Source organism: Medicago sativa, chromosome 2 (genome assembly GCF_051527215.1).
Source record: "Medicago sativa cultivar Bolivia chromosome 2, Bolivia_mono, whole genome shotgun sequence".
NCBI lineage: Eukaryota > Viridiplantae > Streptophyta > Magnoliopsida > Fabales > Fabaceae > Medicago > Medicago sativa.
This window is the reverse complement of record NC_140750.1, coordinates 86,435,479-86,579,657: the sequence shown is the minus strand read 5'-3', so window position 1 is coordinate 86,579,657 and position 144,179 is coordinate 86,435,479.

Here is a 144,179-nt window from a genome sequence, read left to right as displayed (position 1 = left end):
GATTCAATACAAATCGACCACTTTATGGCCTTCCTACTAAAAAAGGGTTGAAAACGAGTAATGTCCTAAATTAACGAGGAGATTTTCTTAACCTCCATTTTGGCCGAATTTTTAGAGAATGCAAAAATATCCCATGGAAGTCGTAGTTATGTTGTTTATCTATCCAACGAATTGTCACACGCTAAGATTCAATGCAAATCGGCCACATTATGGCCTTCCTACTAAAAAAGGGTCGAAAACGAGTAATGTCCCAAATTAACGAGGAGATTTTCTTAACCTCCATTTTGGCCAAATTTTTAGAGAAGGCAAAAATATCCCATGGAAGTCGTAGTTATGTTGTTTACCTATCCAACGAATTGTCACACGCTAAGATTCAATGCAAATCGGCCACATTATGGCCTTCCTACTAAAAAAGGGTCGAAAACGAGTAATGTCCCAAATTAACGAGGAGATTTTCTTAACCTCCGTTTTGGCCGAATTTTTAGAGAATGCAAAAATATCCCAGGGAAGACGTAGTTATGTTGTTTACCTATCCAACAAATTGTCACATGCTAAGATTCAATACAAATCGGCCACTTTATGGCCTTCCTAGTAAAAATGGGTCGAAAACGAGTAATGTCCTAAATTAACGAGGAGATTTTCTTAACCTCCATTTTGGCCGAATTTTTAGAGAATGCAAAAATATCCCATGGAAGTCGTAGCTATGTTGTTTACCTATCCAACGAATTGTCACATGCTAAGATTCAATGCAAATCGGCCACATTATGGCCTTCCTAGTAAAAAAGGGTCGAAAACGAGTAATGTCCCAAATTAACGAGGAGATTTTCTTAACCTCCATTTTGGCCGAATTTTTAGAGAATGCAAAAATATCCCATGGAAGTCGTAGTTTTGTTGTTTACCTTTCCAACGAATTGTCACATGCTAAGATTCAATGCAAATCGGCCACATTATGGCCTTCCTAGTAAAAAAGGGTCGAAAACGAGTAATGTCCTAAATTAACGAGGAGATTTTCTTAACCTCCATTTTGGCCGAATTTTTAGAGAATGCAAAAATATCCCATGGAAGTTGTAGTTATGTTGTTTACATATCCAACGAATTGTCACACGCTAAGATTCAATACAAATCGGCCACTTTATGGCCTTCCTAGTAAAAATGGGTCAAAAACGAGTAATGTCCCAAATTAACGAGGATATTTTCTTAACCTCCATTGTGGCTGAATTTTTAAAGAATGCAAAAATATCCCATGGAAGTCGTAGTTATGTTGTTTACCTATCCAACGAATTGTCACTTGCTAAGATTCAATACAAATCGGCCACTTTATGGCCTTCCTAGTAAAAATGGGTCGAAAACGAGTAATGTCCTAAATTAACGAGGAGATTTTCTTAACCTCCATTTTGGCCGAATTTTTAGAGAATGCAAAAATATCCCATGGAAGTCGTAGTTATGTTGTTTATCTATCCAACGAATTGTCACACGCTAAGATTCAATGCAAATCGGCCACATTATGGCCTCCCTACTAAAAAAGGGTCGAAAACGAGTAATGTCCTAAATTAACGAGGAGATTTTCTTAACCTCCGTTTTGGCCGAATTTTTAGAGAATGCAAAAATATCTCATGGAAGTCGTAGTTATGTTGTTTACCTATCCAACGAATTGTCACATGCTAAGATTCAATACAAATCGGCCACTTTATGGCCTTCCTAGTAAAAATGGGTCGAAAACGAGTAATGTCCTAAATTAACGAGGAGATTTTCTTAACCTCCATTTTGGCCGAATTTTTAGAGAATGCAAAAATATCCCATGGAAGTCGTAGTTATGTTGTTTACCTATCCAACGAATTGTCACACGCTAAGATTCAATGCAAATCGGCCACATTATGGCCTTCCTACTAAAAAAGGGTCGAAAACGAGTAATGTCCTAAATTAACGAGGAGATTTTCTTAACCTCCGTTTTGGCCGAATTTTTAGAAAATGCAAAAATATCCCATGGAAGACGTAGTTATGTTGTTTTCCTATCCAACAAATTGTCACATGCTAAGATTCAATGCAAATCGGCCACTTTATGGCCTTCCTAGTAAAAATGGGTCGAAAACGAGTAATGTCCTAAATTAACGAGGAGATTTTCTTAACCTCCATTTTGGCCGAATTTTTAGAGAATGCAAAAATATCTCATGGAAGTCGTAGTTATGTTGTTTACCTATCCAACGAATTGTCACACGCTAAGATTCAATGCAAATCGGCCACATTATGGCCTTCCTACTAAAAAAGGGTCGAAAACGAGTAATGTCCTAAATTAACGAGGAGATTTTTTTAACCTCCGTTTTGGCCGAATTTTTGGAGAATGCAAAAATATCCCATGGAAGACGTAGTTATGTTGTTTACCTATCCAACAAATTGTCACATGCTAAGATTCAATACAAATCGGCCACTTTATGGCCTTCCTAGTAAAAAAGGGTCGAAAACGAGTAATGTCCTAAATTAACGAGGAGATTTTCTTAACCTCCATTTTGGCCGAATTTTTAGAGAATGCAAAAATATCCCATGGAAGTTGTAGTTATGTTGTTTACATATCCAACGAATTGTCACACGCTAAGATTCAATACAAATCGGCCACTTTATGGCCTTCCTAGTAAAAATGGGTCAAAAACGAGTAATGTCCCAAATTAACGAGGATATTTTCTTAACCTCCACTGTGGCTGAATTTTTAAAGAATGCAAAAATATCCCATGGAAGTCGTAGTTATGTTGTTTACCTATCCAACGAATTGTCACTTGCTAAGATTCAATACAAATCGGCCACTTTATGGCCTTCCTAGTAAAAATGGGTCGAAAACGAGTAATGTCCTAAATTAACGAGGAGATTTTCTTAACCTCCATTTTGGCCGAATTTTTAGAGAATGCAAAAATATCCCATGGAAGTTGTAGTTATGTTGTTTACATATCCAACGAATTGTCACACGCTAAGATTCAATACAAATCGGCCACTTTATGGCCTTCCTAGTAAAAATGGGTCAAAAACGAGTAATGTCCCAAATTAACGAGGATATTTTCTTAACCTCCATTGTGGCTGAATTTTTAAAGAATGCAAAAATATCCCATGGAAGTCGTAGTTATGTTGTTTACCTATCCAACGAATTGTCACTTGCTAAGATTCAATACAAATCGGCCACTTTATGGCCTTCCTAGTAAAAATGGGTCGAAAACTAGTAATGTCCTAAATTAACGAGGAGATTTTCTTAACCTCCATTTTGGCCGAATTTTTAGAGAATGCAAAAATATATCCCATGGAAGTCGTAGTTATGTTGTTTATCTATCCAACGAATTGTCACACGCTAAGATTCAATGCAAATCGGCCACATTATGGCCTTCCTACTAAAAAAGGGTCGAAAACGAGTAATGTCCTAAATTAACGAGGAGATTTTCTTAACCTCCGTTTTGGCCGAATTTTTAGAGAATGCAAAAATATCTCATGGAAGTCGTAGTTATGTTGTTTACCTATCCAACGAATTGTCACATGCTAAGATTCAATACAAATCGGCCACTTTATGGCCTTCCTAGTAAAAATGGGTCCAAAACGAGTAATGTCCTAAATTAACGAGGAGATTTTCTTAACCTCCATTTTGGCCGAATTTTTAGAGAATGCAAAAATATCCCATGGAAGTCGTAGTTATGTTGTTTACCTATCCAACGAATTGTCACACGCTAAGATTCAATGCAAATCGGCCACATTATGGCCTTCCTACTAAAAAAGGGTCGAAAACGAGTAATGTCCTAAATTAACGAGGAGATTTTCTTAACCTCCGTTTTGGCCGAATTTTTAGAGAATGCAAAAATATCCCATGGAAGACGTAGTTATGTTGTTTACCTATCCAACAAATTGTCACATGCTAAGATTCAATACAAATCGGCCACTTTATGGCCTTCCTAGTAAAAAAGGGTCGAAAACGAGTAATGTCCTAAATTAACGAGGAGATTTTCTTAACCTCCATTTTGGCCGAATTTTTAGAGAATGCAAAAATATCCCATGGAAGTTGTAGTTATGTTGTTTACATATCCAACGAATTGTCACACGCTAAGATTCAATACAAATCGGCCACTTTATGGCCTTCCTAGTAAAAATGGGTCAAAAACGAGTAATGTCCCAAATTAACGAGGATATTTTCTTAACCTCCACTGTGGCTGAATTTTTAAAGAATGCAAAAATATCCCATGGAAGTCGTAGTTATGTTGTTTACCTATCCAACGAATTGTCACTTGCTAAGATTCAATACAAATCGGCCACTTTATGGCCTTCCTAGTAAAAATGGGTCGAAAACGAGTAATGTCCTAAATTAACGAGGAGATTTTCTTAACCTCCATTTTGGCCGAATTTTTAGAGAATGCAAAAATATCCCATGGAAGTTGTAGTTATGTTGTTTACATATCCAACGAATTGTCACACGCTAAGATTCAATACAAATCGGCCACTTTATGGCCTTCCTGGTAAAAATGGGTCAAAAACGAGTAATGTCCCAAATTAACGAGGATATTTTCTTAACCTCCATTGTGGCTGAATTTTTAAAGAATGCAAAAATATCCCATGGAAGTCGTAGTTATGTTGTTTACCTATCCAACGAATTGTCACTTGCTAAGATTCAATACAAATCGGCCACTTTATGGCCTTCCTAGTAAAAATGGGTCGAAAACGAGTAATGTCCTAAATTAACGAGGAGATTTTCTTAACCTCCATTTTGGCCGAATTTTTAGAGAATGCAAAAATATCCCATGGAAGTCGTAGTTATGTTGTTTATCTATCCAACGAATTGTCACACGCTAAGATTCAATGCAAATCGGCCACATTATGGCCTTCCTACTAAAAAAGGGTCGAAAACGAGTAATGTCCTAAATTAACGAGGAGATTTTCTTAACCTCCGTTTTGGCCGAATTTTTAGAGAATGCAAAAATATCTCATGGAAGTCGTAGTTATGTTGTTTACCTATCCAACGAATTGTCACATGCTAAGATTCAATACAAATCGGCCACTTTATGGCCTTCCTAGTAAAAATGGGTCGAAAACGAGTAATGTCCTAAATTAACGAGGAGATTTTCTTAACCTCCATTTTGGCCGAATTTTTAGAGAATGCAAAAATATCCCATGGAAGTCGTAGTTATGTTGTTTACCTATCCAACTAATTGTCACACGCTAAGATTCAATGCAAATCAGCCACATTATGGCCTTCCTACTAAAAAAGGGTCGAAAACGAGTAATGTCCTAAATTAACGAGGAGATTTTCTTAACCTCCGTTTTGGCCGAATTTTTAGAGAATGCAAAAATATCCCATGGAAGTCGTAGTTATGTTGTTTACCTATCCAACTAATTGTCACACGCTAAGATTCAATGCAAATCAGCCACATTATGGCCTTCCTACTAAAAAAGGGTCGAAAACGAGTAATGTCCTAAATTAACGAGGAGATTTTCTTAACCTCCGTTTTGGCCGAATTTTTAGAGAATGCAAAAATATCCCATGGAAGACGTAGTTATGTTGCTTACCTATCCAACAAATTGTCACATGCTAAGATTCAATACAAATCGGCCACTTTATGGCCTTCCTAGTAAAAATGGGTCGAAATCGAGTAATGTCCTAAATTAACGAGGAGATTTTCTTAACCTCCATTTTGGCCGAATTTTTAGAGAATGCAAAAATATCCCATGGAAGTCGTAGTTATGTTGTTTACCTATCCAACGAATTGTCACACGCTAAGATTCAATGCAAATCGGCCACATTATGGCCTTCCTACTAAAAAAGGGTTGAAAACGAGTTATGTCCTAAATTAACGAGGAGATTTTCTTAACCTCCATTTTGGCCTAATTTTTAGAGAATGCGAAAATATCCCATGGAAGTCGTAGTTATGTTGTTTATCTATCCAACGAATTGTCACATGCTAAGATTCAATGCAAATCGGCCACATTATAGCCTTCCTAGTAAAAAAGGGTCGAAAACGAGTAATGTCCTAAATTAACGAGGAGATTTTCTTAACCTCCGTTTTGGCCGAATTTTTAGAGAATGCAAAAATATCCCATGGAAGTCGTAGTTATGTTGTTTACCTTTCCAACGAATTGTCACATGCTAAGATTCAATACAAATCGGCCACTTTATGGCCTTCCTAGTAAAAATGGGTCGAAAACGAGTAATGTCCTAAATTAACGAGGAGATTTTCTTAACCTCCATTTTGGCCGAATTTTTAGAGAATGCAAAAATATCCCATGGAAGTCGTAGTTATGTTGTTTACCTATCCAACGAATTGTCACACGCTAAGATTCAATGCAAATCGGCCACATTATGGCCTTCCTACTAAAAAAGGGTCGAAAACGAGTAATGTCCTAAATTAACGAGGAGATTTTCTTAACCTCCGTTTTGGCCGAATTTTTAGAGAATGCAAAAATATCTCATGGAAGTCGTAGTTATGTTGTTTACCTATCCAACGAATTGTCACATGCTAAGATTCAACACAAATCGGCCACTTTATGGCCTTCCTAGTAAAAATGGGTCGAAAACGAGTAATGTCCTAAATTAACGAGGAGATTTTCTTAACCTCCATTTTGGCCGAATTTTTAGAGAATGCAAAAATATCCCATGGAAGTCGTAGTTATGTTGTTTACCTATCCAACTAATTGTCACACGCTAAGATTCAATGCAAATCGGCCACATTATGGCCTTCCTACTAAAAAAGGGTCGAAAACGAGTAATGTCCTAAATTAACGAGGAGATTTTCTTAACCTCCGTTTTGGCCGAATTTTTAGAGAATGCAAAAATATCCCATGGAAGTCGTAGTTATGTTGTTTACCTATCCAACTAATTGTCACACGCTAAGATTCAATGCAAATCGGCCACATTATGGCCTTCCTACTAAAAAAGGGTCGAAAACGAGTAATGTCCTAAATTAACGAGGAGATTTTCTTAACCTCCGTTTTGGCCGAATTTTTAGAGAATGCAAAAATATCCCATGGAAGACGTAGTTATGTTGCTTACCTATCCAACAAATTGTCACATGCTAAGATTCAATACAAATCGGCCACTTTATGGCCTTCCTAGTAAAAATGGGTCGAAATCGAGTAATGTCCTAAATTAACGAGGAGATTTTCTTAACCTCCATTTTGGCCGAATTTTTAGAGAATGCAAAAATATCCCATGGAAGTCGTAGTTATGTTGTTTACCTATCCAACGAATTGTCACACGCTAAGATTCAATGCAAATCGGCCACATTATGGCCTTCCTACTAAAAAAGGGTTGAAAACGAGTTATGTCCTAAATTAACGAGGAGATTTTCTTAACCTCCATTTTGGCCTAATTTTTAGAGAATGCGAAAATATCCCATGGAAGTCGTAGTTATGTTGTTTATCTATCCAACGAATTGTCACATGCTAAGATTCAATGCAAATCGGCCACATTATAGCCTTCCTAGTAAAAAAGGGTCGAAAACGAGTAATGTCCTAAATTAACGAGGAGATTTTCTTAACCTCCGTTTTGGCCGAATTTTTAGAGAATGCAAAAATATCCCATGGAAGTCGTAGTTATGTTGTTTACCTTTCCAACGAATTGTCACATGCTAAGATTCAATACAAATCGGCCACTTTATGGCCTTCCTAGTAAAAATGGGTCGAAAACGAGTAATGTCCTAAATTAACGAGGAGATTTTCTTAACCTCCATTTTGGCCGAATTTTTAGAGAATGCAAAAATATCCCATGGAAGTCGTAGTTATGTTGTTTACCTATCCAACGAATTGTCACACGCTAAGATTCAATGCAAATCGGCCACATTATGGCCTTCCTACTAAAAAAGGGTCGAAAACGAGTAATGTCCTAAATTAACGAGGAGATTTTCTTAACCTCCGTTTTGGCCGAATTTTTAGAGAATGCAAAAATATCCCATGGAAGACGTAGTTATGTTGTTTACCTATCCAACAAATTGTCACATGCTAAGATTCAATACAAATCGGCCACTTTATGGCCTTCCTAGTAAAAAAGGGTCGAAAACGAGTAATGTCCTAAATTAACGAGGAGATTTTCTTAACCTCCATTTTGGCCGAATTTTTAGAGAATGCAAAAATATCCCATGGAAGTCGTAGTTATGTTGTTTACCTATCCAACGAATTGTCACACGCTAAGATTCAATGCAAATCGGCCACATTATGGCCTTCCTACTAAAAAAGGGTCGAAAACGAGTAATGTCCTAAATTAACGAGGAGATTTTCTTAACCTCCGTTTTGGCCGAATTTTTAGAGAATGCAAAAATATCCCATGGAAGACGTAGTTATGTTGTTTACCTATCCAACAAATTGTGACATGCTAAGATTCAATACAAATCGGCCACTTTATGGCCTTCCTAGTAAAAATGGGTCGAAATCGAGTAATGTCCTAAATTAACGAGGAGATTTTCTTAACCTCCATTTTGGCCGAATTTTTAGAGAATGCAAAAATATCCCATGGAAGTCGTAGTTTTGTTGTTTACCTTTCCAACGAATTGTCACATGCTAAGATTCAATGCAAATCGGCCACATTATGGCCTTCCTAGTAAAAAAGGGTCGAAAACGAGTAATTTCCTAAATTAACGAGGAGATTTTCTTAACCTCCATTTTGGCCGAATTTTTAGAGAATGCAAAAATATCCCATGGAAGACGTAGTTATGTTGTTTACCTATCCAACAAATTGTCACATGCTAAGATTCAATACAAATCGGCCACTTTATGGCCTTCCTAGTAAAAATGGGTCGAAATCGAGTAATGTCCTAAATTAACGAGGAGATTTTCTTAACCTCCATTTTGGCCGAATTTTTAGAGAATGCAAAAATATCCCATGGAAGTCGTAGTTTTGTTGTTTACCTTTCCAACGAATTGTCACATGCTAAGATTCAATGCAAATCGGCCACATTATGGCCTTCCTAGTAAAAAAGGGTCGAAAATGAGTAATTTCCTAAATTAACGAGGAGATTTTCTTAACCTCCATTTTGGCCGAATTTTTAGAGAATGCAAAAATATCCCATGGAAGTCGTAGTTATGTTGTTTACCTATCCAACGAATTGTCACACGCTAAGATTCAATGCAAATCGGCCACATTATGGCCTTCCTACTAAAAAAGGGTCGAAAACGAGTAATGTCCTAAATTAACGAGGAGATTTTCTTAACCTCCGTTTTGGCCGAATTTTTAGAGAATGCAAAAATATCCCATGGAAGACGTAGTTATGTTGTTTACCTATCCAACAAATTGTCACATGCTAAGATTCAATACAAATCGGCCACTTTATGGCCTTCCTAGTAAAAAAGGGTCGAAAACGAGTAATGTCCTAAATTAACGAGGAGATTTTCTTAACCTCCATTTTGGCCGAATTTTTAGAGAATGCAAAAATATCCCATGGAAGTCGTAGTTATGTTGTTTACCTATCCAACGAATTGTCACACGCTAAGATTCAATGCAAATCGGCCACATTATGGCCTTCCTACTAAAAAAGGGTCGAAAACGAGTAATGTCCTAAATTAACGAGGAGATTTTCTTAACCTCCGTTTTGGCCGAATTTTTAGAGAATGCAAAAATATCCCATGGAAGACGTAGTTATGTTGTTTACCTATCCAACAAATTGTCACATGCTAAGATTCAATACAAATCGGCCACTTTATGGCCTTCCTAGTAAAAATGGGTCGAAATCGAGTAATGTCCTAAATTAACGAGGAGATTTTCTTAACCTCCATTTTGGCCGAATTTTTAGAGAATGCAAAAATATCCCATGGAAGTCGTAGTTTTGTTGTTTACCTTTCCAACGAATTGTCACATGCTAAGATTCAATGCAAATCGGCCACATTATGGCCTTCCTAGTAAAAAAGGGTCGAAAACGAGTAATTTCCTAAATTAACGAGGAGATTTTCTTAACCTCCATTTTGGCCGAATTTTTAGAGAATGCAAAAATATCCCATGGAAGTCGTAGTTATGTTGTTTACCTATCCAACGAATTGTCACACGCTAAGATTCAATGCAAATCGGCCACATTATGGCCTTCCTACTAAAAAAGGGTCGAAAACGAGTAATGTCCTAAATTAACGAGGAGATTTTCTTAACCTCCGTTTTGGCCGAATTTTTAGAGAATGCAAAAATATCCCATGGAAGACGTAGTTATGTTGTTTACCTATCCAACAAATTGTCACATGCTAAGATTCAATACAAATCGGCCACTTTATGGCCTTCCTAGTAAAAATGGGTCGAAAACGAGTAATGTCCTAAATTAACGAGGAGATTTTCTTAACCTCCATTTTGGCCGGATTTTTAGAGAATGCAAAAATATCCCATGGAAGTCGTAGCTATGTTCTTTACCTATCCAACGAATTGTCACATGCTAAGATTCAATACAAATCGGCCACTTTATGGCCTTCCTAGTAAAAATGGGTCGAAAACGAGTAATGTCCTAAATTAACGAGGAGATTTTCTTAACCTCCATTTTGGCCGAATTTTTAGAGAATGCAAAAATATCCCATGGAAGTCGTAGTTATGTTGTTTACTTATCCAACGAATTGTCACACGCTAAGATTCAATGCAAATCGGCCACATTATGGCCTTCCTACTAAAAAAGGGTCGAAAACGAGTAATGTCCTAAATTAACGAGGAGATTTTCTTAACCTCCGTTTTGGCCGAATTTTTAGAGAATGCAAAAATATCCCATGGAAGACGTAGTTATGTTGTTTACCTATCCAACAAATTGTCACATGCTAAGATTCAATACAAATCGGCCACTTTATGGCCTTCCTAGTAAAAATGGGTCGAAAACGAGTAATGTCCTAAATTAACGAGGAGATTTTCTTAACCTCCATTTTGGCCGAATTTTTAGAGAATGCAAAAATATCCCATGGAAGTCGTAGCTATGTTGTTTACCTATCCAACGAATTGTCACATGCTAAGATTCAATGCAAATCGGCCACATTATGGCCTTCCTAGTAAAAAAGGGTCGAAAACGAGTAATGTCCTAAATTAACGAGGAGATTTTCTTAACCTCCATTTTGGCCGAATTTTTAGAGAATGCAAAAATATCCCATGGAAGTCGTAGTTTTGTTGTTTACCTTTCCAACGAATTGTCACATGCTAAGATTCAATGCAAATCGGCCACATTATGGCCTTCCTAGTAAAAAAGGGTCGAAAACGAGTAATTTCCTAAATTAACGAGGAGATTTTCTTAACCTCCATTTTGGCCGAATTTTTAGAGAATGCAAAAATATCCCATGGAAGTCGTAGTTATGTTGTTTACATATCCAACGAATTGTCACACGCTAAGATTCAATACAAATCGGCCACTTTATGGCCTTCCTAGTAAAAATGGGTCAAAAACGAGTAATGTCCTAAATTAACGAGGAGATTTTCTTAACCTCCATTTTGGCCGAATTTTTAGAGAATGCAAAAATATCCCATGGCAGTCGTAGTTATGTTGTTTACCTATCCAACGAATTGTCACACGCTAAGATTCAATGCAAATCGGCCACATTATGGCCTTCCTACTAAAAAAGGGTCGAAAACGAGTAATGTCCCAAATTAACGAGGAGATTTTCTTAACCTCCATTGTGGCTGAATTTTTAGAGAATGCAAAAATATCCCATGGAAGTCGTAGTTATGTTGTTTACCTATCCAACGAATTGTCACTTGCTAAGATTCAATACAAATCGGCCACTTTATGGCTTTCCTAGTAAAAATGGGTCGAAAACGAGTAATGTCCTAAATTAACGAGGAGATTTTCTTAACCTCCATTTTGGCTGAATTTTTAGAGAATGCAAAAATATCCCATGGAAGTCGTAGTTATGTTGTTTACCTATCCAACGAATTGTCACTTGCTAAGATTCAATACAAATCGGCCACTTTATGGCTTTCCTAGTAAAAATGGGTCGAAAACGAGTAATGTCCTAAATTAACGAGGAGATTTTCTTAACCTCCATTTTGGCCGAATTTTTAGAGAATGCAAAAATATCCCATGGAAGTCGTAGTTATGTTGTTTATCTATCCAACGAATTGTCACACGCTAAGATTCAATGCAAATCGGCCACATTATGGCCTTCCTACTAAAAAAGGGTCGAAAACGAGTAATGTCCTAAATTAACGAGGAGATTTTCTTAACCTCCGTTTTGGCCGAATTTTTAGAGAATGCAAAAATATCCCATGGAAGTCGTAGTTATGTTGTTTACCTATCCAACGAATTGTCACATGCTAAGATTCAATACAAATCGGCCACTTTATGGCCTTCCTAGTAAAAATGGGTCGAAAACGAGTAATGTCCTAAATTAACGAGGAGATTTTCTTAACCTCCATTTTGGCCGAATTTTTAGAGAATGCAAAAATATCCCATGGAAGTCGTAGTTATGTTGTTTACCTATCCAACGAATTGTCACACGCTAAGATTCAATGCAAATCGGCCACATTATGGCCTTCCTACTAAAAAAGGGTCGAAAACGAGTAATGTCCTAAATTAACGAGGAGATTTTCTTAACCTCCGTTTTGGCCGAATTTTTAGAGAATGCAAAAATATCCCATGGAAGACGTAGTTATGTTGTTTACCTATCCAACAAATTGTCACATGCTAAGATTCAATGCAAATCGGCCACATTATGGCCTTCCTAGTAAAAAAGGGTCGAAAACGAGTAATTTCCTAAATTAACGAGGAGATTTTCTTAACCTCCATTTTGGCCGAATTTTTAGAGAATGCAAAAATATCCCATGGAAGTCGTAGTTATGTTGTTTACATATCCAACGAATTGTCACACGCTAAGATTCAATACAAATCGGCCACTTTATGGCCTTCCTAGTAAAAATGGGTCAAAAACGAGTAATGTCCTAAATTAACGAGGAGATTTTCTTAACCTCCATTTTGGCCGAATTTTTAGAGAATGCAAAAATATCCCATGGCAGTCGTAGTTATGTTGTTTACCTATCCAACGAATTGTCACACGCTAAGATTCAATGCAAATCGGCCACATTATGGCCTTCCTACTAAAAAAGGGTCGAAAACGAGTAATGTCCCAAATTAACGAGGAGATTTTCTTAACCTCCATTGTGGCTGAATTTTTAGAGAATGCAAAAATATCCCATGGAAGTCGTAGTTATGTTGTTTACCTATCCAACGAATTGTCACTTGCTAAGATTCAATACAAATCGGCCACTTTATGGCTTTCCTAGTAAAAATGGGTCGAAAACGAGTAATGTCCTAAATTAACGAGGAGATTTTCTTAACCTCCATTTTGGCCGAATTTTTAGAGAATGCAAAAATATCCCATGGAAGTCGTAGTTATGTTGTTTACCTATCCAACGAATTGTCACTTGCTAAGATTCAATACAAATCGGCCACTTTATGGCTTTCCTAGTAAAAATGGGTCGAAAACGAGTAATGTCCTAAATTAACGAGGAGATTTTCTTAACCTCCATTTTGGCCGAATTTTTAGAGAATGCAAAAATATCCCATGGAAGTCGTAGTTTTGTTGTTTACCTTTCCAACGAATTGTCACATGCTAAGATTCAATGCAAATCGGCCACATTATGGCCTTCCTAGTAAAAAAGGGTCGAAAACGAGTAATTTCCTAAATTAACGAGGAGATTTTCTTAACCTCCATTTTGGCCGAATTTTTAGAGAATGCAAAAATATCCCATGGAAGTCGTAGTTATGTTGTTTACATATCCAACGAATTGTCACACGCTAAGATTCAATACAAATCGGCCACTTTATGGCCTTCCTAGTAAAAATGGGTCAAAAACGAGTAATGTCCTAAATTAACGAGGAGATTTTCTTAACCTCCATTTTGGCCGAATTTTTAGAGAATGCAAAAATATCCCATGGCAGTCGTAGTTATGTTGTTTACCTATCCAACGAATTGTCACACGCTAAGATTCAATGCAAATCGGCCACATTATGGCCTTCCTACTAAAAAAGGGTCGAAAACGAGTAATGTCCCAAATTAACGAGGAGATTTTCTTAACCTCCATTGTGGCTGAATTTTTAGAGAATGCAAAAATATCCCATGGAAGTCGTAGTTATGTTGTTTACCTATCCAACGAATTGTCACTTGCTAAGATTCAATACAAATCGGCCACTTTATGGCTTTCCTAGTAAAAATGGGTCGAAAACGAGTAATGTCCTAAATTAACGAGGAGATTTTCTTAACCTCCATTTTGGCCGAATTTTTAGAGAATGCAAAAATATCCCATGGAAGTCGTAGTTATGTTGTTTATCTATCCAACGAATTGTCACACGCTAAGATTCAATGCAAATCGGCCACATTATGGCCTTCCTACTAAAAAAGGGTCGAAAACGAGTAATGTCCTAAATTAACGAGGAGATTTTCTTAACCTCCGTTTTGGCCGAATTTTTAGAGAATGCAAAAATATCCCATGGAAGTCGTAGTTATGTTGTTTACCTATCCAACGAATTGTCACATGCTAAGATTCAATACAAATCGGCCACTTTATGGCCTTCCTAGTAAAAATGGGTCGAAAACGAGTAATGTCCTAAATTAACGAGGAGATTTTCTTAACCTCCATTTTGGCCGAATTTTTAGAGAATGCAAAAATATCCCATGGAAGTCGTAGTTATGTTGTTTACCTATCCAACGAATTGTCACACGCTAAGATTCAATGCAAATCGGCCACATTATGGCCTTCCTACTAAAAAAGGGTCGAAAACGAGTAATGTCCTAAATTAACGAGGAGATTTTCTTAACCTCCGTTTTGGCCGAATTTTTAGAGAATGCAAAAATATCCCATGGAAGACGTAGTTATGTTGTTTACCTATCCAACAAATTGTCACATGCTAAGATTCAATACAAATCGGCCACTTTATGGCCTTCCTAGTAAAAATGGGTCGAAAACGAGTAATGTCCTAAATTAACGAGGAGATTTTCTTAACCTCCATTTTGGCCGAATTTTTAGAGAATGCAAAAATATCCCATGGAAGTCGTAGCTATGTTGTTTACCTATCCAACGAATTGTCACATGCTAAGATTCAATGCAAATCGGCCGCATTATGGCCTTCCTAGTAAAAAAGGGTCGAAAACGAGTAATGTCCTAAATTAACGAGGAGATTTTCTTAACTTCCATTTTGGCCGAATTTTTAGAGAATGCAAAAATATCCCATGGAAGTCGTAGTTTTGTTGTTTACCTTTCCAACGAATTGTCACATGCTAAGATTCAATGCAAATCGGCCACATTATGGCCTTCCTAGTAAAAAAGGGTCGAAAACGAGTAATTTCCTAAATTAACGAGGAGATTTTCTTAACCTCCATTTTGGCCGAATTTTTAGAGAATGCAAAAATATCCCATGGAAGTCGTAGTTATGTTGTTTACCTATCCAACGAATTGTCACACGCTAAGATTCAATGCAAATCGGCCACATTATGGCCTTCCTACTAAATAAGGGTCGAAAACGAGTAATGTCCCAAATTAACGAGGAGATTTTCTTAACTTCCATTTTGGCCGAATTTTTAGAGAATGCAAAAATATCCCATGGAAGTCGTAGTTTTGTTGTTTACCTTTCCAACGAATTGTCACATGCTAAGATTCAATGCAAATCGGCCACATTATGGCCTTCCTAGTAAAAAAGGGTCGAAAACGAGTAATTTCCTAAATTAACGAGGAGATTTTCTTAACCTCCATTTTGGCCGAATTTTTAGAGAATGCAAAAATATCCCATGGAAGTCGTAGTTATGTTGTTTACCTATCCAACAAATTGTCACATGCTAAGATTCAATACAAATCGGCCACTTTATGGCCTTCCTAGTAAAAATGGGTCGAAATCGAGTAATGTCCTAAATTAACGAGGAGATTTTCTTAACCTCCGTTTTGGCCGAATTTTTAGAGAATGCAAAAATATCCCATGGAAGACGTAGTTATGTTGTTTACCAATCCAACAAATTGTCACATGCTAAGATTCAATACAAATCGGCCACTTTATGGCCTTCCTAGTAAAAATGGGTCGAAATCGAGTAATGTCCTAAATTAACGAGGAGATTTTCTTAACCTCCATTTTCGCCGAATTTTTAGAGAATGCAAAAATATCCCATGGAAGTCGTAGTTTTGTTGTTTACCTTTCCAACGAATTGTCACATGCTAAGATTCAATGCAAATCGGCCACATTATGGCCTTCCTAGTAAAAAAGGGTCGAAAACGAGTAATTTCCTAAATTAACGAGGAGATTTTCTTAACCTCCATTTTGGCCGAATTTTTAGAGAATGCAAAAATATCCCATGGAAGTCGTAGTTATGTTGTTTACCTATCCAACGAATTGTCACACGCTAAGATTCAATGCAAATCGGCCACATTATGGCCTTCCTACTAAAAAAGGGTCGAAAACGAGTAATGTCCTAAATTAACGAGGAGATTTTCTTAACCTCCGTTTTGGCCGAATTTTTAGAGAATGCAAAAATATCCCATGGAAGACGTAGTTATGTTGTTTACCTATCCAACAAATTGTCACATGCTAAGATTCAATACAAATCGGCCACTTTATGGCCTTCCTAGTAAAAATGGGTCGAAAACGAGTAATGTCCTAAATTAACGAGGAGATTTTCTTAACCTCCATTTTGGCCGGATTTTTAGAGAATGCAAAAATATCCCATGGAAGTCGTAGCTATGTTGTTTACCTATCCAACGAATTGTCACATGCTAAGATTCAATACAAATCGGCCACTTTATGGCCTTCCTAGTAAAAATGGGTCGAAAACGAGTAATGTCCTAAATTAACGAGGAGATTTTCTTAACCTCCATTTTGGCCGAATTTTTAGAGAATGCAAAAATATCCCATGGAAGTCGTAGTTATGTTGTTTACTTATCCAACGAATTGTCACACGCTAAGATTCAATGCAAATCGGCCACATTATGGCCTTCCTACTAAAAAAGGGTCGAAAACGAGTAATGTCCTAAATTAACGAGGAGATTTTCTTAACCTCCGTTTTGGCCGAATTTTTAGAGAATGCAAAAATATCCCATGGAAGACGTAGTTATGTTGTTTACCTATCCAACAAATTGTCACATGCTAAGATTCAATACAAATCGGCCACTTTATGGCCTTCCTAGTAAAAATGGGTCGAAAACGAGTAATGTCCTAAATTAACGAGGAGATTTTCTTAACCTCCATTTTGGCCGAATTTTTAGAGAATGCAAAAATATCCCATGGAAGTCGTAGCTATGTTGTTTACCTATCCAACGAATTGTCACATGCTAAGATTCAATGCAAATCGGCCACATTATGGCCTTCCTAGTAAAAAAGGGTCGAAAACGAGTAATGTCCTAAATTAACGAGGAGATTTTCTTAACCTCCATTTTGGCCGAATTTTTAGAGAATGCAAAAATATCCCATGGAAGTCGTAGTTTTGTTGTTTACCTTTCCAACGAATTGTCACATGCTAAGATTCAATGCAAATCGGCCACATTATGGCCTTCCTAGTAAAAAAGGGTCGAAAACGAGTAATTTCCTAAATTAACGAGGAGATTTTCTTAACCTCCATTTTGGCCGAATTTTTAGAGAATGCAAAAATATCCCATGGCAGTCGTAGTTATGTTGTTTACCTATCCAACGAATTGTCACACGCTAAGATTCAATGCAAATCGGCCACATTATGGCCTTCCTACTAAAAAAGGGTCGAAAACGAGTAATGTCCCAAATTAACGAGGAGATTTTCTTAACCTCCATTTTGGCCGAATTTTTAGAGAATGCAAAAATATCCCATGGAAGTCGTAGTTATGTTGTTTATCTATCCAACGAATTGTCACACGCTAAGATTCAATACAAATCGGCCACTTTATGGCCTTCCTACTAAAAAAGGGTCGAAAACGAGTAATGTCCTAAATTAACGAGGAGATTTTCTTAACCTCCGTTTTGGCCGAATTTTTAGAGAATGCAAAAATATCCCATGGAAGTCGTAGTTATGTTGTTTACCTATCCAACGAATTGTCACATGCTAAGATTCAATACAAATCGGCCACTTTATGGCCTTCCTAGTAAAAATGGGTCGAAAACGAGTAATGTCCTAAATTAACGAGGAGATTTTCTTAACCTCCATTTTGGCCGAATTTTTAGAGAATGCAAAAATATCCCATGGAAGTCGTAGTTATGTTGTTTACCTATCCAACGAATTGTCACACGCTAAGATTCAATGCAAATCGGCCACATTATGGCCTTCCTACTAAAAAAGGGTCGAAAACGAGTAATGTCCTAAATTAACGAGGAGATTTTCTTAACCTCCGTTTTGGCCGAATTTTTAGAGAATGCAAAAATATCCCATGGAAGACGTAGTTATGTTGTTTACCTATCCAACAAATTGTCACATGCTAAGATTCAATACAAATCGGCCACTTTATGGCCTTCCTAGTAAAAATGGGTCGAAAACGAGTAATGTCCTAAATTAACGAGGAGATTTTCTTAACCTCCATTTTGGCCGAATTTTTAGAGAATGCAAAAATATCCCATGGAAGTCGTAGCTATGTTGTTTACCTATCCAACGAATTGTCACATGCTAAGATTCAATGCAAATCGGCCACATTATGGCCTTCCTAGTAAAAAAGGGTCGAAAACGAGTAATGTCCTAAATTAACGAGGAGATTTTCTTAACTTCCATTTTGGCCGAATTTTTAGAGAATGCAAAAATATCCCATGGAAGTCGTAGTTTTGTTGTTTACCTTTCCAACGAATTGTCACATGCTAAGATTCAATGCAAATCGGCCACATTATGGCCTTCCTAGTAAAAAAGGGTCGAAAACGAGTAATTTCCTAAATTAACGAGGAGATTTTCTTAACCTCCATTTTGGCCGAATTTTTAGAGAATGCAAAAATATCCCATGGAAGTCGTAGTTATGTTGTTTACCTATCCAACGAATTGTCACACGCTAAGATTCAATGCAAATCGGCCACATTATGGCCTTCCTACTAAATAAGGGTCGAAAACGAGTAATGTCCCAAATTAACGAGGAGATTTTCTTAACCTCCATTGTGGCTGAATTTTTAGAGAATGCAAAAATATCCCATGGAAGTCGTAGTTATGTTGTTTACCTATCCAACGAATTGTCACTTGCTAAGATTCAATACAAATCGGCCACTTTATGGCTTTCCTAGTAAAAATGGGTCGAAAACGAGTAATGTCCTAAATTAACGAGGAGATTTTCTTAACCTCCATTTTGGCCGAATTTTTAGAGAATGCAAAAATATCCCATGGAAGTCGTAGTTATGTTGTTTATCTATCCAACGAATTGTCACACGCTAAGATTCAATGCAAATCGGCCACATTATGGCCTTCCTACTAAAAAAGGGTCGAAAACGAGTAATGTCCTAAATTAACGAGGAGATTTTCTTAACCTCCGTTTTGGCCGAATTTTTAGAGAATGCAAAAATATCCCATGGAAGTCGTAGTTATGTTGTTTACCTATCCAACGAATTGTCACACGCTAAGATTCAATGCAAATCGGCCACATTATGGCCTTCCTACTAAAAAAGGGTCGAAAACGAGTAATGTCCCAAATTAACGAGGAGATTTTCTTAACCTCCATTGTGGCTGAATTTTTAGAGAATGCAAAAATATCCCATGGAAGTCGTAGTTATGTTGTTTACCTATCCAACGAATTGTCACTTGCTAAGATTCAATACAAATCGGCCACTTTATGGCTTTCCTAGTAAAAATGGGTCGAAAACGAGTAATGTCCTAAATTAACGAGGAGATTTTCTTAACCTCCATTTTGGCCGAATTTTTAGAGAATGCAAAAATATCCCATGGAAGTCGTAGTTATGTTGTTTATCTATCCAACGAATTGTCACACGCTAAGATTCAATGTAAATCGGCCATATTATGGCCTTCCTACTAAAAAAGGGTCGAAAACGAGTAATGTCCTAAATTAACGAGGAGATTTTCTTAACCTCCGTTTTGGCCGAATTTTTAGAGAATGCAAAAATATCCCATGGAAGTCGTAGTTATGTTGTTTACCTATCCAACGAATTGTCACATGCTAAGATTCAATACAAATCGGCCACTTTATGGCCTTCCTAGTAAAAATGGGTCGAAAACGAGTAATGTCCTAAATTAACGAGGAGATTTTCTTAACCTCCATTTTGGCCGAATTTTTAGAGAATGCAAAAATATCCCATGGAAGTCGTAGTTATGTTGTTTACCTATCCAACGAATTGTCACACGCTAAGATTCAATGCAAATCGGCCACATTATGGCCTTCCTACTAAAAAAGGGTCGAAAACGAGTAATGTCCTAAATTAACGAGGAGATTTTCTTAACCTCCGTTTTGGCCGAATTTTTAGAGAATGCAAAAATATCCCATGGAAGTCGTAGTTATGTTGTTTACCTTTCCAACGAATTGTCACATGCTAAGATTAAATACAAATCGGCCACTTTATGGCCTTCCTAGTAAAAATGGGTCGAAAACGAGTAATGTCCTAAATTAACGAGGAGATTTTCTTAACCTCCATTTTGGCCGAATTTTTAGAGAATGCAAAAATATCCCATGGAAGTCGTAGTTATGTTGTTTACCTATCCAACGAATTGTCACACGCTAAGATTCAATGCAAATCGGCCACATTATGGCCTTCCTACTAAAAAAGGGTCGAAAACGAGTAATGTCCTAAATTAACGAGGAGATTTTCTTAACCTCCGTTTTGGCCGAATTTTTAGAGAATGCAAAAATATCCCATGGAAGACGTAGTTATGTTGTTTACCTATCCAACAAATTGTCACATGCTAAGATTCAATACAAATCGGCCACTTTATGGCCTTCCTAGTAAAAATGGGTCGAAAACGAGTAATGTCCTAAATTAACGAGGAGATTTTCTTAACCTCCATTTTGGCCGAATTTTTAGAGAATGCAAAAATATCCCATGGAAGTCGTAGTTATGTTGTTTACCTATCCAACGAATTGTCACACGCTAAGATTCAATGCAAATCGGCCACATTATGGCCTTCCTACTAAAAAAGGGTTGAAAACGAGTAATGTCCTAAATTAACGAGGAGATTTTCTTAACCTCCGTTTTGGCTGAATTTTTAGAGAATGCAAAAATATCCCATGGAAGACGTAGTTATGTTGTTTACCTATCCAACAAATTGTCACATGCTAAGATTCAATACAAATCGGCCACTTTATGGCCTTCCTAGTAAAAATGGGTCGAAAACGAGTAATGTCCTAAATTAACGAGGAGATTTTCTTAACCTCCATTTTGGCCGGATTTTTAGAGAATGCAAAAATATCCCATAGAAGTCGTAGCTATGTTGTTTACCTATCCAACGAATTGTCACATGCTAAGATTCAATACAAATCGGCCACTTTATGGCCTTCCTAGTAAAAATGGGTCGAAAACGAGTAATGTCCTAAATTAACGAGGAGATTTTCTTAACCTCCATTTTGGCCGAATTTTTAGAGAATGCAAAAATATCCCATGGAAGTCGTAGTTATGTTGTTTACCTATCCAACGAATTGTCACACGCTAAGATTCAATGCAAATCGGCCACATTATGGCCTTCCTACTAAAAAAGGGTCGAAAACGAGTAATGTCCTAAATTAACGAGGAGATTTTCTTAACCTCCGTTTTGGCCGAATTTTTAGAGAATGCAAAAATATGCCATGGAAGACGTAGTTATGTTGTTTACCTATCCAACAAATTGTCACATGCTAAGATTCAATACAAATCGGCCACTTTATGGCCTTCCTAGTAAAAATGGGTCGAAAACGAGTAATGTCCTAAATTAACGAGGAGATTTTCTTAACCTCCATTTTGGCCGAATTTTTAGAGAATGCAAAAATATCCCATGGAAGTCGTAGCTATGTTGTTTACCTTTCCAACGAATTGTCACATGCTAAGATTCAATGCAAATCGGCCACATTATGGCCTTCCTAGTAAAAAAGGGTCGAAAACGAGTAATTTCCTAAATTAACGAGGAGATTTTCTTAACCTCCATTTTGGCCGAATTTTTAGAGAATGCAAAAATATCCCATGGCAGTCGTAGTTATGTTGTTTACCTATCCAACGAATTGTCACACGCTAAGATTCAATGCAAATCGGCCACATTATGGCCTTCCTACTAAAAAAGGGTCGAAAACGAGTAATGTCCCAAATTAACGAGGAGATTTTCTTAACCTCCATTTTGGCCGAATTTTTAGAGAATGCAAAAATATCCCATGGAAGTCGTAGTTATGTTGTTTATCTATCCAACGAATTGTCACACGCTAAGATTCAATACAAATCGGCCACTTTATGGCCTTCCTACTAAAAAAGGGTCGAAAACGAGTAATGTCCTAAATTAACGAGGAGATTTTCTTAACCTCCGTTTTGGCCGAATTTTTAGAGAATGCAAAAATATCCCATGGAAGTCGTAGTTATGTTGTTTACCTATCCAACGAATTGTCACATGCTAAGATTCAATACAAATCGGCCACTTTATGGCCTTCCTAGTAAAAATGGGTCGAAAACGAGTAATGTCCTAAATTAACGAGGAGATTTTCTTAACCTCCATTTTGGCCGAATTTTTAGAGAATGCAAAAATATCCCATGGAAGTCGTAGTTATGTTGTTTACCTATCCAACGAATTGTCACACGCTAAGATTCAATGCAAATCGGCCACATTATGGCCTTCCTACTAAAAAAGGGTCGAAAACGAGTAATGTCCTAAATTAACGAGGAGATTTTCTTAACCTCCGTTTTGGCCGAATTTTTAGAGAATGCAAAAATATCCCATGGAAGACGTAGTTATGTTGTTTACCTATCCAACAAATTGTCACATGCTAAGATTCAATACAAATCGGCCACTTTATGGCCTTCCTAGTAAAAATGGGTCGAAAACGAGTAATGTCCTAAATTAACGAGGAGATTTTCTTAACCTCCATTTTGGCCGAATTTTTAGAGAATGCAAAAATATCCCATGGAAGTCGTAGCTATGTTGTTTACCTATCCAACGAATTGTCACATGCTAAGATTCAATGCAAATCGGCCACATTATGGCCTTCCTAGTAAAAAAGGGTCGAAAACGAGTAATGTCCTAAATTAACGAGGAGATTTTCTTAACTTCCATTTTGGCCGAATTTTTAGAGAATGCAAAAATATCCCATGGAAGTCGTAGTTTTGTTGTTTACCTTTCCAACGAATTGTCACATGCTAAGATTCAATGCAAATCGGCCACATTATGGCCTTCCTAGTAAAAAAGGGTCGAAAACGAGTAATTTCCTAAATTAACGAGGAGATTTTCTTAACCTCCATTTTGGCCGAATTTTTAGAGAATGCAAAAATATCCCATGGAAGTCGTAGTTATGTTGTTTACCTATCCAACGAATTGTCACACGCTAAGATTCAATGCAAATCGGCCACATTATGGCCTTCCTACTAAATAAGGGTCGAAAACGAGTAATGTCCCAAATTAACGAGGAGATTTTCTTAACCTCCATTGTGGCTGAATTTTTAGAGAATGCAAAAATATCCCATGGAAGTCGTAGTTATGTTGTTTACCTATCCAACGAATTGTCACTTGCTAAGATTCAATACAAATCGGCCACTTTATGGCTTTCCTAGTAAAAATGGGTCGAAAACGAGTAATGTCCTAAATTAACGAGGAGATTTTCTTAACCTCCATTTTGGCCGAATTTTTAGAGAATGCAAAAATATCCCATGGAAGTCGTAGTTATGTTGTTTATCTATCCAACGAATTGTCACACGCTAAGATTCAATGCAAATCGGCCACATTATGGCCTTCCTACTAAAAAAGGGTCGAAAACGAGTAATGTCCTAAATTAACGAGGAGATTTTCTTAACCTCCGTTTTGGCCGAATTTTTAGAGAATGCAAAAATATCCCATGGAAGTCGTAGTTATGTTGTTTACCTATCCAACGAATTGTCACACGCTAAGATTCAATGCAAATCGGCCACATTATGGCCTTCCTACTAAAAAAGGGTCGAAAACGAGTAATGTCCCAAATTAACGAGGAGATTTTCTTAACCTCCATTGTGGCTGAATTTTTAGAGAATGCAAAAATATCCCATGGAAGTCGTAGTTATGTTGTTTACCTATCCAACGAATTGTCACTTGCTAAGATTCAATACAAATCGGCCACTTTATGGCTTTCCTAGTAAAAATGGGTCGAAAACGAGTAATGTCCTAAATTAACGAGGAGATTTTCTTAACCTCCATTTTGGCCGAATTTTTAGAGAATGCAAAAATATCCCATGGAAGTCGTAGTTATGTTGTTTATCTATCCAACGAATTGTCACACGCTAAGATTCAATGTAAATCGGCCATATTATGGCCTTCCTACTAAAAAAGGGTCGAAAACGAGTAATGTCCTAAATTAACGAGGAGATTTTCTTAACCTCCGTTTTGGCCGAATTTTTAGAGAATGCAAAAATATCCCATGGAAGTCGTAGTTATGTTGTTTACCTATCCAACGAATTGTCACATGCTAAGATTCAATACAAATCGGCCACTTTATGGCCTTCCTAGTAAAAATGGGTCGAAAACGAGTAATGTCCTAAATTAACGAGGAGATTTTCTTAACCTCCATTTTGGCCGAATTTTTAGAGAATGCAAAAATATCCCATGGAAGTCGTAGTTATGTTGTTTACCTATCCAACGAATTGTCACACGCTAAGATTCAATGCAAATCGGCCACATTATGGCCTTCCTACTAAAAAAGGGTCGAAAACGAGTAATGTCCTAAATTAACGAGGAGATTTTCTTAACCTCCGTTTTGGCCGAATTTTTAGAGAATGCAAAAATATCCCATGGAAGTCGTAGTTATGTTGTTTACCTTTCCAACGAATTGTCACATGCTAAGATTAAATACAAATCGGCCACTTTATGGCCTTCCTAGTAAAAATGGGTCGAAAACGAGTAATGTCCTAAATTAACGAGGAGATTTTCTTAACCTCCATTTTGGCCGAATTTTTAGAGAATGCAAAAATATCCCATGGAAGTCGTAGTTATGTTGTTTACCTATCCAACGAATTGTCACACGCTAAGATTCAATGCAAATCGGCCACATTATGGCCTTCCTACTAAAAAAGGGTCGAAAACGAGTAATGTCCTAAATTAACGAGGAGATTTTCTTAACCTCCGTTTTGGCCGAATTTTTAGAGAATGCAAAAATATCCCATGGAAGACGTAGTTATGTTGTTTACCTATCCAACAAATTGTCACATGCTAAGATTCAATACAAATCGGCCACTTTATGGCCTTCCTAGTAAAAATGGGTCGAAAACGAGTAATGTCCTAAATTAACGAGGAGATTTTCTTAACCTCCATTTTGGCCGAATTTTTAGAGAATGCAAAAATATCCCATGGAAGTCGTAGTTATGTTGTTTACCTATCCAACGAATTGTCACACGCTAAGATTCAATGCAAATCGGCCACATTATGGCCTTCCTACTAAAAAAGGGTTGAAAACGAGTAATGTCCTAAATTAACGAGGAGATTTTCTTAACCTCCGTTTTGGCTGAATTTTTAGAGAATGCAAAAATATCCCATGGAAGACGTAGTTATGTTGTTTACCTATCCAACAAATTGTCACATGCTAAGATTCAATACAAATCGGCCACTTTATGGCCTTCCTAGTAAAAATGGGTCGAAAACGAGTAATGTCCTAAATTAACGAGGAGATTTTCTTAACCTCCATTTTGGCCGGATTTTTAGAGAATGCAAAAATATCCCATAGAAGTCGTAGCTATGTTGTTTACCTATCCAACGAATTGTCACATGCTAAGATTCAATACAAATCGGCCACTTTATGGCCTTCCTAGTAAAAATGGGTCGAAAACGAGTAATGTCCTAAATTAACGAGGAGATTTTCTTAACCTCCATTTTGGCCGAATTTTTAGAGAATGCAAAAATATCCCATGGAAGTCGTAGTTATGTTGTTTACCTATCCAACGAATTGTCACACGCTAAGATTCAATGCAAATCGGCCACATTATGGCCTTCCTACTAAAAAAGGGTCGAAAACGAGTAATGTCCTAAATTAACGAGGAGATTTTCTTAACCTCCGTTTTGGCCGAATTTTTAGAGAATGCAAAAATATGCCATGGAAGACGTAGTTATGTTGTTTACCTATCCAACAAATTGTCACATGCTAAGATTCAATACAAATCGGCCACTTTATGGCCTTCCTAGTAAAAATGGGTCGAAAACGAGTAATGTCCTAAATTAACGAGGAGATTTTCTTAACCTCCATTTTGGCCGAATTTTTAGAGAATGCAAAAATATCCCATGGAAGTCGTAGCTATGTTGTTTACCTATCCAACGAATTGTCACATGCTAAGATTCAATGCAAATTGGCCACATTATGGCCTTCCTAGTAAAAAAGGGTCGAAAACGAGTAATGTCCTAAATTAACGAGGAGATTTTCTTAACCTCCATTTTGGCCGAATTTTTAGAGAATGCAAAAATATCCCATGGAAGTCGTAGTTTTGTTGTTTACCTTTCCAACGAATTGTCACAGGCTAAGATTCAATGCAAATCGGCCACACTATGGCCTTCCTAGTAAAAAAGGGTCGAAAACGAGTAATTTCCTAAATTAACGAGGAGATTTTCTTAACCTCCATTTTGGCCGAATTTTTAGAGAATGCAAAAATATCCCATGGAAGTCGTAGTTATGTTGTTTACATATCCAACGAATTGTCACACGCTAAGATTCAATACAAATCGGCCACTTTATGGCCTTCCTAGTAAAAATGGGTCAAAAACGAGTAATGTCCTAAATTAACGAGGAGATTTTCTTAACCTCCATTTTGGCCGAATTTTTAGAGAATGCAAAAATATCCCATGGAAGTCGTAGTTATGTTGTTTACCTATCCAACGAATTGTCACACGCTAAGATTCAATGCAAATCGGCCACATTATGGCCTTCCTACTAAAAAAGGGTCGAAAACGAGTAATGTCCCAAATTAACGAGGAGATTTTCTTAACCTCCATTGTTGCTGAATTTTTAGAGAATGCAAAAATATCCCATGGAAGTCGTAGTTATGTTGTTTACCTATCCAACGAATTGTCACTTGCTAAGATTCAATACAAATCGGCCACTTTATGGCCTTCCTAGTAAAAATGGGTCGAAAACGAGTAATGTCCTAAATTAACGAGGAGATTTTCTTAACCTCCATTTTGGCCGAATTTTTAGAGAATGCAAAAATATCCCATGGAAGTCGTAGTTATGTTGTTTATCTATCCAACGAATTGTCACACGCTAAGATTCAATGCAAATCGGCCACATTATGGCCTTCCTACTAAAAAAGGGTCGAAAACGAGTAATGTCCTAAATTAACGAGGAGATTTTCTTAACCTCCGTTTTGGCCGAATTTTTAGAGAATGCAAAAATATCCCATGGAAGACGTAGTTATGTTGTTTACCTATCCAACAAATTGTCACATGCTAAGATTCAATACAAATCGGCCACTTTATGGCCTTCCTAGTAAAAATGGGTCGAAAACGAGTAATGTCCTAAATTAACGAGGAGATTTTCTTAACCTCCATTTTGGCCGAATTTTTAGAGAATGCAAAAATATCCCATGGAAGTCGTAGCTATGTTGTTTACCTATCCAACGAATTGTCACATGCTAAGATTCAATACAAATCGGCCACTTTATGGCCTTCCTAGTAAAAATGGGTCGAAAACGAGTAATGTCCTAAATTAACGAGGAGATTTTCTTAACCTCCATTTTTGCCGAATTTTTAGAGAATGCAAAAATATCCCATGGAAGTCGTAGTTATGTTGTTTACCTATCCAACGAATTGTCACACGCTAAGATTCAATGCAAATCGGCCACATTATGGCCTTCCTACTAAAAAAGGGTCGAAAACGAGTAATGTCCTAAATTAACGAGGAGATTTTCTTAACCTCCGTTTTGGCCGAATTTTTAGAGAATGCAAAAATATCCCATGGAAGACGTAGTTATGTTGTTTACCTATCCAACGAATTGTCACTTGCTAAGATTCAATACAAATCGGCCACTTTATGGCCTTCCTAGTAAAAATGGGTCGAAAACGAGTAATGTCCTAAATTAACGAGGAGATTTTCTTAACCTCCATTTTGGCCGAATTTTTAGAGAATGCAAAAATATCCCATGGAAGTCGTAGTTATGTTGTTTATCTATCCAACGAATTGTCACACGCTAAGATTCAATGCAAATCGGCCACATTATGGCCTTCCTACTAAAAATGGGTTGAAAACGAGTAATGTCCTAAATTAACGAGGAGATTTTCTTAACCTCCGTTTTGGCCGAATTTTTAGAGAATGCAAAAATATCCCATGGAAGTCGTAGTTATGTTGTTTACCTATCCAACGAATTGTCACATGCTAAGATTCAATCCAAATCGGCCACTTTATGGCCTTCCTAGTAAAAATGGGTCGAAAACGAGTAATGTCCTAAATTAACGAGGAGATTTTCTTAACCTCCATTTTGGCCGAATTTTTAGAGAATGCAAAAATATCCCATGGAAGTCGTAGTTATGTTGTTTACCTATCCAACGAATTGTCACACGCTAAGATTCAATGCAAATCAGCCACATTATGGCCTTCCTACTAAAAAAGGGTCGAAAACGAGTAATGTCCTAAATTAACGAGGAGATTTTCTTAACCTCCGTTTTGGCCGAATTTTTAGAGAATGCAAAAATATCCCATGGAAGACGTAGTTATGTTGTTTACCTATCCAACAAATTGTCACATGCTAAGATTCAATACAAATCGGCCACTTTATGGCCTTCCTAGTAAAAATGGGTCGAAAACGAGTAATGTCCTAAATTAACGAGGAGATTTTCTTAACCTCCATTTTGGCCGAATTTTTAGAGAATGCAAAAATATCCCATGGAAGTCGTAGTTTTGTTGTTTACCTTTCCAACGAATTGTCACAGGCTAAGATTCAATGCAAATCGGCCACACTATGGCCTTCCTAGTAAAAAAGGGTCGAAAACGAGTAATTTCCTAAATTAACGAGGAGATTTTCTTAACCTCCATTTTGGCCGAATTTTTAGAGAATGCAAAAATATCCCATGGAAGTCGTAGTTATGTTGTTTACATATCCAACGAATTGTCACACGCTAAGATTCAATACAAATCGGCCACTTTATGGCCTTCCTAGTAAAAATGGGTCAAAAACGAGTAATGTCCTAAATTAACGAGGAGATTTTCTTAACCTCCATTTTGGCCGAATTTTTAGAGAATGCAAAAATATCCCATGGAAGTCGTAGTTATGTTGTTTACCTATCCAACGAATTGTCACACGCTAAGATTCAATGCAAATCGGCCACATTATGGCCTTCCTACTAAAAAAGGGTCGAAAACGAGTAATGTCCCAAATTAACGAGGAGATTTTCTTAACCTCCATTGTTGCTGAATTTTTAGAGAATGCAAAAATATCCCATGGAAGTCGTAGTTATGTTGTTTACCTATCCAACGAATTGTCACTTGCTAAGATTCAATACAAATCGGCCACTTTATGGCCTTCCTAGTAAAAATGGGTCGAAAACGAGTAATGTCCTAAATTAACGAGGAGATTTTCTTAACCTCCATTTTGGCCGAATTTTTAGAGAATGCAAAAATATCCCATGGAAGTCGTAGTTATGTTGTTTATCTATCCAACGAATTGTCACACGCTAAGATTCAATGCAAATCGGCCACATTATGGCCTTCCTACTAAAAAAGGGTCGAAAACGAGTAATGTCCTAAATTAACGAGGAGATTTTCTTAACCTCCGTTTTGGCCGAATTTTTAGAGAATGCAAAAATATCCCATGGAAGACGTAGTTATGTTGTTTACCTATCCAACAAATTGTCACATGCTAAGATTCAATACAAATCGGCCACTTTATGGCCTTCCTAGTAAAAATGGATCGAAAACGAGTAATGTCCTAAATTAACGAGGAGATTTTCTTAACCTCCATTTTGGCCGAATTTTTAGAGAATGCAAAAATATCCCATGGAAGTCGTAGCTATGTTGTTTACCTATCCAACGAATTGTCACATGCTAAGATTCAATACAAATCGGCCACTTTATGGCCTTCCTAGTAAAAATGGGTCGAAAACGAGTAATGTCCTAAATTAACGAGGAGATTTTCTTAACCTCCATTTTTGCCGAATTTTTAGAGAATGCAAAAATATCCCATGGAAGTCGTAGTTATGTTGTTTACCTATCCAACGAATTGTCACACGCTAAGATTCAATGCAAATCGGCCACATTATGGCCTTCCTACTAAAAAAGGGTCGAAAACGAGTAATGTCCTAAATTAACGAGGAGATTTTCTTAACCTCCGTTTTGGCCGAATTTTTAGAGAATGCAAAAATATCCCATGGAAGACGTAGTTATGTTGTTTACCTATCCAACGAATTGTCACTTGCTAAGATTCAATACAAATCGGCCACTTTATGGCCTTCCTAGTAAAAATGGGTCGAAAACGAGTAATGTCCTAAATTAACGAGGAGATTTTCTTAACCTCCATTTTGGCCGAATTTTTAGAGAATGCAAAAATATCCCATGGAAGTCGTAGTTATGTTGTTTATCTATCCAACGAATTGTCACACGCTAAGATTCAATGCAAATCGGCCACATTATGGCCTTCCTACTAAAAATGGGTTGAAAACGAGTAATGTCCTAAATTAACGAGGAGATTTTCTTAACCTCCGTTTTGGCCGAATTTTTAGAGAATGCAAAAATATCCCATGGAAGTCGTAGTTATGTTGTTTACCTATCCAACGAATTGTCACATGCTAAGATTCAATCCAAATCGGCCACTTTATGGCCTTCCTAGTAAAAATGGGTCGAAAACGAGTAATGTCCTAAATTAACGAGGAGATTTTCTTAACCTCCATTTTGGCCGAATTTTTAGAGAATGCAAAAATATCCCATGGAAGTCGTAGTTATGTTGTTTACCTATCCAACGAATTGTCACACGCTAAGATTCAATGCAAATCAGCCACATTATGGCCTTCCTACTAAAAAAGGGTCGAAAACGAGTAATGTCCTAAATTAACGAGGAGATTTTCTTAACCTCCGTTTTGGCCGAATTTTTAGAGAATGCAAAAATATCCCATGGAAGACGTAGTTATGTTGTTTACCTATCCAACAAATTGTCACATGCTAAGATTCAATACAAATCGGCCACTTTATGGCCTTCCTAGTAAAAATGGGTCGAAAACGAGTAATGTCCTAAATTAACGAGGAAATTTTCTTAACCTCCATTTTGGCCGAATTTTTAGAGAATGCAAAAATATCCCATGGAAGTCGTAGCTATGTTGTTTACCTATCCAACGAATTGTCACATGCTAAGATTCAATACAAATCGGCCACTTTATGGCCTTCCTAGTAAAAATGGGTCGAAAACGAGTAATGTCCTAAATTAACGAGGAGATTTTCTTAACCTCCATTTTGGCCGAATTTTTAGAGAATGCAAAAATATCCCATGGAAGTCGTAGTTATGTTGTTTACCTATCCAACGAATTGTCACACGCTAAGATTCAATGCAAATCGGCCACTTTATGGCCTTCCTAGTAAAAATGGGTCGAAAACGAGTAATGTCCTAAATTAACGAGGAGATTTTCTTAACCTCCATTTTGGCCGAATTTTTAGAGAATGCAAAAATATCCCATGGAAGTCGTAGTTATGTTGTTTACCTATCCAACGAATTGTCACACGCTAAGATTCAATGCAAATCGGCCACATTATGGCCTTCCTACTAAAAATGGGTCGAAAACGAGTAATGTCCTAAATTAACGAGGAAATTTTCTTAACCTCCATTTTGGCCGAATTTTTAGAGAATGCAAAAATATCCCATGGAAGTCGTAGCTATGTTGTTTACCTATCCAACGAATTGTCACATGCTAAGATTCAATACAAATCGGCCACTTTATGGCCTTCCTAGTAAAAATGGGTCGAAAACGAGTAATGTCCTAAATTAACGAGGAGATTTTCTTAACCTCCGTTTTGGCCGAATTTTTAGAGAATGCAAAAATATCCCATGGAAGACGTAGTTATGTTGTTTACCTATCCAACGAATTGTCACTTGCTAAGATTCAATACAAATCGGCCACTTTATGGCCTTCCTAGTAAAAATGGGTCGAAAACGAGTAATGTCCTAAATTAACGAGGAGATTTTCTTAACCTCCGTTTTGGCCGAATTTTTAGAGAATGCAAAAATATCCCATGGAAGTCGTAGTTATGTTGTTTACCTATCCAACGAATTGTCACATGCTAAGATTCAATCCAAATCGGCCACTTTATGGCCTTCCTAGTAAAAATGGGTCGAAAACGAGTAATGTCCTAAATTAACGAGGAGATTTTCTTAACCTCCATTTTGGCCGAATTTTTAGAGAATGCAAAAATATCCCATGGAAGTCGTAGTTATGTTGTTTACCTATCCAACGAATTGTCACACGCTAAGATTCAATGCAAATCAGCCACATTATGGCCTTCCTACTAAAAAAGGGTCGAAAACGAGTAATGTCCTAAATTAACGAGGAGATTTTCTTAACCTCCGTTTTGGCCGAATTTTTAGAGAATGCAAAAATATCCCATGGAAGACGTAGTTATGTTGTTTACCTATCCAACAAATTGTCACATGCTAAGATTCAATACAAATCGGCCACTTTATGGCCTTCCTAGTAAAAATGGGTCGAAAACGAGTAATGTCCTAAATTAACGAGGAGATTTTCTTAACCTCCATTTTGGCCGAATTTTTAGAGAATGCAAAAATATCCCATGGAAGTCGTAGTTTTGTTGTTTACCTTTCCAACGAATTGTCACAGGCTAAGATTCAATGCAAATCGGCCACACTATGGCCTTCCTAGTAAAAAAGGGTCGAAAACGAGTAATTTCCTAAATTAACGAGGAGATTTTCTTAACCTCCATTTTGGCCGAATTTTTAGAGAATGCAAAAATATCCCATGGAAGTCGTAGTTATGTTGTTTACATATCCAACGAATTGTCACACGCTAAGATTCAATACAAATCGGCCACTTTATGGCCTTCCTAGTAAAAATGGGTCAAAAACGAGTAATGTCCTAAATTAACGAGGAGATTTTCTTAACCTCCATTTTGGCCGAATTTTTAGAGAATGCAAAAATATCCCATGGAAGTCGTAGTTATGTTGTTTACCTATCCAACGAATTGTCACACGCTAAGATTCAATGCAAATCGGCCACATTATGGCCTTCCTACTAAAAAAGGGTCGAAAACGAGTAATGTCCCAAATTAACGAGGAGATTTTCTTAACCTCCATTGTTGCTGAATTTTTAGAGAATGCAAAAATATCCCATGGAAGTCGTAGTTATGTTGTTTACCTATCCAACGAATTGTCACTTGCTAAGATTCAATACAAATCGGCCACTTTATGGCCTTCCTAGTAAAAATGGGTCGAAAACGAGTAATGTCCTAAATTAACGAGGAGATTTTCTTAACCTCCGTTTTGGCCGAATTTTTAGAGAATGCAAAAATATCCCATGGAAGACGTAGTTATGTTGTTTACCTATCCAACAAATTGTCACATGCTAAGATTCAATACAAATCGGCCACTTTATGGCCTTCCTAGTAAAAATGGGTCGAAAACGAGTAATGTCCTAAATTAACGAGGAGATTTTCTTAACCTCCATTTTGGCCGAATTTTTAGAGAATGCAAAAATATCCCATGGAAGTCGTAGTTATGTTGTTTATCTATCCAACGAATTGTCACACGCTAAGATTCAATGCAAATCGGCCACATTATGGCCTTCCTACTAAAAATGGGTTGAAAACGAGTAATGTCCTAAATTAACGAGGAGATTTTCTTAACCTCCGTTTTGGCCGAATTTTTAGAGAATGCAAAAATATCCCATGGAAGTCGTAGTTATGTTGTTTACCTATCCAACGAATTGTCACATGCTAAGATTCAATCCAAATCGGCCACTTTATGGCCTTCCTAGTAAAAATGGGTCGAAAACGAGTAATGTCCTAAATTAACGAGGAGATTTTCTTAACCTCCATTTTGGCCGAATTTTTAGAGAATGCAAAAATATCCCATGGAAGTCGTAGTTATGTTGTTTACCTATCCAACGAATTGTCACACGCTAAGATTCAATGCAAATCAGCCACATTATGGCCTTCCTACTAAAAAAGGGTCGAAAACGAGTAATGTCCTAAATTAACGAGGAGATTTTCTTAACCTCCGTTTTGGCCGAATTTTTAGAGAATGCAAAAATATCCCATGGAAGACGTAGTTATGTTGTTTACCTATCCAACAAATTGTCACATGCTAAGATTCAATACAAATCGGCCACTTTATGGCCTTCCTAGTAAAAATGGGTCGAAAACGAGTAATGTCCTAAATTAACGAGGAAATTTTCTTAACCTCCATTTTGGCCGAATTTTTAGAGAATGCAAAAATATCCCATGGAAGTCGTAGCTATGTTGTTTACCTATCCAACGAATTGTCACATGCTAAGATTCAATACAAATCGGCCACTTTATGGCCTTCCTAGTAAAAATGGGTCGAAAACGAGTAATGTCCTAAATTAACGAGGAGATTTTCTTAACCTCCATTTTGGCCGAATTTTTAGAGAATGCAAAAATATCCCATGGAAGTCGTAGTTATGTTGTTTACCTATCCAACGAATTGTCACACGCTAAGATTCAATGCAAATCGGCCACTTTATGGCCTTCCTAGTAAAAATGGGTCGAAAACGAGTAATGTCCTAAATTAACGAGGAGATTTTCTTAACCTCCATTTTGGCCGAATTTTTAGAGAATGCAAAAATATCCCATGGAAGTCGTAGTTATGTTGTTTACCTATCCAACGAATTGTCACACGCTAAGATTCAATGCAAATCGGCCACATTATGGCCTTCCTACTAAAAATGGGTCGAAAACGAGTAATGTCCTAAATTAACGAGGAAATTTTCTTAACCTCCATTTTGGCCGAATTTTTAGAGAATGCAAAAATATCCCATGGAAGTCGTAGCTATGTTGTTTACCTATCCAACGAATTGTCACATGCTAAGATTCAATACAAATCGGCCACTTTATGGCCTTCCTAGTAAAAATGGGTCGAAAACGAGTAATGTCCTAAATTAACGAGGAGATTTTCTTAACCTCCGTTTTGGCCGAATTTTTAGAGAATGCAAAAATATCCCATGGAAGACGTAGTTATGTTGTTTACCTATCCAACGAATTGTCACTTGCTAAGATTCAATACAAATCGGCCACTTTATGGCCTTCCTAGTAAAAATGGGTCGAAAACGAGTAATGTCCTAAATTAACGAGGAGATTTTCTTAACCTCCATTGTGGCTGAATTTTTAGAGAATGCAAAAATATCCCATGGAAGTCGTAGTTATGTTGTTTATCTATCCAACGAATTGTCACACGCTAAGATTCAATGCAAATCGGCCACATTATGGCCTTCCTACTAAAAATGGGTTGAAAACGAGTAATGTCCTAAATTAACGAGGAGATTTTCTTAACCTCCGTTTTGGCCGAATTTTTAGAGAATGCAAAAATATCCCATGGAAGACGTAGTTATGTTGTTTACCTATCCAACGAATTGTCACATGCTAAGATTCAATACAAATCGGCCACTTTATGGCCTTCCTAGTAAAAATGGGTCAAAAACGAGTAATGTCCTAAATTAACGAGGAGATTTTCTTAACCTCCATTTTGGCCGAATTTTTAGAGAATGCAAAAATATCCCATGGAAGTCGTAGTTATGTTGTTTACCTATCCAACGAATTGTCACACGCTAAGATTCAATGCAAATCGGCCACATTATGGCCTTCCTACTAAAAAAGGGTCGAAAACGAGTAATGTCCCAAATTAACGAGGAGATTTTCTTAACCTCCATTGTGGCTGAATTTTTAGAGAATGCAAAAATATCCCATGGAAGTCGTAGTTATGTTGTTTACCTATCCAAGGAATTGTCACTTGCTAAGATTCAATACAATTCGGCCACTTTATGGCCTTCCTAGTAAAAATGGGTCGAAAACGAGTAATGTCCTAAATTAACGAGGAGATTTTCTTAACCTCCATTTTGGCCGAATTTTTAGAGAATGCAAAAATATCCCATGGAAGTCGTAGTTATGTTGTTTATCTATCCAACGAATTGTCACACGCTAAGATTCAATGCAAATCGGCCACATTATGGCCTTCCTACTAAAAAAGGGTCGAAAACGAGTAATGTCCTAAATTAACGAGGAGATTTTCTTAACCTCCGTTTTGGCCGAATTTTTAGAGAATGCAAAAATATCCCATGGAAGTCGTAGTTATGTTGTTTACCTATCCAACGAATTGTCACATGCTATGATTCAATCCAAATCGGCCACTTTATGGCCTTCCTAGTAAAAATGGGTCGAAAACGAGTAATGTCCTAAATTAACGAGGAGATTTTCTTAACCTCCGTTTTGGCCGAATTTTTAGAGAATGCAAAAATATCCCATGGAAGACGTAGTTATGTTGTTTACCTATCCAACGAATTGTCACTTGCTAAGATTCAATACAAATCGGCCACTTTATGGCCTTCCTAGTAAAAATGGGTCGAAAACGAGTAATGTCCTAAATTAACGAGGAGATTTTCTTAACCTCCATTGTGGCTGAATTTTTAGAGAATGCAAAAATATCCCATGGAAGTCGTAGTTATGTTGTTTATCTATCCAACGAATTGTCACACGCTAAGATTCAATGCAAATCGGCCACATTATGGCCTTCCTACTAAAAATGGGTTGAAAACGAGTAATGTCCTAAATTAACGAGGAGATTTTCTTAACCTCCGTTTTGGCCGAATTTTTAGAGAATGCAAAAATATCCCATGGAAGACGTAGTTATGTTGTTTACCTATCCAACGAATTGTCACATGCTAAGATTCAATACAAATCGGCCACTTTATGGCCTTCCTAGTAAAAATGGGTCAAAAACGAGTAATGTCCTAAATTAACGAGGAGATTTTCTTAACCTCCATTTTGGCCGAATTTTTAGAGAATGCAAAAATATCCCATGGAAGTCGTAGTTATGTTGTTTACCTATCCAACGAATTGTCACACGCTAAGATTCAATGCAAATCGGCCACATTATGGCCTTCCTACTAAAAAAGGGTCGAAAACGAGTAATGTCCCAAATTAACGAGGAGATTTTCTTAACCTCCATTGTGGCTGAATTTTTAGAGAATGCAAAAATATCCCATGGAAGTCGTAGTTATGTTGTTTACCTATCCAAGGAATTGTCACTTGCTAAGATTCAATACAATTCGGCCACTTTATGGCCTTCCTAGTAAAAATGGGTCGAAAACGAGTAATGTCCTAAATTAACGAGGAGATTTTCTTAACCTCCATTTTGGCCGAATTTTTAGAGAATGCAAAAATATCCCATGGAAGTCGTAGTTATGTTGTTTATCTATCCAACGAATTGTCACACGCTAAGATTCAATGCAAATCGGCCACATTATGGCCTTCCTACTAAAAAAGGGTCGAAAACGAGTAATGTCCTAAATTAACGAGGAGATTTTCTTAACCTCCGTTTTGGCCGAATTTTTAGAGAATGCAAAAATATCCCATGGAAGTCGTAGTTATGTTGTTTACCTATCCAACGAATTGTCACATGCTATGATTCAATCCAAATCGGCCACTTTATGGCCTTCCTAGTAAAAATGGGTCGAAAACGAGTAATGTCCTAAATTAACGAGGAGATTTTCTTAACCTCCGTTTTGGCCGAATTTTTAGAGAATGCAAAAATATCCCATGGAAGACGTAGTTATGTTGTTTACCTATCCAACGAATTGTCACTTGCTAAGATTCAATACAAATCGGCCACTTTATGGCCTTCCTAGTAAAAATGGGTCGAAAACGAGTAATGTCCTAAATTAACGAGGAGATTTTCTTAACCTCCATTGTGGCTGAATTTTTAGAGAATGCAAAAATATCCCATGGAAGTCGTAGTTATGTTGTTTATCTATCCAACGAATTGTCACACGCTAAGATTCAATGCAAATCGGCCACATTATGGCCTTCCTACTAAAAATGGGTTGAAAACGAGTAATGTCCTAAATTAACGAGGAGATTTTCTTAACCTCCGTTTTGGCCGAATTTTTAGAGAATGCAAAAATATCCCATGGAAGACGTAGTTATGTTGTTTACCTATCCAACGAATTGTCACATGCTAAGATTCAATACAAATCGGCCACTTTATGGCCTTCCTAGTAAAAATGGGTCAAAAACGAGTAATGTCCTAAATTAACGAGGAGATTTTCTTAACCTCCATTTTGGCCGAATTTTTAGAGAATGCAAAAATATCCCATGGAAGTCGTAGTTATGTTGTTTACCTATCCAACGAATTGTCACACGCTAAGATTCAATGCAAATCGGCCACATTATGGCCTTCCTACTAAAAAAGGGTCGAAAACGAGTAATGTCCCAAATTAACGAGGAGATTTTCTTAACCTCCATTGTGGCTGAATTTTTAGAGAATGCAAAAATATCCCATGGAAGTCGTAGTTATGTTGTTTACCTATCCAATGAATTGTCACTTGCTAAGATTCAATACAATTCGGCCACTTTATGGCCTTCCTAGTAAAAATGGGTCGAAAACGAGTAATGTCCTAAATTAACGAGGAGATTTTCTTAACCTCCATTTTGGCCGAATTTTTAGAGAATGCAAAAATATCCCATGGAAGTCGTAGTTATGTTGTTTATCTATCCAACGAATTGTCACACGCTAAGATTCAATGCAAATCGGCCACATTATGGCCTTCCTACTAAAAAAGGGTCGAAAACGAGTAATGTCCTAAATTAACGAGGAGATTTTCTTAACCTCCGTTTTGGCCGAATTTTTAGAGAATGCAAAAATATCCCATGGAAGTCGTAGTTATGTTGTTTACCTATCCAACGAATTGTCACATGCTATGATTCAATCCAAATCGGCCACTTTATGGCCTTCCTAGTAAAAATGGGTCGAAAACGAGTAATGTCCTAAATTAACGAGGAGATTTTCTTAACCTCCATTTTGGCCGAATTTTTAGAGAATGCAAAAATATCCCATGGAAGTCGTAGTTATGTTGTTTACCTATCCAACGAATTGTCACACGCTAAGATTCAATGCAAATCGGCCACATTATGGCCTTCCTACTAAAAAAGGGTCGAAAACGAGTAATGTCCCAAATTAACGAGGAGATTTTCTTAACCTCCATTGTGGCTGAATTTTTAGAGAATGCAAAAATATCCCATGGAAGTCGTAGTTGTGTTGTTTACATATCCAACGAATTGTCACTTGCTAAGATTCAATACAAATCGGCCACTTTATGGCCTTCCTAGTAAAAATGGGTCGAAAACGAGTAATGTCCTAAATTAACGAGGAGATTTTCTTAACCTCCATTTTGGCCGAATTTTTAGAGAATGCAAAAATATCCCATGGAAGTCGTAGTTATGTTGTTTATCTATCCAACGAATTGTCACACGCTAAGATTCAATGCAAATCGGCCACATTATGGCCTTCCTACTAAAAAAGGGTCGAAAACGAGTAATGTCCTAAATTAACGAGGAGATTTTCTTAACCTCCGTTTTGGCCGAATTTTTAGAGAATGCAAAAATATCCCATGGAAGTCGTAGTTATGTTGTTTACCTATCCAACGAATTGTCACATGCTAAGATTCAATCCAAATCGGCCACTTTATGGCCTTCCTAGTAAAAATGGGTCGAAAACGAGTAATGTCCTAAATTAACGAGGAGATTTTCTTAACCTCCATTTTGGCCGAATTTTTAGAGAATGCAAAAATATCCCATGGAAGTCGTAGTTATGTTGTTTACCTATCCAACGAATTGTCACACGCTGAGATTCAATGCAAATCGGCCACATTATGGCCTTCCTACTAAAAATGGGTTGAAAACGAGTTATGTCCTAAATTAACGAGGAGATTTTCTTAACCTCCATTTTGGCCTAATTTTTAGAGAATGCGAAAATATCCCATGGAAGTCGTAGTTATGTTGTTTATCTATCCAACGAATTGTCACATGCTAAGATTCAATGCAAATCGGCCACATTATGGCCTTCCTAGTAAAAAAGGGTCGAAAACGAGTAATGTCCTAAATTAACGAGGAGATTTTCTTAACCTCCGTTTTGGCCGAATTTTTAGAGAATGCAAAAATATCCCATGGAAGACGTAGTTATGTTGTTTACCTATCCAACGAATTGTCACATGCTAAGATTCAATACAAATCGGCCACTTTATGGCCTTCCTAGTAAAAATGGGTCAAAAACGAGTAATGTCCTAAATTAACGAGGAGATTTTCTTAACCTCCATTTTGGCCGAATTTTTAGAGAATGCAAAAATATCCCATGGAAGTCGTAGTTATGTTGTTTACCTATCCAACGAATTGTCACACGCTAAGATTCAATGCAAATCGGCCACATTATGGCCTTCCTACTAAAAAAGGGTCGAAAACGAGTAATGTCCTAAATTAAGGAGGAGATTTTCTTAACCTCCGTTTTGGCCGAATTTTTAGAGAATGCAAAAATATCCCATGGAAGACGTAGTTATGTTGTTTACCTATCCAACGAATTGTCACATGCTAAGATTCAATACAAATCGGCCACTTTATGGCCTTCCTAGTAAAAATGGGTCAAAAACGAGTAATGTCCTAAATTAACGAGGAGATTTTCTTAACCTCCATTTTGGCCGAATTTTTAGAGAATGCAAAAATATCCCATGGAAGTCGTAGTTATGTTGTTTACCTATCCAACGAATTGTCACACGCTAAGATTCGATGCAAATCGGCCACATTATGGCCTTCCTACTAAAAAAGGGTCGAAAACGAGTAATGTCCCAAATTAACGAGGAGACTTTCTTAACCTCCATTGTGGCTGAATTTTTAGAGAATGCAAAAATATCCCATGGAAGTCGTAGTTATGTTGTTTACCTATCCAACGAATTGTCACTTGCTAAGATTCAATACAAATCGGCCACTTTATGGCCTTCCTAGTAAAAATGGGTCAAAAACGAGTAATGTCCTAAATTAACGAGGAGATTTTCTTAACCTCCATTTTGGCCGAATTTTTAGAGAATGCAAAAATATCCCATGGAAGTCGTAGTTATGTTGTTTATCTATCCAACGAATTGTCACACGCTAAGATTCAATGCAAATCGGCCACATTATGGCCTTCCTACTAAAAAAGGGTCGAAAACGAGTAATGTCCTAAATTAACGAGGAGATTTTCTTAACCTCCGTTTTGGCCGAATTTTTAGAGAATGCAAAAATATCCCATGGAAGTCGTAGTTATGTTGTTTACCTATCCAACGAATTGTCACATGCTAAGATTCAATCCAAATCGGCCACTTTATGGCCTTCCTAGTAAAAATGGGTCGAAAACGAGTAATGTCCTAAATTAACGAGGAGATTTTCTTAACCTCCATTTTGGCCGAATTTTTAGAGAATGCAAAAATATCCCATGGAAGTCGTAGTTATGTTGTTTAGCTATCCAACGAATTGTCACACGCTAAGATTCAATGCAAATCGGCCACATTATGGCCTTCCTACTAAAAAAGGGTCGAAAACGAGTAATGTCCTAAATTAACGAGGAGATTTTCTTAACCTCCGTTTTGGCCGAATTTTTAGAGAATGCAAAAATATCCCATGGAAGACGTAGTTATGTTGTTTACCTATCCAACGAATTGTCACATGCTAAGATTCAATACAAATCGGCCACTTTATGGCCTTCCTAGTAAAAATGGGTCAAAAACGAGTAATGTCCTAAATTAACGAGGAGATTTTCTTAACCTCCATTTTGGCCGAATTTTTAGAGAATGCAAAAATATCCCATGGAAGTCGTAGTTATGTTGTTTACCTATCCAACGAATTGTCACACGCTAAGATTCAATGCAAATCGGCCACATTATGGCCTTCCTACTAAAAAAGGGTCGAAAACGAGTAATGTCCCAAATTAACGAGGAGATTTTCTTAACCTCCATTGTGGCTGAATTTTTAGAGAATGCAAAAATATCCCATGGAAGTCGTAGTTATGTTGTTTACCTATCCAATGAATTGTCACTTGCTAAGATTCAATACAATTCGGCCACTTTATGGCCTTCCTAGTAAAAATGGGTCGAAAACGAGTAATGTCCTAAATTAACGAGGAGATTTTCTTAACCTCCATTTTGGCCGAATTTTTAGAGAATGCAAAAATATCCCATGGAAGTCGTAGTTATGTTGTTTATCTATCCAACGAATTGTCACACGCTAAGATTCAATGCAAATCGGCCACATTATGGCCTTCCTACTAAAAAAGGGTCGAAAACGAGTAATGTCCTAAATTAACGAGGAGATTTTCTTAACCTCCGTTTTGGCCGAATTTTTAGAGAATGCAAAAATATCCCATGGAAGTCGTAGTTATGTTGTTTACCTATCCAACGAATTGTCACATGCTATGATTCAATCCAAATCGGCCACTTTATGGCCTTCCTAGTAAAAATGGGTCGAAAACGAGTAATGTCCTAAATTAACGAGGAGATTTTCTTAACCTCCATTTTGGCCGAATTTTTAGAGAATGCAAAAATATCCCATGGAAGTCGTAGTTATGTTGTTTACCTATCCAACGAATTGTCACACGCTAAGATTCAATGCAAATCGGCCACATTATGGCCTTCCTACTAAAAAAGGGTCGAAAACGAGTAATGTCCCAAATTAACGAGGAGATTTTCTTAACCTCCATTGTGGCTGAATTTTTAGAGAATGCAAAAATATCCCATGGAAGTCGTAGTTGTGTTGTTTACATATCCAACGAATTGTCACTTGCTAAGATTCAATACAAATCGGCCACTTTATGGCCTTCCTAGTAAAAATGGGTCGAAAACGAGTAATGTCCTAAATTAACGAGGAGATTTTCTTAACCTCCATTTTGGCCGAATTTTTAGAGAATGCAAAAATATCCCATGGAAGTCGTAGTTATGTTGTTTATCTATCCAACGAATTGTCACACGCTAAGATTCAATGCAAATCGGCCACATTATGGCCTTCCTACTAAAAAAGGGTCGAAAACGAGTAATGTCCTAAATTAACGAGGAGATTTTCTTAACCTCCGTTTTGGCCGAATTTTTAGAGAATGCAAAAATATCCCATGGAAGTCGTAGTTATGTTGTTTACCTATCCAACGAATTGTCACATGCTAAGATTCAATCCAAATCGGCCACTTTATGGCCTTCCTAGTAAAAATGGGTCGAAAACGAGTAATGTCCTAAATTAACGAGGAGATTTTCTTAACCTCCATTTTGGCCGAATTTTTAGAGAATGCAAAAATATCCCATGGAAGTCGTAGTTATGTTGTTTACCTATCCAACGAATTGTCACACGCTAAGATTAAATGCAAATCGGCCACATTATGGCCTTCCTACTAAAAAAGGGTCGAAAACGAGTAATGTCCTAAATTAACGAGGAGATTTTCTTAACCTCCGTTTTGGCCGAATTTTTAGAGAATGCAAAAATATCCCATGGAAGACGTAGTTATGTTGTTTACCTATCCAACAAATTGTCACATGCTAAGCTTCAATACAAATCGGCCACTTTATGGCCTTCCTAGTAAAAAAGGGTCGAAAACGAGTAATGTCCTAAATTAACGAGGAGATTTTCTTAACCTCCATTTTGGCCGAATTTTTAGAGAATGCAAAAATATCCCATGGAAGTCGTAGTTATGTTGTTTACCTATCCAACGAATTGTCACACGCTGAGATTCAATGCAAATCGGCCACATTATGGCCTTCCTACTAAAAATGGGTTGAAAACGAGTTATGTCCTAAATTAACGAGGAGATTTTCTTAACCTCCATTTTGGCCTAATTTTTAGAGAATGCGAAAATATCCCATGGAAGTCGTAGTTATGTTGTTTATCTATCCAACGAATTGTCACATGCTAAGATTCAATGCAAATCGGCCACATTATGGCCTTCCTAGTAAAAAAGGGTCGAAAACGAGTAATGTCCTAAATTAACGAGGAGATTTTCTTAACCTCCGTTTTGGCCGAATTTTTAGAGAATGCAAAAATATCCCATGGAAGACGTAGTTATGTTGTTTACCTATCCAACGAATTGTCACATGCTAAGATTCAATACAAATCGGCCACTTTATGGCCTTCCTAGTAAAAATGGGTCAAAAACGAGTAATGTCCTAAATTAACGAGGAGATTTTCTTAACCTCCATTTTGGCCGAATTTTTAGAGAATGCAAAAATATCCCATGGAAGTCGTAGTTATGTTGTTTACCTATCCAACGAATTGTCACACGCTAAGATTCAATGCAAATCGGCCACATTATGGCCTTCCTACTAAAAAAGGGTCGAAAACGAGTAATGTCCTAAATTAAGGAGGAGATTTTCTTAACCTCCGTTTTGGCCGAATTTTTAGAGAATGCAAAAATATCCCATGGAAGACGTAGTTATGTTGTTTACCTATCCAACGAATTGTCACATGCTAAGATTCAATACAAATCGGCCACTTTATGGCCTTCCTAGTAAAAATGGGTCAAAAACGAGTAATGTCCTAAATTAACGAGGAGATTTTCTTAACCTCCATTTTGGCCGAATTTTTAGAGAATGCAAAAATATCCCATGGAAGTCGTAGTTATGTTGTTTACCTATCCAACGAATTGTCACACGCTAAGATTCGATGCAAATCGGCCACATTATGGCCTTCCTACTAAAAAAGGGTCGAAAACGAGTAATGTCCCAAATTAACGAGGAGACTTTCTTAACCTCCATTGTGGCTGAATTTTTAGAGAATGCAAAAATATCCCATGGAAGTCGTAGTTATGTTGTTTACCTATCCAACGAATTGTCACTTGCTAAGATTCAATACAAATCGGCCACTTTATGGCCTTCCTAGTAAAAATGGGTCAAAAACGAGTAATGTCCTAAATTAACGAGGAGATTTTCTTAACCTCCATTTTGGCCGAATTTTTAGAGAATGCAAAAATATCCCATGGAAGTCGTAGTTATGTTGTTTATCTATCCAACGAATTGTCACACGCTAAGATTCAATGCAAATCGGCCACATTATGGCCTTCCTACTAAAAAAGGGTCGAAAACGAGTAATGTCCTAAATTAACGAGGAGATTTTCTTAACCTCCGTTTTGGCCGAATTTTTAGAGAATGCAAAAATATCCCATGGAAGTCGTAGTTATGTTGTTTACCTATCCAACGAATTGTCACATGCTAAGATTCAATCCAAATCGGCCACTTTATGGCCTTCCTAGTAAAAATGGGTCGAAAACGAGTAATGTCCTAAATTAACGAGGAGATTTTCTTAACCTCCATTTTGGCCGAATTTTTAGAGAATGCAAAAATATCCCATGGAAGTCGTAGTTATGTTGTTTAGCTATCCAACGAATTGTCACACGCTAAGATTCAATGCAAATCGGCCACATTATGGCCTTCCTACTAAAAAAGGGTCGAAAACGAGTAATGTCCTAAATTAACGAGGAGATTTTCTTAACCTCCGTTTTGGCCGAATTTTTAGAGAATGCAAAAATATCCCATGGAAGACGTAGTTATGTTGTTTACCTATCCAACAAATTGTCACATGCTAAGATTCAATACAAATCGGCCACTTTATGGCCTTCCTAGTAAAAATGGGTCGAAAACGAGTAATGTCCTAAATTAACGAGGAGATTTTCTTAACCTCCATTTTGGCCGAATTTTTAGAGAATGCAAAAATATCCCATGGAAGTCGTAGTTATGTTGTTTACCTATCCAACGAATTGTCACACGCTGAGATTCAATGCAAATCGGCCACATTATGGCCTTCCTACTAAAAATGGGTTGAAAACGAGTTATGTCCTAAATTAACGAGGAGATTTTCTTAACCTCCATTTTGGCCTAATTTTTAGAGAATGCGAAAATATCCCATGGAAGTCGTAGTTATGTTGTTTATCTATCCAACGAATTGTCACATGCTAAGATTCAATGCAAATCGGCCACATTATGGCCTTCCTAGTAAAAAAGGGTCGAAAACGAGTAATGTCCTAAATTAACGAGGAGATTTTCTTAACCTCCGTTTTGTCCGAATTTTTAGAGAATGCAAAAATATCCCATGGAAGACGTAGTTATGTTGTTTACCTATCCAACGAAATGTCACACGCTAAGATTCGATGCAAATCGGCCACATTATGGCCTTCCTACTAAAAAAGGGTCGAAAACGAGTAATGTCCCAAATTAACGAGGAGACTTTCTTAACCTCCATTGTGGCTGAATTTTTAGAGAATGCAAAAATATCCCATGGAAGTCGTAGTTATGTTGTTTACCTACCCAACGAATTGTCACATGCTAAGATTCAATCCAAATCGGCCACTTTATGGCCTTCCTAGTAAAAATGGGTCGAAAACGAGTAATGTCCTAAATTAACGAGGAGATTTTCTTAACCTCCATTTTGGCTGAATTTTTAGAGAATGCAAAAATATCCCATGGAAGTCGTAGTTATGTTGTTTACCTATCCAACGAATTGTCACACGCTAAGATTCAATGCAAATCGGCCACATTATGGCCTTCCTACTAAAAAAGGGTCGAAAACGAGTAATGTCCTAAATTAACGAGGAGATTTTCTTAACCTCCATTTTGGCCGAATTTTTAGAGAATGCAAAAATATCCCATGGAAGTCGTAGTTATGTTGTTTACCTATCCAACGAATTGTCACACGCTGAGATTCAATGCAAATCGGCCACATTATGGCCTTCCTACTAAAAATGGGTTGAAAACGAGTTATGTCCTAAATTAACGAGGAGATTTTCTTAACCTCCATTTTGGCCTAATTTTTAGAGAATGCGAAAATATCCCATGGAAGTCGTAGTTATGTTGTTTATCTATCCAACGAATTGTCACATGCTAAGATTCAATGCAAATCGGCCACATTATGGCCTTCCTAGTAAAAAAGGGTCGAAAACGAGTAATGTCCTAAATTAACGAGGAGATTTTCTTAACCTCCGTTTTGTCCGAATTTTTAGAGAATGCAAAAATATCCCATGGAAGACGTAGTTATGTTGTTTACCTATCCAACGAATTGTCACACGCTAAGATTCGATGCAAATCGGCCACATTATGGCCTTCCTACTAAAAAAGGGTCGAAAACGAGTAATGTCCCAAATTAACGAGGAGACTTTCTTAACCTCCATTGTGGCTGAATTTTTAGAGAATGCAAAAATATCCCATGGAAGTCGTAGTTATGTTGTTTACCTATCCAACGAATTGTCACTTGCTAAGATTCAATACAAATCGGCCACTTTATGGCCTTCCTAGTAAAAATGGGTCAAAAACGAGTAATGTCCTAAATTAACGAGGAGATTTTCTTAACCTCCATTTTGGCCGAATTTTTAGAGAATGCAAAAATATCCCATGGAAGTCGTAGTTATGTTGTTTATCTATCCAACGAATTGTCACACGCTAAGATTCAATGCAAATCGGCCACATTATGGCCTTCCTACTAAAAAAGGGTCGAAAACGAGTAATGTCCTAAATTAACGAGGAGATTTTCTTAACCTCCGTTTTGGCCGAATTTTTAGAGAATGCAAAAATATCCCATGGAAGTCGTAGTTATGTTGTTTACCTACCCAACGAATTGTCACATGCTAAGATTCAATCCAAATCGGCCACTTTATGGCCTTCCTAGTAAAAATGGGTCGAAAACGAGTAATGTCCTAAATTAACGAGGAGATTTTCTTAACCTCCATTTTGGCCGAATTTTTAGAGAATGCAAAAATATCCCATGGAAGTCGTAGTTATGTTGTTTACCTATCCAACGAATTGTCACACGCTAAGATTCAATGCAAATCGGCCACATTATGGCCTTCCTACTAAAAAAGGGTCGAAAACGAGTAATGTCCTAAATTAACGAGGAGATTTTCTTAACCTCCGTTTTGGCCGAATTTTTAGAGAATGCAAAAATATCCCATGGAAGACGTAGTTATGTTGTTTACCTATCCAACAAATTGTCACATGCTAAGATTCAATACAAATCGGCCACTTTATGGCCTTCCTAGTAAAAATGGGTCGAAAACGAGTAATGTCCTAAATTAACGAGGAGATTTTCTTAACCTCCATTTTGGCCGAATTTTTAGAGAATGCAAAAATATCCCATGGAAGTCGTAGTTATGTTGTTTACCTATCCAACGAATTGTCACACGCTGAGATTCAATGCAAATCGGCCACATTATGGCCTTCCTACTAAAAATGGGTTGAAAACGAGTTATGTCCTAAATTAACGAGGAGATTTTCTTAACCTCCATTTTGGCCTAATTTTTAGAGAATGCGAAAATATCCCATGGAAGTCGTAGTTATGTTGTTTATCTATCCAACGAATTGTCACATGCTAAGATTCAATGCAAATCGGCCACATTATGGCCTTCCTAGTAAAAAAGGGTCGAAAACGAGTAATGTCCTAAATTAACGAGGAGATTTTCTTAACCTCCGTTTTGTCCGAATTTTTAGAGAATGCAAAAATATCCCATGGAAGACGTAGTTATGTTGTTTACCTATCCAACGAATTGTCACATGCTAAGATTCAATACAAATCGGCCACTTTATGGCCTTCCTAGTAAAAATGGGTCAAAAACGAGTAATGTCCTAAATTAACGAGGAGATTTTCTTAACCTCCATTTTGGCCGAATTTTTAGAGAATGCAAAAATATCCCATGGAAGTCGTAGTTATGTTGTTTACCTATCCAACGAATTGTCACACGCTAAGATTCAATGCAAATCAGCCACATTATGGCCTTCCTACTAAAAAAGGGTCGAAAACGAGTAATGTCCTAAATTAAGGAGGAGATTTTCTTAACCTCCGTTTTGGCCGAATTTTTAGAGAATGCAAAAATATCCCATGGAAGACGTAGTTATGTTGTTTACCTATCCAACGAATTGTCACATGCTAAGATTCAATACAAATCGGCCACTTTATGGCCTTCCTAGTAAAAATGGGTCAAAAACGAGTAATGTCCTAAATTAACGAGGAGATTTTCTTAACCTCCATTTTGGCCGAATTTTTAGAGAATGCAAAAATATCCCATGGAAGTCGTAGTTATGTTGTTTACCTATCCAACGAATTGTCACACGCTAAGATTCAATGCAAATCGGCCACATTATGGCCTTCCTACTAAAAAAGGGTCGAAAACGAGTAATGTCCCAAATTAACGAGGAGACTTTCTTAACCTCCATTGTGGCTGAATTTTTGGAGAATGCAAAAATATCCCATGGAAGTCGTAGTTATGTTGTTTACCTATCCAACGAATTGTCACTTGCTAAGATTCAATACAAATCGGCCACTTTATGGCCTTCCTAGTAAAAATGGGTCAAAAACGAGTAATGTCCTAAATTAACGAGGAGATTTTCTTAACCTCCATTTTGGCCGAATTTTTAGAGAATGCAAAAATATCCCATGGAAGTCGTAGTTATGTTGTTTATCTATCCAACGAATTGTCACACGCTAAGATTCAATGCAAATCGGCCACATTATGGCCTTCCTACTAAAAAAGGGTCGAAAACGAGTAATGTCCTAAATTAACGAGGAGATTTTCTTAACCTCCGTTTTGGCCGAATTTTTAGAGAATGCAAAAATATCCCATGGAAGTCGTAGTTATGTTGTTTACCTATCCAACGAATTGTCACATGCTAAGATTCAATCCAAATCGGCCACTTTATGGCCTTCCTAGTAAAAATGGGTCGAAAACGAGTAATGTCCTAAATTAACGAGGAGATTTTCTTAACCTCCATTTTGGCCGAATTTTTAGAGAATGCAAAAATATCCCATGGAAGTCGTAGTTATGTTGTTTACCTATCCAACGAATTGTCACACGCTAAGATTCAATGCAAATCGGCCACATTATGGCCTTCCTACTAAAAAAGGGTCGAAAACGAGTAATGTCCCAAATTAACGAGGAGATTTTCTTAACCTCCATTGTGGCTGAATTTTTAGAGAATGCAAAAATATCCCATGGAGGTCGTAGTTATGTTGTTTACCTATCCAACGAATTGTCACTTGCTAAGATTCAATACAAATCGGCCACTTTATGGCCTTCCTAGTAAAAATGGGTCGAAAACGAGTAATGTCCTAAATTAACGAGGAGATTTTCTTAACCTCCATTTTGGCCGAATTTTTAGAGAATGCAAAAATATCCCATGGAAGTCGTAGTTATGTTGTTTATCTATCCAACGAATTGTCACACGCTAAGATTCAATGCAAATCGGCCACATTATGGCCTTCCTACTAAAAAAGGGTCGAAAACGAGTAATGTCCTAAATTAACGAGGAGATTTTCTTAACCTCCGTTTTGGCCGAATTTTTAGAGAATGCAAAAATATCCCATGGAAGTCGTAGTTATGTTGTTTACCTATCCAACGAATTGTCACATGCTAAGATTCAATCCAAATCGGCCACTTTATGGCCTTCCTAGTAAAAATGGGTCGAAAACGAGTAATGTCCTAAATTAACGAGGAGATTTTCTTAACCTCCATTTTGGCCGAATTTTTAGAGAATGCAAAAATATCCCATGGAAGTCGTAGTTATGTTGTTTACCTATCCAATGAATTGTCACACGCTAAGATTCAATGCAAATCGGCCACATTATGGCCTTCCTACTAAAAAAGGGTCGAAAACGAGTAATGTCCTAAATTAACGAGGAGATTTTCTTAACCTCCGTTTTGGCCGAATTTTTAGAGAATGCAAAAATATCCCATGGAAGACGTAGTTATGTTGTTTACCTATCCAACAAATTGTCACATGCTAAGATTCAATACAAATCGGTCACTTTATGGCCTTCCTAGTAAAAATGGGTCGAAAACGAGTAATGTCCTAAATTAACGAGGAGATTTTCTTAACCTCCATTTTGGCCGAATTTTTAGAGAATGCAAAAATATCCCATGGAAGTCGTAGTTATGTTGTTTACCTATCCAACGAATTGTCACACGCTGAGATTCAATGCAAATCGGCCACATTATGGCCTTCCTACTAAAAATGGGTTGAAAACGAGTTATGTCCTAAATTAACGAGGAGATTTTCTTAACCTCCATTTTGGCCTAATTTTTAGAGAATGCGAAAATATCCCATGGAAGTCGTAGTTATGTTGTTTATCTATCCAACGAATTGTCACATGCTAAGATTCAATGCAAATCGGCCACATTATGGCCTTCCTAGTAAAAAAGGGTCGAAAACGAGTAATGTCCTAAATTAACGAGGAGATTTTCTTAACCTCCGTTTTGGCCGAATTTTTAGAGAATGCAAAAATATCCCATGGAAGACGTAGTTATGATGTTTACCTATCCAACGAATTGTCACATGCTAAGATTCAATACAAATCGGCCACTTTATGGCCTTCCTAGTAAAAATGGGTCAAAAACGAGTAATGTCCTAAATTAACGAGGAGATTTTCTTAACCTCCATTTTGGCCGAATTTTTAGAGAATGCAAAAATATCCCATGGAAGTCGTAGTTATGTTGTTTACCTATCCAACGAATTGTCACACGCTAAGATTCAATGCAAATCGGCCACATTATGGCCTTCCTACTAAAAAAGGGTCGAAAACGAGTAATGTCCTAAATTAAGGAGGAGATTTTCTTAACCTCCGTTTTGGCCGAATTTTTAGAGAATGCAAAAATATCCCATGGAAGACGTAGTTATGTTGTTTACCTATCCAACGAATTGTCACATGCTAAGATTCAATACAAATCGGCCACTTTATGGCCTTCCTAGTAAAAATGGGTCAAAAACGAGTAATGTCCTAAATTAACGAGGAGATTTTCTTAACCTCCATTTTGGCCGAATTTTTAGAGAATGCAAAAATATCCCATGGAAGTCGTAGTTATGTTGTTTATCTATCCAACGAATTGTCACATGCTAAGATTCAATGCAAATCGGCCACATTATGGCCTTCCTAGTAAAAAAGGGTCGAAAACGAGTAATGTCCTAAATTAACGAGGAGATTTTCTTAACCTCCATTTTGGCCGAATTTTTAGAGAATGCAAAAATATCCCATGGAAGTCGTAGTTATGTTGTTTACCTATCCAACGAATTGTCACACGCTGAGATTCAATGCAAATCGGCCACATTATGGCCTTCCTACTAAAAATGGGTTGAAAACGAGTTATGTCCTAAATTAACGAGGAGATTTTCTTAACCTCCATTTTGGCCGAATTTTTAGAGAATGCAAAAATATCCCATGGAAGTCGTAGTTATGTTGTTTACCTATCCAACGAATTGTCACACGCTGAGATTCAATGCAAATCGGCCACATTATGGCCTTCCTACTAAAAATGGGTTGAAAACGAGTTATGTCCTAAATTAACGAGGAGATTTTCTTAACCTCCATTTTGGCCTAATTTTTAGAGAATGCAAAAATATCCCATGGAAGTCGTAGTTATGTTGTTTATCTATCCAACGAATTGTCACACGCTGAGATTCAATGCAAATCGGCCACATTATGGCCTTCCTACTAAAAAAGGGTCGAAAACGAGTAATGTCCTAAATTAACGAGGAGATTTTCTTAACCTCCGTTTTGGCCGAATTTTTAGAGAATGCAAAAATATCCCATGGAAGTCGTACTTATGTTGTTTACCTATCCAACGAATTGTCACATGCTAAGATTCAATCCAAATCGGCCACTTTATGGCCTTCCTAGTAAAAATGGGTCGAAAACGAGTAATGTCCTAAATTAACGAGGAGATTTTCTTAACCTCCATTTTGGCCGAATTTTTAGAGAATGCAAAAATATCCCATGGAAGTCGTAGTTATGTTGTTTACCTATCCAACGAATTGTCACACGCTAAGATTCAATGCAAATCGGCCACATTATGGCCTTCCTACTAAAAAAGGGTCGAAAACGAGTAATGTCCTAAATTAACGAGGAGATTTTCTTAACCTCCGTTTTGGCCGAATTTTTAGAGAATGCAAAAATATCCCATGGAAGACGTAGTTATGTTGTTTACCTATCCAACAAATTGTCACATGCTAAGATTCAATACAAATCGGTCACTTTATGGCCTTCCTAGTAAAAATGGGTCGAAAACGAGTAATGTCCTAAATTAACGAGGAGATTTTCTTAACCTCCATTTTGGCCGAATTTTTAGAGAATGCAAAAATATCCCATGGAAGTCGTAGTTATGTTGTTTACCTATCCAACGAATTGTCACACGCTGAGATTCAATGCAAATCGGCCACATTATGGCCTTCCTACTAAAAATGGGTTGAAAACGAGTTATGTCCTAAATTAACGAGGAGATTTTCTTAACCTCCATTTTGGCCTAATTTTTAGAGAATGCGAAAATATCCCATGGAAGTCGTAGTTATGTTGTTTATCTATCCAACGAATTGTCACATGCTAAGATTCAATGCAAATCGGCCACATTATGGCCTTCCTAGTAAAAAAGGGTCGAAAACGAGTAATGTCCTAAATTAACGAGGAGATTTTCTTAACCTCCGTTTTGGCCGAATTTTTAGAGAATGCAAAAATATCCCATGGAAGACGTAGTTATGATGTTTACCTATCCAACGAATTGTCACATGCTAAGATTCAATACAAATCGGCCACTTTATGGCCTTCCTAGTAAAAATGGGTCAAAAACGAGTAATGTCCTAAATTAACGAGGAGATTTTCTTAACCTCCATTTTGGCCGAATTTTTAGAGAATGCAAAAATATCCCATGGAAGTCGTAGTTATGTTGTTTACCTATCCAACGAATTGTCACACGCTAAGATTCAATGCAAATCGGCCACATTATGGCCTTCCTACTAAAAAAGGGTCGAAAACGAGTAATGTCCTAAATTAAGGAGGAGATTTTCTTAACCTCCGTTTTGGCCGAATTTTTAGAGAATGCAAAAATATCCCATGGAAGACGTAGTTATGTTGTTTACCTATCCAACGAATTGTCACATGCTAAGATTCAATACAAATCGGCCACTTTATGGCCTTCCTAGTAAAAATGGGTCAAAAACGAGTAATGTCCTAAATTAACGAGGAGATTTTCTTAACCTCCATTTTGGCCGAATTTTTAGAGAATGCAAAAATATCCCATGGAAGTCGTAGTTATGTTGTTTACCTATCCAACGAATTGTCACACGCTAAGATTCAATGCAAATCGGCCACATTATGGCCTTCCTACTAAAAAAGGGTCGAAAACGAGTAATGTCCCAAATTAACGAGGAGACTTTCTTAACCTCCATTGTGGCTGAATTTTTAGAGAATGCAAAAATATCCCATGGAAGTCGTAGTTATGTTGTTTACCTATCCAACGAATTGTCACTTGCTAAGATTCAATACAAATCGGCCACTTTATGGCCTTCCTAGTAAAAATGGGTCAAAAACGAGTAATGTCCTAAATTAACGAGGAGATTTTCTTAACCTCCGTTTTGGCCGAATTTTTAGAGAATGCAAAAATATCCCATGGAAGACGTAGTTATGTTGTTTACCTATCCAACAAATTGTCACATGCTAAGATTCAATACAAATCGGTCACTTTATGGCCTTCCTAGTAAAAATGGGTCGAAAACGAGTAATGTCCTAAATTAACGAGGAGATTTTCTTAACCTCCATTTTGGCCGAATTTTTAGAGAATGCAAAAATATCCCATGGAAGTCGTAGTTATGTTGTTTACCTATCCAACGAATTGTCACACGCTGAGATTCAATGCAAATCGGCCACATTATGGCCTTCCTACTAAAAATGGGTTGAAAACGAGTTATGTCCTAAATTAACGAGGAGATTTTCTTAACCTCCATTTTGGCCTAATTTTTAGAGAATGCGAAAATATCCCATGGAAGTCGTAGTTATGTTGTTTATCTATCCAACGAATTGTCACATGCTAAGATTCAATGCAAATCGGCCACATTATGGCCTTCCTAGTAAAAAAGGGTCGAAAACGAGTAATGTCCCAAATTAACGAGGAGACTTTCTTAACCTCCATTGTGGCTGAATTTTTAGAGAATGCAAAAATATCCCATGGAAGTCGTAGTTATGTTGTTTACCTATCCAACGAATTGTCACTTGCTAAGATTCAATACAAATCGGCCACTTTATGGCCTTCCTAGTAAAAATGGGTCAAAAACGAGTAATGTCCTAAATTAACGAGGAGATTTTCTTAACCTCCATTTTGGCCGAATTTTTAGAGAATGCAAAAATATCCCATGGAAGTCGTAGTTATGTTGTTTATCTATCCAACGAATTGTCACACGCTAAGATTCAATGCAAATCGGCCACATTATGGCCTTCCTACTAAAAAAGGGTCGAAAACGAGTAATGTCCTAAATTAACGAGGAGATTTTCTTAACCTCCGTTTTGGCCGAATTTTTAGAGAATGCAAAAATATCCCATGGAAGACGTAGTTATGTTGTTTACCTATCCAACGAATTGTCACTTGCTAAGATTCAATACAAATCGGCCACATTATGGCCTTCCTACTAAAAAAGGGTCGAAAACGAGTAATGTCCCAAATTAACGAGGAGACTTTCTTAACCTCCATTGTGGCTGAATTTTTAGAGAATGCAAAAATATCCCATGGAAGTCGTAGTTATGTTGTTTACCTATCCAACGAATTGTCACTTGCTAAGATTCAATACAAATCGGCCACTTTATGGCCTTCCTAGTAAAAATGGGTCAAAAACGAGTAATGTCCTAAATTAACGAGGAGATTTTCTTAACCTCCATTTTGGCCGAATTTTTAGAGAATGCAAAAATATCCCATGGAAGTCGTAGTTATGTTGTTTATCTATCCAACGAATTGTCACACGCTAAGATTCAATGCAAATCGGCCACATTATGGCCTTCCTACTAAAAAAGGGTCGAAAACGAGTAATGTCCTAAATTAACGAGGAGATTTTCTTAACCTCCGTTTTGGCCGAATTTTTAGAGAATGCAAAAATATCCCATGGAAGACGTAGTTATGTTGTTTACCTATCCAACGAATTGTCACTTGCTAAGATTCAATACAAATCGGCCACATTATGGCCTTCCTACTAAAAAAGGGTCGAAAACGAGTAATGTCCCAAATTAACGAGGAGACTTTCTTAACCTCCATTGTGGCTGAATTTTTAGAGAATGCAAAAATATCCCATGGAAGTCGTAGTTATGTTGTTTACCTATCCAACGAATTGTCACTTGCTAAGATTCAATACAAATCGGCCACTTTATGGCCTTCCTAGTAAAAATGGGTCAAAAACGAGTAATGTCCTAAATTAACGAGGAGATTTTCTTAACCTCCATTTTGGCCGAATTTTTAGAGAATGCAAAAATATCCCATGGAAGTCGTAGTTATGTTGTTTATCTATCCAACGAATTGTCACACGCTAAGATTCAATGCAAATCGGCCACATTATGGCCTTCCTACTAAAAAAGGGTCGAAAACGAGTAATGTCCTAAATTAACGAGGAGATTTTCTTAACCTCCGTTTTGGCCGAATTTTTAGAGAATGCAAAAATATCCCATGGAAGACGTAGTTATGTTGTTTACCTATCCAACGAATTGTCACTTGCTAAGATTCAATACAAATCGGCCACATTATGGCCTTCCTACTAAAAAAGGGTCGAAAACGAGTAATGTCCCAAATTAACGAGGAGATTTTCTTAACCTCCATTTTGGCCGAATTTTTAGAGAATGCAAAAATATCCCATGGAAGTCGTAGTTATGTTGTTTACCTATCCAACGAATTGTCACACGCTAAGATTCAATGCAAATCGGCCACATTATGGCCTTCCTACTAAAAAAGGGTCGAAAACGAGTAATGTCCCAAATTAACGAGGAGACTTTCTTAACCTCCATTGTGGCTGAATTTTTAGAGAATGCAAAAATATCCCATGGAAGTCGTAGTTATGTTGTTTACCTATCCAACGAATTGTCACTTGCTAAGATTCAATACAAATCGGCCACTTTATGGCCTTCCTAGTAAAAATGGGTCAAAAACGAGTAATGTCCTAAATTAACGAGGAGATTTTCTTAACCTCCATTTTGGCCGAATTTTTAGAGAATGCAAAAATATCCCATGGAAGTCGTAGTTATGTTGTTTATCTATCCAACGAATTGTCACACGCTAAGATTCAATTCAAATCGGCCACATTATGGCCTTCCTACTAAAAAAGGGTCGAAAACGAGTAATGTCCTAAATTAACGAGGAGATTTTCTTAACCTCCGTTTTGGCCGAATTTTTAGAGAATGCAAAAATATCCCATGGAAGACGTAGTTATGTTGTTTACCTATCCAACGAATTGTCACTTGCTAAGATTCAATACAAATCGGCCACATTATGGCCTTCCTACTAAAAAAGGGTCGAAAACGAGTAATGTCCCAAATTAACGAGGAGATTTTCTTAACCTCCATTTTGGCCGAATTTTTAGAGAATGCAAAAATATCCCATGGAAGTCGTAGTTATGTTGTTTACCTATCCAACGAATTGTCACACGCTAAGATTCAATGCAAATCGGCCACATTATGGCCTTCCTACTAAAAAAGGGTCGAAAACGAGTAATGTCCCAAATTAACGAGGAGACTTTCTTAACCTCCATTGTGGCTGAATTTTTAGAGAATGCAAAAATATCCCATGGAAGTCGTAGTTATGTTGTTTACCTATCCAACGAATTGTCACTTGCTAAGATTCAATACAAATCGGCCACTTTATGGCCTTCCTAGTAAAAATGGGTCAAAAACGAGTAATGTCCTAAATTAACGAGGAGATTTTCTTAACCTCCATTTTGGCCGAATTTTTAGAGAATGCAAAAATATCCCATGGAAGTCGTAGTTATGTTGTTTATCTATCCAACGAATTGTCACACGCTAAGATTCAATGCAAATCGGCCACATTATGGCCTTCCTACTAAAAAAGGGTCGAAAACGAGTAATGTCCTAAATTAACGAGGAGATTTTCTTAACCTCCGTTTTGGCCGAATTTTTAGAGAATGCAAAAATATCCCATGGAAGACGTAGTTATGTTGTTTACCTATCCAACGAATTGTCACTTGCTAAGATTCAATACAAATCGGCCACATTATGGCCTTCCTACTAAAAAAGGGTCGAAAACGAGTAATGTCCCAAATTAACGAGGAGATTTTCTTAACCTCCATTTTGGCCGAATTTTTAGAGAATGCAAAAATATCCCATGGAAGTCGTAGTTATGTTGTTTACCTATCCAACGAATTGTCACATGCTAAGATTCAATCCAAATCGGCCACTTTATGGCCTTCCTAGTAAAAATGGGTCGAAAACGAGTAATGTCCTAAATTAACGAGGAGATTTTCTTAACCTCCATTTTGGCCGAATTTTTAGAGAATGCAAAAATATCCCATGGAAGTCGTAGTTATGTTGTTTACCTATCCAACGAATTGTCACACGCTAAGATTCAATGCAAATCGGCCACATTATGGCCTTCCTACTAAAAAAGGGTCGAAAACGAGTAATGTCCCAAATTAACGAGGAGACTTTCTTAACCTCCATTGTGGCTGAATTTTTAGAGAATGCAAAAATATCCCATGGAAGTCGTAGTTATGTTGTTTACCTATCCAACGAATTGTCACTTGCTAAGATTCAATACAAATCGGCCACTTTATGGCCTTCCTAGTAAAAATGGGTCAAAAACGAGTAATGTCCTAAATTAACGAGGAGATTTTCTTAACCTCCATTTTGGCCGAATTTTTAGAGAATGCAAAAATATCCCATGGAAGTCGTAGTTATGTTGTTTATCTATCCAACGAATTGTCACACGCTAAGATTCAATGCAAATCGGCCACATTATGGCCTTCCTACTAAAAAAGGGTCGAAAACGAGTAATGTCCTAAATTAACGAGGAGATTTTCTTAACCTCCGTTTTGGCCGAATTTTTAGAGAATGCAAAAATATCCCATGGAAGACGTAGTTATGTTGTTTACCTATCCAACGAATTGTCACTTGCTAAGATTCAATACAAATCGGCCACATTATGGCCTTCCTACTAAAAAAGGGTCGAAAACGAGTAATGTCCCAAATTAACGAGGAGATTTTCTTAACCTCCATTTTGGCCGAATTTTTAGAGAATGCAAAAATATCCCATGGAAGTCGTAGTTATGTTGTTTACCTATCCAACGAAATGTCACATGCTAAGATTCAATCCAAATCGGCCACTTTATGGCCTTCCTAGTAAAAATGGGTCGAAAACGAGTAATGTCCTAAATTAACGAGGAGATTTTCTTAACCTCCATTTTGGCCGAATTTTTAGAGAATGCAAAAATATCCCATGGAAGTCGTAGTTATGTTGTTTACCTATCCAACGAATTGTCACACGCTAAGATTCAATGCAAATCGGCCACATTATGGCCTTCCTACTAAAAAAGGGTCGAAAACGAGTAATGTCCCAAATTAACGAGGAGATTTTCTTAACCTCCATTGTGGCTGAATTTTTAGAGAATGCAAAAATATCCCATGGAAGTCGTAGTTATGTTGTTTACCTATCCAACGAATTGTCACTTGCTAAGATTCAATACAAATCGGCCACTTTATGGCCTTCCTAGTAAAAATGGGTCGAAAACGAGTAATGTCCTAAATTAACGAGGAGATTTTCTTAACCTCCATTTTGGCCGAATTTTTAGAGAATGCAAAAATATCCCATGGAAGTCGTAGTTATGTTGTTTATCTATCCAACGAATTGTCACACGCTAAGATTCAATGCAAATCGGCCACATTATGGCCTTCCTACTAAAAAAGGGTCGAAAACGAGTAATGTCCTAAATTAACGAGGAGATTTTCTTAACCTCCGTTTCGGCCGAATTTTTAGAGAATGCAAAAATATCCCATGGAAGTCGTAGTTATGTTGTTTACCTATCCAACGAATTGTCACATGCTAAGATTCAATCCAAATCGGCCACTTTATGGCCTTCCTAGTAAAAATGGGTCGAAAACGAGTAATGTCCTAAATTAACGAGGAGATTTTCTTAACCTCCATTTTGGCCGAATTTTTAGAGAATGCAAAAATATCCCATGGAAGTCGTAGTTATGTTGTTTACCTATCCAACGAATTGTCACACGCTAAGATTCAATGCAAATCGGCCACATTATGGCCTTCCTACTAAAAAAGGGTCGAAAACGAGTAATGTCCTAAATTAACGAGGAGATTTTCTTAACCTCCGTTTTGGCCGAATTTTTAGAGAATGCAAAAATATCCCATGGAAGACGTAGTTATGTTGTTTACCTATCCAACGAATTGTCACATGCTAAGATTCAATACAAATCGGCCACTTTATGGCCTTCCTAGTAAAAATGGGTCGAAAACGAGTAATGTCCTAAATTAACGAGGAGATTTTCTTAACCTCCATTTTGGCCGAATTTTTAGAGAATGCAAAAATATCCCATGGAAGTCGTAGTTATGTTGTTTACCTATCCAACGAATTGTCACACGCTGAGATTCAATGCAAATCGGCCACATTATGGCCTTCCTACTAAAAATGGGTTGAAAACGAGTTATGTCCTAAATTAACGAGGAGATTTTCTTAACCTCCATTTTGGCCGAATTTTTAGAGAATGCAAAAATATCCCATGGAAGTCGTAGTTATGTTGTTTACCTATCCAACGAATTGTCACATGCTAAGATTCAATACAAATCGGCCACTTTATGGCCTTCCTAGTAAAAATGGGTCGAAAACGAGTAATGTCCTAAATTAACGAGGAGATTTTCTTAACCTCCATTTTGGCCGAATTTTTAGAGAATGCAAAAATATCCCATGGAAGTCGTAGTTATGTTGTTTACCTATCCAACGAATTGTCACACGCTGAGATTCAATGCAAATCGGCCACATTATGGCCTTCCTACTAAAAATGGGTTGAAAACGAGTTATGTCCTAAATTAACGAGGAGATTTTCTTAACCTCCATTTTGGCCTAATTTTTAGACAATGCGAAAATATCCCATGGAAGTCGTAGTTATGTTGTTTATCTATCCAACGAATTGTCACATGCTAAGATTCAATGCAAATCGGCCACATTATGGCCTTCCTAGTAAAAAAGGGTCGAAAACGAGTAATGTCCTAAATTAACGAGGAGATTTTCTTAACCTCCGTTTTGGCCGAATTTTTAGAGAATGCAAAAATATCCCATGGAAGACGTAGTTATGTTGTTTACCTATCCAACGAATTGTCACATGCTAAGATTCAATACAAATCGGCCACTTTATGGCCTTCCTAGTAAAAATGGGTCGAAAACGAGTAATGTCCTAAATTAACGAGGAGATTTTCTTAACCTCCATTTTGGCCGAATTTTTAGAGAATGCAAAAATATCCCATGGAAGTCGTAGTTATGTTGTTTACCTATCCAACGAATTGTCACACGCTGAGATTCAATGCAAATCGGCCACATTATGGCCTTCCTACTAAAAATGGGTTGAAAACGAGTTATGTCCTAAATTAACGAGGAGATTTTCTTAACCTCCATTTTGGCCTAATTTTTAGAGAATGCGAAAATATCCCATGGAAGTCGTAGTTATGTTGTTTATCTATCCAACGAATTGTCACATGCTAAGATTCAATGCAAATCGGCCACATTATGGCCTTCCTAGTAAAAAAGGGTCGAAAACGAGTAATGTCCTAAATTAACGAGGAGATTTTCTTAACCTCCGTTTTGGCCGAATTTTTAGAGAATGCAAAAATATCCCATGGAAGACGTAGTTATGTTGTTTACCTATCCAACGAATTGTCACATGCTAAGATTCAATACAAATCGGCCACTTTATGGCCTTCCTAGTAAAAATGGGTCAAAAACGAGTAATGTCCTAAATTAACGAGGAGATTTTCTTAACCTCCATTTTGGCCGAATTTTTAGAGAATGCAAAAATATCCCATGGAAGTCGTAGTTATGTTGTTTACCTATCCAACGAATTGTCACACGCTAAGATTCAATGCAAATCGGCCACATTATGGCCTTCCTACTAAAAAAGGGTCGAAAACGAGTAATGTCCTAAATTAAGAAGGAGATTTTCTTAACCTCCGTTTTGGCCGAATTTTTAGAGAATGCAAAAATATCCCATGGAAGACGTAGTTATGTTGTTTACCTATCCAACGAATTGTCACATGCTAAGATTCAATACAAATCGGCCACTTTATGGCCTTCCTAGTAAAAATGGGTCAAAAACGAGTAATGTCCTAAATTAACGAGGAGATTTTCTTAACCTCCATTTTGGCCGAATTTTTAGAGAATGCAAAAATATCCCATGGAAGTCGTAGTTATGTTGTTTACCTATCCAACGAATTGTCACACGCTAAGATTCAATGCAAATCGGCCACATTATGGCCTTCCTACTAAAAAAGGGTCGAAAACGAGTAATGTCCCAAATTAACGAGGAGATTTTCTTAACCTCCATTGTGGCTGAATTTTTAGAGAATGCAAAAATATCCCATGGAAGTCGTAGTTATGTTGTTTACCTATCCAACGAATTGTCACTTGCTAAGATTCAATACAAATCGGCCACTTTATGGCCTTCCTAGTAAAAATGGGTCAAAAACGAGTAAAGTCCTAAATTAACGAGGAGATTTTCTTAACCTCCATTTTGGCCGAATTTTTAGAGAATGCAAAAATATCCCATGGAAGTCGTAGTTATGTTGTTTATCTATCCAACGAATTGTAACACGCTAAGATTCAATGCAAATCGGCCACATTATGGCCTTCCTACTAAAAAAGGGTCGAAAACGAGTAATGTCCTAAATTAACGAGGAGATTTTCTTAACCTCCGTTTCGGCCGAATTTTTAGAGAATGCAAAAATATCCCATGGAAGTCGTAGTTATGTTGTTTACCTATCCAACGAATTGTCACATGCTAAGATTCAATCCAAATCGGCCACTTTATGGCCTTCCTAGTAAAAATGGGTCGAAAACGAGTAATGTCCTAAATTAACGAGGAGATTTTCTTAACCTCCATTTTGGCCGAATTTTTAGAGAATGCAAAAATATCCCATGGAAGTCGTAGTTATGTTGTTTACCTATCCAACGAATTGTCACACGCTAAGATTCAATGCAAATCGGCCACGTTATGGCCTTCCTACTAAAAAAGGGTCGAAAACGAGTAATGTCCTAAATTAACGAGGAGATTTTCTTAACCTCCGTTTTGGCCGAATTTTTAGAGAATGCAAAAATATCCCATGGAAGACGTAGTTATGTTGTTTACCTATCCAACAAATTGTCACATGCTAAGATTCAATACAAATCGGCCACTTTATGGCCTTCCTAGTAAAAATGGGTCGAAAACGAGTAATGTCCTAAATTAACGAGGAGATTTTCTTAACCTCCATTTTGGCCGAATTTTTAGAGAATGCAAAAATATCCCATGGAAGTCGTAGTTATGTTGTTTACCTATCCAACGAATTGTCACACGCTGAGATTGAATGCAAATCGGCCACATTATGGCCTTCCTACTAAAAATGGGTTGAAAACGAGTTATGTCCTAAATTAACGAGGAGATTTTCTTAACCTCCATTTTGGCCTAATTTTTAGAGAATGCGAAAATATCCCATGGAAGTCGTAGTTATGTTGTTTATCTATCCAACGAATTGTCACATGCTAAGATTCAATGCAAATCGGCCACATTATGGCCTTCCTAGTAAAAAAGGGTCGAAAACGAGTAATGTCCTAAATTAACGAGGAGATTTTCTTAACCTCCGTTTTGGCCGAATTTTTAGAGAATGCAAAAATATCCCATGGAAGACGTAGTTATGTTGTTTACCTATCCAACGAATTGTCACATGCTAAGATTCAATACAAATCGGCCACTTTATGGCCTTCCTAGTAAAAATGGGTCAAAAACGAGTAATGTCCTAAATTAACGAGGAGATTTTCTTAACCTCCATTTTGGCCGAATTTTTAGAGAATGCAAAAATATCCCATGGAAGTCGTAGTTATGTTGTTTACCTATCCAACGAATTGTCACACGCTAAGATTCAATGCAAATCGGCCACATTATGGCCTTCCTGCTAAAAAAGGGTCGAAAACGAGTAATGTCCGAAATTAAGGAGGAGATTTTCTTAACCTCCGTTTTGGCCGAATTTTTAGAGAATGCAAAAATATCCCATGGAAGACGTAGTTATGTTGTTTACCTATCCAACGAATTGTCACATGCTAAGATTCAATACAAATCGGCCACTTTATGGCCTTCCTAGTAAAAATGGGTCAAAAACGAGTAATGTCCTAAATTAACGAGGAGATTTTCTTAACCTCCATTTTGGCCGAATTTTTAGAGAATGCAAAAATATCCCATGGAAGTCGTAGTTATGTTGTTTACCTATCCAACGAATTGTCACACGCTAAGATTCAATGCAAATCGGCCACATTATGGCCTTCCTACTAAAAAAGGGTCGAAAACGAGTAATGTCCCAAATTAACGAGGAGATTTTCTTAACCTCCATTGTGGCTGAATTTTTAGAGAATGCAAAAATATCCCATGGAAGTCGTAGTTATGTTGTTTACCTATCCAACGAATTGTCACTTGCTAAGATTCAATACAAATCGGCCACTTTATGGCCTTCCTAGTAAAAATGGGTCAAAAACGAGTAATGTCCTAAATTAACGAGGAGATTTTCTTAACCTCCATTTTGGCCGAATTTTTAGAGAATGCAAAAATATCCCATGGAAGTCGTAGTTATGTTGTTTATCTATCCAACGAATTGTCACACGCTAAGATTCAATGCAAATCGGCCACATTATGGCCTTCCTACTAAAAAAGGGTCGAAAACGAGTAATGTCCTAAATTAACGAGGAGATTTTCTTAACCTCCGTTTTGGCCGAATTTTTAGAGAATGCAAAAATATCCCATGGAAGTCGTAGTTATGTTGTTTACCTATCCAACGAATTGTCACATGCTTAGATTCAATCCAAATCGGCCACTTTATGGCCTTCCTAGTAAAAATGGGTCGAAAACGAGTAATGTCCTAAATTAACGAGGAGATTTTCTTAACCTCCATTTTGGCCGAATTTTTAGAGAATGCAAAAATATCCCATGGAAGTCGTAGTTATGTTGTTTACCTATCCAACGAATTGTCACACGCTAAGATTCAATGCAAATCGGCCACATTATGGCCTTCCTACTAAAAAAGGGTCGAAAACGAGTAATGTCCTAAATTAACGAGGAGATTTTCTTAACCTCCGTTTTGGCCGAATTTTTAGAGAATGCAAAAATATCCCATGGAAGTCGTAGTTATGTTGTTTACCTATCCAACGAATTGTCACACGCTAAGATTCAATGCAAATCGGCCACATTATGGCCTTCCTACTAAAAAAGGGTCGAAAACGAGTAATGTCCTAAATTAACGAGGAGATTTTCATAACCTCCGTTTTGGCCGAATTTTTAGAGAATGCAAAAATATCCCATGGAAGACGTAGTTATGTTGTTTACCTATCCAACGAATTGTCACACGCTGAGATTCAATGCAAATCGGCCACATTATGGCCTTCCTAGTAAAAATGGGTTGAAAACGAGTTATGTCCTAAATTAACGAGGAGATTTTCTTAACCTCCATTTTGGCCTAATTTTTAGAGAATGCGAAAATATCCCATGGAAGTCGTAGTTATGTTGTTTATCTATCCAACGAATTGTCACACGCTAAGATTCAATGCAAATCGGCCACATTATGGCCTTCCTACTAAAAAAGGGTCGAAAACGAGTAATGTCCTAAATTAACGAGGAGATTTTCTTAACCTCCGTTTTGGCCGAATTTTTAGAGAATGCAAAAATATCCCATGGAAGTCGTAGTTATGTTGTTTACCTATCCAACGAATTGTCACACGCTAAGATTCAATGCAAATCGGCCACATTATGGCCTTCCTACTAAAAAAGGGTCGAAAACGAGTAATGTCCTAAATTAACGAGGAGATTTTCTTAACCTCCGTTTTGGCCGAATTTTTAGAGAATGCAAAAATATCCCATGGAAGACGTAGTTATGTTGTTTACCTATCCAACAAATTGTCACATGCTAAGATTCAATACAAATCGGCCACTTTATGGCCTTCCTAGTAAAAATGGGTCGAAAACGAGTAATGTCCTAAATTAACGAGGAGATTTTCTTAACCTCCATTTTGGCCGAATTTTTAGAGAATGCAAAAATATCCCATGGAAGTCGTAGTTATGTTGTTTACCTATCCAACGAATTGTCACACGCTGAGATTGAATGCAAATCGGCCACATTATGGCCTTCCTACTAAAAATGGGTTGAAAACGAGTTATGTCCTAAATTAACGAGGAGATTTTCTTAACCTCCATTTTGGCCTAATTTTTAGAGAATGCGAAAATATCCCATGGAAGTCGTAGTTATGTTGTTTATCTATCCAACGAATTGTCACATGCTAAGATTCAATGCAAATCGGCCACATTATGGCCTTCCTAGTAAAAAAGGGTCGAAAACGAGTAATGTCCTAAATTAACGAGGAGATTTTCTTAACCTCCGTTTTGGCCGAATTTTTAGAGAATGCAAAAATATCCCATGGAAGACGTAGTTATGTTGTTTACCTATCCAACGAATTGTCACATGCTAAGATTCAATACAAATCGGCCACTTTATGGCCTTCCTAGTAAAAATGGGTCAAAAACGAGTAATGTCCTAAATTAACGAGGAGATTTTCTTAACCTCCATTTTGGCCGAATTTTTAGAGAATGCAAAAATATCCCATGGAAGTCGTAGTTATGTTGTTTACCTATCCAACGAATTGTCACACGCTAAGATTCAATGCAAATCGGCCACATTATGGCCTTCCTGCTAAAAAAGGGTCGAAAACGAGTAATGTCCGAAATTAAGGAGGAGATTTTCTTAACCTCCGTTTTGGCCGAATTTTTAGAGAATGCAAAAATATCCCATGGAAGACGTAGTTATGTTGTTTACCTATCCAACGAATTGTCACATGCTAAGATTCAATACAAATCGGCCACTTTATGGCCTTCCTAGTAAAAATGGGTCAAAAACGAGTAATGTCCTAAATTAACGAGGAGATTTTCTTAACCTCCATTTTGGCCGAATTTTTAGAGAATGCAAAAATATCCCATGGAAGTCGTAGTTATGTTGTTTACCTATCCAACGAATTGTCACACGCTAAGATTCAATGCAAATCGGCCACATTATGGCCTTCCTACTAAAAAAGGGTCGAAAACGAGTAATGTCCCAAATTAACGAGGAGATTTTCTTAACCTCCATTGTGGCTGAATTTTTAGAGAATGCAAAAATATCCCATGGAAGTCGTAGTTATGTTGTTTACCTATCCAACGAATTGTCACTTGCTAAGATTCAATACAAATCGGCCACTTTATGGCCTTCCTAGTAAAAATGGGTCAAAAACGAGTAATGTCCTAAATTAACGAGGAGATTTTCTTAACCTCCATTTTGGCCGAATTTTTAGAGAATGCAAAAATATCCCATGGAAGTCGTAGTTATGTTGTTTATCTATCCAACGAATTGTCACACGCTAAGATTCAATGCAAATCGGCCACATTATGGCCTTCCTACTAAAAAAGGGTCGAAAACGAGTAATGTCCTAAATTAACGAGGAGATTTTCTTAACCTCCGTTTTGGCCGAATTTTTAGAGAATGCAAAAATATCCCATGGAAGTCGTAGTTATGTTGTTTACCTATCCAACGAATTGTCACATGCTTAGATTCAATCCAAATCGGCCACTTTATGGCCTTCCTAGTAAAAATGGGTCGAAAACGAGTAATGTCCTAAATTAACGAGGAGATTTTCTTAACCTCCATTTTGGCCGAATTTTTAGAGAATGCAAAAATATCCCATGGAAGTCGTAGTTATGTTGTTTACCTATCCAACGAATTGTCACACGCTAAGATTCAATGCAAATCGGCCACATTATGGCCTTCCTACTAAAAAAGGGTCGAAAACGAGTAATGTCCTAAATTAACGAGGAGATTTTCTTAACCTCCGTTTTGGCCGAATTTTTAGAGAATGCAAAAATATCCCATGGAAGTCGTAGTTATGTTGTTTACCTATCCAACGAATTGTCACACGCTAAGATTCAATGCAAATCGGCCACATTATGGCCTTCCTACTAAAAAAGGGTCGAAAACGAGTAATGTCCTAAATTAACGAGGAGATTTTCATAACCTCCGTTTTGGCCGAATTTTTAGAGAATGCAAAAATATCCCATGGAAGACGTAGTTATGTTGTTTACCTATCCAACGAATTGTCACACGCTAAGATTCAATGCAAATCGGCCACATTATGGCCTTCCTGCTAAAAAAGGGTCGAAAACGAGTAATGTCCGAAATTAAGGAGGAGATTTTCTTAACCTCCGTTTTGGCCGAATTTTTAGAGAATGCAAAAATATCCCATGGAAGACGTAGTTATGTTGTTTACCTATCCAACAAATTGTCACATGCTAAGATTCAATACAAATCGGCCACTTTATGGCCTTCCTAGTAAAAATGGGTCGAAAACGAGTAATGTCCTAAATTAACGAGGAGATTTTCTTAACCTCCATTTTGGCCGAATTTTTAGAGAATGCAAAAATATCCCATGGAAGTCGTAGTTATGTTGTTTACCTATCCAACGAATTGTCACACGCTGAGATTGAATGCAAATCGGCCACATTATGGCCTTCCTACTAAAAATGGGTTGAAAACGAGTTATGTCCTAAATTAACGAGGAGATTTTCTTAACCTCCATTTTGGCCTAATTTTTAGAGAATGCGAAAATATCCCATGGAAGTCGTAGTTATGTTGTTTATCTATCCAACGAATTGTCACATGCTAAGATTCAATGCAAATCGGCCACATTATGGCCTTCCTAGTAAAAAAGGGTCGAAAACGAGTAATGTCCTAAATTAACGAGGAGATTTTCTTAACCTCCGTTTTGGCCGAATTTTTAGAGAATGCAAAAATATCCCATGGAAGACGTAGTTATGTTGTTTACCTATCCAACGAATTGTCACATGCTAAGATTCAATACAAATCGGCCACTTTATGGCCTTCCTAGTAAAAATGGGTCAAAAACGAGTAATGTCCTAAATTAACGAGGAGATTTTCTTAACCTCCATTTTGGCCGAATTTTTAGAGAATGCAAAAATATCCCATGGAAGTCGTAGTTATGTTGTTTACCTATCCAACGAATTGTCACACGCTAAGATTCAATGCAAATCGGCCACATTATGGCCTTCCTGCTAAAAAAGGGTCGAAAACGAGTAATGTCCGAAATTAAGGAGGAGATTTTCTTAACCTCCGTTTTGGCCGAATTTTTAGAGAATGCAAAAATATCCCATGGAAGACGTAGTTATGTTGTTTACCTATCCAACGAATTGTCACATGCTAAGATTCAATACAAATCGGCCACTTTATGGCCTTCCTAGTAAAAATGGGTCAAAAACGAGTAATGTCCTAAATTAACGAGGAGATTTTCTTAACCTCCATTTTGGCCGAATTTTTAGAGAATGCAAAAATATCCCATGGAAGTCGTAGTTATGTTGTTTACCTATCCAACGAATTGTCACACGCTAAGATTCAATGCAAATCGGCCACATTATGGCCTTCCTACTAAAAAAGGGTCGAAAACGAGTAATGTCCCAAATTAACGAGGAGATTTTCTTAACCTCCATTGTGGCTGAATTTTTAGAGAATGCAAAAATATCCCATGGAAGTCGTAGTTATGTTGTTTACCTATCCAACGAATTGTCACTTGCTAAGATTCAATACAAATCGGCCACTTTATGGCCTTCCTAGTAAAAATGGGTCAAAAACGAGTAATGTCCTAAATTAACGAGGAGATTTTCTTAACCTCCATTTTGGCCGAATTTTTAGAGAATGCAAAAATATCCCATGGAAGTCGTAGTTATGTTGTTTATCTATCCAACGAATTGTCACACGCTAAGATTCAATGCAAATCGGCCACATTATGGCCTTCCTACTAAAAAAGGGTCGAAAACGAGTAATGTCCTAAATTAACGAGGAGATTTTCTTAACCTCCGTTTTGGCCGAATTTTTAGAGAATGCAAAAATATCCCATGGAAGTCGTAGTTATGTTGTTTACCTATCCAACGAATTGTCACATGCTTAGATTCAATCCAAATCGGCCACTTTATGGCCTTCCTAGTAAAAATGGGTCGAAAACGAGTAATGTCCTAAATTAACGAGGAGATTTTCTTAACCTCCATTTTGGCCGAATTTTTAGAGAATGCAAAAATATCCCATGGAAGTCGTAGTTATGTTGTTTACCTATCCAACGAATTGTCACACGCTAAGATTCAATGCAAATCGGCCACATTATGGCCTTCCTACTAAAAAAGGGTCGAAAACGAGTAATGTCCTAAATTAACGAGGAGATTTTCTTAACCTCCGTTTTGGCCGAATTTTTAGAGAATGCAAAAATATCCCATGGAAGTCGTAGTTATGTTGTTTACCTATCCAACGAATTGTCACACGCTAAGATTCAATGCAAATCGGCCACATTATGGCCTTCCTACTAAAAAAGGGTCGAAAACGAGTAATGTCCTAAATTAACGAGGAGATTTTCATAACCTCCGTTTTGGCCGAATTTTTAGAGAATGCAAAAATATCCCATGGAAGACGTAGTTATGTTGTTTACCTATCCAACGAATTGTCACACGCTGAGATTCAATGCAAATCGGCCACATTATGGCCTTCCTAGTAAAAATGGGTTGAAAACGAGTTATGTCCTAAATTAACGAGGAGATTTTCTTAACCTCCATTTTGGCCTAATTTTTAGAGAATGCGAAAATATCCCATGGAAGTCGTAGTTATGTTGTTTATCTATCCAACGAATTGTCACACGCTAAGATTCAATGCAAATCGGCCACATTATGGCCTTCCTACTAAAAAAGGGTCGAAAACGAGTAATGTCCTAAATTAAGAAGGAGATTTTCTTAACCTCCGTTTTGGCCGAATTTTTAGAGAATGCAAAAATATCCCATGGAAGACGTAGTTATGTTGTTTACCTATCCAACGAATTGTCACATGCTAAGATTCAATACAAATCGGCCACTTTATGGCCTTCCTAGTAAAAATGGGTCAAAAACGAGTAATGTCCTAAATTAACGAGGAGATTTTCTTAACCTCCATTTTGGCCGAATTTTTAGAGAATGCAAAAATATCCCATGGAAGTCGTAGTTATGTTGTTTACCTATCCAACGAATTGTCACACGCTAAGATTCAATGCAAATCGGCCACATTATGGCCTTCCTACTAAAAAAGGGTCGAAAACGAGTAATGTCCCAAATTAACGAGGAGATTTTCTTAACCTCCATTGTGGCTGAATTTTTAGAGAATGCAAAAATATCCCATGGAAGTCGTAGTTATGTTGTTTACCTATCCAACGAATTGTCACTTGCTAAGATTCAATACAAATCGGCCACTTTATGGCCTTCCTAGTAAAAATGGGTCAAAAACGAGTAATGTCCTAAATTAACGAGGAGATTTTCTTAACCTCCATTTTGGCCGAATTTTTAGAGAATGCAAAAATATCCCATGGAAGTCGTAGTTATGTTGTTTATCTATCCAACGAATTGTAACACGCTAAGATTCAATGCAAATCGGCCACATTATGGCCTTCCTACTAAAAAAGGGTCGAAAACGAGTAATGTCCTAAATTAACGAGGAGATTTTCTTAACCTCCGTTTCGGCCGAATTTTTAGAGAATGCAAAAATATCCCATGGAAGTCGTAGTTATGTTGTTTACCTATCCAACGAATTGTCACATGCTAAGGTTCAATCCAAATCGGCCACTTTATGGCCTTCCTAGTAAAAATGGGTCGAAAACGAGTAATGTCCTAAATTAACGAGGAGATTTTCTTAACCTCCATTTTGGCCGAATTTTTAGAGAATGCAAAAATATCCCATGGAAGTCGTAGTTATGTTGTTTACCTATCCAACGAATTGTCACACGCTAAGATTCAATGCAAATCGGCCACATTATGGCCTTCCTACTAAAAAAGGGTCGAAAACGAGTAATGTCCTAAATTAACGAGGAGATTTTCTTAACCTCCGTTTTGGCCGAATTTTTAGAGAATGCAAAAATATCCCATGGAAGACGTAGTTATGTTGTTTACCTATCCAACAAATTGTCACATGCTAAGATTCAATACAAATCGGCCACTTTATGGCCTTCCTAGTAAAAATGGGTCGAAAACGAGTAATGTCCTAAATTAACGAGGAGATTTTCTTAACCTCCATTTTGGCCGAATTTTTAGAGAATGCAAAAATATCCCATGGAAGTCGTAGTTATGTTGTTTACCTATCCAACGAATTGTCACACGCTGAGATTCAATGCAAATCGGCCACATTATGGCCTTCCTACTAAAAATGGGTTGAAAACGAGTTATGTCCTAAATTAACGAGGAGATTTTCTTAACCTCCATTTTGGCCTAATTTTTAGAGAATGCGAAAATATCCCATGGAAGTCGTAGTTATGTTGTTTATCTATCCAACGAATTGTCACATGCTAAGATTCAATGCAAATCGGCCACATTATGGCCTTCCTAGTAAAAAAGGGTCGAAAACGAGTAATGTCCTAAATTAACGAGGAGATTTTCTTAACCTCCGTTTTGGCCGAATTTTTAGAGAATGCAAAAATATCCCATGGAAGACGTAGTTATGTTGTTTACCTATCCAACGAATTGTCACATGCTAAGATTCAATACAAATCGGCCACTTTATGGCCTTCCTAGTAAAAATGGGTCAAAAACGAGTAATGTCCTAAATTAACGAGGAGATTTTCTTAACCTCCATTTTGGCCGAATTTTTAGAGAATGCAAAAATATCCCATGGAAGTCGTAGTTATGTTGTTTACCTATCCAACGAATTGTCACACGCTAAGATTCAATGCAAATCGGCCACATTATGGCCTTCCTGCTAAAAAAGGGTCGAAAACGAGTAATGTCCGAAATTAAGGAGGAGATTTTCTTAACCTCCGTTTTGGCCGAATTTTTAGAGAATGCAAAAATATCCCATGGAAGACGTAGTTATGTTGTTTACCTATCCAACGAATTGTCACATGCTAAGATTCAATACAAATCGGCCACTTTATGGCCTTCCTAGTAAAAATGGGTCAAAAACGAGTAATGTCCTAAATTAACGAGGAGATTTTCTTAACCTCCATTTTGGCCGAATTTTTAGAGAATGCAAAAATATCCCATGGAAGTCGTAGTTATGTTGTTTACCTATCCAACGAATTGTCACACGCTAAGATTCAATGCAAATCGGCCACATTATGGCCTTCCTACTAAAAAAGGGTCGAAAACGAGTAATGTCCCAAATTAACGAGGAGATTTTCTTAACCTCCATTGTGGCTGAATTTTTAGAGAATGCAAAAATATCCCATGGAAGTCGTAGTTATGTTGTTTACCTATCCAACGAATTGTCACTTGCTAAGATTCAATACAAATCGGCCACTTTATGGCCTTCCTAGTAAAAATGGGTCAAAAACGAGTAATGTCCTAAATTAACGAGGAGATTTTCTTAACCTCCATTTTGGCCGAATTTTTAGAGAATGCAAAAATATCCCATGGAAGTCGTAGTTATGTTGTTTATCTATCCAACGAATTGTCACACGCTAAGATTCAATGCAAATCGGCCACATTATGGCCTTCCTACTAAAAAAGGGTCGAAAACGAGTAATGTCCTAAATTAACGAGGAGATTTTCTTAACCTCCGTTTTGGCCGAATTTTTAGAGAATGCAAAAATATCCCATGGAAGTCGTAGTTATGTTGTTTACCTATCCAACGAATTGTCACATGCTTAGATTCAATCCAAATCGGCCACTTTATGGCCTTCCTAGTAAAAATGGGTCGAAAACGAGTAATGTCCTAAATTAACGAGGAGATTTTCTTAACCTCCATTTTGGCCGAATTTTTAGAGAATGCAAAAATATCCCATGGAAGTCGTAGTTATGTTGTTTACCTATCCAACGAATTGTCACACGCTAAGATTCAATGCAAATCGGCCACATTATGGCCTTCCTACTAAAAAAGGGTCGAAAACGAGTAATGTCCTAAATTAACGAGGAGATTTTCTTAACCTCCGTTTTGGCCGAATTTTTAGAGAATGCAAAAATATCCCATGGAAGTCGTAGTTATGTTGTTTACCTATCCAACGAATTGTCACACGCTAAGATTCAATGCAAATCGGCCACATTATGGCCTTCCTACTAAAAAAGGGTCGAAAACGAGTAATGTCCTAAATTAACGAGGAGATTTTCATAACCTCCGTTTTGGCCGAATTTTTAGAGAATGCAAAAATATCCCATGGAAGACGTAGTTATGTTGTTTACCTATCCAACGAATTGTCACACGCTGAGATTCAATGCAAATCGGCCACATTATGGCCTTCCTAGTAAAAATGGGTTGAAAACGAGTTATGTCCTAAATTAACGAGGAGATTTTCTTAACCTCCATTTTGGCCTAATTTTTAGAGAATGCAAAAATATCCCATGGAAGTCGTAGTTATGTTGTTTATCTATCCAACGAATTGTCACACGCTAAGATTCAATGCAAATCGGCCACATTATGGCCTTCCTACTAAAAAAGGGTCGAAAACGAGTAATGTCCTAAATTAACGAGGAGATTTTCTTAACCTCCGTTTTGGCCGAATTTTTAGAGAATGCAAAAATATCCCATGGAAGTCGTAGTTATGTTGTTTACCTATCCAACGAATTGTCACATGCTAAGATTCAATCCAAATCGGCCAATTTATGGCCTTCCTAGTAAAAATGGGTCGAAAACGAGTAATGTCCAAAATTAACGAGGAGATTTTCTTAACCTCCATTTTGGCCAAATTTTTAGAGAATGCAAAAATATCCCATGGAAGTCGTAGTTATGTTGTTTACCTATCCAACGAATTGTCACACGCTAAGATTCAATGCAAACCGGCCACATTATGGCCTTCCTACTAAAAAAGGGTCGAAAACGAGTAATGTCCCAAATTAACGAGGAGATTTTCTTAACCTCCATTGTGGCTGAATTTTTAGAGAATGCAAAAATATCCCATGGAAGTCGTAGTTATGTTGTTTACCTATCCAACGAATTGTCACTTGCTAAGATTCAATACAAATCGGCCACTTTATGGCCTTCCTAGTAAAAATGGGTCGAAAACGAGTAATGTCCTAAATTAACGAGGAGATTTTCTTAACCTCCATTTTGGCCGAATTTTTAGAGAATGCAAAAATATCCCATGGAAGTCGTAGTTATGTTGTTTATCTATCCAACGAATTGTCACACGCTAAGATTCAATGCAAATCGGCCACATTATGGCCTTCCTACTAAAAAAGGGTCGAAAACGAGTAATGTCCTAAATTAACGAGGAGATTTTCTTAACCTCCATTTCGGCCGAATTTTTAGAGAATGCAAAAATATCCCATGGAAGTCGTAGTTATGTTGTTTACCTATCCAACGAATTGTCACATGCTAAGATTCAATCCAAATCGGCCACTTTATGGCCTTCCTAGTAAAAATGGGTCGAAAACGAGTAATGTCCTAAATTAACGAGGAGATTTTCTTAACCTCCATTTTGGCCGAATTTTTCGAGAATGCAAAAATATCCCATGGAAGTCGTAGTTATGTTGTTTACCTATCCAACGAATTGTCACACGCTAAGATTCAATGCAAATCGGCCACATTATGGCCTTCCTACTAAAAAAGGGTCGAAAACGAGTAATGTCCTAAATTAACGAGGAGATTTTCTTAACCTCCGTTTTGGCCGAATTTTTAGAGAATGCAAAAATATCCCATGGAAGACGTAGTTATGTTGTTTACCTATCCAACAAATTGTCACATGCTAAGATTCAATACAAATCGGCCACTTTATGGCCTTCCTAGTAAAAATGGGTCGAAAACGAGTAATGTCCTAAATTAACGAGGAGATTTTCTTAACCTCCATTTTGGCCGAATTTTTAGAGAATGCAAAAATATCCCATGGAAGTCGTAGTTATGTTGTTTACCTATCCAACGAATTGTCACACGCTGAGATTCAATGCAAATCGGCCACATTATGGCCTTCCTACTAAAAATGGGTTGAAAACGAGTTATGTCCTAAATTAACGAGGAGATTTTCTTAACCTCCATTTTGGCCTAATTTTTAGAGAATGCGAAAATATCCCATGGAAGTCGTAGTTATGTTGTTTATCTATCCAACGAATTGTCACATGCTAAGATTCAATGCAAATCGGCCACATTATGGCCTTCCTAGTAAAAAAGGGTCGAAAACGAGTAATGTCCTAAATTAACGAGGAGATTTTCTTAACCTCCGTTTTGGCCGAATTTTTAGAGAATGCAAAAATATCCCATGGAAGACGTAGTTATGTTGTTTACCTATCCAACGAATTGTCACATGCTAAGATTCAATACAAATCGGCCACTTTATGGCCTTCCTAGTAAAAATGGGTCAAAAACGAGTAATGTCCTAAATTAACGAGGAGATTTTCTTAACCTCCATTTTGGCCGAATTTTTAGAGAATGCAAAAATATCCCATGGAAGTCGTAGTTATGTTGTTTACCTATCCAACGAATTGTCACACGCTAAGATTCAATGCAAATCGGCCACATTATGGCCTTCCTGCTAAAAAAGGGTCGAAAACGAGTAATGTCCGAAATTAAGGAGGAGATTTTCTTAACCTCCGTTTTGGCCGAATTTTTAGAGAATGCAAAAATATCCCATGGAAGACGTAGTTATGTTGTTTACCTATCCAACGAATTGTCACATGCTAAGATTCAATACAAATCGGCCACTTTATGGCCTTCCTAGTAAAAATGGGTCAAAAACGAGTAATGTCCTAAATTAACGAGGAGATTTTCTTAACCTCCATTTTGGCCGAATTTTTAGAGAATGCAAAAATATCCCATGGAAGTCGTAGTTATGTTGTTTACCTATCCAACGAATTGTCACACGCTAAGATTCAATGCAAATCGGCCACATTATGGCCTTCCTACTAAAAAAGGGTCGAAAACGAGTAATGTCCCAAATTAACGAGGAGATTTTCTTAACCTCCATTGTGGCTGAATTTTTAGAGAATGCAAAAATATCCCATGGAAGTCGTAGTTATGTTGTTTACCTATCCAACGAATTGTCACTTGCTAAGATTCAATACAAATCGGCCACTTTATGGCCTTCCTAGTAAAAATGGGTCAAAAACGAGTAATGTCCTAAATTAACGAGGAGATTTTCTTAACCTCCATTTTGGCCGAATTTTTAGAGAATGCAAAAATATCCCATGGAAGTCGTAGTTATGTTGTTTATCTATCCAACGAATTGTCACACACTAAGATTCAATGCAAATCGGCGACATTATGGCCTTCCTACTAAAAAAGGGTCGAAAACGAGTAATGTCCTAAATTAACGAGGAGATTTTCTTAACCTCCGTTTTGGCCGAATTTTTAGAGAATGCAAAAATATCCCATGGAAGTCGTAGTTATGTTGTTTACCTATCCAACGAATTGTCACATGCTTAGATTCAATCCAAATCGGCCACTTTATGGCCTTCCTAGTAAAAATGGGTCGAAAACGAGTAATGTCCTAAATTAACGAGGAGATTTTCTTAACCTCCATTTTGGCCGAATTTTTAGAGAATGCAAAAATATCCCATGGAAGTCGTAGTTATGTTGTTTACCTATCCAACGAATTGTCACACGCTAAGATTCAATGCAAATCGGCCACATTATGGCCTTCCTACTAAAAAAGGGTCGAAAACGAGTAATGTCCTAAATTAACGAGGAGATTTTCTTAACCTCCGTTTTGGCCGAATTTTTAGAGAATGCAAAAATATCCCATGGAAGTCGTAGTTATGTTGTTTACCTATCCAACGAATTGTCACACGCTAAGATTCAATGCAAATCGGTCACATTATGGCCTTCCTACTAAAAAAGGGTCGAAAACGAGTAATGTCCTAAATTAACGAGGAGATTTTCATAACCTCCGTTTTGGCCGAATTTTTAGAGAATGCAAAAATATCCCATGGAAGACGTAGTTATGTTGTTTACCTATCCAACGAATTGTCACACGCTGAGATTCAATGCAAATCGGCCACATTATGGCCTTCCTAGTAAAAATGGGTTGAAAACGAGTTATGTCCTAAATTAACGAGGAGATTTTCTTAACCTCCATTTTGGCCTAATTTTTAGAGAATGCGAAAATATCCCATGGAAGTCGTAGTTATGTTGTTTATCTATCCAACGAATTGTCACACGCTAAGATTCAATGCAAATCGGCCACATTATGGCCTTCCTACTAAAAAAGGGTCGAAAACGAGTAATGTCCTAAATTAACGAGGAGATTTTCTTAACCTCCGTTTTGGCCGAATTTTTAGAGAATGCAAAAATATCCCATGGAAGTCGTAGTTATGTTGTTTACCTATCCAACGAATTGTCACATGCTAAGATTCAATCCAAATCGGCCAATTTATGGCCTTCCTAGTAAAAATGGGTCGAAAACGAGTAATGTCCTAAATTAACGAGGAGATTTTCTTAACCTCCATTTTGGCCGAATTTTTAGAGAATGCAAAAATATCCCATGGAAGTCGTAGTTATGTTGTTTACCTATCCAACGAATTGTCACACGCTAAGATTCAATGCAAATCGGCCACATTATGGCCTTCCTACTAAAAAAGGGTCGAAAACGAGTAATGTCCCAAATTAACGAGGAGATTTTCTTAACCTCCATTGTGGCTGAATTTTTAGAGAATGCAAAAATATCCCATGGAAGTCGTAGTTATGTTGTTTACCTATCCAACGAATTGTCACTTGCTAAGATTCAATACAAATCGGCCACTTTATGGCCTTCCTAGTAAAAATGGGTCGAAAACGAGTAATGTCCTAAATTAACGAGGAGATTTTCTTAACCTCCATTTTGGCCGAATTTTTAGAGAATGCAAAAATATCCCATGGAAGTCGTAGTTATGTTGTTTATCTATCCAACGAATTGTCACACGCTAAGATTCAATGCAAATCGGCCACATTATGGCCTTCCTACTAAAAAAGGGTCGAAAACGAGTAATGTCCTAAATTAACGAGGAGATTTTCTTAACCTCCGTTTTGGCCGAATTTTTAGAGAATGCAAAAATATCCCATGGAAGACGTAGTTATGTTGTTTACCTATCCAACAAATTGTCACATGCTAAGATTCAATACAAATCGGCCACTTTATGGCCTTCCTAGTAAAAATGGGTCGAAAACGAGTAATGTCCTAAATTAACGAGGAGATTTTCTTAACCTCCATTTTGGCCGAATTTTTAGAGAATGCAAAAATATCCCATGGAAGTCGTAGTTATGTTGTTTACCTATCCAACGAATTGTCACACGCTGAGATTCAATGCAAATCGGCCACATTATGGCCTTCCTACTAAAAATGGGTTGAAAACGAGTTATGTCCTAAATTAACGAGGAGATTTTCTTAACCTCCATTTTGGCCTAATTTTTAGAGAATGCGAAAATATCCCATGGAAGTCGTAGTTATGTTGTTTATCTATCCAACGAATTGTCACATGCTAAGATTCAATGCAAATCGGCCACATTATGGCCTTCCTAGTAAAAAAGGGTCGAAAACGAGTAATGTCCTAAATTAACGAGGAGATTTTCTTAACCTCCGTTTTGGCCGAATTTTTAGAGAATGCAAAAATATCCCATGGAAGTCGTAGTTATGTTGTTTACCTATCCAACGAATTGTCACACGCTAAGATTCAATGCAAATCGGCCACATTATGGCCTTCCTACTAAAAAAGGGTCGAAAACGAGTAATGTCCTAAATTAAGGAGGAGATTTTCTTAACCTCCGTTTTGGCCGAATTTTTAGAGAATGCAAAAATATCCCATGGAAGACGTAGTTATGTTGTTTACCTATCCAACGAATTGTCACATGCTAAGATTCAATACAAATCGGCCACTTTATGGCCTTCCTAGTAAAAATGGGTCAAAAACGAGTAATGTCCTAAATTAACGAGGAGATTTTCTTAACCTCCATTTTGGCCGAATTTTTAGAGAATGCAAAAATATCCCATGGAAGTCGTAGTTATGTTGTTTACCTATCCAACGAATTGTCACACGCTAAGATTCAATGCAAATCGGCCACATTATGGCCTTCCTACTAAAAAAGGGTCGAAAACGAGTAATGTCCCAAATTAACGAGGAGATTTTCTTAACCTCCATTGTGGCTGAATTTTTAGAGAATGCAAAAATATCCCATGGAAGTCGTAGTTATGTTGTTTACCTATCCAACGAATTGTCACTTGCTAAGATTCAATACAAATCGGCCACTTTATGGCCTTCCTAGTAAAAATGGGTCAAAAACGAGTAATGTCCTAAATTAACGAGGAGATTTTCTTAACCTCCATTTTGGCCGAATTTTTAGAGAATGCAAAAATATCCCATGGAAGTCGTAGTTATGTTGTTTATCTATCCAACGAATTGTCACATGCTAAGATTCAATGCAAATCGGCCACATTATGGCCTTCCTACTAAAAAAGGGTCGAAAACGAGTAATGTCCTAAATTAACGAGGAGATTTTCTTAACCTCCGTTTCGGCCGAATTTTTAGAGAATGCAAAAATATCCCATGGAAGTCGTAGTTATGTTGTTTACCTATCCAACGAATTGTCACATGCTAAGATTCAATCCAAATCGGCCACTTTATGGCCTTCCTAGTAAAAATGGGTCGAAAACGAGTAACGTCCTAAATTAACGAGGAGATTTTCTTAACCTCCATTTTGGCCGAATTTTTAGAGAATGCAAAAATATCCCATGGAAGTCGTAGTTATGTTGTTTACCTATCCAACGAATTGTCACACGCTAAGATTCAATGCAAATCGGCCACATTATGGCCTTCCTACTAAAAAAGGGTCGAAAACGAGTAATGTCCTAAATTAACGAGGAGATTTTCTTAACCTCCGTTTTGGCCGAATTTTTAGAGAATGCAAAAATATCCCATGGAAGACGTAGTTATGTTGTTTACCTATCCAACAAATTGTCACATGCTAAGATTCAATACAAATCGGCCACTTTATGGCCTTCCTAGTAAAAATGGGTCGAAAACGAGTAATGTCCTAAATTAACGAGGAGATTTTCTTAACCTCCATTTTGGCCGAATTTTTAGAGAATGCAAAAATATCCCATGGAAGTCGTAGTTATGTTGTTTACCTATCCAACGAATTGTCACACGCTGAGATTCAATGCAAATCGGCCACATTATGGCCTTCCTACTAAAAATGGGTTGAAAACGAGTTATGTCCTAAATTAACGAGGAGATTTTCTTAACCTCCATTTTGGCCTAATTTTTAGAGAATGCGAAAATATCCCATGGAAGTCGTAGTTATGTTGTTTATCTATCCAACGAATTGTCACATGCTAAGATTCAATGCAAATCGGCCACATTATGGCCTTCCTAGTAAAAAAGGGTCGAAAACGAGTAATGTCCTAAATTAACGAGGAGATTTTCTTAACCTCCGTTTTGGCCGAATTTTTAGAGAATGCAAAAATATCCCATGGAAGACGTAGTTATGTTGTTTACCTATCCAACGAATTGTCACATGCTAAGATTCAATACAAATCGGCCACTTTATGGCCTTCCTAGTAAAAATGGGTCAAAAACGAGTAATGTCCTAAATTAACGAGGAGATTTTCTTAACCTCCATTTTGGCCGAATTTTTAGAGAATGCAAAAATATCCCATGGAAGTCGTAGTTATGTTGTTTACCTATCCAACGAATTGTCACACGCTAAGATTCAATGCAAATCGGCCACATTATGGCCTTCCTACTAAAAAAGGGTCGAAAACGAGTAATGTCCTAAATTAAGGAGGAGATTTTCATAACCTCCGTTTTGGCTGAATTTTTAGAGAATGCAAAAATATCCCATGGAAGACGTACCAACGAATTGTCACATGCTAAGATTCAATACAAATCGGCCACTTTATGGCCTTCCTAGTAAAAATGGGTCAAAAACGAGTAATGTCCTAAATTAACGAGGAGATTTTCTTAACCTCCATTTTGGCCGAATTTTTTGAGAATGCAAAAATATCCCATGGAAGTCGTAGTTATGTTGTTTACCTATCCAACGAATTGTCACACGCTAAGATTCAATGCAAATCGGCCACATTATGGCCTTCCTACTAAAAAAGGGTCGAAAACGAGTAATGTCCCAAATTAACGAGGAGATTTTCTTAACCTCCATTGTGGCTGAATTTTTAGAGAATGCAAAAATATCCCATGGAAGTCGTAGTTATGTTGTTTACCTATCCAACGAATTGTCACTTGCTAAGATTCAATACAAATCGGCCACTTTATGGCCTTCCTAGTAAAAATGGGTCAAAAACGAGTAATGTCCTAAATTAACGAGGAGATTTTCTTAACCTCCATTTTGGCCGAATTTTTAGAGAATGCAAAAATATCCCATGGAAGTCGTAGTTATGTTGTTTATCTATCCAACGAATTGTCACACGCTAAGATTCAATGCAAATCGGCCACATTATGGCCTTCCTACTAAAAAAGGGTCGAAAACGAGTAATGTCCTAAATTAACGAGGAGATTTTCTTAACCTCCGTTTCGGCCGAATTTTTAGAGAATGCAAAAATATCCCATGGAAGTCGTAGTTATGTTGTTTACCTATCCAACGAATTGTCACATGCTAAGATTCAATCCAAATCGGCCACTTTATGGCCTTCCTAGTAAAAATGGGTCGAAAACGAGTAATGTCCTAAATTAACGAGGAGATTTTCTTAACCTCCATTTTGGCCGAATTTTTAGAGAATGCAAAAATATCCCATGGAAGTCGTAGTTATGTTGTTTACCTATCCAACGAATTGTCACACGCTAAGATTCAATGCAAATCGGCCACATTATGGCCTTCCTACTAAAAAAGGGTCGAAAACGAGTAATGTCCTAAATTAACGAGGAGATTTTCTTAACCTCCGTTTTGGCCGAATTTTTAGAGAATGCAAAAATATCCCATGGAAGTCGTAGTTATGTTGTTTACCTATCCAACGAATTGTCACATGCTAAGATTCAATCCAAATCGGCCACTTTATGGCCTTCCTAGTAAAAATGGGTCGAAAACGAGTAATGTCCTAAATTAACGAGGAGATTTTCTTAACCTCCATTTTGGCCGAATTTTTAGAGAATGCAAAAATATCCCATGGAAGTCGTAGTTATGTTGTTTACCTATCCAACGAATTGTCACACGCTAAGATTCAATGCAAATCGGCCACATTATGGCCTTCCTACTAAAAAAGGGTCGAAAACGAGTAATGTCCTAAATTAACGAGGAGATTTTCTTAACCTCCGTTTTGGCCGAATTTTTAGAGAATGCAAGAATATCCCATGGAAGACGTAGTTATGTTGTTTACCTATCCAACAAATTGTCACATGCTAAGATTCAATACAAATCGGCCACTTTATGGCCTTCCTAGTAAAAATGGGTCGAAAACGAGTAATGTCCTAAATTAACGAGGAGATTTTCTTAACCTCCATTTTGGCCGAATTTTTAGAGAATGCAAAAATATCCCATGGAAGTCGTAGTTATGTTGTTTACCTATCCAACAAATTGTCACACGCTGAGATTCAATGCAAATCGGCCACATTATGGCCTTCCTACTAAAAATGGGTTGAAAACGAGTTATGTCCTAAATTAACGAGGAGATTTTCTTAACCTCCATTTTGGCCTAATTTTTAGAGAATGCGAAAATATCCCATGGAAGTCGTATTTATGTTGTTTATCTATCCAACGAATTGTCACATGCTAAGATTCAATGCAAATCGGCCACATTATGGCCTTCCTAGTAAAAAAGGGTCGAAAACGAGTAATGTCCTAAATTAACGAGGAGATTTTCTTAACCTCCGTTTTGGCCGAATTTTTAGAGAATGCAAAAATATCCCATGGAAGTCGTAGTTATGTTGTTTACCTTTCCAACGAATTGTCACATGCTAAGATTCAATACAAATCGGCCACTTTATGGCCTTCCTAGTAAAAATGGGTCGAAAACGAGTAATGTCCTAAATTAACGAGGAGATTTTCTTAACCTCCATTTTGGCCGAATTTTTAGAGAATGCAAAAATATCCCATGGAAGTCGTAGTTATGTTGTTTACCTATCCAACGAATTGTCACACGCTAAGATTCAATGCAAATCGGCCACATTATGGCCTTCCTACTAAAAAAGGTCGAAAATGAGTAATGTCCTAAATTAACGAGGAGATTTTCTTAACCTCCGTTTTGGCCGAATTTTTAGAGAATGCAAAAATATCCCATGGAAGACGTAGTTATCTTGTTTACCTATCCAACAAATTGTCACATGCTAAGATTCAATACAAATCGGCCACTTTATGGCCTTCCTAGTAAAAATGGGTCGAAAACGAGTAATGTCCTAAATTAACGAGGAGATTTTCTTAACCTCCATTTTGGCCGAATTTTTAGAGAATGCAAAAATATCCCATGGAAGTCGTAGCTATGTTGTTTACCTATCCAACGAATTGTCACATGCTAAGATTCAATACAAATCGGCCACTTTATGGCCTTCCTAGTAAAAATGGGTCGAAAACGAGTAATGTCCTAAATTAACGAGGAGATTTTCTTAACCTCCATTTTGGCCGAATTTTTAGAGAATGCAAAAAAATCACATGGAAGTCGTAGTTATGTTGTTTACCTATCCAACGAATTGTCACACGCTAAGATTCAATGCAAATCGGCCACATTATGGCCTTCCTACTAAAAAAGGGTCGAAAACGAGTAATGTCCTAAATTAACGAGGAGATTTTCTTAACCTCCGTTTTGGCCGAATTTTTAGAGAATGCAAAAATATCCCATGGAAGACGTAGTTATGTTGTTTACCTATCCAACGAATTGTCACTTGCTAAGATTCAATACAAATCGGCCACTTTATGGCCTTCCTAGTAAAAATGGGTCGAAAACGAGTAATGTCCTAAATTAACGAGGAGATTTTCTTAACCTCCATTTTGGCCGAATTTTTAGAGAATGCAAAAATATCCCATGGAAGTCGTAGTTATGTTGTTTATCTATCCAACGAATTGTCACACGCTAAGATTCAATGCAAATCGGCCACATTATGGCCTTCCTACTAAAAATGGGTTGAAAACGAGTTATGTCCTAAATTAACGAGGAGATTTTCTTAACCTCCATTTTGGCCTAATTTTTAGAGAATGCGAAAATATCCCATGGAAGTCGTAGTTATGTTGTTTATCTATCCAACGAATTGTCACATGCTAAGATTCAATGCAAATCGGCCACATTATGGCCTTCCTAGTAAAAAAGGGTCGAAAACGAGTAATGTCCTAAATTAACGAGGAGATTTTCTTAACCTCCGTTTTGGCCGAATTTTTAGAGAATGCAAAAATATCCCATGGAAGTCGTAGTTATGTTGTTTACCTTTCCAACGAATTGTCACATGCTAAGATTCAATACAAATCGGCCACTTTATGGCCTTCCTAGTAAAAATGGGTCAAAAACGAGTAATGTCCTAAATTAACGAGGAGATTTTCTTAACCTCCATTTTGGCCGAATTTTTAGAGAATGCAAAAATATCCCATGGAAGTCGTAGTTATGTTGTTTACCTTTCCAACGAATTGTCACACGCTAAGATTCAATGCAAATCGGCCACATTATGGCCTTCCTACTAAAAAAGGGTCGAAAACGAGTAATGTCCTAAATTAACGAGGAGATTTTCTTAACCTCCGTTTTGGCCGAATTTTTAGAGAATGCAAAAATATCCCATGGAAGACGTAGTTATGTTGTTTACCTATCCAACAAATTGTCACACGCTAAGATTCAATGCAAATCGGCCACTTTATGGCCTTCCTACTAAAAATGGGTCGAAAACGAGTAATGTCCTAAATTAACGAGGAGATTTTCTTAACCTCCGTTTTGGCCGAATTTTTAGAGAATGCAAAAATATCCCATGGAAGACGTAGTTATCTTGTTTACCTATCCAACAAATTGTCACATGCTAAGATTCAATACAAATCGGCCACTTTATGGCCTTCCTAGTAAAAATGGGTCGAAAACGAGTAATGTCCTAAATTAACGAGGAGATTTTCTTAACCTCCATTTTGGCCGAATTTTTAGAGAATGCAAAAATATCCCATGGAAGTCGTAGCTATGTTGTTTACCTATCCAACGAATTGTCACATGCTAAGATTCAATACAAATCGGCCACTTTATGGCCTTCCTAGTAAAAATGGGTCGAAAACGAGTAATGTCCTAAATTATCGAGGAGATTTTCTTAACCTCCATTTTGGCCGAATTTTTAGAGAATGCAAAAATATCCCATGGAAGTCGTAGTTATGTTGTTTATCTATCCAACGAATTGTCACACGCTAAGATTCAATGCAAATCGGCCACATAATGGCCTTCCTACTAAAAAAGGGTCGAAAACGAGTAATGTCCTAAATTAACGAGGAGATTTTCTTAACCTCCGTTTTGGCCGAATTTTTAGAGAATGCAAAAATATCCCATGGAAGTCGTAGTTATGTTGTTTACCTATCCAACGAATTGTCACATGCTAAGATTCAATACAAATCGGCCACTTTATGGCCTTCCTAGTAAAAATGGGTCGAAAACGAGTAATGTCCTAAATTAACGAGGAGATTTTCTTAACCTCCATTTTGGCCGAATTTTTAGAGAATGCAAAAATATCCCATGGAAGTCGTTGTTATGTTGTTTACCTATCCAACGAATTGTCACACGCTAAGATTCAATGCAAATCGGCCACATTATGGCCTTCCTACTAAAAAAGGGTCGAAAACGAGTAATGTCCTAAATTAACGAGGAGATTTTCTTAACCTCCGTTTTGGCCGAATTTTTAGAGAATGCAAAAATATCCCATGGAAGACGTAGTTATGTTGTTTACCTATCCAACAAATTGTCACATGCTAAGATTCAATACAAATCGGCCACTTTATGGCCTTCCTAGTAAAAATGGGTCGAAAACGAGTAATGTCCTAAATTAACGAGGAGATTTTCTTAACCTCCATTTTGGCCGAATTTTTAGAGAATGCAAAAATATCCAATGGAAGTCGTAGCTATGTTGTTTACCTATCCAACGAATTGTCACATGCTAAGATTCAATACAAATCGGCCACTTTATGGCCTTCCTAGTAAAAATGGGTCGAAAACGAGTAATGTCCAAAATTAACGAGGAGATTTTCTTAACCTCCATTTTGGCCGAATTTTTAGAGAATGCAAAAATATCCCATGGAAGTCGTAGTTATGTTGTTTACCTATCCAACGAATTGTCACACGCTAAGATTCAATGCAAATCGGCCACATTATGGCCTTCCTACTAAAAAAGGGTCGAAAACGAGTAATGTCCTAAATTAACGAGGAGATTTTCTTAACCTCCGTTTTGGCTGAATTTTTAGAGAATGCAAAAATATCCCATGGAAGACGTAGTTATGTTGTTTACCTATCCAACGAATTGTCACTTGCTAAGATTCAATACAAATCGGCCACTTTATGGCCTTCCTAGTAAAAATGGGTCGAAAACGAGTAATGTCCTAAATTAACGAGGAGATTTTCTTAACCTCCATTTTGGCCGAATTTTTAGAGAATGCAAAAATATCCCATGGAAGTCGTAGTTATGTTGTTTATCTATCCAACGAATTGTCACACGCTAAGATTCAATGCAAATCGGCCACATTATGGCCTTCCTACTAAAAATGGGTTGAAAACGAGTTATGTCCTAAATTAACGAGGAGATTTTCTTAACCTCCATTTTGGCCTAATTTTTAGAGAATGCGAAAATATCCCATGGAAGTCGTAGTTATGTTGTTTATCTATCCAACGAATTGTCACATGCTAAGATTCAATGCAAATCGGCCACATTATGGCCTTCCTAGTAAAAAAGGGTCGAAAACGAGTAATGTCCTAAATTAACGAGGAGATTTTCTTAACCTCCGTTTTGGCCGAATTTTTAGAGAATGCAAAAATATCCCATGGAAGTCGTAGCTATGTTGTTTACCTATCCAACGAATTGTCACATGCTAAGATTCAATACAAATCGGCCACTTTATGGCCTTCCTAGTAAAAATGGGTCGAAAACGAGTAATGTCCTAAATTAACGAGGAGATTTTCTTAACCTCCATTTTGGCCGAATTTTTAGAGAATGCAAAAATATCCCATGGAAGTCGTAGTTATGTTGTTTACCTATCCAACGAATTGTCACACGCTAAGATTCAATGCAAATCGGCCACATTATGGCCTTCCTACTAAAAAAGGGTCGAAAACGAGTAATGTCCTAAATTAACGAGGAGATTTTCTTAACCTCCGTTTTGGCCGAATTTTTAGAGAATGCAAAAATATCCCATGGAAGACGTAGTTATGTTCTTTACCTATCCAACGAATTGTCACTTGCTAAGATTCAATACAAATCGGCCACTTTATGGCCTTCCTAGTAAAAATGGGTCGAAAACGAGTAATGTCCTAAATTAACGAGGAGATTTTCTTTACCTCCATTTTGGCCGAATTTTTAGAGAATGCAAAAATATCCCATGGAAGTCGTAGCTATGTTGTTTACCTATCCAACGAATTGTCACATGCTAAGATTCAATACAAATCGGCCACTTTATGGCCTTCCTAGTAAAAATGGGTCGAAAACGAGTAATGTCCTAAATTAACGAGGAGATTTTCTTAACCTCCATTTTGGCCGAATTTTTAGAGAATGCAAAAATATCCCATGGAAGTCGTAGTTATGTTGTTTACCTATCCAACGAATTGTCACACGCTAAGATTCAATGCAAATCGGCCACATTATGGCCTTCCTACTAAAAAAGGGTCGAAAACGAGTAATGTCCTAAATTAACGAGGAGATTTTCTTAACCTCCGTTTTGGCCGAATTTTTAGAGAATGCAAAAATATCCCATGGAAGACGTAGTTATGTTGTTTACCTATCCAACGAATTGTCACTTGCTAAGATTCAATACAAATCGGCCACTTTATGGCCTTCCTAGTAAAAATGGGTCGAAAACGAGTAATGTCCTAAATTAACGAGGAGATTTTCTAAACCTCCATTTTGGCCGAATTTTTAGAGAATGCAAAAATATCCCATGGAAGACGTAGTTATGTTGTTTATCTATCCAACGAATTGTCACACGCTAAGATTCAATGCAAATCGGCCACATTATGGCCTTCCTACTAAAAAAGGGTCGAAAACGAGTAATGTCCAAAATTAACGAGGAGATTTTCTTAACCTCCGTTTTGGCCGAATTTTTAGAGAATGCAAAAATATCCCATGGAAGTCGTAGTTATGTTGTTTACCTATCCAACGAATTGTCACATGCTAAGATTCAATACAAATCGGCCACTTTATGGCCTTCCTAGTAAAAATGGGTCGAAAACGAGTAATGTCCTAAATTAACGAGGAGATTTTCTTAACCTCCATTTTGGCCGAATTTTTAGAGAATGCAAAAATATCCCATGGAAGTCGTAGTTATGTTGTTTACCTATCCAACGAATTGTCACACGCTAAGATTCAATGCAAATCGGCCACATTATGGCCTTCCTACTAAAAAAGGGTCGAAAACGAGTAATGTCCTAAATTAACGAGGAGATTTTCTTAACCTCCGTTTTGGCCGAATTTTTAGAGAATGCAAAAATATCCCATGGAAGACGTAGTTATGTTGTTTACCTATCCAACAAATTGTCACATGCTAAGATTCAATACAAATCGGCCACTTTATGGCCTTCCTAGTAAAAATGGGTCGAAAACGAGTAATGTCCTAAATTAACGAGGAGATTTTCTTAACCTCCATTTTGGCCGAATTTTTAGAGAATGCAAAAATATCCCATGGAAGTCGTAGCTATGTTGTTTACCTATCCAACGAATTGTCACATGCTAAGATTCAATACAAATCGGCCACTTTATGGCCTTCCTAGTAAAAATGGGTCGAAAACGAGTAATGTCCTAAATTAACGAGGAGATTTTCTTAACCTCCATGTTGGCCGAATTTTTAGAGAATGCAAAAATATCCCATGGAAGTCGTAGTTATGTTGTTTACCTATCCAACGAATTGTCACACGCTAAGATTCAATGCAAATCGGCCACATTATGGCCTTCCTACTAAAAAAGGGTCGAAAACGAGTAATGTCCTAAATTAACGAGGAGATTTTCTTAACCTCCGTTTTGGCCGAATTTTTAGAGAATGCAAAAATATCCCATGGAAGACGTAGTTATGTTGTTTACCTATCCAACGAATTGTCACTTGCTAAGATTCAATACAAATCGGCCACTTTATGGCCTTCCTAGTAAAAATGGGTCGAAAACGAGTAATGTCCTAAATTAACGAGGAGATTTTCTTAACCTCCATTTTGGCCGAATTTTTAGAGAATGCAAAAATATCCCATGGAAGTCGTAGTTATGTTGTTTATCTATCCAACGAATTGTCACACGCTAAGATTCAATGCAAATCGGCCACATTATGGCCTTCCTACTAAAAAAGGGTCGAAAACGAGTAATGTCCTAAATTAACGAGGAGATTTTCTTAACCTCCGTTTTGGCCGAATTTTTAGAGAATGCAAAAATATCCCATGGAAGTCGTAGTTATGTTGTTTACCTATCCAACGAATTGTCACATGCTAAGATTCAATACAAATCGGCCACTTTATGGCCTTCCTAGTAAAAATGGGTCGAAAACGAGTAATGTCCTAAATTAACGAGGAGATTTTCTTAACCTCCATTTTGGCCGAATTTTTAGAGAATGCAAAAATATCCCATGGAAGTCGTAGTTATGTTGTTTACCTATCCAACGAATTGTCACACGCTAAGATTCAATGCAAATCGGCCACATTATGGCCTTCCTACTAAAAAAGGGTCGAAAACGAGTAATGTCCTAAATTAACGAGGAGATTTTCTTAACCTCCGTTTTGGCCGAATTTTTAGAGAATGCAAAAATATCCCATGGAAGACGTAGTTATGTTGTTTACCTATCCAACAAATTGTCACATGCTAAGATTCAATACAAATCGGCCACTTTATGGCCTTCCTAGTAAAAATGGGTCGAAAACGAGTAATGTCCTAAATTAACGAGGAGATTTTCTTAACCTCCATTTTGGCCGAATTTTTAGAGAATGCAAAAATATCCCATGGAAGTCGTAGTTATGTTGTTTATCTATCCAACGAATTGTCACACGCTAAGATTCAATGCAAATCGGCCACATTATGGCCTTCCTACTAAAAAAGGGTCGAAAACGAGTAATGTCCTAAATTAACGAGGAGATTTTCTTAACCTCCGTTTTGGCCGAATTTTTAGAGAATGCAAAAATATCCCATGGAAGACGTAGTTATGTTGTTTACCTATCCAACAAATTGTCACATGCTAAGATTCAATACAAATCGGCCACTTTATGGCCTTCCTAGTAAAAATGGGTCGAAAACGAGTAATGTCCTAAATTAACGAGGAGATTTTCTTAACCTCCATTTTGGCCGAATTTTTAGAGAATGCAAAAATATCCCATGGAAGTCGTAGCTATGTTGTTTACCTATCCAACGAATTGTCACATGCTAAGATTCAATACAAATCGGCCACTTTATGGCCTTCCTAGTAAAAATGGGTCGAAAACGAGTAATGTCCTAAATTAACGAGGAGATTTTCTTAACCTCCATGTTGGCCGAATTTTTAGAGAATGCAAAAATATCCCATGGAAGTCGTAGTTATGTTGTTTACCTATCCAACGAATTGTCACACGCTAAGATTCAATGCAAATCGGCCACATTATGGCCTTCCTACTAAAAAAGGGTCGAAAACGAGTAATGTCCTAAATTAACGAGGAGATTTTCTTAACCTCCGTTTTGGCCGAATTTTTAGAGAATGCAAAAATATCCCATGGAAGACGTAGTTATGTTGTTTACCTATCCAACGAATTGTCACTTGCTAAGATTCAATACAAATCGGCCACTTTATGGCCTTCCTAGTAAAAATGGGTCGAAAACGAGTAATGTCCTAAATTAACGAGGAGATTTTCTTTACCTCCATTTTGGCCGAATTTTTAGAGAATGCAAAAATATCCCATGGAAGTCGTAGCTATGTTGTTTACCTATCCAACGAATTGTCACATGCTAAGATTCAATACAAATCGGCCACTTTATGGCCTTCCTAGTAAAAATGGGTCGAAAACGAGTAATGTCCTAAATTAACGAGGAGATTTTCTTAACCTCCATTTTGGCCGAATTTTTAGAGAATGCAAAAATATCCCATGGAAGTCGTAGTTATGTTGTTTACCTATCCAACGAATTGTCACACGCTAAGATTCAATGCAAATCGGCCACATTATGGCCTTCCTACTAAAAAAGGGTCGAAAACGAGTAATGTCCTAAATTAACGAGGAGATTTTCTTAACCTCCGTTTTGGCCGAATTTTTAGAGAATGCAAAAATATCCCATGGAAGACGTAGTTATGTTGTTTACCTATCCAACGAATTGTCACTTGCTAAGATTCAATACAAATCGGCCACTTTATGGCCTTCCTAGTAAAAATGGGTCGAAAACGAGTAATGTCCTAAATTAACGAGGAGATTTTCTTAACCTCCATTTTGGCCGAATTTTTAGAGAATGCAAAAATATCCCATGGAAGACGTAGTTATGTTGTTTACCTATCCAACGAATTGTCACTTGCTAAGATTCAATACAAATCGGCCACTTTATGGCCTTCCTAGTAAAAATGGGTCGAAAACGAGTAATGTCCTAAATTAACGAGGAGATTTTCTTTACCTCCATTTTGGCCGAATTTTTAGAGAATGCAAAAATATCCCATGGAAGTCGTAGCTATGTTGTTTACCTATCCAACGAATTGTCACATGCTAAGATTCAATACAAATCGGCCACTTTATGGCCTTCCTAGTAAAAATGGGTCGAAAACGAGTAATGTCCTAAATTAACGAGGAGATTTTCTTAACCTCCATTTTGGCCGAATTTTTAGAGAATGCAAAAATATCCCATGGAAGTCGTAGTTATGTTGTTTACCTATCCAACGAATTGTCACACGCTAAGATTCAATGCAAATCGGCCACATTATGGCCTTCCTACTAAAAAAGGGTCGAAAACGAGTAATGTCCTAAATTAACGAGGAGATTTTCTTAACCTCCGTTTTGGCCGAATTTTTAGAGAATGCAAAAATATCCCATGGAAGACGTAGTTATGTTGTTTACCTATCCAACGAATTGTCACTTGCTAAGATTCAATACAAATCGGCCACTTTATGGCCTTCCTAGTAAAAATGGGTCGAAAACGAGTAATGTCCTAAATTAACGAGGAGATTTTCTTAACCTCCATTTTGGCCGAATTTTTAGAGAATGCAAAAATATCCCATGGAAGACGTAGTTATGTTGTTTATCTATCCAACGAATTGTCACACGCTAAGATTCAATGCAAATCGGCCACATTATGGCCTTCCTACTAAAAAAGGGTCGAAAACGAGTAATGTCCAAAATTAACGAGGAGATTTTCTTAACCTCCGTTTTGGCCGAATTTTTAGAGAATGCAAAAATATCCCATGGAAGTCGTAGTTATGTTGTTTACCTATCCAACGAATTGTCACATGCTAAGATTCAATACAAATCGGCCACTTTATGGCCTTCCTAGTAAAAATGGGTCGAAAACGAGTAATGTCCTAAATTAACGAGGAGATTTTCTTAACCTCCATGTTGGCCGAATTTTTAGAGAATGCAAAAATATCCCATGGAAGTCGTAGTTATGTTGTTTACCTATCCAACGAATTGTCACACGCTAAGATTCAATGCAAATCGGCCACATTATGGCCTTCCTACTAAAAAAGGGTCGAAAACGAGTAATGTCCTAAATTAACGAGGAGATTTTCTTAACCTCCGTTTTGGCCGAATTTTTAGAGAATGCAAAAATATCCCATGGAAGACGTAGTTATGTTGTTTACCTATCCAACGAATTGTCACTTGCTAAGATTCAATACAAATCGGCCACTTTATGGCCTTCCTAGTAAAAATGGGTCGAAAACGAGTAATGTCCTAAATTAACGAGGAGATTTTCTTTACCTCCATTTTGGCCGAATTTTTAGAGAATGCAAAAATATCCCATGGAAGTCGTAGCTATGTTGTTTACCTATCCAACGAATTGTCACATGCTAAGATTCAATACAAATCGGCCACTTTATGGCCTTCCTAGTAAAAATGGGTCGAAAACGAGTAATGTCCTAAATTAACGAGGAGATTTTCTTAACCTCCATTTTGGCCGAATTTTTAGAGAATGCAAAAATATCCCATGGAAGTCGTAGTTATGTTGTTTACCTATCCAACGAATTGTCACACGCTAAGATTCAATGCAAATCGGCCACATTATGGCCTTCCTACTAAAAAAGGGTCGAAAACGAGTAATGTCCTAAATTAACGAGGAGATTTTCTTAACCTCCGTTTTGGCCGAATTTTTAGAGAATGCAAAAATATCCCATGGAAGACGTAGTTATGTTGTTTACCTATCCAACGAATTGACACTTGCTAAGATTCAATACAAATCGGCCACTTTATGGCCTTCCTAGTAAAAATGGGTCGAAAACGAGTAATGTCCTAAATTAACGAGGAGATTTTCTTAACCTCCATTTTGGCCGAATTTTTAGAGAATGCAAAAATATCCCATGGAAGACGTAGTTATGTTGTTTACCTATCCAACGAATTGTCACTTGCTAAGATTCAATACAAATCGGCCACTTTATGGCCTTCCTAGTAAAAATGGGTCGAAAACGAGTAATGTCCTAAATTAACGAGGAGATTTTCTTTACCTCCATTTTGGCCGAATTTTTAGAGAATGCAAAAATATCCCATGGAAGTCGTAGCTATGTTGTTTACCTATCCAACGAATTGTCACATGCTAAGATTCAATACAAATCGGCCACTTTATGGCCTTCCTAGTAAAAATGGGTCGAAAACGAGTAATGTCCTAAATTAACGAGGAGATTTTCTTAACCTCCATTTTGGCCGAATTTTTAGAGAATGCAAAAATATCCCATGGAAGTCGTAGTTATGTTGTTTACCTATCCAACGAATTGTCACACGCTAAGATTCAATGCAAATCGGCCACATTATGGCCTTCCTACTAAAAAAGGGTCGAAAACGAGTAATGTCCTAAATTAACGAGGAGATTTTCTTAACCTCCGTTTTGGCCGAATTTTTAGAGAATGCAAAAATATCCCATGGAAGACGTAGTTATGTTGTTTACCTATCCAACGAATTGTCACTTGCTAAGATTCAATACAAATCGGCCACTTTATGGCCTTCCTAGTAAAAATGGGTCGAAAACGAGTAATGTCCTAAATTAACGAGGAGATTTTCTTAACCTCCATTTTGGCCGAATTTTTAGAGAATGCAAAAATATCCCATGGAAGACGTAGTTATGTTGTTTATCTATCCAACGAATTGTCACACGCTAAGATTCAATGCAAATCGGCCACATTATGGCCTTCCTACTAAAAAAGGGTCGAAAACGAGTAATGTCCAAAATTAACGAGGAGATTTTCTTAACCTCCGTTTTGGCCGAATTTTTAGAGAATGCAAAAATATCCCATGGAAGTCGTAGTTATGTTGTTTACCTATCCAACGAATTGTCACATGCTAAGATTCAATACAAATCGGCCACTTTATGGCCTTCCTAGTAAAAATGGGTCGAAAACGAGTAATGTCCTAAATTAACGAGGAGATTTTCTTAACCTCCATTTTGGCCGAATTTTTAGAGAATGCAAAAATATCCCATGGAAGTCGTAGTTATGTTGTTTACCTATCCAACGAATTGTCACACGCTAAGATTCAATGCAAATCGGCCACATTATGGCCTTCCTACTAAAAAAGGGTCGAAAACGAGTAATGTCCTAAATTAACGAGGAGATTTTCTTAACCTCCGTTTTGGCCGAATTTTTAGAGAATGCAAAAATATCCCATGGAAGACGTAGTTATGTTGTTTACCTATCCAACAAATTGTCACATGCTAAGATTCAATACAAATCGGCCACTTTATGGCCTTCCTAGTAAAAATGGGTCGAAAACGAGTAATGTCCTAAATTAACGAGGAGATTTTCTTAACCTCCATTTTGGCCGAATTTTTAGAGAATGCAAAAATATCCCATGGAAGTCGTAGCTATGTTGTTTACCTATCCAACGAATTGTCACATGCTAAGATTCAATACAAATCGGCCACTTTATGGCCTTCCTAGTAAAAATGGGTCGAAAACGAGTAATGTCCTAAATTAACGAGGAGATTTTCTTAACCTCCATGTTGGCCGAATTTTTAGAGAATGCAAAAATATCCCATGGAAGTCGTAGTTATGTTGTTTACCTATCCAACGAATTGTCACACGCTAAGATTCAATGCAAATCGGCCACATTATGGCCTTCCTACTAAAAAAGGGTCGAAAACGAGTAATGTCCTAAATTAACGAGGAGATTTTCTTAACCTCCGTTTTGGCCGAATTTTTAGAGAATGCAAAAATATCCCATGGAAGACGTAGTTATGTTGTTTACCTATCCAACGAATTGTCACTTGCTAAGATTCAATACAAATCGGCCACTTTATGGCCTTCCTAGTAAAAATGGGTCGAAAACGAGTAATGTCCTAAATTAACGAGGAGATTTTCTTAACCTCCATTTTGGCCGAATTTTTAGAGAATGCAAAAATATCCCATGGAAGTCGTAGTTATGTTGTTTATCTATCCAACGAATTGTCACACGCTAAGATTCAATGCAAATCGGCCACATTATGGCCTTCCTACTAAAAAAGGGTCGAAAACGAGTAATGTCCTAAATTAACGAGGAGATTTTCTTAACCTCCGTTTTGGCCGAATTTTTAGAGAATGCAAAAATATCCCATGGAAGTCGTAGTTATGTTGTTTACCTATCCAACGAATTGTCACATGCTAAGATTCAATACAAATCGGCCACTTTATGGCCTTCCTAGTAAAAATGGGTCGAAAACGAGTAATGTCCTAAATTAACGAGGAGATTTTCTTAACCTCCATTTTGGCCGAATTTTTAGAGAATGCAAAAATATCCCATGGAAGTCGTAGTTATGTTGTTTACCTATCCAACGAATTGTCACATGCTAAGATTCAATACAAATCGGCCACTTTATGGCCTTCCTAGTAAAAATGGGTCGAAAACGAGTAATGTCCTAAATTAACGAGGAGATTTTCTTAACCTCCATTTTGGCCGAATTTTTAGAGAATGCAAAAATATCCCATGGAAGTCGTAGCTATGTTGTTTACCTATCCAACGAATTGTCACATGCTAAGATTCAATACAAATCGGCCACTTTATGGCCTTCCTAGTAAAAATGGGTCGAAAACGAGTAATGTCCTAAATTAACGAGGAGATTTTCTTAACCTCCATGTTGGCCGAATTTTTAGAGAATGCAAAAATATCCCATGGAAGTCGTAGTTATGTTGTTTACCTATCCAACGAATTGTCACACGCTAAGATTCAATGCAAATCGGCCACATTATGGCCTTCCTACTAAAAAAGGGTCGAAAACGAGTAATGTCCTAAATTAACGAGGAGATTTTCTTAACCTCCGTTTTGGCCGAATTTTTAGAGAATGCAAAAATATCCCATGGAAGACGTAGTTATGTTGTTTACCTATCCAACGAATTGTCACTTGCTAAGATTCAATACAAATCGGCCACTTTATGGCCTTCCTAGTAAAAATGGGTCGAAAACGAGTAATGTCCTAAATTAACGAGGAGATTTTCTTAACCTCCATTTTGGCCGAATTTTTAGAGAATGCAAAAATATCCCATGGAAGTCGTAGTTATGTTGTTTATCTATCCAACGAATTGTCACACGCTAAGATTCAATGCAAATCGGCCACATTATGGCCTTCCTACTAAAAAAGGGTCGAAAACGAGTAATGTCCTAAATTAACGAGGAGATTTTCTTAACCTCCGTTTTGGCCGAATTTTTAGAGAATGCAAAAATATCCCATGGAAGTCGTAGTTATGTTGTTTACCTATCCAACGAATTGTCACATGCTAAGATTCAATACAAATCGGCCACTTTATGGCCTTCCTAGTAAAAATGGGTCGAAAACGAGTAATGTCCTAAATTAACGAGGAGATTTTCTTAACCTCCATTTTGGCCGAATTTTTAGAGAATGCAAAAATATCCCATGGAAGTCGTAGTTATGTTGTTTACCTATCCAACGAATTGTCACACGCTAAGATTCAATGCAAATCGGCCACATTATGGCCTTCCTACTAAAAAAGGGTCGAAAACGAGTAATGTCCTAAATTAACGAGGAGATTTTCTTAACCTCCGTTTTGGCCGAATTTTTAGAGAATGCAAAAATATCCCATGGAAGACGTAGTTATGTTGTTTACCTATCCAACAAATTGTCACATGCTAAGATTCAATACAAATCGGCCACTTTATGGCCTTCCTAGTAAAAATGGGTCGAAAACGAGTAATGTCCTAAATTAACGAGGAGATTTTCTTAACCTCCATTTTGGCCGAATTTTTAGAGAATGCAAAAATATCCCATGGAAGTCGTAGTTATGTTGTTTATCTATCCAACGAATTGTCACACGCTAAGATTCAATGCAAATCGGCCACATTATGGCCTTCCTACTAAAAAAGGGTCGAAAACGAGTAATGTCCTAAATTAACGAGGAGATTTTCTTAACCTCCGTTTTGGCCGAATTTTTAGAGAATGCAAAAATATCCCATGGAAGACGTAGTTATGTTGTTTACCTATCCAACAAATTGTCACATGCTAAGATTCAATACAAATCGGCCACTTTATGGCCTTCCTAGTAAAAATGGGTCGAAAACGAGTAATGTCCTAAATTAACGAGGAGATTTTCTTAACCTCCATTTTGGCCGAATTTTTAGAGAATGCAAAAATATCCCATGGAAGTCGTAGCTATGTTGTTTACCTATCCAACGAATTGTCACATGCTAAGATTCAATACAAATCGGCCACTTTATGGCCTTCCTAGTAAAAATGGGTCGAAAACGAGTAATGTCCTAAATTAACGAGGAGATTTTCTTAACCTCCATGTTGGCCGAATTTTTAGAGAATGCAAAAATATCCCATGGAAGTCGTAGTTATGTTGTTTACCTATCCAACGAATTGTCACACGCTAAGATTCAATGCAAATCGGCCACATTATGGCCTTCCTACTAAAAAAGGGTCGAAAACGAGTAATGTCCTAAATTAACGAGGAGATTTTCTTAACCTCCGTTTTGGCCGAATTTTTAGAGAATGCAAAAATATCCCATGGAAGACGTAGTTATGTTGTTTACCTATCCAACGAATTGTCACTTGCTAAGATTCAATACAAATCGGCCACTTTATGGCCTTCCTAGTAAAAATGGGTCGAAAACGAGTAATGTCCTAAATTAAAGAGGAGATTTTCTTAACCTCCATTTTGGCCGAATTTTTAGAGAATGCAAAAATATCCCATGGAAGTCTTAGTTATGTTGTTTATCTATCCAACGAATTGTCACACGCTAAGATTCAATGCAAATCGGCCACATTATGGCCTTCCTACTAAAAAAGGGTCGAAAACGAGTAATGTCCTAAATTAACGAGGAGATTTTCTTAACCTCCGTTTTGGCCGAATTTTTAGAGAATGCAAAAATATCCCATGGAAGTCGTAGTTATGTTGTTTACCTATCCAACGAATTGTCACATGCTAAGATTCAATACAAATCGGCCACTTTATGGCCTTCCTAGTAAAAATGGGTCGAAAACGAGTAATGTCCTAAATTAACGAGGAGATTTTCTTAACCTCCATTTTGGCCGAATTTTTAGAGAATGCAAAAATATCCCATGGAAGTCGTAGTTATGTTGTTTACCTATCCAACGAATTGTCACACGATAAGATTCAATGCAAATCGGCCACATTATGGCCTTCCTACTAAAAAAGGGTCGAAAACGAGTAATGTCCTAAATTAACGAGGAGATTTTCTTAACCTCCGTTTTGGCCGAATTTTTAGAGAATGCAAAAATATCCCATGGAAGACGTAGTTATGTTGTTTACCTATCCAACAAATTGTCACATGCTAAGATTCAATACAAATCGGCCACTTTATGGCCTTCCTAGTAAAAATGGGTCGAAAACGAGTAATGTCCTAAATTAACGAGGAGATTTTCTTAACCTCCATTTTGGCCGAATTTTTAGAGAATGCAAAAATATCCCATGGAAGTCGTAGTTATGTTGTTTATCTATCCAACGAATTGTCACACGCTAAGATTCAATGCAAATCGGCCACATTATGGCCTTCCTACTAAAAAAGGGTCGAAAACGAGTAATGTCCTAAATTAACGAGGAGATTTTCTTAACCTCCGTTTTGGCCGAATTTTTAGAGAATGCAAAAATATCCCATGGAAGTCGTAGTTATGTTGTTTACCTATCCAACGAATTGTCACATGCTAAGATTCAATACAAATCGGCCACTTTATGGCCTTCCTAGTAAAAATGGGTCGAAAACGAGTAATGTCCTAAATTAACGAGGAGATTTTCTTAACCTCCATTTTGGCCGAATTTTTAGAGAATGCAAAAATATCCCATGGAAGTCGTAGTTATGTTGTTTACCTATCCAACGAATTGTCACACGCTAAGATTCAATGCAAATCGGCCACATTATGGCCTTCCTACTAAAAAAGGGTCGAAAACGAGTAATGTCCTAAATTAACGAGGAGATTTTCTTAACCTCCGTTTTGGCCGAATTTTTAGAGAATGCAAAAATATCCCATGGAAGACGTAGTTATCTTGTTTACCTATCCAACAAATTGTCACATGCTAAGATTCAATACAAATCGGCCACTTTATGGCCTTCCTAGTAAAAATGGGTCGAAAACGAGTAATGTCCTAAATTAACGAGGAGATTTTCTTAACCTCCATTTTGGCCGAATTTTTAGAGAATGCAAAAATATCCCATGGAAGTCGTAGCTATGTTGTTTACCTATCCAACGAATTGTCACATGCTAAGATTCAATACAAATCGGCCACTTTATGGCCTTCCTAGTAAAAATGGGTCGAAAACGAGTAATGTCCTAAATTAACGAGGAGATTTTCTTAACCTCCATGTTGGCCGAATTTTTAGAGAATGCAAAAATATCCCATGGAAGTCGTAGTTATGTTGCTTACCTATCCAACGAATTGTCACACGCTAAGATTCAATGCAAATCGGCCACATTATGGCCTTCCTACTAAAAAAGGGTCGAAAACGAGTAATGTCCTAAATTAACGAGGAGATTTTCTTAACCTCCGTTTTGGCCGAATTTTTAGAGAATGCAAAAATATCCCATGGAAGACGTAGTTATGTTGTTTACCTATCCAACGAATTGTCACTTGCTAAGATTCAATACAAATCGGCCACTTTATGGCCTTCCTAGTAAAAATGGGTCGAAAACGAGTAATGTCCTAAATTAACGAGGAGATTTTCTTAACCTCCATTTTGGCCGAATTTTTAGAGAATGCAAAAATATCCCATGGAAGTCGTAGTTATGTTGTTTATCTATCCAACGAATTGTCACACGCTAAGATTCAATGCAAATCGGCCACATTATGGCCTTCCTACTAAAAAAGGGTCGAAAACGAGTAATGTCCTAAATTAACGAGGAGATTTTCTTAACCTCCGTTTTGGCCGAATTTTTAGAGAATGCAAAAATATCCCATGGAAGTCGTAGTTATGTTGTTTACCTATCCAACGAATTGTCACATGCTAAGATTCAATACAAATCGGCCACTTTATGGCCTTTCTAGTAAAAATGGGTCGAAAACGAGTAATGTCCTAAATTAACGAGGAGATTTTCTTAACCTCCATTTTGGCCGAATTTTTAGAGAATGCAAAAATATCCCATGGAAGTCGTAGTTATGTTGTTTACCTATCCAACGAATTGTCACACGCTAAGATTCAATGCAAATCGGCCACATTATGGCCTTCCTACTAAAAAAGGGTCGAAAACGAGTAATGTCCTAAATTAACGAGGAGATTTTCTTAACCTCCGTTTTGGCCGAATTTTTAGAGAATGCAAAAATATCCCATGGAAGACGTAGTTATGTTGTTTACCTATCCAACAAATTGTCACATGCTAAGATTCAATACAAATCGGCCACTTTATGGCCTTCCTAGTAAAAATGGGTCGAAAATGAGTAATGTCCTAAATTAACGAGGAGATTTTCTTAACCTCCATTTTGGCCGAATTTTTAGAGAATGCAAAAATATCCCATGGAAGTCGTAGTTATGTTGTTTACCTATCCAACGAATTGTCACACGCTAAGATTCAATGCAAATCGGCCACATTATGGCCTTCCTACTAAAAATGGGTTGAAAACGAGTTATGTCCTAAATTAACGAGGAGATTTTCTTAACCTCCATTTTGGCCTAATTTTTAGAGAATGCGAAAATATCCCATGGAAGTCGTAGTTATGTTGTTTATCTATCCAACGAATTGTCACATGCTAAGATTCAATGCAAATCGGCCACATTATGGCCTTCCTAGTAAAAAAGGGTCGAAAACGAGTAATGTCCTAAATTAACGAGGAGATTTTCTTAACCTCCGTTTTGGCCGAATTTTTAGAGAATGCAAAAATGTCCCTTGGAAGTCGTAGTTATGTTGTTTACCTTTCCAACGAATTGTCACATGCTAAGATTCAATACAAATCGGCCACTTTATGGCCTTCCTAGTAAAAATGGGTCGAAAACGAGTAATGTCCTAAATTAACGAGGAGATTTTCTTAACCTCCATTTTGGCCGAATTTTTAGAGAATGCAAAAATATCCCATGGAAGACGTAGTTATGTTGTTTACCTATCCAACAAATTGTCACATGCTAAGATTCAATGCAAATCGGCCACATTATGGCCTTCCTAGTAAAAATGGGTCGAAAACGAGTAATGTCCTAAATTAACGAGGAGATTTTCTTAACCTCCATTTTGGCCGAATTTTTAGAGAATGCAAAAATATCCCATGGAAGTCGTAGTTATGTTGTTTACCTATCCAATGAATTGTCACACGCTAAGATTCAATGCAAATCGGCCACATTATGGCCTTCCTACTAAAAAAGGGTCGAAAACGAGTAATGTCCTAAATTAACGAGGAGATTTTCTTAACCTCCGTTTTGGCCGAATTTTTAGAGAATGCAAAAATATCCCATGGAAGACGTAGTTATGTTGTTTACCTATCCAACAAATTGTCACATGCTAAGATTCAATACAAATCGGCCACTTTATGGCCTTCCTAGTAAAAATGGGTCGAAAACGAGTAATGTCCTAAATTAACGAGGAGATTTTCTTAACCTCCATTTTGGCCGAATTTTTAGAGAATGCAAAAATATCCCATGGAAGTCGTAGCTATGTTGTTTACCTATCCAACGAATTGTCACATGCTAAGATTCAATACAAATCGGCCACTTTATGGCCTTCCTAGTAAAAATGGGTCGAAAACGAGTAATGTCCTAAATTAACGAGGAGATTTTCTTAACCTCCATTTTGGCCGAATTTTTAGAGAATGCAAAAATATCCCATGGAAGTCGTAGTTATGTTGTTTACCTATCCAACGAATTGTCACACGCTAAGATTCAATGCAAATCGGCCACATTATGGCCTTCCTACTAAAAAAGGGTCGAAAACGAGTAATGTCCTAAATTAACGAGGAGATTTTCTTAACCTCCGTTTTGGCCGAATTTTTAGAGAATGTAAAAATATCCCATGGAAGTCGTAGCTATGTTGTTTACCTATCCAACGAATTGTCACATGCTAAGATTCAATACAAATCGGCCACTTTATGGCCTTCCTAGTAAAAATGGGTCGAAAACGAGTAATGTCCTAAATTAACGAGGAGATTTTCTTAACCTCCATGTTGGCCGAATTTTTAGAGAATGCAAAAATATCCCATGGAAGTCGTAGTTATGTTGCTTACCTATCCAACGAATTGTCACACGCTAAGATTCAATGCAAATCGGCCACATTATGGCCTTCCTACTAAAAAAGGGTCGAAAACGAGTAATGTCCTAAATTAACGAGGAGATTTTCTTAACCTCCGTTTTGGCCGAATTTTTAGAGAATGCAAAAATATCCCATGGAAGACGTAGTTATGTTGTTTACCTATCCAACGAATTGTCACTTGCTAAGATTCAATACAAATCGGCCACTTTATGGCCTTCCTAGTAAAAATGGGTCGAAAACGAGTAATGTCCTAAATTAACGAGGAGATTTTCTTAACCTCCATTTTGGCCGAATTTTTAGAGAATGCAAAAATATCCCATGGAAGTCGTAGTTATGTTGTTTATCTATCCAACGAATTGTCACACGCTAAGATTCAATGCAAATCGGCCACATTATGGCCTTCCTACTAAAAAAGGGTCGAAAACGAGTAATGTCCTAAATTAACGAGGAGATTTTCTTAACCTCCGTTTTGGCCGAATTTTTAGAGAATGCAAAAATATCCCATGGAAGTCGTAGTTATGTTGTTTACCTATCCAACGAATTGTCACATGCTAAGATTCAATACAAATCGGCCACTTTATGGCCTTTCTAGTAAAAATGGGTCGAAAACGAGTAATGTCCTAAATTAACGAGGAGATTTTCTTAACCTCCATTTTGGCCGAATTTTTAGAGAATGCAAAAATATCCCATGGAAGTCGTAGTTATGTTGTTTACCTATCCAACGAATTGTCACACGCTAAGATTCAATGCAAATCGGCCACATTATGGCCTTCCTACTAAAAAAGGGTCGAAAACGAGTAATGTCCTAAATTAACGAGGAGATTTTCTTAACCTCCGTTTTGGCCGAATTTTTAGAGAATGCAAAAATATCCCATGGAAGACGTAGTTATGTTGTTTACCTATCCAACAAATTGTCACATGCTAAGATTCAATACAAATCGGCCACTTTATGGCCTTCCTAGTAAAAATGGGTCGAAAATGAGTAATGTCCTAAATTAACGAGGAGATTTTCTTAACCTCCATTTTGGCCGAATTTTTAGAGAATGCAAAAATATCCCATGGAAGTCGTAGTTATGTTGTTTACCTATCCAACGAATTGTCACACGCTAAGATTCAATGCAAATCGGCCACATTATGGCCTTCCTACTAAAAATGGGTTGAAAACGAGTTATGTCCTAAATTAACGAGGAGATTTTCTTAACCTCCATTTTGGCCTAATTTTTAGAGAATGCGAAAATATCCCATGGAAGTCGTAGTTATGTTGTTTATCTATCCAACGAATTGTCACATGCTAAGATTCAATGCAAATCGGCCACATTATGGCCTTCCTAGTAAAAAAGGGTCGAAAACGAGTAATGTCCTAAATTAACGAGGAGATTTTCTTAACCTCCGTTTTGGCCGAATTTTTAGAGAATGCAAAAATGTCCCTTGGAAGTCGTAGTTATGTTGTTTACCTTTCCAACGAATTGTCACATGCTAAGATTCAATACAAATCGGCCACTTTATGGCCTTCCTAGTAAAAATGGGTCGAAAACGAGTAATGTCCTAAATTAACGAGGAGATTTTCTTAACCTCCATTTTGGCCGAATTTTTAGAGAATGCAAAAATATCCCATGGAAGACGTAGTTATGTTGTTTACCTATCCAACAAATTGTCACATGCTAAGATTCAATGCAAATCGGCCACATTATGGCCTTCCTAGTAAAAATGGGTCGAAAACGAGTAATGTCCTAAATTAACGAGGAGATTTTCTTAACCTCCATTTTGGCCGAATTTTTAGAGAATGCAAAAATATCCCATGGAAGTCGTAGTTATGTTGTTTACCTATCCAATGAATTGTCACACGCTAAGATTCAATGCAAATCGGCCACATTATGGCCTTCCTACTAAAAAAGGGTCGAAAACGAGTAATGTCCTAAATTAACGAGGAGATTTTCTTAACCTCCGTTTTGGCCGAATTTTTAGAGAATGCAAAAATATCCCATGGAAGACGTAGTTATGTTGTTTACCTATCCAACAAATTGTCACATGCTAAGATTCAATACAAATCGGCCACTTTATGGCCTTCCTAGTAAAAATGGGTCGAAAACGAGTAATGTCCTAAATTAACGAGGAGATTTTCTTAACCTCCATTTTGGCCGAATTTTTAGAGAATGCAAAAATATCCCATGGAAGTCGTAGCTATGTTGTTTACCTATCCAACGAATTGTCACATGCTAAGATTCAATACAAATCGGCCACTTTATGGCCTTCCTAGTAAAAATGGGTCGAAAACGAGTAATGTCCTAAATTAACGAGGAGATTTTCTTAACCTCCATTTTGGCCGAATTTTTAGAGAATGCAAAAATATCCCATGGAAGTCGTAGTTATGTTGTTTACCTATCCAACGAATTGTCACACGCTAAGATTCAATGCAAATCGGCCACATTATGGCCTTCCTACTAAAAAAGGGTCGAAAACGAGTAATGTCCTAAATTAACGAGGAGATTTTCTTAACCTCCGTTTTGGCCGAATTTTTAGAGAATGTAAAAATATCCCATGGAAGTCGTAGCTATGTTGTTTACCTATCCAACGAATTGTCACATGCTAAGATTCAATACAAATCGGCCACTTTATGGCCTTCCTAGTAAAAATGGGTCGAAAACGAGTAATGTCCTAAATTAACGAGGAGATTTTCTTAACCTCCATGTTGGCCGAATTTTTAGAGAATGCAAAAATATCCCATGGAAGTCGTAGTTATGTTGCTTACCTATCCAACGAATTGTCACACGCTAAGATTCAATGCAAATCGGCCACATTATGGCCTTCCTACTAAAAAAGGGTCGAAAACGAGTAATGTCCTAAATTAACGAGGAGATTTTCTTAACCTCCGTTTTGGCCGAATTTTTAGAGAATGCAAAAATATCCCATGGAAGACGTAGTTATGTTGTTTACCTATCCAACGAATTGTCACTTGCTAAGATTCAATACAAATCGGCCACTTTATGGCCTTCCTAGTAAAAATGGGTCGAAAACGAGTAATGTCCTAAATTAACGAGGAGATTTTCTTAACCTCCATTTTGGCCGAATTTTTAGAGAATGCAAAAATATCCCATGGAAGTCGTAGTTATGTTGTTTATCTATCCAACGAATTGTCACACGCTAAGATTCAATGCAAATCGGCCACATTATGGCCTTCCTACTAAAAAAGGGTCGAAAACGAGTAATGTCCTAAATTAACGAGGAGATTTTCTTAACCTCCGTTTTGGCCGAATTTTTAGAGAATGCAAAAATATCCCATGGAAGTCGTAGTTATGTTGTTTACCTATCCAACGAATTGTCACATGCTAAGATTCAATACAAATCGGCCACTTTATGGCCTTTCTAGTAAAAATGGGTCGAAAACGAGTAATGTCCTAAATTAACGAGGAGATTTTCTTAACCTCCATTTTGGCCGAATTTTTAGAGAATGCAAAAATATCCCATGGAAGTCGTAGTTATGTTGTTTACCTATCCAACGAATTGTCACACGCTAAGATTCAATGCAAATCGGCCACATTATGGCCTTCCTACTAAAAAAGGGTCGAAAACGAGTAATGTCCTAAATTAACGAGGAGATTTTCTTAACCTCCGTTTTGGCCGAATTTTTAGAGAATGCAAAAATATCCCATGGAAGACGTAGTTATGTTGTTTACCTATCCAACAAATTGTCACATGCTAAGATTCAATACAAATCGGCCACTTTATGGCCTTCCTAGTAAAAATGGGTCGAAAATGAGTAATGTCCTAAATTAACGAGGAGATTTTCTTAACCTCCATTTTGGCCGAATTTTTAGAGAATGCAAAAATATCCCATGGAAGTCGTAGTTATGTTGTTTACCTATCCAACGAATTGTCACACGCTAAGATTCAATGCAAATCGGCCACATTATGGCCTTCCTACTAAAAATGGGTTGAAAACGAGTTATGTCCTAAATTAACGAGGAGATTTTCTTAACCTCCATTTTGGCCTAATTTTTAGAGAATGCGAAAATATCCCATGGAAGTCGTAGTTATGTTGTTTATCTATCCAACGAATTGTCACATGCTAAGATTCAATGCAAATCGGCCACATTATGGCCTTCCTAGTAAAAAAGGGTCGAAAACGAGTAATGTCCTAAATTAACGAGGAGATTTTCTTAACCTCCGTTTTGGCCGAATTTTTAGAGAATGCAAAAATGTCCCTTGGAAGTCGTAGTTATGTTGTTTACCTTTCCAACGAATTGTCACATGCTAAGATTCAATACAAATCGGCCACTTTATGGCCTTCCTAGTAAAAATGGGTCGAAAACGAGTAATGTCCTAAATTAACGAGGAGATTTTCTTAACCTCCATTTTGGCCGAATTTTTAGAGAATGCAAAAATATCCCATGGAAGACGTAGTTATGTTGTTTACCTATCCAACAAATTGTCACATGCTAAGATTCAATGCAAATCGGCCACTTTATGGCCTTCCTAGTAAAAATGGGTCGAAAACGAGTAATGTCCTAAATTAACGAGGAGATTTTCTTAACCTCCATTTTGGCCGAATTTTTAGAGAATGCAAAAATATCCCATGGAAGTCGTAGTTATGTTGTTTATCTATCCAACGAATTGTCACACGCTAAGATTCAATGCAAATCGGCCACATTATGGCCTTCCTACTAAAAAAGGGTCGAAAACGAGTAATGTCCTAAATTAACGAGGAGATTTTCTTAACCTCCGTTTTGGCCGAATTTTTAGAGAATGCAAAAATATCCCATGGAAGTCGTAGTTATGTTGTTTACCTATCCAACGAATTGTCACATGCTAAGATTCAATACAAATCGGCCACTTTATGGCCTTTCTAGTAAAAATGGGTCGAAAACGAGTAATGTCCTAAATTAACGAGGAGATTTTCTTAACCTCCATTTTGGCCGAATTTTTAGAGAATGCAAAAATATCCCATGGAAGTCGTAGTTATGTTGTTTACCTATCCAACGAATTGTCACACGCTAAGATTCAATGCAAATCGGCCACATTATGGCCTTCCTACTAAAAAAGGGTCGAAAACGAGTAATGTCCTAAATTAACGAGGAGATTTTCTTAACCTCCGTTTTGGCCGAATTTTTAGAGAATGCAAAAATATCCCATGGAAGACGTAGTTATGTTGTTTACCTATCCAACAAATTGTCACATGCTAAGATTCAATACAAATCGGCCACTTTATGGCCTTCCTAGTAAAAATGGGTCGAAAATGAGTAATGTCCTAAATTAACGAGGAGATTTTCTTAACCTCCATTTTGGCCGAATTTTTAGAGAATGCAAAAATATCCCATGGAAGTCGTAGTTATGTTGTTTACCTATCCAACGAATTGTCACACGCTAAGATTCAATGCAAATCGGCCACATTATGGCCTTCCTACTAAAAATGGGTTGAAAACGAGTTATGTCCTAAATTAACGAGGAGATTTTCTTAACCTCCATTTTGGCCTAATTTTTAGAGAATGCGAAAATATCCCATGGAAGTCGTAGTTATGTTGTTTATCTATCCAACGAATTGTCACATGCTAAGATTCAATGCAAATCGGCCACATTATGGCCTTCCTAGTAAAAAAGGGTCGAAAACGAGTAATGTCCTAAATTAACGAGGAGATTTTCTTAACCTCCGTTTTGGCCGAATTTTTAGAGAATGCAAAAATGTCCCTTGGAAGTCGTAGTTATGTTGTTTACCTTTCCAACGAATTGTCACATGCTAAGATTCAATACAAATCGGCCACTTTATGGCCTTCCTAGTAAAAATGGGTCGAAAACGAGTAATGTCCTAAATTAACGAGGAGATTTTCTTAACCTCCATTTTGGCCGAATTTTTAGAGAATGCAAAAATATCCCATGGAAGACGTAGTTATGTTGTTTACCTATCCAACAAATTGTCACATGCTAAGATTCAATGCAAATCGGCCACATTATGGCCTTCCTAGTAAAAATGGGTCGAAAACGAGTAATGTCCTAAATTAACGAGGAGATTTTCTTAACCTCCATTTTGGCCGAATTTTTAGAGAATGCAAAAATATCCCATGGAAGTCGTAGTTATGTTGTTTACCTATCCAATGAATTGTCACACGCTAAGATTCAATGCAAATCGGCCACATTATGGCCTTCCTACTAAAAAAGGGTCGAAAACGAGTAATGTCCTAAATTAACGAGGAGATTTTCTTAACCTCCGTTTTGGCCGAATTTTTAGAGAATGCAAAAATATCCCATGGAAGACGTAGTTACGTTGTTTACCTATCCAACAAATTGTCACATGCTAAGATTCAATACAAATCGGCCACTTTATGGCCTTCCTAGTAAAAATGGGTCGAAAACGAGTAATGTCCTAAATTAACGAGGAGATTTTCTTAACCTCCATTTTGGCCGAATTTTTAGAGAATGCAAAAATATCCCATGGAAGTCGTAGCTATGTTGTTTACCTATCCAACGAATTGTCACATGCTAAGATTCAATACAAATCGGCCACTTTATGGCCTTCCTAGTAAAAATGGGTCGAAAACGAGTAATGTCCTAAATTAACGAGGAGATTTTCTTAACCTCCATTTTGGCCGAATTTTTAGAGAATGCAAAAATATCCCATGGAAGTCGTAGTTATGTTGTTTACCTATCCAACGAATTGTCACACGCTAAGATTCAATGCAAATCGGCCACATTATGGCCTTCCTACTAAAAAAGGGTCGAAAACGAGTAATGTCCTAAATTAACGAGGAGATTTTCTTAACCTCCGTTTTGGCCGAATTTTTAGAGAATGCAAAAATATCCCATGGAAGACGTAGTTATGTTGTTTACCTATCCAACAAATTGTCACTTGCTAAGATTCAATACAAATCGGCCACTTTATGGCCTTCCTAGTAAAAATGGGTCGAAAACGAGTAATGTCCTAAATTAACGAGGAGATTTTCTTAACCTCCATTTTGGCCGAATTTTTAGAGAATGCAAAAATATCCCATGGAAGTCGTAGTTATATTGTTTATCTATCCAACGAATTGTCACACGCTAAGATTCAATGCAAATCGGCCACATTATGGCCTTCCTACTAAAAAAGGGTCGAAAACGAGTAATGTCCTAAATTAACGAGGAGATTTTCTTAACCTCCGTTTTGGCCGAATTTTTAGAGAATGCAAAAATATCCCATGGAAGTCGTAGTTATGTTGTTTACCTATCCAACGAATTGTCACATGCTCAGATTCAATACAAATCGGCCACTTTATGGCCTTCCTAGTAAAAATGGGTCGAAAACGAGTAATGTCCTAAATTAACGAGGAGATTTTCTTAACCTCCATTTTGGCCGAATTTTTAGAGAATGCAAAAATATCCCATGGAAGTCGTAGTTATGTTGTTTACCTATCCAACGAATTGTCACACGCTAAGATTCAATGAAAATCGGCCACATTATGGCCTTCCTACTAAAAAAGGGTCGAAAACGAGTAATGTCCTAAATTAACGAGGAGATTTTCTTAACCTCCGTTTTGGCCGAATTTTTAGAGAATGCAAAAATATCCCATGGAAGACGTAGTTATGTTGTTTACCTATCCAACAAATTGTCACATGCTAAGATTCAATACAAATCGGCCACTTTATGGCCTTCCTAGTAAAAATGGGTCGAAAACGAGTAATGTCCTAAATTAACGAGGAGATTTTCTTAACCTCCATTTTGGCCGAATTTTTAGAGAATGCAAAAATATCCCATGGAAGTCGTAGTTATGTTGTTTACCTATCCAACGAATTGTCACACGCTAAGATTCAATGCAAATCGGCCACATTATGGCCTTCCTACTAAAAAAGGGTCGAAAACGAGTAATGTCCTAAATTAACGAGGAGATTTTCTTAACCTCCGTTTTGGCCGAATTTTTAGAGAATGCAAAAATATCCCATGGAAGACGTAGTTATGTTGTTTACCTATCCAACAAATTGTCACATGCTAAGATTCAATACAAATCGGCCACTTTATGGCCTTCCTAGTAAAAATGGGTCGAAAACGAGTAATGTCCTAAATTAACGAGGAGATTTTCTTAACCTCCATTTTGGCCGAATTTTTAGAGAATGCAAAAATATCCCATGGAAGTCGTAGTTATGTTGTTTACCTATCCAACGAATTGTCACACGCTAAGATTCAATGCAAATCGGCCACATTATGGCCTTCCTACTAAAAAAGGGTCGAAAACGAGTAATGTCCTAAATTAACGAGGAGATTTTCTTAACCTCCGTTTTGGCCGAATTTTTAGAGAATGCAAAAATATCCCATGGAAGACGTAGTTATGTTGTTTACCTATCCAACAAATTGTCACATGCTAAGATTCAATACAAATCGGCCACTTTATGGCCTTCCTAGTAAAAATGGGTCGAAAACGAGTAATGTCCTAAATTAACGAGGAGATTTTCTTAACCTCCATTTTGGCCGAATTTTTAGAGAATGCAAAAATATCCCATGGAAGTCGTAGTTATGTTGTTTATCTATCCAACGAATTGTCACACGCTAAGATTCAATGCAAATCGGCCACATTATGGCCTTCCTACTAAAAAAGGGTCGAAAACGAGTAATGTCCTAAATTAACGAGGAGATTTTCTTAACCTCCGTTTTGGCCGAATTTTTAGAGAATGCAAAAATATCCCATGGAAGACGTAGTTATGTTGTTTACCTATCCAACAAATTGTCACATGCTAAGATTCAATACAAATCGGCCACTTTATGGCCTTCCTAGTAAAAATGGGTCGAAAACGAGTAATGTCCTAAATTAACGAGGAGATTTTCTTAACCTCCGTTTTGGCCGAATTTTTAGAGAATGCAAAAATATCCCATGGAAGTCGTAGTTATGTTGTTTACCTATCCAACGAATTGTCACATGCTCAGATTCAATACAAATCGGCCACTTTATGGCCTTCCTAGTAAAAATGGGTCGAAAACGAGTAATGTCCTAAATTAACGAGGAGATTTTCTTAACCTCCATTTTGGCCGAATTTTTAGAGAATGCAAAAATATCCCATGGAAGTCGTAGTTATGTTGTTTACCTATCCAACGAATTGTCACACGCTAAGATTCAATGAAAATCGGCCACATTATGGCCTTCCTACTAAAAAAGGGTCGAAAACGAGTAATGTCCTAAATTAACGAGGAGATTTTCTTAACCTCCGTTTTGGCCGAATTTTTAGAGAATGCAAAAATATCCCATGGAAGACGTAGTTATGTTGTTTACCTATCCAACAAATTGTCACATGCTAAGATTCAATACAAATCGGCCACTTTATGGCCTTCCTAGTAAAAATGGGTCGAAAACGAGTAATGTCCTAAATTAACGAGGAGATTTTCTTAACCTCCATTTTGGCCGAATTTTTAGAGAATGCAAAAATATCCCATGGAAGTCGTAGTTATGTTGTTTACCTATCCAACGAATTGTCACACGCTAAGATTCAATGCAAATCGGCCACATTATGGCCTTCCTACTAAAAAAGGGTCGAAAACGAGTAATGTCCTAAATTAACGAGGAGATTTTCTTAACCTCCGTTTTGGCCGAATTTTTAGAGAATGCAAAAATATCCCATGGAAGACGTAGTTATGTTGTTTACCTATCCAACAAATTGTCACATGCTAAGATTCAATACAAATCGGCCACTTTATGGCCTTCCTAGTAAAAATGGGTCGAAAACGAGTAATGTCCTAAATTAACGAGGAGATTTTCTTAACCTCCATTTTGGCCGAATTTTTAGAGAATGCAAAAATATCCCATGGAAGTCGTAGTTATGTTGTTTACCTATCCAACGAATTGTCACACGCTAAGATTCAATGCAAATCGGCCACATTATGGCCTTCCTACTAAAAAAGGGTCGAAAACGAGTAATGTCCTAAATTAACGAGGAGATTTTCTTAACCTCCGTTTTGGCCGAATTTTTAGAGAATGCAAAAATATCCCATGGAAGACGTAGTTATGTTGTTTACCTATCCAACAAATTGTCACATGCTAAGATTCAATACAAATCGGCCACTTTATGGCCTTCCTAGTAAAAATGGGTCGAAAACGAGTAATGTCCTAAATTAACGAGGAGATTTTCTTAACCTCCATTTTGGCCGAATTTTTAGAGAATGCAAAAATATCCCATGGAAGTCGTAGTTATGTTGTTTATCTATCCAACGAATTGTCACACGCTAAGATTCAATGCAAATCGGCCACATTATGGCCTTCCTACTAAAAAAGGGTCGAAAACGAGTAATGTCCTAAATTAACGAGGAGATTTTCTTAACCTCCGTTTTGGCCGAATTTTTAGAGAATGCAAAAATATCCCATGGAAGACGTAGTTATGTTGTTTACCTATCCAACAAATTGTCACATGCTAAGATTCAATACAAATCGGCCACTTTATGGCCTTCCTAGTAAAAATGGGTCGAAAACGAGTAATGTCCTAAATTAACGAGGAGATTTTCTTAACCTCCATTTTGGCCGAATTTTTAGAGAATGCAAAAATATCCCATGGAAGTCGTAGCTATGTTGTTTACCTATCCAACGAATTGTCACATGCTAAGATTCAATACAAATCGGCCACTTTATGGCCTTCCTAGTAAAAATGGGTCGAAAACGAGTAATGTCCTAAATTAACGAGGAGATTTTCTTAACCTCCATGTTGGCCGAATTTTTAGAGAATGCAAAAATATCCCATGGAAGTCGTAGTTATGTTGTTTACCTATCCAACGAATTGTCACACGCTAAGATTCAATGCAAATCGGCCACATTATGGCCTTCCTACTAAAAAAGGGTCGAAAACGAGTAATGTCCTAAATTAACGAGGAGATTTTCTTAACCTCCGTTTTGGCCGAATTTTTAGAGAATGCAAAAATATCCCATGGAAGTCGTAGTTATGTTGTTTACCTATCCAACGAATTGTCACATGCTAAGATTCAATACAAATCGGCCACTTTATGGCCTTCCTAGTAAAAATGGGTCGAAAACGAGTAATGTCCTAAATTAACGAGGAGATTTTCTTAACCTCCATTTTGGCCGAATTTTTAGAGAATGCAAAAATATCCCATGGAAGTCGTAGTTATGTTGTTTACCTATCCAACGAATTGTCACACGCTAAGATTCAATGCAAATCGGCCACATTATGGCCTTCCTACTAAAAAAGGGTCGAAAACGAGTAATGTCCTAAATTAACGAGGAGATTTTCTTAACCTCCGTTTTGGCCGAATTTTTAGAGAATGCAAAAATATCCCATGGAAGACGTAGTTATGTTGTTTACCTATCCAACAAATTGTCACATGCTAAGATTCAATACAAATCGGCCACTTTATGGCCTTCCTAGTAAAAATGGGTCGAAAACGAGTAATGTCCTAAATTAACGAGGAGATTTTCTTAACCTCCATTTTGGCCGAATTTTTAGAGAATGCAAAAATATCCCATGGAAGTCGTAGTTATGTTGTTTATCTATCCAACGAATTGTCACACGCTAAGATTCAATGCAAATCGGCCACATTATGGCCTTCCTACTAAAAAAGGGTCGAAAACGAGTAATGTCCTAAATTAACGAGGAGATTTTCTTAACCTCCGTTTTGGCCGAATTTTTAGAGAATGCAAAAATATCCCATGGAAGTCGTAGTTATGTTGTTTACCTATCCAACGAATTGTCACATGCTAAGATTCAATACAAATCGGCCACTTTATGGCCTTCCTAGTAAAAATGGGTCGAAAACGAGTAATGTCCTAAATTAACGAGGAGATTTTCTTAACCTCCATTTTGGCCGAATTTTTAGAGAATGCAAAAATATCCCATGGAAGTCGTAGTTATGTTGTTTACCTATCCAACGAATTGTCACACGCTAAGATTCAATGCAAATCGGCCACATTATGGCCTTCCTACTAAAAAAGGGTCGAAAACGAGTAATGTCCTAAATTAACGAGGAGATTTTCTTAACCTCCGTTTTGGCCGAATTTTTAGAGAATGCAAAAATATCCCATGGAAGACGTAGTTATCTTGTTTACCTATCCAACAAATTGTCACATGCTAAGATTCAATACAAATCGGCCACTTTATGGCCTTCCTAGTAAAAATGGGTCGAAAACGAGTAATGTCCTAAATTAACGAGGAGATTTTCTTAACCTCCATTTTGGCCGAATTTTTAGAGAATGCAAAAATATCCCATGGAAGTCGTAGCTATGTTGTTTACCTATCCAACGAATTGTCACATGCTAAGATTCAATACAAATCGGCCACTTTATGGCCTTCCTAGTAAAAATGGGTCGAAAACGAGTAATGTCCTAAATTAACGAGGAGATTTTCTTAACCTCCATGTTGGCCGAATTTTTAGAGAATGCAAAAATATCCCATGGAAGTCGTAGTTATGTTGCTTACCTATCCAACGAATTGTCACACGCTAAGATTCAATGCAAATCGGCCACATTATGGCCTTCCTACTAAAAAAGGGTCGAAAACGAGTAATGTCCTAAATTAACGAGGAGATTTTCTTAACCTCCGTTTTGGCCGAATTTTTAGAGAATGCAAAAATATCCCATGGAAGACGTAGTTATGTTGTTTACCTATCCAACGAATTGTCACTTGCTAAGATTCAATACAAATCGGCCACTTTATGGCCTTCCTAGTAAAAATGGGTCGAAAACGAGTAATGTCCTAAATTAACGAGGAGATTTTCTTAACCTCCATTTTGGCCGAATTTTTAGAGAATGCAAAAATATCCCATGGAAGTCGTAGTTATGTTGTTTATCTATCCAACGAATTGTCACACGCTAAGATTCAATGCAAATCGGCCAGATTATGGCCTTCCTACTAAAAAAGGGTCGAAAACGAGTAATGTCCTAAATTAACGAGGAGATTTTCTTAACCTCCGTTTTGGCCGAATTTTTAGAGAATGCAAAAATATCCCATGGAAGTCGTAGTTATGTTGTTTACCTATCCAACGAATTGTCACATGCTAAGATTCAATACAAATCGGCCACTTTATGGCCTTTCTAGTAAAAATGGGTCGAAAACGAGTAATGTCCTAAATTAACGAGGAGATTTTCTTAACCTCCATTTTGGCCGAATTTTTAGAGAATGCAAAAATATCCCATGGAAGTCGTAGTTATGTTGTTTACCTATCCAACGAATTGTCACACGCTAAGATTCAATGCAAATCGGCCACATTATGGCCTTCCTACTAAAAAAGGGTCGAAAACGAGTAATGTCCTAAATTAACGAGGAGATTTTCTTAACCTCCGTTTTGGCCGAATTTTTAGAGAATGCAAAAATATCCCATGGAAGACGTAGTTATGTTGTTTACCTATCCAACAAATTGTCACATGCTAAGATTCAATACAAATCGGCCACTTTATGGCCTTCCTAGTAAAAATGGGTCGAAAATGAGTAATGTCCTAAATTAACGAGGAGATTTTCTTAACCTCCATTTTGGCCGAATTTTTAGAGAATGCAAAAATATCCCATGGAAGTCGTAGTTATGTTGTTTACCTATCCAACGAATTGTCACACGCTAAGATTCAATGCAAATCGGCCACATTATGGCCTTCCTACTAAAAATGGGTTGAAAACGAGTTATGTCCTAAATTAACGAGGAGATTTTCTTAACCTCCATTTTGGCCTAATTTTTAGAGAATGCGAAAATATCCCATGGAAGTCGTAGTTATGTTGTTTATCTATCCAACGAATTGTCACATGCTAAGATTCAATGCAAATCGGCCACATTATGGCCTTCCTAGTAAAAAAGGGTCGAAAAGAGTAATGTCCTAAATTAACGAGGAGATTTTCTTAACCTCCGTTTTGGCCGAATTTTTAGAGAATGCAAAAATGTCCCTTGGAAGTCGTAGTTATGTTGTTTACCTTTCCAACGAATTGTCACATGCTAAGATTCAATACAAATCGGCCACTTTATGGCCTTCCTAGTAAAAATGGGTCGAAAACGAGTAATGTCCTAAATTAACGAGGAGATTTTCTTAACCTCCATTTTGGCCGAATTTTTGGAGAATGCAAAAATATCCCATGGAAGACGTAGTTATGTTGTTTACCTATCCAACAAATTGTCACATGCTAAGATTCAATGCAAATCGGCCACATTATGGCCTTCCTAGTAAAAATGGGTCGAAAACGAGTAATGTCCTAAATTAACGAGGAGATTTTCTTAACCTCCATTTTGGCCGAATTTTTAGAGAATGCAAAAATATCCCATGGAAGTCGTAGTTATGTTGTTTACCTATCCAATGAATTGTCACACGCTAAGATTCAATGCAAATCGGCCACATTATGGCCTTCCTACTAAAAAAGGGTCGAAAACGAGTAATGTCCTAAATTAACGAGGAGATTTTCTTAACCTCCGTTTTGGCCGAATTTTTAGAGAATGCAAAAATATCCCATGGAAGACGTAGTTATGTTGTTTACCTATCCAACAAATTGTCACATGCTAAGATTCAATACAAATCGGCCACTTTATGGCCTTCCTAGTAAAAATGGGTCGAAAACGAGTAATGTCCTAAATTAACGAGGAGATTTTCTTAACCTCCATTTTGGCCGAATTTTTAGAGAATGCAAAAATATCCCATGGAAGTCGTAGCTATGTTGTTTACCTATCCAACGAATTGTCACATGCTAAGATTCAATACAAATCGGCCACTTTATGGCCTTCCTAGTAAAAATGGGTCGAAAACGAGTAATGTCCTAAATTAACGAGGAGATTTTCTTAACCTCCATTTTGGCCGAATTTTTAGAGAATGCAAAAATATCCCATGGAAGTCGTAGTTATGTTGTTTACCTATCCAACGAATTGTCACACGCTAAGATTCAATGCAAATCGGCCACATTATGGCCTTCCTACTAAAAAAGGGTCGAAAACGAGTAATGTCCTAAATTAACGAGGAGATTTTCTTAACCTCCGTTTTGGCCGAATTTTTAGAGAATGCAAAAATATCCCATGGAAGACGTAGTTATGTTGTTTACCTATCCAACAAATTGTCACTTGCTAAGATTCAATACAAATCGGCCACTTTATGGCCTTCCTAGTAAAAATGGGTCGAAAACGAGTAATGTCCTAAATTAACAAGGAGATTTTCTTAACCTCCATTTTGGCCGAATTTTTAGAGAATGCAAAAATATCCCATGGAAGTCGTAGTTATGTTGTTTATCTATCCAACGAATTGTCACACGCTAAGATTCAATGCAAATCGGCCACATTATGGCCTTCCTACTAAAAAAGGGTCGAAAACGAGTAATGTCCTAAATTAACGAGGAGATTTTCTTAACCTCCGTTTTGGCCGAATTTTTAGAGAATGCAAAAATATCCCATGGAAGTCGTAGTTATGTTGTTTACCTATCCAACGAATTGTCACATGCTCAGATTCAATACAAATCGGCCACTTTATGGCCTTCCTAGTAAAAATGGGTCGAAAACGAGTAATGTCCTAAATTAACGAGGAGATTTTCTTAACCTCCATTTTGGCCGAATTTTTAGAGAATGCAAAAATATCCCATGGAAGTCGTAGCTATGTTGTTTACCTATCCAACGAATTGTCACATGCTAAGATTCAATACAAATCGGCCACTTTATGGCCGTCCTAGTAAAAATGGGTCGAAAACGAGTAATGTCCTAAATTAACGAGGAGATTTTCTTAACCTCCATTTTGGCCGAATTTTTAGAGAATGCAAAAATATCCCATGGAAGTCGTAGTTATGTTGTTTACCTATCCAACGAATTGTCACACGCTAAGATTCAATGCAAATCGGCCACATTATGGCCTTCCTACTAAAAAAGGGTCGAAAACGAGTAATGTCCTAAATTAACGAGGAGATTTTCTTAACCTCCGTTTTGGCCGAATTTTTAGAGAATGCAAAAATATCCCATGGAAGACGTAGTTATGTTGTTTACCTATCCAACGAATTGTCACATGCTCAGATTCAATACAAATCGGCCACTTTATGGCCTTCCTAGTAAAAATGGGTCGAAAACGAGTAATGTCCTAAATTAACGAGGAGATTTTCTTAACCTCCATTTTGGCCGAATTTTTAGAGAATGCAAAAATATCCCATGGAAGTCGTAGCTATGTTGTTTACCTATCCAACGAATTGTCACATGCTAAGATTCAATACAAATCGGCCACTTTATGGCCGTCCTAGTAAAAATGGGTCGAAAACGAGTAATGTCCTAAATTAACGAGGAGATTTTCTTAACCTCCATTTTGGCCGAATTTTTAGAGAATGCAAAAATATCCCATGGAAGTCGTAGTTATGTTGTTTACCTATCCAACGAATTGTCACACGCTAAGATTCAATGCAAATCGGCCACATTATGGCCTTCCTACTAAAAAAGGGTCGAAAACGAGTAATGTCCTAAATTAACGAGGAGATTTTCTTAACCTCCGTTTTGGCCGAATTTTTAGAGAATGCAAAAATATCCCATGGAAGACGTAGTTATGTTGTTTACCTATCCAACAAATTGTCACATGCTAAGATTCAATACAAATCGGCCACTTTATGGCCTTCCTAGTAAAAATGGGTCGAAAACGAGTAATGTCCTAAATTAACGAGGAGATTTTCTTAACCTCCATTTTGGCCGAATTTTTAGAGAATGCAAAAATATCCCATGGAAGTCGTAGCTATGTTGTTTACCTATCCAACGAATTGTCACATGCTAAGATTCAATAAAAATCGGCCACTTTATGGCCTTCCTAGTAAAAATGGGTCGAAAACGAGTAATGTCCTAAATTAACGAGGAGATTTTCTTAACCTCCATTTTGGCCGAATTTTTAGAGAATGCAAAAATATCCCATGGAAGTCGTAGTTATGTTGTTTTCCTATCCAACGAATTGTCACACGCTAAGATTCAATGCAAATCGGCCACATTATGGCCTTCCTACTAAAAAAGGGTCGAAAACGCGTAATGTCCTAAATTAACGAGGAGATTTTCTTAACCTCCGTTTTGGCCGAATTTTTAGAGAATGCAAAAATATCCCATGGAAGTCGTAGTTATGTTGTTTACCTATCCAACGAATTGTCACACGCTAAGATTCAATGCAAATCGGCCACATTATGGCCTTCCTACTAAAAAAGGGTCGAAAACGAGTAATGTCCTAAATTAACGAGGAGATTTTCTTAACCTCCGTTTTGGCCGAATTTTTAGAGAATGCAAAAATATCCCATGGAAGACGTAGTTATGTTGTTTACCTATCCAACAAATTGTCACATGCTAAGATTCAATACAAATCGGCCACTTTATGGCCTTCCTAGTAAAAATGGGTCGAAAATGAGTAATGTCCTAAATTAACGAGGAGATTTTCTTAACCTCCATTTTGGCCGAATTTTTAGAGAATGCAAAAATATCCCATGGAAGTCGTAGTTATGTTGTTTACCTATCCAACGAATTGTCACACGCTAAGATTCAATGCAAATCGGCCACATTATGGCCTTCCTACTAAAAATGGGTTGAAAACGAGTTATGTCCTAAATTAACGAGGAGATTTTCTTAACCTCCATTTTGGCCGAATTTTTAGAGAATGCAAAAATATCCCATGGAAGTCGTAGTTATGTTGTTTACCTATCCAACGAATTGTCACACGCTAAGATTCAATGCAAATCGGCCACATTATGGCCTTCCTACTAAAAAAGGGTCGAAAACGAGTAATGTCCTAAATTAACGAGGAGATTTTCTTAACCTCCGTTTTGGCCGAATTTTTAGAGAATGCAAAAATATCCCATGGAAGACGTAGTTATGTTGTTTACCTATCCAACGAATTGTCACTTGCTAAGATTCAATACAAATCGGCCACTTTATGGCCTTCCTAGTAAAAATGGGTCGAAAACGAGTAATGTCCTAAATTAACGAGGAGATTTTCTTAACCTCCATTTTGGCCGAATTTTTAGAGAATGCAAAAATATCCCATGGAAGTCGTAGTTATGTTGTTTATCTATCCAACGAATTGTCACACGCTAAGATTCAATGCAAATCGGCCACATTATGGCCTTCCTACTAAAAAAGGGTCGAAAACGAGTAATGTCCTAAATTAACGAGGAGATTTTCTTAACCTCCGTTTTGGCCGAATTTTTAGAGAATGCAAAAATATCCCATGGAAGTCGTAGTTATGTTGTTTACCTATCCAACGAATTGTCACATGCTAAGATTCAATACAAATCGGCCACTTTATGGCCTTTCTAGTAAAAATGGGTCGAAAACGAGTAATGTCCTAAATTAACGAGGAGATTTTCTTAACCTCCATTTTGGCCGAATTTTTAGAGAATGCAAAAATATCCCATGGAAGTCGTAGTTATGTTGTTTACCTATCCAACGAATTGTCACACGCTAAGATTCAATGCAAATCGGCCACATTATGGCCTTCCTACTAAAAAAGGGTCGAAAACGAGTATTGTCCTAAATTAACGAGGAGATTTTCTTAACCTCCGTTTTGGCCGAATTTTTAGAGAATGCAAAAATATCCCATGGAAGACGTAGTTATGTTGTTTACCTATCCAACAAATTGTCACATGCTAAGATTCAATACAAATCGGCCACTTTATGGCCTTCCTAGTAAAAATGGGTCGAAAATGAGTAATGTCCTAAATTAACGAGGAGATTTTCTTAACCTCCATTTTGGCCGAATTTTTAGAGAATGCAAAAATATCCCATGGAAGTCGTAGTTATGTTGTTTACCTATCCAACGAATTGTCACACGCTAAGATTCAATGCAAATCGGCCACATTATGGCCTTCCTACTAAAAATGGGTTGAAAACGAGTTATGTCCTAAATTAACGAGGAGATTTTCTTAACCTCCATTTTGGCCTAATTTTTAGAGAATGCGAAAATATCCCATGGAAGTCGTAGTTATGTTGTTTATCTATCCAACGAATTGTCACATGCTAAGATTCAATGCAAATCGGCCACATTATGGCCTTCCTAGTAAAAAAGGGTCGAAAACGAGTAATGTCCTAAATTAACGAGGAGATTTTCTTAACCTCCGTTTTGGCCGAATTTTTAGAGAATGCAAAAATGTCCCTTGGAAGTCGTAGTTATGTTGTTTACCTTTCCAACGAATTGTCACATGCTAAGATTCAATACAAATCGGCCACTTTATGGCCTTCCTAGTAAAAATGGGTCGAAAACGAGTAATGTCCTAAATTAACGAGGAGATTTTCTTAACCTCCATTTTGGCCGAATTTTTGGAGAATGCAAAAATATCCCATGGAAGACGTAGTTATGTTGTTTACCTATCCAACAAATTGTCACACGCTAAGATTCAATGCAAATCGGCCACATTATGGCCTTCCTACTAAAAATGGGTTGAAAACGAGTTATGTCCTAAATTAACGAGGAGATTTTCTTAACCTCCATTTTGGCCGAATTTTTAGAGAATGCAAAAATATCCCATGGAAGTCGTAGTTATGTTGTTTACCTATCCAACGAATTGTCACACGCTAAGATTCAATGCAAATCGGCCACATTATGGCCTTCCTACTAAAAAAGGGTCGAAAACGAGTAATGTCCTAAATTAACGAGGAGATTTTCTTAACCTCCGTTTTGGCCGAATTTTTAGAGAATGCAAAAATATCCCATGGAAGACGTAGTTATGTTGTTTACCTATCCAACAAATTGTCACATGCTAAGATTCAATACAAATCGGCCACTTTATGGCCTTCCTAGTAAAAATGGGTCGAAAATGAGTAATGTCCTAAATTAACGAGGAGATTTTCTTAACCTCCATTTTGGCCGAATTTTTAGAGAATGCAAAAATATCCCATGGAAGTCGTAGTTATGTTGTTTACCTATCCAACGAATTGTCACACGCTAAGATTCAATGCAAATCGGCCACATTATGGCCTTCCTACTAAAAATGGGTTGAAAACGAGTTATGTCCTAAATTAACGAGGAGATTTTCTTAACCTCCATTTTGGCCTAATTTTTAGAGAATGCGAAAATATCCCATGGAAGTCGTAGTTATGTTGTTTATCTATCCAACGAATTGTCACATGCTAAGATTCAATGCAAATCGGCCACATTATGGCCTTCCTAGTAAAAAAGGGTCGAAAACGAGTAATGTCCTAAATTAACGAGGAGATTTTCTTAACCTCCGTTTTGGCCGAATTTTTAGAGAATGCAAAAATGTCCCTTGGAAGTCGTAGTTATGTTGTTTACCTTTCCAACGAATTGTCACATGCTAAGATTCAATACAAATCGGCCACTTTATGGCCTTCCTAGTAAAAATGGGTCGAAAACGAGTAATGTCCTAAATTAACGAGGAGATTTTCTTAACCTCCATTTTGGCCGAATTTTTGGAGAATGCAAAAATATCCCATGGAAGACGTAGTTATGTTGTTTACCTATCCAACAAATTGTCACATGCTAAGATTCAATGCAAATCGGCCACATTATGGCCTTCCTACTAAAAATGGGTCGAAAACGAGTAATGTCCTAAATTAACGAGGAGATTTTCTTAACCTCCATTTTGGCCGAATTTTTAGAGAATGCAAAAATATCCCATGGAAGTCGTAGTTATGTTGTTTACCTATCCAATGAATTGTCACACGCTAAGATTCAATGCAAATCGGCCACATTATGGCCTTCCTACTAAAAAAGGGTCGAAAACGAGTAATGTCCTAAATTAACGAGGAGATTTTCTTAACCTCCGTTTTGGCCGAATTTTTAGAGAATGCAAAAATATCCCATGGAAGACGTAGTTATGTTGTTTACCTATCCAACAAATTGTCACATGCTAAGATTCAATACAAATCGGCCACTTTATGGCCTTCCTAGTAAAAATGGGTCGAAAACGAGTAATGTCCTAAATTAACGAGGAGATTTTCTTAACCTCCATTTTGGCCGAATTTTTAGAGAATGCAAAAATATCCCATGGAAGTCGTAGCTATGTTGTTTACCTATCCAACGAATTGTCACATGCTAAGATTCAATACAAATCGGCCACTTTATGGCCTTCCTAGTAAAAATGGGTCGAAAACGAGTAATGTCCTAAATTAACGAGGAGATTTTCTTAACCTCCATTTTGGCCGAATTTTTAGAGAATGCAAAAATATCCCATGGAAGTCGTAGTTATGTTGTTTACCTATCCAACGAATTGTCACACGCTAAGATTCAATGCAAATCGGCCACATTATGGCCTTCCTACTAAAAAAGGGTCGAAAACGAGTAATGTCCTAAATTAACGAGGAGATTTTCTTAACCTCCGTTTTGGCCGAATTTTTAGAGAATGCAAAAATATCCCATGGAAGACGTAGTTATGTTGTTTACCTATCCAACAAATTGTCACTTGCTAAGATTCAATACAAATCGGCCACTTTATGGCCTTCCTAGTAAAAATGGGTCGAAAACGAGTAATGTCCTAAATTAACAAGGAGATTTTCTTAACCTCCATTTTGGCCGAATTTTTAGAGAATGCAAAAATATCCCATGGAAGTCGTAGTTATGTTGTTTATCTATCCAACGAATTGTCACACGCTAAGATTCAATGCAAATCGGCCACATTATGGCCTTCCTACTAAAAAAGGGTCGAAAACGAGTAATGTCCTAAATTAACGAGGAGATTTTCTTAACCTCCGTTTTGGCCGAATTTTTAGAGAATGCAAAAATATCCCATGGAAGTCGTAGTTATGTTGTTTACCTATCCAACGAATTGTCACATGCTCAGATTCAATACAAATCGGCCACTTTATGGCCTTCCTAGTAAAAATGGGTCGAAAACGAGTAATGTCCTAAATTAACGAGGAGATTTTCTTAACCTCCATTTTGGCCGAATTTTTAGAGAATGCAAAAATATCCCATGGAAGTCGTAGCTATGTTGTTTACCTATCCAACGAATTGTCACATGCTAAGATTCAATACAAATCGGCCACTTTATGGCCGTCCTAGTAAAAATGGGTCGAAAACGAGTAATGTCCTAAATTAACGAGGAGATTTTCTTAACCTCCATTTTGGCCGAATTTTTAGAGAATGCAAAAATATCCCATGGAAGTCGTAGTTATGTTGTTTACCTATCCAACGAATTGTCACACGCTAAGATTCAATGCAAATCGGCCACATTATGGCCTTCCTACTAAAAAAGGGTCGAAAACGAGTAATGTCCTAAATTAACGAGGAGATTTTCTTAACCTCCGTTTTGGCCGAATTTTTAGAGAATGCAAAAATATCCCATGGAAGACGTAGTTATGTTGTTTACCTATCCAACGAATTGTCACATGCTCAGATTCAATACAAATCGGCCACTTTATGGCCTTCCTAGTAAAAATGGGTCGAAAACGAGTAATGTCCTAAATTAACGAGGAGATTTTCTTAACCTCCATTTTGGCCGAATTTTTAGAGAATGCAAAAATATCCCATGGAAGTCGTAGCTATGTTGTTTACCTATCCAACGAATTGTCACATGCTAAGATTCAATACAAATCGGCCACTTTATGGCCGTCCTAGTAAAAATGGGTCGAAAACGAGTAATGTCCTAAATTAACGAGGAGATTTTCTTAACCTCCATTTTGGCCGAATTTTTAGAGAATGCAAAAATATCCCATGGAAGTCGTAGTTATGTTGTTTACCTATCCAACGAATTGTCACACGCTAAGATTCAATGCAAATCGGCCACATTATGGCCTTCCTACTAAAAAAGGGTCGAAAACGAGTAATGTCCTAAATTAACGAGGAGATTTTCTTAACCTCCGTTTTGGCCGAATTTTTAGAGAATGCAAAAATATCCCATGGAAGACGTAGTTATGTTGTTTACCTATCCAACAAATTGTCACATGCTAAGATTCAATACAAATCGGCCACTTTATGGCCTTCCTAGTAAAAATGGGTCGAAAACGAGTAATGTCCTAAATTAACGAGGAGATTTTCTTAACCTCCATTTTGGCCGAATTTTTAGAGAATGCAAAAATATCCCATGGAAGTCGTAGCTATGTTGTTTACCTATCCAACGAATTGTCACATGCTAAGATTCAATAAAAATCGGCCACTTTATGGCCTTCCTAGTAAAAATGGGTCGAAAACGAGTAATGTCCTAAATTAACGAGGAGATTTTCTTAACCTCCATTTTGGCCGAATTTTTAGAGAATGCAAAAATATCCCATGGAAGTCGTAGTTATGTTGTTTTCCTATCCAACGAATTGTCACACGCTAAGATTCAATGCAAATCGGCCACATTATGGCCTTCCTACTAAAAAAGGGTCGAAAACGCGTAATGTCCTAAATTAACGAGGAGATTTTCTTAACCTCCGTTTTGGCCGAATTTTTAGAGAATGCAAAAATATCCCATGGAAGACGTAGTTATGTTGTTTACCTATCCAACGAATTGTCACACGCTAAGATTCAATGCAAATCGGCCACATTATGGCCTTCCTACTAAAAAAGGGTCGAAAACGAGTAATGTCCTAAATTAACGAGGAGATTTTCTTAACCTCCGTTTTGGCCGAATTTTTAGAGAATGCAAAAATATCCCATGGAAGACGTAGTTATGTTGTTTACCTATCCAACAAATTGTCACATGCTAAGATTCAATGCAAATCGGCCACATTATGGCCTTCCTAGTAAAAATGGGTCGAAAACGAGTAATGTCCTAAATTAACGAGGAGATTTTCTTAACCTCCATTTTGGCCGAATTTTTAGAGAATGCAAAAATATCCCATGGAAGTCGTAGTTATGTTGTTTACCTATCCAATGAATTGTCACACGCTAAGATTCAATGCAAATCGGCCACATTATGGCCTTCCTACTAAAAAAGGGTCGAAAACGAGTAATGTCCTAAATTAACGAGGAGATTTTCTTAACCTCCGTTTTGGCCGAATTTTTAGAGAATGCAAAAATATCCCATGGAAGACGTAGTTATGTTGTTTACCTATCCAACAAATTGTCACATGCTAAGATTCAATACAAATCGGCCACTTTATGGCCTTCCTAGTAAAAATGGGTCGAAAACGAGTAATGTCCTAAATTAACGAGGAGATTTTCTTAACCTCCATTTTGGCCGAATTTTTAGAGAATGCAAAAATATCCCATGGAAGTCGTAGCTATGTTGTTTACCTATCCAACGAATTGTCACATGCTAAGATTCAATACAAATCGGCCACTTTATGGCCCTCCTAGTAAAAATGGGTCGAAAACGAGTAATGTCCTAAATTAACGAGGAGATTTTCTTAACCTCCATTTTGGCCGAATTTTTAGAGAATGCAAAAATATCCCATGGAAGTCGTAGTTATGTTGTTTACCTATCCAACGAATTGTCACACGCTAAGATTCAATGCAAATCGGCCACATTATGGCCTTCCTACTAAAAAAGGGTCGAAAACGAGTAATGTCCTAAATTAACGAGGAGATTTTCTTAACCTCCGTTTTGGCCGAATTTTTAGAGAATGCAAAAATATCCCATGGAAGACGTAGTTATGTTGTTTACCTATCCAACAAATTGTCACTTGCTAAGATTCAATACAAATCGGCCACTTTATGGCCTTCCTAGTAAAAATGGGTCGAAAACGAGTAATGTCCTAAATTAACGAGGAGATTTTCTTAACCTCCATTTTGGCCGAATTTTTAGAGAATGCAAAAATATCCCATGGAAGTCGTAGTTATGTTGTTTATCTATCCAACGAATTGTCACACGCTAAGATTCAATGCAAATCGGCCACATTATGGCCTTCCTACTAAAAAAGGGTCGAAAACGAGTAATGTCCTAAATTAACGAGGAGATTTTCTTAACCTCCGTTTTGGCCGAATTTTTAGAGAATGCAAAAATATCCCATGGAAGTCGTAGTTATGTTGTTTACCTATCCAACGAATTGTCACATGCTCAGATTCAATACAAATCGGCCACTTTATGGCCTTCCTAGTAAAAATGGGTCGAAAACGAGTAATGTCCTAAATTAACGAGGAGATTTTCTTAACCTCCATTTTGGCCGAATTTTTAGAGAATGCAAAAATATCCCATGGAAGTCGTAGCTATGTTGTTTACCTATCCAACGAATTGTCACATGCTAAGATTCAATACAAATCGGCCACTTTATGGCCTTCCTAGTAAAAATGGGTCGAAAACGAGTAATGTCCTAAATTAACGAGGAGATTTTCTTAACCTCCATTTTGGCCGAATTTTTAGAGAATGCAAAAATATCCCATGGAAGTCGTAGTTATGTTGTTTACCTATCCAACGAATTGTCACACGCTAAGATTCAATGCAAATCGGCCACATTATGGCCTTCCTACTAAAAAAGGGTCGAAAACGAGTAATGTCCTAAATTAACGAGGAGATTTTCTTAACCTCCGTTTTGGCCGAATTTTTAGAGAATGCAAAAATATCCCATGGAAGACGTAGTTATGTTGTTTACCTATCCAACAAATTGTCACATGCTAAGATTCAATACAAATCGGCCACTTTATGGCCTTCCTAGTAAAAATGGGTCGAAAACGAGTAATGTCCTAAATTAACGAGGAGATTTTCTTAACCTCCATTTTGGCCGAATTTTTAGAGAATGCAAAAATATCCCATGGAAGTCGTAGCTATGTTGTTTACCTATCCAACGAATTGTCACATGCTAAGATTCAATAAAAATCGGCCACTTTATGGCCTTCCTAGTAAAAATGGGTCGAAAACGAGTAATGTCCTAAATTAACGAGGAGATTTTCTTAACCTCCATTTTGGCCGAATTTTTAGAGAATGCAAAAATATCCCATGGAAGTCGTAGTTATGTTGTTTACCTATCCAACGAATTGTCACACGCTAAGATTCAATGCAAATCGGCCACATTATGGCCTTCCTACTAAAAAAGGGTCGAAAACGAGTAATGTCCTAAATTAACGAGGAGATTTTCTTAACCTCCGTTTTGGCCGAATTTTTAGAGAATGCAAAAATATCCCATGGAAGACGTAGTTATGTTGTTTACCTATCCAACGAATTGTCACACGCTAAGATTCAATGCAAATCGGCCACATTATGGCCTTCCTACTAAAAAAGGGTCGAAAACGAGTAATGTCCTAAATTAACGAGGAGATTTTCTTAACCTCCGTTTTGGCCGAATTTTTAGAGAATGCAAAAATATCCCATGGAAGACGTAGTTATGTTGTTTACCTATCCAACAAATTGTCACATGCTAAGATTCAATGCAAATCGGCCACATTATGGCCTTCCTAGTAAAAATGGGTCGAAAACGAGTAATGTCCTAAATTAACGAGGAGATTTTCTTAACCTCCATTTTGGCCGAATTTTTAGAGAATGCAAAAATATCCCATGGAAGTCGTAGTTATGTTGTTTACCTATCCAATGAATTGTCACACGCTAAGATTCAATGCAAATCGGCCACATTATGGCCTTCCTACTAAAAAAGGGTCGAAAACGAGTAATGTCCTAAATTAACGAGGAGATTTTCTTAACCTCCGTTTTGGCCGAATTTTTAGAGAATGCAAAAATATCCCATGGAAGACGTAGTTATGTTGTTTACCTATCCAACAAATTGTCACATGCTAAGATTCAATACAAATCGGCCACTTTATGGCCTTCCTAGTAAAAATGGGTCGAAAACGAGTAATGTCCTAAATTAACGAGGAGATTTTCTTAACCTCCATTTTGGCCGAATTTTTAGAGAATGCAAAAATATCCCATGGAAGTCGTAGCTATGTTGTTTACCTATCCAACGAATTGTCACATGCTAAGATTCAATACAAATCGGCCACTTTATGGCCTTCCTAGTAAAAATGGGTCGAAAACGAGTAATGTCCTAAATTAACGAGGAGATTTTCTTAACCTCCATTTTGGCCGAATTTTTAGAGAATGCAAAAATATCCCATGGAAGTCGTAGTTATGTTGTTTACCTATCCAACGAATTGTCACACGCTAAGATTCAATGCAAATCGGCCACATTATGGCCTTCCTACTAAAAAAGGGTCGAAAACGAGTAATGTCCTAAATTAACGAGGAGATTTTCTTAACCTCCGTTTTGGCCGAATTTTTAGAGAATGCAAAAATATCCCATGGAAGACGTAGTTATGTTGTTTACCTATCCAACAAATTGTCACTTGCTAAGATTCAATACAAATCGGCCACTTTATGGCCTTCCTAGTAAAAATGGGTCGAAAACGAGTAATGTCCTAAATTAACGAGGAGATTTTCTTAACCTCCATTTTGGCCGAATTTTTAGAGAATGCAAAAATATCCCATGGAAGTCGTAGTTATGTTGTTTATCTATCCAACGAATTGTCACACGCTAAGATTCAATGCAAATCGGCCACATTATGGCCTTCCTACTAAAAAAGGGTCGAAAACGAGTAATGTCCTAAATTAACGAGGAGATTTTCTTAACCTCCGTTTTGGCCGAATTTTTAGAGAATGCAAAAATATCCCATGGAAGTCGTAGTTATGTTGTTTACCTATCCAACGAATTGTCACATGCTCAGATTCAATACAAATCGGCCACTTTATGGCCTTCCTAGTAAAAATGGGTCGAAAACGAGTAATGTCCTAAATTAACGAGGAGATTTTCTTAACCTCCATTTTGGCCGAATTTTTAGAGAATGCAAAAATATCCCATGGAAGTCGTAGCTATGTTGTTTACCTATCCAACGAATTGTCACATGCTAAGATTCAATACAAATCGGCCACTTTATGGCCTTCCTAGTAAAAATGGGTCGAAAACGAGTAATGTCCTAAATTAACGAGGAGATTTTCTTAACCTCCATTTTGGCCGAATTTTTAGAGAATGCAAAAATATCCCATGGAAGTCGTAGTTATGTTGTTTACCTATCCAACGAATTGTCACACGCTAAGATTCAATGCAAATCGGCCACATTATGGCCTTCCTACTAAAAAAGGGTCGAAAACGAGTAATGTCCTAAATTAACGAGGAGATTTTCTTAACCTCCGTTTTGGCCGAATTTTTAGAGAATGCAAAAATATCCCATGGAAGACGTAGTTATGTTGTTTACCTATCCAACAAATTGTCACATGCTAAGATTCAATACAAATCGGCCACTTTATGGCCTTCCTAGTAAAAATGGGTCGAAAACGAGTAATGTCCTAAATTAACGAGGAGATTTTCTTAACCTCCATTTTGGCCGAATTTTTAGAGAATGCAAAAATATCCCATGGAAGTCGTAGCTATGTTGTTTACCTATCCAACGAATTGTCACATGCTCAGATTCAATACAAATCGGCCACTTTATGGCCTTCCTAGTAAAAATGGGTCGAAAACGAGTAATGTCCTAAATTAACGAGGAGATTTTCTTAACCTCCATTTTGGCCGAATTTTTAGAGAATGCAAAAATATCCCATGGAAGTCGTAGTTATGTTGTTTACCTATCCAACGAATTGTCACACGCTAAGATTCAATGCAAATCGGCCACATTATGGCCTTCCTACTAAAAAAGGGTCGAAAACGAGTAATGTCCTAAATTAACGAGGAGATTTTCTTAACCTCCGTTTTGGCCGAATTTTTAGAGAATGCAAAAATATCCCATGGAAGACGTAGTTATGTTGTTTACCTATCCAACGAATTGTCACACGCTAAGATTCAATGCAAATCGGCCACATTATGGCCTTCCTACTAAAAAAGGGTCGAAAACGAGTAATGTCCTAAATTAACGAGGAGATTTTCTTAACCTCCGTTTTGGCCGAATTTTTAGAGAATGCAAAAATATCCCATGGAAGTCGTAGCTATGTTGTTTACCTATCCAACAAATTGTCACATGCTAAGATTCAATGCAAATCGGCCACATTATGGCCTTCCTAGTAAAAATGGGTCGAAAACGAGTAATGTCCTAAATTAACGAGGAGATTTTCTTAACCTCCATTTTGGCCGAATTTTTAGAGAATGCAAAAATATCCCATGGAAGTCGTAGCTATGTTGTTTACCTATCCAACGAATTGTCACATGCTAAGATTCAATACAAATCGGCCACTTTATGGCCTTCCTAGTAAAAATGGGTCGAAAACGAGTAATGTCCTAAATTAACGAGGAGATTTTCTTAACCTCCATGTTGGCCGAATTTTTAGAGAATGCAAAAATATCCCATGGAAGTCGTAGTTATGTTGTTTACCTATCCAACGAATTGTCACACGCTAAGATTCAATGCAAATCGGCCACATTATGGCCTTCCTACTAAAAAAGGGTCGAAAACGAGTAATGTCCTAAATTAACGAGGAGATTTTCTTAACCTCCGTTTTGGCCGAATTTTTATAGAATGCAAAAATATCCCATGGAAGTCGTAGTTATGTTGTTTACCTATCCAACGAATTGTCACATGCTAAGATTCAATACAAATCGGCCACATTATGGCCTTCCTACTAAAAAAGGGTCGAAAACGAGTAATGTCCTAAATTAACGAGGAGATTTTCTTAACCTCCGTTTTGGCCGAATTTTTAGAGAATGCAAAAATATCCCATGGAAGACGTAGTTATGTTGTTTACCTATCCAACAAATTGTCACATGCTAAGATTCAATACAAATCGGCCACTTTATGGCCTTCCTAGTAAAAATGGGTCGAAAACGAGTAATGTCCTAAATTAACGAGGAGATTTTCTTAACCTCCATTTTGGCCGAATTTTTAGAGAATGCAAAAATATCCCATGGAAGTCGTAGTTATGTTGTTTACCTATCCAACGAATTGTCACACGCTAAGATTCAATGCAAATCGGCCACATTATGGCCTTCCTACTAAAAATGGGTTGAAAACGAGTTATGTCCTAAATTAACGAGGAGATTTTCTTAACCTCCATTTTGGCCTAATTTTTAGAGAATGCGAAAATATCCCATGGAAGTCGTAGTTATGTTGTTTATCTATCCAACGAATTGTCACATGCTAAGATTCAATGCAAATCGGCCACATTATGGCCTTCCTAGTAAAAAAGGGTCGAAAACGAGTAATGTCCTAAATTAACGAGGAGATTTTCTTAACCTCCGTTTTGGCCGAATTTTTAGAGAATGCAAAAATATCCCATGGAAGTCGTAGTTATGTTGTTTACCTATCCAACGAATTGTCACATGCTCAGATTCAATACAAATCGGCCACTTTATGGCCTTCCTAGTAAAAATGGGTCGAAAACGAGTAATGTCCTAAATTAACGAGGAGATTTTCTTAACCTCCATTTTGGCCGAATTTTTAGAGAATGCAAAAATATCCCATGGAAGTCGTAGCTATGTTGTTTACCTATCCAACGAATTGTCACATGCTAAGATTCAATACAAATCGGCCACTTTATGGCCTTCCTAGTAAAAATGGGTCGAAAACGAGTAATGTCCTAAATTAACGAGGAGATTTTCTTAACCTCCATTTTGGCCGAATTTTTAGAGAATGCAAAAATATCCCATGGAAGTCGTAGTTATGTTGTTTACCTATCCAACGAATTGTCACACGCTAAGATTCAATGCAAATCGGCCACATTATGGCCTTCCTACTAAAAAAGGGTCGAAAACGAGTAATGTCCTAAATTAACGAGGAGATTTTCTTAACCTCCGTTTTGGCCGAATTTTTAGAGAATGCAAAAATATCCCATGGAAGACGTAGTTATGTTGTTTACCTATCCAACAAATTGTCACATGCTAAGATTCAATACAAATCGGCCACTTTATGGCCTTCCTAGTAAAAATGGGTCGAAAACGAGTAATGTCCTAAATTAACGAGGAGATTTTCTTAACCTCCATTTTGGCCGAATTTTTAGAGAATGCAAAAATATCCCATGGAAGTCGTAGCTATGTTGTTTACCTATCCAACGAATTGTCACATGCTCAGATTCAATACAAATCGGCCACTTTATGGCCTTCCTAGTAAAAATGGGTCGAAAACGAGTAATGTCCTAAATTAACGAGGAGATTTTCTTAACCTCCATTTTGGCCGAATTTTTAGAGAATGCAAAAATATCCCATGGAAGTCGTAGTTATGTTGTTTACCTATCCAACGAATTGTCACACGCTAAGATTCAATGCAAATCGGCCACATTATGGCCTTCCTACTAAAAAAGGGTCGAAAACGAGTAATGTCCTAAATTAACGAGGAGATTTTCTTAACCTCCGTTTTGGCCGAATTTTTAGAGAATGCAAAAATATCCCATGGAAGACGTAGTTATGTTGTTTACCTATCCAACGAATTGTCACACGCTAAGATTCAATGCAAATCGGCCACATTATGGCCTTCCTACTAAAAAAGGGTCGAAAACGAGTAATGTCCTAAATTAACGAGGAGATTTTCTTAACCTCCGTTTTGGCCGAATTTTTAGAGAATGCAAAAATATCCCATGGAAGTCGTAGCTATGTTGTTTACCTATCCAACAAATTGTCACATGCTAAGATTCAATGCAAATCGGCCACATTATGGCCTTCCTAGTAAAAATGGGTCGAAAACGAGTAATGTCCTAAATTAACGAGGAGATTTTCTTAACCTCCATTTTGGCCGAATTTTTAGAGAATGCAAAAATATCCCATGGAAGTCGTAGCTATGTTGTTTACCTATCCAACGAATTGTCACATGCTAAGATTCAATACAAATCGGCCACTTTATGGCCTTCCTAGTAAAAATGGGTCGAAAACGAGTAATGTCCTAAATTAACGAGGAGATTTTCTTAACCTCCATGTTGGCCGAATTTTTAGAGAATGCAAAAATATCCCATGGAAGTCGTAGTTATGTTGTTTACCTATCCAACGAATTGTCACACGCTAAGATTCAATGCAAATCGGCCACATTATGGCCTTCCTACTAAAAAAGGGTCGAAAACGAGTAATGTCCTAAATTAACGAGGAGATTTTCTTAACCTCCGTTTTGGCCGAATTTTTATAGAATGCAAAAATATCCCATGGAAGTCGTAGTTATGTTGTTTACCTATCCAACGAATTGTCACATGCTAAGATTCAATACAAATCGGCCACATTATGGCCTTCCTACTAAAAAAGGGTCGAAAACGAGTAATGTCCTAAATTAACGAGGAGATTTTCTTAACCTCCGTTTTGGCCGAATTTTTAGAGAATGCAAAAATATCCCATGGAAGACGTAGTTATGTTGTTTACCTATCCAACAAATTGTCACATGCTAAGATTCAATACAAATCGGCCACTTTATGGCCTTCCTAGTAAAAATGGGTCGAAAACGAGTAATGTCCTAAATTAACGAGGAGATTTTCTTAACCTCCATTTTGGCCGAATTTTTAGAGAATGCAAAAATATCCCATGGAAGTCGTAGTTATGTTGTTTACCTATCCAACGAATTGTCACACGCTAAGATTCAATGCAAATCGGCCACATTATGGCCTTCCTACTAAAAATGGGTTGAAAACGAGTTATGTCCTAAATTAACGAGGAGATTTTCTTAACCTCCATTTTGGCCTAATTTTTAGAGAATGCGAAAATATCCCATGGAAGTCGTAGTTATGTTGTTTATCTATCCAACGAATTGTCACATGCTAAGATTCAATGCAAATCGGCCACATTATGGCCTTCCTAGTAAAAAAGGGTCGAAAACGAGTAATGTCCTAAATTAACGAGGAGATTTTCTTAACCTCCGTCTTGGCCGAATTTTTAGAGAATGCAAAAATATCCCTTGGAAGTCGTAGTTATGTTGTTTACCTTTCCAACGAATTGTCACATGCTAAGATTCAATACAAATCGGCCACTTTATGGCCTTCCTAGTAAAAATGGGTCGAAAACGAGTAATGTCCTAAATTAACGAGGAGATTTTCTTAACCTCCATTTTGGCCGAATTTTTAGAGAATGCAAAAATATCCCATGGAAGTCGTAGTTATGTTGTTTACCTATCCAACGAATTGTCACACGCTAAGATTCAATGCAAATCGGCCACATTATGGCCTTCCTACTAAAAAAGGGTCGAAAACGAGTAATGTCCTAAATTAACGAGGAGATTTTCTTAACCTCCGTTTTGGCCGAATTTTTAGAGAATGCAAAAATATCCCATGGAAGACGTAGTTATGTTGTTTACCTATCCAACAAATTGTCACATGCTAAGATTCAATACAAATCGGCCACTTTATGGCCTTCCTAGTAAAAATGGGTCGAAAACGAGTAATGTCCTAAATTAACGAGGAGATTTTCTTAACCTCCATTTTGGCCGAATTTTTAGAGAATGCAAAAATATCCCATGGAAGTCGTAGCTATGTTGTTTACCTATCCAACGAATTGTCACATGCTAAGATTCAATACAAATCGGCCACTTTATGGCCTTCCTAGTAAAAATGGGTCGAAAACGAGTAATGTCCTAAATTAACGAGGAGATTTTCTTAACCTCCATTTTGGCCGAATTTTTAGAGAATGCAAAAATATCCCATGGAAGTCGTAGTTATGTTGTTTACCTCTCCAACGAATTGTCACACGCTAAGATTCAATGCAAATCGGCCACATTATGGCCTTCCTACTAAAAAAGGGTCGAAAACGAGTAATGTCCTAAATTAACGAGGAGATTTTCTTAACCTCCGTTTTGGCCGAATTTTTAGAGAATGCAAAAATATCCCATGGAAGACGTAGTTATGTTGTTTACCTATCCAACAAATTGTCACATGCAAAGATTCAATACAAATCGGCCACTTTATGGCCTTCCTAGTAAAAATGGGTCGAAAACGAGTAATGTCCTAAATTAACGAGGAGATTTTCTTAACCTCCATTTTGGCCGAATTTTTAGAGAATGCAAAAATATCCCATGGAAGTCGTAGTTATGTTGTTTACCTATCCAACGAATTGTCACACGCTAAGATTCAATGCAAATCGGCCACATTATGGCCTTCCTACTAAAAATGGGTTGAAAACGAGTTATGTCCTAAATTAACGAGGAGATTTTCTTAACCTCCATTTTGGCCTAATTTTTAGAGAATGCGAAAATATCCCATGGAAGTCGTAGTTATGTTGTTTATCTATCCAACGAATTGTCACATGCTAAGATTCAATGCAAATCGGCCACATTATGGCCTTCCTAGTAAAAAAGGGTCGAAAACGAGTAATGTCCTAAATTAACGAGGAGATTTTCTTAACCTCCGTTTTGGCCGAATTTTTAGAGAATGCAAAAATATCCCTTGGAAGTCGTAGTTATGTTGTTTACCTTTCCAACGAATTGTCACATGCTAAGATTCAATACAAATCGGCCACTTTATGGCCTTCCTAGTAAAAATGGGTCGAAAACGAGTAATGTCCTAAATTAACGAGGAGATTTTCTTAACCTCCATTTTGGCCGAATTTTTAGAGAATGCAAAAATATCCCATGGAAGTCGTAGTTATGTTGTTTACCTATCCAACGAATTGTCACACGCTAAGATTCAATGCAAATCGGCCACATTATGGCCTTCCTACTAAAAAAGGGTCGAAAACGAGTAATGTCCTAAATTAACGAGGAGATTTTCTTAACCTCCGTTTTGGCCGAATTTTTAGAGAATGCAAAAATATCCCATGGAAGACGTAGTTATGTTGTTTACCTATCCAACAAATTGTCACATGCTAAGATTCAATACAAATCGGCCACTTTATGGCCTTCCTAGTAAAAATGGGTCGAAAACGAGTAATGTCCTAAATTAACGAGGAGATTTTCTTAACCTCCATTTTGGCCGAATTTTTAGAGAATGCAAAAATATCCCATGGAAGTCGTAGCTATGTTGTTTACCTATCCAACGAATTGTCACATGCTAAGATTCAATACAAATCGGCCACTTTATGGCCTTCCTAGTAAAAATGGGTCGAAAACGAGTAATGTCCTAAATTAACGAGGAGATTTTCTTAACCTCCATTTTGGCCGAATTTTTAGAGAATGCAAAAATATCCCATGGAAGTCGTAGTTATGTTGTTTACCTCTCCAACGAATTGTCACACGCTAAGATTCAATGCAAATCGGCCACATTATGGCCTTCCTACTAAAAAAGGGTCGAAAACGAGTAATGTCCTAAATTAACGAGGAGATTTTCTTAACCTCCGTTTTGGCCGAATTTTTAGAGAATGCAAAAATATCCCATGGAAGACGTAGTTATGTTGTTTACCTATCCAACAAATTGTCACATGCTAAGATTCAATACAAATCGGCCACTTTATGGCCTTCCTAGTAAAAATGGGTCGAAAACGAGTAATGTCCTAAATTAACGAGGAGATTTTCTTAACCTCCATTTTGGCCGAATTTTTAGAGAATGCAAAAATATCCCATGGAAGTCGTAGCTATGTTGTTTACCTATCCAACGAATTGTCACATGCTAAGATTCAATACAAATCGGCCACTTTATGGCCTTCCTAGTAAAAATGGGTCGAAAACGAGTAATGTCCTAAATTAACGAGGAGATTTTCTTAACCTCCATTTTGGCCGAATTTTTAGAGAATGCAAAAATATCCCATGGAAGTCGTAGTTATGTTGTTTACCTCTCCAACGAATTGTCACACGCTAAGATTCAATGCAAATCGGCCACATTATGGCCTTCCTACTAAAAAAGGGTCGAAAACGAGTAATGTCCTAAATTAACGAGGAGATTTTCTTAACCTCCGTTTTGGCCGAATTTTTAGAGAATGCAAAAATATCCCATGGAAGACGTAGTTATGTTGTTTACCTATCCAACAAATTGTCACATGCAAAGATTCAATACAAATCGGCCACTTTATGGCCTTCCTAGTAAAAATGGGTCGAAAACGAGTAATGTCCTAAATTAACGAGGAGATTTTCTTAACCTCCATTTTGGCCGAATTTTTAGAGAATGCAAAAATATCCCATGGAAGTCGTAGTTATGTTGTTTACCTATCCAACGAATTGTCACACGCTAAGATTCAATGCAAATCGGCCACATTATGGCCTTCCTACTAAAAATGGGTTGAAAACGAGTTATGTCCTAAATTAACGAGGAGATTTTCTTAACCTCCATTTTGGCCTAATTTTTAGAGAATGCGAAAATATCCCATGGAAGTCGTAGTTATGTTGTTTATCTATCCAACGAATTGTCACATGCTAAGATTCAATGCAAATCGGCCACATTATGGCCTTCCTAGTAAAAAAGGGTCGAAAACGAGTAATGTCCTAAATTAACGAGGAGATTTTCTTAACCTCCGTTTTGGCCGAATTTTTAGAGAATGCAAAAATATCCCTTGGAAGTCGTAGTTATGTTGTTTACCTTTCCAACGAATTGTCACATGCTAAGATTCAATACAAATCGGCCACTTTATGGCCTTCCTAGTAAAAATGGGTCGAAAACGAGTAATGTCCTAAATTAACGAGGAGATTTTCTTAACCTCCATTTTGGCCGAATTTTTAGAGAATGCAAAAATATCCCATGGAAGTCGTAGTTATGTTGTTTACCTATCCAACGAATTGTCACACGCTAAGATTCAATGCAAATCGGCCACATTATGGCCTTCCTACTAAAAAAGGGTCGAAAACGAGTAATGTCCTAAATTAACGAGGAGATTTTCTTAACCTCCGTTTTGGCCGAATTTTTAGAGAATGCAAAAATATCCCATGGAAGACGTAGTTATGTTGTTTACCTATCCAACAAATTGTCACATGCTAAGATTCAATACAAATCGGCCACTTTATGGCCTTCCTAGTAAAAATGGGTCGAAAACGAGTAATGTCCTAAATTAACGAGGAGATTTTCTTAACCTCCATTTTGGCCGAATTTTTAGAGAATGCAAAAATATCCCATGGAAGTCGTAGCTATGTTGTTTACCTATCCAACGAATTGTCACATGCTAAGATTCAATACAAATCGGCCACTTTATGGCCTTCCTAGTAAAAATGGGTCGAAAACGAGTAATGTCCTAAATTAACGAGGAGATTTTCTTAACCTCCATTTTGGCCGAATTTTTAGAGAATGCAAAAATATCCCATGGAAGTCGTAGTTATGTTGTTTACCTCTCCAACGAATTGTCACACGCTAAGATTCAATGCAAATCGGCCACATTATGGCCTTCCTACTAAAAAAGGGTCGAAAACGAGTAATGTCCTAAATTAACGAGGAGATTTTCTTAACCTCCGTTTTGGCCGAATTTTTAGAGAATGCAAAAATATCCCATGGAAGACGTAGTTATGTTGTTTACCTATCCAACAAATTGTCACATGCTAAGATTCAATACAAATCGGCCACTTTATGGCCTTCCTAGTAAAAATGGGTCGAAAACGAGTAATGTCCTAAATTAACGAGGAGATTTTCTTAACCTCCATTTTGGCCGAATTTTTAGAGAATGCAAAAATATCCCATGGAAGTCGTAGCTATGTTGTTTACCTATCCAATGAATTGTCACATGCTAAGATTCAATAAAAATCGGCCACTTTATGGCCTTCCTAGTAAAAATGGGTCGAAAACGAGTAATGTCCTAAATTAACGAGGAGATTTTCTTAACCTCCATTTTGGCCGAATTTTTAGAGAATGCAAAAATATCCCATGGAAGTCGTAGTTATGTTGTTTACCTATCCAACGAATTGTCACACGCTAAGATTCAATGCAAATCGGCCACATTATGGCCTTCCTACTAAAAAAGGGTCGAAAACGAGTAATGTCCTAAATTAACGAGGAGATTTTCTTAACCTCCGTTTTGGCCGAATTTTTAGAGAATGCAAAAATATCCCATGGAAGACGTAGTTATGTTGTTTACCTATCCAACAAATTGTCACATGCTAAGATTCAATGCAAATCGGCCACATTATGGCCTTCCTAGTAAAAAAGGGTCGAAAACGAGTAATGTCCTAAATTAACGAGGAGATTTTCTTAACCTCCGTTTTGGCCGAATTTTTAGAGAATGCAAAAATATCCCATGGAAGTCGTAGTTATGTTGTTTACCTTTCCAACGAATTGTCACATGCTAAGATTCAATACAAATCGGCCACTTTATGGCCTTCCTAGTAAAAATATGTCGAAAACGAGTAATGTCCTAAATTAACGAGGAGATTTTCTTAACCTCCATTTTGGCCGAATTTTTAGAGAATGCAAAAATATCCCATGGAAGTCGTAGTTATGTTGTTTACCTATCCAACGAATTGTCACACGCTAAGATTCAATGCAAATCGGCCACATTATGGCCTTCCTACTAAAAAAGGGTCGAAAACGAGTAATGTCCTAAATTAACGAGGAGATTTTCTTAACCTCCGTTTTGGCCGAATTTTTAGAGAATGCAAAAATATCCCATGGAAGACGTAGTTATGTTGTTTACCTATCCAACAAATTGTCACATGCTAAGATTCAATACAAATCGGCCACTTTATGGCCTTCCTAGTAAAAATGGGTCGAAAACGAGTAATGTCCTAAATTAACGAGGAGATTTTCTTAACCTCCATTTTGGCCGAATTTTTAGAGAATGCAAAAATATCCCATGGAAGTCGTAGCTATGTTGTTTACCTATCCAACGAATTGTCACATGCTAAGATTCAATACAAATCGGCCACTTTATGGCCTTCCTAGTAAAAATGGGTCGAAAACAAGTAATGTCCTAAATTAACGAGGAGATTTTCTTAACCTCCATTTTGGCCGAATTTTTAGAGAATGCAAAAATATCCCATTGAAGTCGTAGTTATGTTGTTTACCTATCCAACGAATTGTCACACGCTAAGATTCAATGCAAATCGGCCACATTATGGCCTTCCTACTAAAAAAGGGTCGAAAACGAGTAATGTCCTAAATTAACGAGGAGATTTTCTTAACCTCCGTTTTGGCCGAATTTTTAGAGAATGCAAAAATATCCCATGGAAGACGTAGTTATGTTGTTTACCTATCCAACAAATTGTCACATGCTAAGATTCAATACAAATCGGCCACTTTATGGCCTTCCTAGTAAAAATGGGTCGAAAACGAGTAATGTCCTAAATTAACGAGGAGATTTTCTTAACCTCCATTTTGGCCGAATTTTTAGAGAATGCAAAAATATCCCATGGAAGTCGTAGCTATGTTGTTTACCTATCCAACGAATTGTCACATGCTAAGATTCAATACAAATCGGCCACTTTATGGCCTTCCTAGTAAAAATGGGTCGAAAACGAGTAATGTCCTAAATTAACGAGGAGATTTTCTTAACCTCCATTTTGGCCGAATTTTTAGAGAATGCAAAAATATCCCATGGAAGTCGTAGTTATGTTGTTTACCTCTCCAACGAATTGTCACACGCTAAGATTCAATGCAAATCGGCCACATTATGGCCTTCCTACTAAAAAAGGGTCGAAAACGAGTAATGTCCTAAATTAACGAGGAGATTTTCTTAACCTCCGTTTTGGCCGAATTTTTAGAGAATGCAAAAATATCCCATGGAAGACGTAGTTATGTTGTTTACCTATCCAACAAATTGTCACATGCTAAGATTCAATACAAATCGGCCACTTTATGGCCTTCCTAGTAAAAATGGGTCGAAAACGAGTAATGTCCTAAATTAACGAGGAGATTTTCTTAACCTCCATTTTGGCCGAATTTTTAGAGAATGCAAAAATATCCCATGGAAGTCGTAGCTATGTTGTTTACCTATCCAATGAATTGTCACATGCTAAGATTCAATAAAAATCGGCCACTTTATGGCCTTCCTAGTAAAAATGGGTCGAAAACGAGTAATGTCCTAAATTAACGAGGAGATTTTCTTAACCTCCATTTTGGCCGAATTTTTAGAGAATGCAAAAATATCCCATGGAAGTCGTAGTTATGTTGTTTACCTATCCAACGAATTGTCACACGCTAAGATTCAATGCAAATCGGCCACATTATGGCCTTCCTACTAAAAAAGGGTCGAAAACGAGTAATGTCCTAAATTAACGAGGAGATTTTCTTAACCTCCGTTTTGGCCGAATTTTTAGAGAATGCAAAAATATCCCATGGAAGACGTAGTTATGTTGTTTACCTATCCAACAAATTGTCACATGCTAAGATTCAATGCAAATCGGCCACATTATGGCCTTCCTAGTAAAAAAGGGTCGAAAACGAGTAATGTCCTAAATTAACGAGGAGATTTTCTTAACCTCCGTTTTGGCCGAATTTTTAGAGAATGCAAAAATATCCCATGGAAGTCGTAGTTATGTTGTTTACCTTTCCAACGAATTGTCACATGCTAAGATTCAATACAAATCGGCCACTTTATGGCCTTCCTAGTAAAAATATGTCGAAAACGAGTAATGTCCTAAATTAACGAGGAGATTTTCTTAACCTCCATTTTGGCCGAATTTTTAGAGAATGCAAAAATATCCCATGGAAGTCGTAGTTATGTTGTTTACCTATCCAACGAATTGTCACACGCTAAGATTCAATGCAAATCGGCCACATTATGGCCTTCCTACTAAAAAAGGGTCGAAAACGAGTAATGTCCTAAATTAACGAGGAGATTTTCTTAACCTCCGTTTTGGCCGAATTTTTAGAGAATGCAAAAATATCCCATGGAAGACGTAGTTATGTTGTTTACCTATCCAACAAATTGTCACATGCTAAGATTCAATACAAATCGGCCACTTTATGGCCTTCCTAGTAAAAATGGGTCGAAAACGAGTAATGTCCTAAATTAACGAGGAGA